At 42.2% G+C, this 121,896-nt stretch overlaps 5 protein-coding genes across 6 annotated transcripts; 4 read left to right on the top strand and 1 right to left on the bottom strand.

Annotated features, from left to right (window-relative positions):
• Positions 1-1,006: 1,006 nt before the first annotated feature.
• LOC310858064 (E3 ubiquitin-protein ligase RNF115-like) lies at positions 1,007-2,032 on the bottom strand (the record flags this gene model as incomplete). The annotated part of the gene is made up of 1 exon (XM_083764119.1): positions 1,007-2,032. One exon carries the CDS (start codon positions 2,030-2,032, stop codon positions 1,007-1,009), a length of 1,026 nt encoding a protein of 341 aa, XP_083620245.1.
• Positions 2,033-2,469: 437 nt separating this feature from the next.
• LOC310857475 (sodium/hydrogen exchanger 9B2-like) lies at positions 2,470-4,227 on the top strand (the record flags this gene model as incomplete). The annotated part of the gene is made up of 1 exon (XM_083763168.1): positions 2,470-4,227. The coding sequence occupies one exon, from the start codon at positions 2,470-2,472 to the stop codon at positions 4,225-4,227; it is 1,758 nt and encodes a 585-aa protein (XP_083619294.1).
• Positions 4,228-5,893: 1,666 nt separating this feature from the next.
• Positions 5,894-16,623, top strand: cyb5r2 (cytochrome b5 reductase 2). Its single transcript, XM_083763590.1, has 9 exons — positions 5,894-5,995; positions 7,532-7,672; positions 9,064-9,136; positions 9,874-9,980; positions 11,240-11,369; positions 12,111-12,194; positions 12,532-12,617; positions 14,058-14,157; positions 15,896-16,623. The coding sequence occupies exons 1-9, from the start codon at positions 5,978-5,980 to the stop codon at positions 16,066-16,068; spliced, it is 912 nt and encodes a 303-aa protein (XP_083619716.1). The 5' UTR covers positions 5,894-5,977; the 3' UTR covers positions 16,069-16,623.
• A 1,789-nt stretch (positions 16,624-18,412) lies between these two features.
• Positions 18,413-85,783, top strand: mical2b (microtubule associated monooxygenase, calponin and LIM domain containing 2b). Of its 2 annotated transcripts, XM_083762332.1 has the most exons (37): positions 18,413-18,539; positions 35,590-35,995; positions 41,322-41,529; positions 42,690-42,806; positions 44,477-44,578; positions 45,406-45,561; positions 46,190-46,290; positions 48,437-48,694; positions 49,276-49,391; positions 50,176-50,302; positions 50,643-50,733; positions 52,335-52,482; positions 56,328-56,527; positions 62,483-62,562; positions 62,927-63,001; positions 63,117-63,257; positions 63,697-63,843; positions 64,009-64,302; positions 65,758-65,910; positions 66,560-67,111; positions 67,355-67,450; positions 67,723-67,815; positions 69,750-69,936; positions 70,507-70,580; positions 71,296-71,359; positions 76,998-77,150; positions 77,730-77,780; positions 79,840-79,919; positions 80,314-80,454; positions 81,521-81,690; positions 82,037-82,416; positions 82,553-82,632; positions 82,767-82,862; positions 83,402-83,495; positions 84,113-84,224; positions 84,328-84,401; positions 85,245-85,783. In XM_083762332.1, the coding sequence occupies exons 2-37, from the start codon at positions 35,726-35,728 to the stop codon at positions 85,469-85,471; spliced, it is 5,508 nt and encodes a 1,835-aa protein (XP_083618458.1). In that variant the 5' UTR covers positions 18,413-18,539; positions 35,590-35,725; the 3' UTR covers positions 85,472-85,783. The 2 variants fall into 2 exon arrangements, with proteins under 2 accessions (XP_083618458.1, XP_083618459.1); XM_083762333.1 differs by lacking the exons at positions 76,998-77,150; positions 77,730-77,780; positions 79,840-79,919; ... (7 more) ...; positions 84,328-84,401; positions 85,245-85,783 and adding an exon at positions 75,434-75,998.
• Positions 85,784-87,920: 2,137 nt separating this feature from the next.
• parvaa (parvin, alpha a) lies at positions 87,921-110,957 on the top strand. Its single transcript, XM_083763300.1, has 13 exons — positions 87,921-88,185; positions 95,492-95,581; positions 96,006-96,076; positions 96,489-96,591; positions 97,027-97,167; positions 100,306-100,421; positions 100,658-100,716; positions 103,612-103,631; positions 103,729-103,790; positions 103,980-104,048; positions 104,165-104,266; positions 107,002-107,074; positions 109,307-110,957. Exons 1-13 carry the CDS (start codon positions 88,044-88,046, stop codon positions 109,381-109,383), a joined length of 1,125 nt encoding a protein of 374 aa, XP_083619426.1. The 5' UTR covers positions 87,921-88,043; the 3' UTR covers positions 109,384-110,957.
• The last annotated feature ends 10,939 nt before the right edge of the window (positions 110,958-121,896 follow it).

Below are 121,896 nucleotides of genomic sequence, written 5' to 3'. Positions count from 1 at the left end.
GAATCCATCTTTTTGTACTCTCTGGTTTCTTCGGAAAAGGTAAGGCAGCTTCCAATTTCTGAGGTGCTGCGTTAGCTGTGAGGTCCTCAGTCTGGAGGATCACCGTCTTGGGAATTTCATGAAACGCAATCTCAGTGCCACAATCCCAGCTCTTGAAGTTCCTGCCAGGGTGAGGTCAAGTACTTTTTCAGTTTTTTTTTACAGCCCAACTTTGTTTAAATGCACATTCACCAGAGACTGCACAAAGTTAAATTGAGTAAACCCATAGTAAATAAAACTGACAAAAATAATAATGCTGATTGATCCCTTATACAGTAGGATATGCATCAAAACCACACTAGTGTGAAGTGAGGGGCCCCTGGTAATGTTTGTTTAACTGCTGTAAACAAACATTATAGGTCCATAAACTTGGCTGCCACATGATATCATGTTTAGTGCCCTAAACAAACATTAAAGGTCCATAGACTTGGCTATATGACGTAATTTCAAAAGCCAGACATTGGAGACTCTAGCGCCTCTCAAAAATAGACAAAACAAGAGAACTGAACTATACCCGACATGAGAACCAATTACAGTAAAGTTCAATGTAGTTGTTTTTTAGCTTTGTCGTTGCTTCGTCCAGCCTCATGGGCGTGGTGCAGCGTCACCGGTAGTTGCTCGCCCTAAAACCTTACATTTTTATGGTCCAATACTTTCACTTCAAAGGCGAAATACCTCTTGAGGTTATTGATGATCATGACCTTCTTTCCGGTCATGATGTCAGTACCACGTAGCAAGTGTGTCTGTTGGGGGGTCTGCAGGACATTGGTCCCCTCTATACCTCCAGCCCACCATGTGACTGGATGCCATCGTCTGTGATTCTCTGGATGTGACCATTGCCAACCTTATCGGAGGTAGAGGTATAACATTTTCTCTTGTGTGTAGTATCATCCTAAAAAATACCTGATTAGTAGCATGGTACGAACGTCTTTTTTTGGTGTCCAACCCAACTATTGCTAACGTTTGTTTACGGATGAGGTTTCTGCCCATTGTCGTTGCCTTCTCCATTTATACCCTTTCTACACACAGGACATGTGTCATGCATTTCCAGCCAGGGCACTATACAGTCCGAGTGGAAGTAGTGATTACAAGGCATGTGTCTGACTGCCTCGCCAACTTTGAAGTCCTCTTTGCAGACTGAACACTCCATATTGGAGTCTACTTGTTCCTGAGATATGTTGACTGTTGGGAGAGTGGAAATCTTTTCCTTCTCTGCTGGAGGAGGCCCGGTGTTCTCGAACCGATCTAACAACATTGTTAGGATAGAGTCCAGACCTCCCTGTCCAAACACATAGTCGCCTACGTTGGAGTGCAACAGCGGCGTCCACATGAAGTTTGAAGAACCAGTGACTCCTGGGTTGGCCCAGTCATGCTGAGGAGCGGAACCAGCAATATAACCAACCACAGCAGAAATTAACTGTTGCATGGTCATCTCCACGGATCCTGGATGGTTCCCCGCGGGCGGTTCTCTGCCCCCTGGCAGTCTGGTACTGCCGAGAGGGTTAGGGCTATTAGGGCCAATGATTCCAGAGGCAAACAGTAAAGGTAAGATATTATTTTGTATGCTCCCCTCCTGCGGACGACTTTCTGCAGAGGCTTCTCCGGCGCGACCGCCTGGTGGTCTGCTGCTGCTGCTGAGGGACAGAGAACCGACGACTGGGTTTGGAAGGATCCCGACAGGACGGATCTGTTGTTCTGCAGAGGGATCTCCACCGCCTGGCCGTCTGCCGCCGAGGGGCATAATGTGAAAACCGGCGGTGACCGGGTGACCGAGACCAGCAAAGATCTGCTGAAACATCCCGATCACATCTGCGGCCTGTGGAAGAGGTAGTACAGGTACGGTGGTGTCATCTACCCTGTTGGGGACATCTTCCAGGAGATTGGAGTTTTCTGGTACTTCCTCTATGAAGCCTGAATCACACGTAGGACATATATATTCCGGGAGCTTGGGGTTCACTTCTCCGTTACAGCAGTGACAGAAGTAGTGATGCATGGGAACAGCTCTAGCCTCAGCAACGCCACGGGCAAATGACACCAAAGATCTAATCAGTGAAAGATCTTTCAGTGCGATGGTGGTACGGACAAACTGTTGCTTTCTCAACAAAAGCAAAAAGGATCCTCTCAAAATCTATTCCCCCAACAAATATGCACAAAGGAAGAACAGAAAATGGACATGATTCTGGTACTTATATAGGCGTATACGCTGGGCGTGACGTCACAGTGTGTGAGGGAGATAAAAGTGAGGTCGTGTCACGGATATATGAATAAAACGCATGAGCGTGATGATATTTATTATTGATGTATCAATAAGGGGCTTGTGACCCAGAAGAACCTTTTGTACAACACTGATGGAACAGCCCCATAGATGGCCAACCACACCCCTTTAGTGGGTTTTCTGTGTTAGAAGCAAGAGGACCAGAGGACCATTCCATGGAGGACACCCAGACCAAACCAGCTACACCTGAAGAAAGTCCTGCACCAAGTCCAGTGTCCCCCAGTCCAGTGCCCAGTCCCGCTCCCACTCCGGCAGGGGAAGGAGCCACGACTGCTGCTGGTGCTAACCATGCAGATCACCTGAATGTCAACCAGATCCAGTTGGTGGTCCGTCGCTGCTCTACTCCAAATGTCACTGAGGAGACTACCTACTTCCTTCCTCGCAATGCTGCTGTGGTGGATGCAGGCACCAACACAGAACCGCCAGTGGTCTGCTGTCCGCTGCTCCGCAAGTTTTGCCCATGTCCGCCAAGAGGCCTCTTGGCCTCCCTTGTTACCAACGTTCTTTTGGCTGCTGTGCTGTTTGGAGTGGTGTGGTCCATCACAGGGAAGGAGTGTCTCCCAGGAGGCAACTTGTTTGGCATCACAGCGGTTTTCATCTGTGCAGTCGCCGGAGGCAAACTGATGGGCCTCATACGTTTGCCTAAACTTCCACCCCTTCCCCCTCTTCTCGGAATGCTTCTGACGGGCTTCCTGCTGAGGAACATCCCCGTGGTAACGGAGGCCGTGTATATCGACTTCCAATGGTCCGCCTCCCTGAGGAACATCGCCCTGGCTGTCATTCTGACAAGAGCCGGCCTGGGGTTGGATCCCTCGGCTCTGAGGAAACTAAAGGGTGTTTGCGTACGTGTGGCAATGGGTCCCTGCTTGATAGAGGCCACCAGCGTAGCCGTGGTGTCCCGTTTCCTCATGGGCCTGCCCTGGGTGTGGGGCTTCATCCTGGGGTTCGTGCTCGGTGCCGTGTCCCCGGCCGTGGTGGTTCCCTCCATGCTGATGCTTCAGAAGGACGGCTATGGTTTGGAGCAAGGCATTCCCACCCTCCTTATGGCGGCGGGAAGCTTCGATGACATCCTGGCCATCACTGGTTTCACCACGTGCATGGGCATGGCCTTTGCCACAGGCAGCACATGGTACAACCTGCTGCGAGGCGTCCTGGAGGTAGCTGGGGGCCTGGTTGCAGGGATTCTCCTTGGCTTTCTCATCCAGTATTTCCCTAGTCGTGACCAAAAACACTTGGTGATGAAGCGTTCCTTCTTGGTGCTGGGCCTGTCTGTATTTGCAGTGTTTGGAAGTAACCAAGCAGGGTTTCCCGGTTCTGGAGGCCTCTGCACCTTAGTGTTGGCTTTCCTGGCTGGCCTGGGCTGGGGAAAAGACAAGGAACCTGTGGAGGAAGTTGTGGGGATGGCCTGGGATGTGTTCCAGCCACTACTATTTGGCCTGATAGGAGCAGAGATCACAATCTCACAGCTGGACGGAAACACAGTTGGTCTGGGCATAGCTACTCTGCTTATTGCCCTGATGGTTCGAGTTCTCTTCACATTTGTCTGTGTGCTGTTTGCGGGATTCAACTTCAAGGAGAAGGTGTTCATTTCCCTGGCATGGCTGCCCAAGGCCACTGTACAGGCGGCTATTGGCTCAACAGCATTGGACATGGCCAGGACTAATAATGATGAGATATCGCAGAAGTATGGCATGGATGTGCTGACTGTGGCGGTCCTAGCCATCCTACTCACAGCCCCCGTAGGAGCCCTCCTCATAGGCCTTTCTGGACCTTACTTGCTGCAGAAACCAAAGAGCCCATTCTGGGGTGAGCCAGTCAAAGTCAAACACAATTTATCAACCTTTTTCTTAGGGACTGCAGCAGAAGCTGAAGGTGACAGTGAGACTCCCGTATCCTCTGAAAGTACCCTCTGACGGGAAAGGAACTGGTCAGAATAACGTGTTCCTTCCACGCGCTACGTCCGTACGGGGAAACTCTCCCTTGTCAGGTGAAAAGAAGCAGCTTGGACTGCCAACCTGGGGGGGGGGGCAGCGGAAGGGTAACGCCCAGGATTACATATTAGATAATTGACACGGTGAAAACATGGGTTGCAAAATTGTGGGATAAAAATAAAAATAAATCAGACCCGTGTGTAGTGAGGGGCGATGTGATGTAGGGTTTGAGGTTTGACGTCAGAATCTGACATCAAACCTCAAACTGTTCTGACGTTCCATATGTTGATATGACCTCATCAAACCCGGTACACCCAGGACATGCTACATATATGGCCATCTGACAGTCAGATGTAGGGTTGCCAATATTGATGACATCAGGGATCTCCATATATGGGCATTCCCATACTGTATATGGGCAGTGTCTTGAGTGTACAAGGTTTGATGAGGGCCCAGGTAAGCAGGTAAGGCCGGGGGCCTTCATTTTTGGGCCTGTTGAGAACTCTAGTTTTCGCCGGCCGCGGCTACACTAATAACTTCGGGGCGGGCCCGTCTAGAGTTTAAATGGACAGGTATCAGTCAAAAGGGAGACATTGAAGAGGAAGGATGGATGGGGAAGGATGAACATTATGGAATGTCAGAGGAGTTCAGCTCCATATATGGAGATCTAAGTGTTTGAGGTCAGATGTAGAGTTGCTGGCCAATATATTGATGACATCAGGGATGTCCATATATGGGCATTCCCATACTGTATATGGGCTTAATATTGATCCATCACTGATGATGTCACGTATTGGCCACAAGGCATGACCATATATGGAGGCGTGGGGAGACGGACTGACTGACGGGAAATGCATTTTGCATCAGTATTTCATCAAATGGTTTATTTATAAATAGATGCGTCCTTGTAATAGGGTTAGGGTTAGTTAAGGCCTCCCAAGAAGGCTGTCAATAAGTTGAAGATTGACCTCTACAATCTGTAAAACCAAACTATCAAAATATCATTCAAGCAGTTTATTTTATTTTATTTATGTTTTCTTTTGTATTGTTTGTATACATTGTGAACTATTGTGAATGCAGTTGTTTTAGCTGTATTGCACTTCACACGAGAAAGGGTATTTTTCACTCGAGTCGAGACCCATAAAAATGTATCCGTGACCCACAAATAGGTCCCAACCAACTGTTTGGGAAATACTTTAAGACGTACCAACTTTCTTTCTTATTTTAACAAGGAAACATCAGAGTCTAAGTGATATTTCCTTAGTGCTAAATAGCTCTCATGATAGTAATCATGCTTGCAGAGTGAGAACGGGTGAGAAAGAATACTCTCCTCCTCTCTCACAGTGGTGTGATTGTATGGCTCTATTCTCCTCCGCCCCTACACAACTATACCATGTGAAGTCATGGCGAGAGCTCTCTTTCTATTGGTGCCTTGAACCTTACGTTACCTTTACCCCAGAGCCATTGGTTCTGCTTGCCTAGAGGCCACGCCCCCTGTGAGGCCTGTGTGTGTTTGTGTGTGTGTGTCTGTCTGTGTTTGTGTGTGTGTGTGCGTGTGTGTGTGCATGTGTGCGTGCGTGCGTGTGTGTGTGTGTGTGAGAGAGAGAGAGAGAGAGAGAGAGAGAGAGAGATGTTCCAAAGGTCTTGAAGCAACTTCCTTTTTGCTCTGATCTCAGGGACTGTACAGACGACAGGACAGGACTCAGGATTGGGCCCACCTTTTGGCAAAACAATGATGGACCAGACTTTAGTAAGACTCATTTTATCATTTCAATATCTTGTTATTGGTTAAGACTGTGCAGTCCTTGACAGTGCACCATGCTGTAATTTCTCTGTGGAAACAAAATAATCTATAGATTCAGTCTTTCTGTTGTATCTAGATCCTGTCACTCAGTATGGCTCATGTGGGTGTATTCATTCATACATGTCAGTACTTATTTGCTTGAATAGATTAGACACATGCTTGCTTGCATTATTCTTGTTGGTGTTGTGCACAAAAATCGATATTTGCATGACTACAAACTAAATATATATACAAACTAAAATGTTGCCTGTATAGTAATCCATGTAATTGTGTAGTGATAAACTACTAACCTTTTACTAGGTAGCCTATTATGTTATGTCAAAAGTACAAGAATATGAGGATTCAAATTCTGCCTCAAGCAGCAGTCAAAAGGTTACCTAGCCCCTTTCGGGACCCTCCATAAAGCTTTTCTGAAATTTGGATGAGTTTTATGTAGGGTCCCTGCTCATAACTATATTTTCGTATGGGAATTCTGGAACGCGGACATAAATATTCTCTCTAAGATCGTATCTGCGGCGTTTGACGGCCTTTTTTAGTTTAAGTTATTCTGAATTTGTGAACTATAAGTGCCTATACAAACCGCTGCGAATATCTCCTGTGGCGCGGAAGCCGTTAAGTATTTTTAATCTTTGTTTGACCGATTTGGTCGCTTTATTTCTTCTTGTTTGTTTACCGTTTATTGTACCGCCTCCCGGTGTGCGGTTGGCTTGTGCGGCTACGTCCCTGCCTCTGATCTTCTCTGTCATAGCTATAGCGCCACTAGCTAGCCAGATAGGCGGTACAATGAGGTGTCAATAAACAAGGAAGGAAGAGAAGAATCAAAGCGACCAAATCGGTCAAACAAAGATTAAAAATACTTAACGGCTTCCGCGCCACAGGAGATATTCGCAGCGGCATGTATGGGTACTTATACTTCACATATTCAGAAGCCCTCACACGAAAAAATGTCGTCAAAGAGCGCAGACAGGCGTTATCCACGTTGTTTATGTTTTATGTATGTCCGCGTACCAGGTGGCAGGATACTGCTGGAACAGGACCCAATGGTCTGTGTCGTCAAAAAGTCAGAAACTTCAGTACCATTGGGTTCTGCTTGGAGGGCTAAAGGTTACCTAGGGTGAGTTGGTTGATGCAGAGGCCAGTATGCAGAGGCCAGTAAAGCTGAGAGCAAATGTCCATATTTGTTTCATAAGTCATATGCAACATTTAACATTAATGATTCAATGTGTAGTGAGAGAAATAATTGTGAGGCATACCACTGTCTCTCTCTCCCACAACCCCTCACCTCCCTCACCCCTTCAGAATCAGTACAAATTGCGAAACCTTAAAGTTGAAAGTGAACAAAACAACGGATGGTTGGCAGATGTTTGGCAAAATATAATAGTCTCCCCGGTCTTGAGTACAAATTGTACAAATCGAGATTTATATAAATAGAGAATGTGTGCGTGTGTGTGTGTGCGTGTGCGTGTGCGTATTGTGACACAGGTAGTCGGAGCTGTTTCTGCGGTAATAGTGACAGTGCTGTTTCTCTTCCTGTGGGAATCTGGAGGAGGGAAGAAGAAGAAGCTACCCGTCACACTGCAGGATCCTACAGTCAAATGTCCACTCCGTCTTATAGACAAAGAGGTATGTCCACTCCGTCTTATAGACAAAGGGGTATGTCCACTCCGTCTTATAGACAAAGGGGTATGTCCACTCCGTCTTATAGACAAGGAGGTATGTCCACTCCGTCTTATAGACAAGGAGGTATGTCCACTCCGTCTTATAGACAAGGAGGTATGTCCACTCCGTCTTATAGACAAAGGGGTATGTCCACTCCGTCTTATAGACAAAGGGGTATGTCCACTCCGTCTTATAGACAAAGAGGTATGTCCACTCCGTCTTATAGACAAAGAGGTATGTCCACTCCGTCTTATAGACAAGGAGGTATGTCCACTCCGTCTTATAGACAAGGAGGTATGTCCACTCCGTCTTATAGACAAAGGGGTATGTCCACTCCGTCTTATAGACAAAGGGGTATGTCCACTCCGGCTTATAGACAAAGGGGTATGTCCACTCCGTCTTATAGACAAGGAGGTATGTCCACTCCGTCTTATAGACAAAGGGGTATGTCCACTCCGTCTTATAGACAAGGAGGTATGTCCACTCCATCTTATAGACAAAGAGGTATGTCCACTCCGTCTTATAGACAAAGGGGTATGTCCACTCCGTCTTATAGACAAGGAGGTATGTCCACTCCGTCTTATAGACAAGGAGGTATGTCCACTCCGTCTTATAGACAAAGAGGTATGTCCACTCCGTCTTATAGACAAAGGGGTATGTCCACTCCGTCTTATAGACAAGGAGGTATGTCCACTCCGTCTTATAGACAAGGAGGTATGTCCACTCCGTCTTATAGACAAGGAGGTATGTCCACTCCGTCTTATAGACAAGGAGGTATGTCCACTCTGTTTTATAGACAAAGAGGTGACTGCGTCTGCTACACACGTTTCAATTAGGTAAAGGGGGGGGGGGGGGGGGGGTCCATAAGGACTGTATGGTGTATTCATATAGCGCTTTACATTAGATTGTGCATTACATTTACGCATTCACACATCGATGGCGGAGGAAAGCACCATGCAAGGCACCAACCTGCACATCAGTAGCAATTATTAGGGATCGAACTGGGAACCTTGCGGGTCCCATCACCAGATAATCTACCCCTGAGCCACTGCCGCTCGTACATACTTCTTTCAAAGAAGTTCTTTGTATGACAATTCAACAAACAGGAGAATGGTGCTGCAGTGGCTCAGGGGTAGAGTGGCCGGTAGAACGGCCGGATGGGAAAACCATGTGTGGTACTGGTACACAATTCGATCCCGGGCTCCCCCAGAGTTAGTGTCGAAGTGTCATTGAGCAAGATGCTGAACCATCAAACTATTTAAAAGCAGAAAAGTTGAGTATATCAGAAAATGTAACTGAGCAGAGAGCGTAATAATGCTGATGATTGTTTGTTGTCCCATGTTGTCCTTCTACAGGACATTAGCCATGATACCAAGAGGTTTCGCTTTGGCCTTCACTCTCCAGAGCATGTCCTTGGACTACCAGTAGGTACTGTGTGAATGCTATGAATACACTACTCTCTTCTTCTCCTCTCCTCTCACACCCTGATGTTGAACGTTCATGGCTTTCTGCAAAGTAATTGGACAGACAGACAAACAGACATACAATATACTATACATAGATAGACAGACAAACAGATCTTTATTGATCCCTGGGGAAAATGTAAGTTTTATCATAGTAGCAACAGCAGTAAGCATAAAACAGGATTTGTAGCCATCTGAACTTGGTCTGAACATAATGCATATTGTACCATAATACATTTTCATTTTGTAGTGACATTTTATTGTTTCCTAATTTCTGTGTATTTCACTTTATAGCCGTGTTATTGTGAAGCAGCGTTAGTGTTTCCTGTTTTCCTTTGTTGCCTTACTTACTTACCTGCAAATAATACTGTTCACGTGTCCTGTTAGTTATTGCCTGCCAATATATGTGTTAATTGTCCATTGTGTTCACCTGTGTCATATGCCTTGTGTCTATTTATAGCACTCCCTTGTGTTATATGTTCCTTGCTTGTTCATTGAGATTGTATCACCAGTGTTTCTTCTTGTTGAATTCTTGTTTCCTTGTAGGCATGTCTACTCGTTTTCCTCATACATTTAGTGTTTTCTTCGTTGTTTATTTTGCCTATTACTGGCCAAGATAAATTTCCCCTCTACTACCTCTTTCCACCACTGGAATATGATCCAAATCTTCGGAGCCCCATTCATTTCCCCTCTGCTCTGCAGGACAACATGTGTATCTGTCAGCTAAGGTGAATGGGAGTCTGGTGGTCAGAGCCTATACTCCAGTCACCAGTGATGAAGACCAAGGATACGTTGATCTTGTGGTTAAGGTATTTTTAAATATATTTTATTTTGAACAAATACCAAAAACTTCTGATCTTTGTAGTTCAGGTATTATTATTTTTTGCTAACTGCTAGCTATTTGTTTGACAAATTATGCAGGGCTTAAATGGTTAATAATTGTGATAACATTTATTGGAGTGGAGTCAAGGACCCCTAAAATGAATGCATTAAAATGCATTTGACTGTCGACCCCCCTCTGAAAATGCCCCCCCAGTAAAACGTATTCAACTATTATGTAATTATTATTCAACGCTTTCAAGATTTATTAAAAAAGAAAAGAAAATGAAAATAGCATGTGTACAAACTTGCAGCATTGTGAGCTTTTATATCTACTAGTTTTGAGAACTACTGTTTTAAGAAAGAGTTTTCTGGAAATACTTATGTTGCTATATATATTATATATACACACTAAACTAACTACAATCTAAAATGAAATGACACAGTTGCTTTCCCGGTTTTAATGGGTAAAATGATAGATCATAGACTGTACGGGTATCAACATTCTGGTTTATTATCTTGTACAGCTATAAGCAGCGTTTCATATCCATGTCATAAAGTTTAACATCCATTAATTGATTTGTTGTAGCCACTTAAAGGTATATTCAGTGATTTCACTTAATTCAAATATATTTTTATTTTATTTTTTTATAATCCTCCCTACTATAGTGTGTGCTGACCATATAAGGTAGTTCCTCCCTGTCCCCAGTTAACCCTCAACTGTTGCTACAGTTTACTGCTCTCAGACCAAAGGGTCATTACACCGTATCAGAGATAGATAGAACTGCTAGAAAAACTTGTAATAAACTGGAGTGTCAACAAACCTCTGCTCACTGTGTGAAAACTACTTGGTGTTACTTAAGTAAAAGTATCAATACTGCAATGAAGAAATACTGTAAACAACTAAGTCTGGAGTTTAAAATGTACTTTAAAGTACCAAAAGTAAAAGTAGAATGTCACATTTCAAGTTTTCAAATGAAAATAGAAGATCTACAAGCTCACAATGTGTCGCAATGTAACTATTTTGAAATGTCCGAAATGTATATGGGGTTGAAGTGGTTAATGTATGTTTTGTAATAATAAAGTAATTAGTAACTAAAGTTTTCAAATAATTGTAATGGAGTAAAAGTACGATATTTGCCTCAAAATTGTACTTAAGTACAGTACTTACGTAAATGTACTTAGTCACTTTACACCACTGCTTTGGGGGGATAACAGACTGAAATTACAATATGTTCTATTTGTTCAGGTGTACTACAAGAACTGCCATCCTTCCTTTCCAGATGGAGGAAAGATGTCTCAGTACCTGAATGACATGGCTATAGGAGATACCATTGACTTTAGAGGACCCAATGGACTGCTCATGTACAATGGGAATGGTGAGAGAGAGAGAGAGAGAGAGAGATAGATCATCCATCTCTACAGATATCTACAGGCCTTGAATTAATCATGGCTATAGCACCAGACTATAGCACCTATGAGGCTATGAGGCAGCGGTGGCCGAACGATTTGCGGAGCGGTCTTGATATCGGAAGGTCGCTAGTTCGTATCCCCGGACCGGCACGTAAAGATTACCACCGCTGAAGTGCCCTTGGACAAGGCATTGAACCTCTACCATGAAATGTTCTATGAGCAGGGCCTGGCTGTAAACAAGTTCTTGAGCTTAGTCCAGTTACCCTGGGTAAACATAGTACCTTTCCTTTCCTTACCTTTGTGACATGAAATGCAGCTCAAAGTGCTTTAAACTGTATTGAGCTTACTTTTTGTGTAATGTCATTAACCTTTTATGGGAAATTAATAATGGCCAACAGATGGCAGTGTAGCATAACATTGTCGTGGCAGAAGTGACTCAGGGCAGGGTAGAGTGGCTGGTAGAGAGGCTGGGTGGGAACCATGAGGTTCCCAGTTCGATCCCGGGCTCCCCCGGAGTTAGTGTCGAAGTGTCCTTGAACAATACCCTGAACCCCTAATTGCTCCCGATGTGCAGGTTGGTGCCTTGCATGGTTTCCCCCGCCATCAGTGTATGAATGTGTGTATGAATTTGGGTGAATGTAATGCACATTTTATGTAAAGCGCATTGGATAAAAGCGCTATATAAATGTACCATTTCTTTCTTTCAGGTAGATTTTCCATCCGACCTGACAAGAAGTCTGAGCCCAAGATGAAGAAGTTCAAACACATTGCCATGATCGCTGGTGGAACAGGTTAATTTACATTTATGTCTATGAATAATGCATTGCACACCCACAATTATGGGGCACAGTCTGGGCATTGAAAAGCATTGAAAATGTCCCCTGAGAAGTACACTGTCCTTTGTCTATTCCACTGATATATCCCCTGAGAAGTACACTGTCCTTTGTCTATTCCACTGATATATCCCCTTAGAAGTACACTGTCCTTTGTCTATTCCACTGATATATCCCCTGAGAAGTACACTGTCCTTTGTCTATTCCACTGATATATCCCCTTAGAAGTACACTGTCCTTTGTCTATTCCACTGATATATCCCCTTAGAAGTACACTGTCCTTTGTCTATTCCAGGTATCACTCCCATGTTGCAGCTGATTCGTGCCATCACAGCAGACCCTTCTGACCACACCATGTGCTCTCTCATATTCGCCAATCAGGTGTGGTGCTTCACTTCTCTTTTCTTCTTCTCAGCTATAGTAACCCCGGCAGCCTTGAGTCCTATAGCGTCACTATTCTGGCGCTAACATTTGGCGATGGCGAACATAGCCAATCTACAAGATTGTGGAGTGGCTATTTTCGGAGCAGGCCTAGTATAGAGCCCTTGTTACAGTAAAAATCACACCCGTGTGAACTGAGTGGTGCAACTCCCCTCCCCCCCCCCCCCCCCCCCACTCTCCTCTCTCTCATTCGCAGGCAACACTGCAGCACTAATACTATCTCACTCTCTGTTTCTGGCAAACAGCGCCCCTACTGGTAGTCAGTCATACTGGTGCTCATACATACATACATAGGTGAACACATACATAGGTGAACACTGAACACATAGGTGAACACATAGGTGAACACGGACATTGCTGTTCCTTGGAGTGGTTGCACCACTCAAAAATACATATACGCCAGGTTAAGTGGTAAAAAAGAAACGTAGCTGAATTTAGCTCAGTTTAACGCAATGACCAATAGAGGTTATACACGTGATGTCACATCATCATACCCGGGTTGGAAAGGGTGGTACGCACAGCGTCAAAAATCATTGGCCTCGACCTCCCATCCGTCTCCTCTATCTACACCATACGCACTAAGCGCAGAATGCAGAAGGCCTGCTCTCTTTTCGCACCCCTGCCCTCAGGTAAGAGACTCCGGTCACTAAAGTGAAATACCTGCCGCTTTAAGAACAGCACTTATCCCGAGGCTGTTCGCCTCTTGAATGCTGACCCTCTTTTCATTCGCACTTTACAGCGTGAAGCTGCTTTGTAAAACGATGAACTGTGATGAATTTGCTTTTTATTTATTCAACATGAATTGTAAAGTATTCTTCTTATTTATTGGTCCCCCTCATATGATGTCTGTACTTTTGTATCGTGTTCTGTCTGATTATGTGATGTGAATATGTATATGTATCGTATGTATGTTTTTAGTGCACTGAAACAAATTACAATCAACTATGTCGACATGGCAATAAAGTCTTGAATCTTGAATCTTGGGTTCCGGAAGTTATGCAGGAACGCCTAGTACTGAGTGGCAAAGAAAATACTTTCTGGCCTTGACAGCTATGCATCCAAACAGAAAAGTCCTATCTGATTGCATTAAACAACGTTAAACAACATTAAACTCACTTCGTCACTCGATTTGACACTCACTTTATGCATGCGCATACCCTGTATTGGGGCATTGAATGAATTGTACTGTAGGCTACTGTACCTTCTGCTGTGCTATCATTAGTAATTACATCATTTATTTTGAAGTATTTACATTCCACTGTTAAATCTAATTTATGCAGAACTTTGTCACACAACCATGTCGCTTGACCACAATAATTACGATTTTCAACTGAATAATGTGGTCTTGCGGTTTCCTTACAAACTCTGTGTCCCTCTCAGACTGAGAAAGACATCCTCTTGAGAGAAGAGTTGGATGAGGTGAAGAGGAATCATCCTGATAGGTTCAACCTCTGGTTCACACTAGACAAACCTCCACAGGGTAACACACTGCTTTATAACCATACTGGAGTACTTTATCATACTATAATTAAGCCTCTGTCTGTCTGTCTGAATGAATGAATGAATGAATGTGTGTCTGTGTGTCACTGTAACTGCCGTAGCTCCTCACTGCCTGCAGCAATCGCTCCCAGCCTTCACACAGGCATTGACCATAATAATATGGAGGTCTTAACAACTTATAAATTAATAATGAATTTATTAGTGAATTAAAAACGCACCCAGGGTGCAGTACCCCCTGCGGCCACAAGGGGGGGGGGACAATATCTCACAACGGGTAAGGGCTAGTAACTGTAATTATAGTGTTATAAGTAGTATATTGCAATGCATTTGTACTTTAGTAATTAGAAAATGCTGTGTTAATTTTAATGATTATTGTTATAAAATAGAAAATGCTTTGTTATGATTATTGTTATAAAATACTATGAGTATATGTGATAACTATAATTATACAAAGTTATAATTGGATTATAATGCATTATGGAATGCATAGCAAATGTTAACCAATACTTTTAACTATTGAGTGGTGCAGCCCCTCCAAGGAACAGTCTGTCTGTCTGTCTGTCTGTCTGTCTGTCTGTCTGTCTGTCTGTTTAGAGTACCAACAGGTGACAAAGTGGCACTGTTGAGCTTCACACTGTGCACAGGTGCATGCTGGAAGCTGAGTTTTTAGCAGCCATTATGTGATTTTCGTGACAGTACAGTATATTGACAGTACAATACAGTACAGTACAGTAGAGGGACCCCCTGGGGACCCCCACATGGTAACTGTCATTTCTCGACCGTTTCGGACGTGGGGGTGGTCGCCGGAACCGGGCCGGCCCCCTGGGGGTCTGGATGTTCCGGGGACCCCCACACGGTAACTCTGTCATTTCTCGTTTGTTATTTTGTGCTAACCGTGACTTTTTGCGAGCACGGAAGTACCATCGCAATACTGCTGGATGGCACTGTTGAGCAGCGTCACACACACACACACACACACACACACACACACACACACACACACACACACACACACACACACACACACACAGGCCAGGGAGGAGGGCTTGAACAGTACAGTACAATACAGTACAGCACCACTCCGTTCAGACGGGTCTGAACATTTTTTTAAATAGCTCCACACAACTTACAAAGTGTACATTCATTCAGAATCCGCGTATACTCTCTAGACCGGCTATACAAACTGATTCCAGTCTACCCCAAGGTTAAAAGATAGATTCTAATCTGCCTGTTTAGTCATACATATCGAATAGAAGGCAGCATGCACGACTCCATCTCACTTTAATCATTTTACCGGGTGCGCGGTAAGCCTTCGTCAGCGTTACAACGCTGACGCTACAACGAGTTCTTTGTGTGCTGCTTGTCTGCAGCATGCCATATACCTAACCTACCTATGGTAAAATAAATAAGTGCCTTAAAAGCTATTACCGTGAGTGCTGGTTTTCTTCTCTGTTTAAAATAGTAAAATTCATATCACCATCAATAATGAATCAGAAAAGTATAAAAGCCTCATGCTATGAAGAAAAGACAGCAGAACAAAGGTTAGTTCAGTCCTAAAAGATGTGTTTGAGAAAATAAGCACTGAATCACACTCTATTCTTTCACTCACATATTCACTCGGCCTGTGTATAAATAGTATTAGAATCAGTTATCATATGAATAATGCGTTAAACTTCTTTCTCTCTATCTCGCCTGTTTTCTGTTCTCTTGACCTTTAGATTGGACTTACAGTTCAGGGTTCGTGAACGCTGACATGATCAAAGAGCACCTCCCTCCTGTGTCCACTGATGTCCTGGTGGTCCTCTGTGGTCCTCCACCCATGGTCCAATACGCCTGTCTGCCAAACCTTGACAAGCTGGGATTCAAGACAGATAACATCTTTGCATACTAGTGTAGCGTGCAAAATACAGCAGGGTTTTTATTTCCTTTCAACATTTCCTAATCGTGAACAATTCTTCCTGATATGTTGGTTTTGACTTTAGACCAGTTGTTCTCAACATGGGGACCTCCAGGGGTCCTTGAAGATGTTGAAAAATAGGAGATGCTACAAGCGCACAATGTGTTCCAATGTGACCGTTGTGAGCTTAGATCTGCTATTTTCAAAAATATCTTAAAATGTGAAATGTTTGAATATTTTTACACAAATCTTGTATGGGGTCCCTGGCTCCAAATATTTTCAGATGGGGGCTGTGGCCAAAATATAAACATTTTGGGGTCCTTGACATGAAAATGTTTGAGTACTGTTCTAGATCCACTTGGCCGGCATATACATTGTTTTACAGTCAAACTAGCTCTGGTCCATAGCCTTACTGCTCTTGTTGCCGTTTGGCATTAGAGCTATGGACCAGAGCTACAGTCAATCTAGGCTACTGCTTATACAATCTTATAGTATGCTATTGTATTTCATATTTTGACATTGTAATTATGCTGAAAAAGTTTTTCTATATTAAAACATTTCTAAATCTGAATTTCGATAGGGTCATTCATTCTCTTTCCTGATTTCATGCAAATGATGTTGTCTTGGTCATGAGTTTTTTTGTAGGGCTGCTAGGGTATCACATTTCATTATCCACACATTCAAATCTTGAATACTAGACACATGCCACACTTGGCTACAACATCTTGTTTCTTGGGCATGACAAGTGGTGAAAAATCGGTTTCAATTTTGAGGTAGCCACCAATTTTAGTATTTCCATTTTTTATAGCTACTTTATAGTTTATGTACGACAACTACAACCTTAACTTATATTATACATTATAGGTGGTGGATGATGATGGTCATGGAAGGGGAACCTTCTGAAAGCTTCATGGGCAAAGATAATCAACTTCAAAATAAATAAAAACGGTCAGACGTGCTAGTGTTAAAGGGACACTTCACCCTTTTTGCAAAAAAATGTTAATTATGTTTAGAAGATTTAGAACACTTTCCTGGGGATATTTATGTGTGTACTGTGTAATACTGTATGTGGTTTTAGATCTTTTAGATTTTAGCAGTGAGCCCAGTGTCTCTGATGGGGATGACCTTTTACGTAGACTCTGGTAGTCGATGGTCACTGAGGCCTGAGGGGGCACTTGTTTTACAGGCGACCGGATTAAGGTTGGTGAGGGGTCCGTTAAAACGACTGGATTAAGGTTGGTGAGGGGTCCGTTAAAACGACTGGATTAAGGTTGGTGAGGGGTCCGTTAAAACGACTGGATTAAGGTTGGTGAGGGATGTGCTGCTCCGTGCTTGCGGTTATGGTTAGGTTAGGGTTTGAGGTAGGTTGTCGTTCTGACCAATGGTATGTCGGAAAGCATGCACCCATAGCCTAGAACACCACCATACTAGTAGTAGCCGGCACTGTAAAACAAGTGTCCCATCAGCGCCCATCGAAACCGAGGCTCTGCATAAAAGGTTGTCCCTGGATGGACACTGGGCTCACATACTTCCTGGACTACAATTCCCATAATGCTTTGGTGCACTGCTCCTCCTTGTGGATAGGGGGAGGGCTGTCTTACTGAGATAAGTAAGACAGCCCTCTGGAAGTACTGGGCTGCTAAAATGTAAAATATATAAAACCACATATTACACACATGTATGTATGTATATATGTGTGTGTGTGTGTGTGTGTGTGTGTGTGTGTGTGTGTGTGTGTGTGACAAAGGATGCACTTTCACTCAATCTGTTATTGGCCTTGTGTCCAAACTGAACTTAATTAGAAAGGTGTCCCTTTAAGTTAGCTACCCATGCATATTGGCATTAAAATCAGCAACAGAGCAACTCTAACTAACAGGTCCATCATTAAAGTAATGGACACCATTAATCGTTTAACAATTACAATCAACAGAGCAGACTATATGAAATGTGCAATTCTTCTATTATTAAATCATTTAAATGTATGCCTTGCAGTCATACATTTAATAGTGCCATTTTGTGTGCCATTTTGACGCCATATGCTGCAAATCGCAGTAGCACGTACTTAAAAGTCTGAGTAGGCCCTACTACTTCAGTTCTTCCATCGCTGGACATGATTCGGATAAGTTTCTTGTGGGTCGGACTCGGACTGTCTGGGGGGGAGGCATGAACTGCTGACAGCGCAGCGCGTCCACATTCGTCACGTTATAAATTTACACTCTTATCGCTCGGGTTCCCAACTTCCCATTGGACGTCATTATAGCCGGCGCTCAGGAGGCACCGCCTTTCGCCCGGTGCTGCCTGCCTGCCTGCCGTCTAGTTTAGTTTTTACTGCCTGCTGTGCTGTGAGAGTGTGTATAGGAGGCTACTGCCAGTGCTGACTGGCCGCACGGAGTAGACGCTGAATTTAACGTGAGAAGAACAAGACAATACAACAGAGAAATATCACAGCGTGGATTGGATTGTCGGTAGGTACCTGCAGTTACTGTGGACTTTAGGAAAGTTCCGTTTTGGATCGTTCAGGCAACTTTTGGGTGCCACAGCTGTCATGTGAGTTCTTTTAATTGGCACTTAAAGGTCCAAGTGGCTGACAGCCGCCGTTTGTCTTCCTCTAGCTTCTAACGTGAGTAGGCTTCGTTTCTTTATCGATTCTGAAATGCAATTTTGACCATGCTCATAATTATATATGACACTTAAGTTTAGACAATGACTGACTGACTGTAGGCTACTTATAAAAGTGCTACTGAATTATTTGTTCGTGCGTAATGTTGATATACCGTGGGGCTCAGTGCGGTGTTTGGTTCCATCCAACTATGTTCTGATGATGATGATGGTGTTGTTGGCTACCAGGTCCAGGCTACAGCTGCTGCCACATAGGCAGTTAAAGGAACAATTGGTCCAATGGTTTGAGATTAATTGTATGTGAGCTTAACCACATTGGCTGTGCTGTACAAGTTATTTAATTCTGGGTAGGCCTACAGTAGCCTATGTGGTTATCAGGAAGTTTGGCTTATTTGTTTTATATCACTTGCACACACTACGAGACTATAGTCCTGGAATAAAAAAAATATTCTAGGACTGTGCAAGTGAGGGTCGTGTGTCTACTTAATTGCTCTAGCCTCTATGCATGGTATGCACAGCACCTGAAATCCAGTCAGGCGAGAAGGCTCATCTCATGATGTAAACGTGTGTGTGTGTGTGTGTGTGTGTGTGTGTGTGTACACACAAAGGATACACTTTCACTTTCGTCAGTACGCAATTGAGCATCATATGATGGCTCATTATTAATTATGTCGCTCAGTCGCTGGCTATTTGTTATATTGGCCTTGTGTCCAAACTGAACTTTCAACTTAATTAGACAGGCGGCTGAGGCAGTGAGGCACTACCCCCATTCTTCCACCTCGGTCAGTCGGCTGTCAGAAGCGGCTCCTGTGCCGTTTGTCTCAGCTGTCAGACTGCCATTGATTGCTATTGGCATAATGCAGGAGCAGGAAGCCTACAGTATACTGTACTGTCTAGTGTCTGGACATTGTATTGAGCATTCATGACTGTCTGAGGTTTGAGTTTGTAGCTCATTCAGCATAAGGTGTTCACTACATACAATGAGGATTTAATGCAAATCCATGTGAAATAGTGAGTTTAACCGGTATAACTTGTTTGTTTACAAAATGCACACCTTTTGCAGGCTACTAGATATTAGGTCATTTGTTTAACAAAATCTTATACAAAAATTGTCTCATTCAGCTTTGCTTTTGTTGGATCTAAAATAGTCTTCATTTATTTTATATTATGATTTTATTTATTTCATTCAGAAATAGAATACACTGATAAATGGGGGACTACAGAATAACTGTACATTGGTTCTTTCTGGCTTTTGTTGTCTGTCTGATTAAATGGGATAGATCAACAATCAATTGGTGACGGATTGAGGATTTATCGTTTTGTTAATCTGTATGTATCTCATTGCATTTCTATTATTCTATATCTATTATTGTAGAAATGAATATGTGCCTGTGCCCTATCATGAAATCAGCCGGCTAGTATCACCCGTCAAGTTGCTCTGCCATTCACCGATAATGGCCACAGGCAACATTCTCATTTGTAGCTTTGACAGAAACCTTTTGTTTTGAACTGAACTGAAGATCATAACAATAACATGGGAATTATCTTTGGTGTTGATTGATTTCCCCTTTAAGGCTAATTTTTCTTGTTACAGCTAACCCATGATATTTAAATTTGACTACCATTTCATGTTGACTTTTCATAATCTATTATCTATTCTATCCCATGGTGTCCATGGGGCAAAATTAAATGCCCTTACACAAGCTGCGAGTTCCTGGAATAAGTGAAAGACTTATAAGGGGTTGGCCCTGCATAGCGCCCCGGGGAGAGGGAAGCAGGATGACAAAAATACACCAGGGAGCTGTGTGTCACACTCAGTCATGGAACAACCAGATGGGCTGCTGTCAGACTTGAGCACCAGTAGCCTGCATGCCTACATGAGTGTTTTCCAAACACTAGATTGATCTTTAGGATTTTATTTGACACTCGTGTACTGTACAAGCAGTGAAACGGATTAGCCAGCTCTTCAAAATAAGGGTTGAAAGGGGGTAAAACCGTGGCAATGTGCAATAAATACATTAATCCCGGCGGCAAGCCATTTAAAAAAAGAACTGAGTCTGAGACCTGGTTTCCACTTTTGACCAGTGCACTCCGAGCTATTAGACTTTATGTATGGAGAGAACCACTTGAGTGGTGAAGTGGTCCTTTAAGGTCGTTAGTAGACTGACTGAGCAGCAGGAAAATTGCTGAAAAACACATCAATCTGCAAGGACGTTTAATGTACAGAGCTAAACTTTTTGAGTGGTGCAACCACTCCTACAACCAGCTTGCAATGTCCTCGTACCTGTTTGTTTGTGTGTCTGTGTGTTTGTTTGTTTGTGTGTGTGTCTGTCTGTCTGTGTGAGCATGAGTATGTGACTTAATAATAGCAGTAGGGGGCGCCAGAAACAGTGAGAGGGGTAGTGACTCTAATGAGAGAGAGTGAGAGAGAGAGAGAGAGAGAGAGAGAGAGAGGGGGGGGGGGGGGGGGAATTGCACCACTCAGTTCACACGTGTGTGATTTTTTTTTACCCAGGGAAGTAGCTGAGCTCAGGTGCTCATTTTCAGCAACGCCCTGCACAAAAACTTGAAGTGAACTTTCCACTTTAATTGCTTTTATTGGTTACAGGAAGTATGCACATTTCTTTACGTCTGAGTGAACTTTGTACCCAAGGATTGCAGGATCCACCCACTCTTTGACATACCCCTTAGTTAGTAAACAAAGTGTTTTGTTAAAAATGTAAAGCTCCATCCATATTCCGATCAGTCATAGTTTGTAAATCAATTCACTCTTTGTCAAGTCCCGCCCGTGGTTGAAATAAGGCGTTTCTCAGTTGCTTCGTATTGCTTCCGATGCTTCGTATTGTGCACTCAATTGTTATTTTAATGGATGGAGTTAATTTACAGCCATGGGTTATTTGGACCAATATACTGTTGCTAGTTCTCATAAGAATAGGTCGCTTTTACATTTTGTTTACACTGGTTGCCCTGTGTTTATGGTGGTGAATATAAAGTACTGTTCACACTGTTCTCCTGAATATCACGTGTGGCTTATTTACCCTCAGTGGATGTTGATCATGATGTAACGCACAAATTCATCACCATTTCAATAAACGTAACATAGCTCTTTTGGGATTGGCTGTTATGAATATGTGAATATTTATCGGCTAGTTGAGAAATATTTAGTTTTATGATGCGTGCACTCTTGTACGCTTGTTGTTTTTTCCATTCCATATTTCTCGATTGGCTGCGACTATTTGTTGCTCCTGTGATTGAATCTGGCCTGTTTTCCATGCATTTGCATCTTGCCTGATCTGATGATTGGACTGTGGTGCCCTAATAATATTTACATGTATTAGAACTACTATAGGCCAGGGTGGAGATGCAAATGTATGGAGAACCGGGATGACTGGAAGCGAAGATGGAGGGCTCGTCTGAGGACGACCTAGACAGAGCGAGAGAGAAAGGTACCAGCATGGGCAAAAGATGATCAGTTGCCAAAGAAAACACACAACACAACTGCGAGACACTCGCATAGCGTTAAGACCAGGGCGTGAAAGGTTCTAGTCTATTTACAATACGGAGGTGAGATCAGAGTTGTTGGTGTGACCTAGTTCCGATAATCCATGTGTCTATTAATTGCTTTGCAACTAACCCCTGCCTCATAATGGTGTTATCTAATACACATGTATGGCTGTAGAGTAGACGGAAGTTACATCACAGATAACTATGACTCACTAGTCAGTCACAACATGGTGAGTTTCCCTACCATTGTCATAAAAGGCTTTCCGTGTCATGATGTAATCCCTCGGGTACCTTTTAGGCTACAATAAGGATCTGAACTTTGCTCTTGGTGTGTGCAGTGTTATCTCATTCACTCACTACACTTATAAGGATCTCTACAGAGCCTGACATTGCCAGATTTGTGGGTACGAGACTGATGTTTTCTTTTTTACCAATATTTAGAAGGGGAAAAATACACAACACACACACCTCTGACCTCTCCCTGTATGTATGTAAAAGTCAAATAATAGCCAAAACATAAGCCAAACCAATACATCGGAACGCTTCTACCAACACGTTTTAACTAAGCTCAGCTGTCCTTTCAGGTTTAATTTTATAGATTTTTCATGATCCGTGTTGTTTTACAAGAGGACATTGTATTTGATCATATAAAATCATATTATAACCTGTCAGTTCAGTTGCGCAGAATATATGATTTACTAGCTGGAATGCATCTTTTGAAAGGCAGCCATCAACAAACACACATAATGTGTTGCCTCGCCTGCAGCGGAATTGCAAATACTATTGCACTGTTGGCTGTATGCTGTTGTCATCAACTCACAATACAAGGCCCTAAACGTCATTACCGTACTAGATCTCTGGCTCAATATCTGTCATATGGTGTGATTTGGTAGTCAGAGGTCAATTATTGACTAAAGATTATACAATCTTATCTTAATACTTCCGACGTCCAAACCTTTCTTCGGAAAGGGAGGTGATGCAATTTAATATATACGGCATTCCAAGCTTCGGAAAGGTAGTCTCAGAGCTTTTCCTCAGAACCCGAGCACCTCCTGAACTCTCCGAACTATATCCAGAAGATTTTCTGACAATGGAAGGAATAGGCCTTAATATGTCATAAATAACTTAGAACTATTCATTGTAGCAGGATGAGATGGATTGCATTTGAAAGCTCGTCTCAAGCCATTTCACTGTCCTATTAAGTACACTTGCTTTGCTATAGGCCAGTGATTCTCAACCTGTGGTACGCGTAACACCGCCGGTACGTAACAACCCCCCTGGTGGTAAAAAAGAGGGGCTAGCGGCCTAGCACCCCTAAAAAAAGGGGCACTTTACCCACTTTACGTTTTAATAAAGAACTCATAACAAACCGTCATAGCGTCCCGTGCTGGATCCAATGACGCATGCTATAGCTATAGGCTACTGCTATGTTGTGAACTTGTGAACAAATTCAGCACTTATTATGCATTAATATTATACCTAGAGCCACGAATGTGCCAGTGGGACATGTCTGCTTCTCTCCAGCGTGGCTCAGGCTGCGTCTTTCTAGTCTACAGTCAGCGAGGAGCCGGAGCGAGTCCCCCCCCCCCCCACTCCTCCTCCACTGTGTATTTATAGTTTGTCAAACGGCCGTGTTGCGCTGCGCATTGCGCTAAACTGCGTGGCCCTGGGTAAATTGTTTTCGGTGAAACCACTTTGGTGCTATATAAAGAATGAGGTGTCTCTGGAAAATATCAACTTTTTGTGTGTTCATTCAACGTGTACAGAAAATGCAGAATGCTGTGCAACAGTAGAACAACAAACTTTCTTCTCTCCTCTATCCCTCTCTCTTCTCCTGCTCTTACTCCCAGAGGAACAGAATTAGACAGAGGAACTTTCAGTCTGACAAGCATAATTCAAGGTTCAAGGTTTCTTTATTTTGTCTCCCAAGGGAGAAATTTGTCTTGGATTTCCCCCCCCCCCCCACAAAATGATTCAGATTCAGGATTTTTTTGTGTGTTTTTCCATATACATTATCAACATGCATGAATATAACCGTGATTATAGCCATATAATATCAAACACTGCAATTTCACAAAAAAAACTATTTTACGTTTTGTAATTATTTTTATGGGACTCATTCAAAACCACCAGTCACTCACTACATTGAAAACATATTTACATCGTCCGTCCGTTTGTCTGTCTGTCTCATGTAATATTTTACTACACGGTGGTCTCACTCCAAGGGAATAACGGTTAAATTCTTCCGCTGATGAGTAGCTTTGTCCATCCTGCTGGTCTTGTGCTGGTCTGATTTAGAGCATAGATGTTGTCTCACTAGATAAGCCTCCGGAAAAGCAGTTATTTTGTGTCAGGGTGGCTCTCTTGTATGATTTTTAGGGGCAATTCTGGGGGCATTTCTTTTTAAATGCAACCCTATATTTTGCCATACGACTGCATTGCCAAAGGTGAATAATATAGGCCTATAAATATGTTTTGCAGTACAACCACTGTGATAATATTGCATTAGCGTTTTTATTTCAAATTATTTAATGCAATTTTTTTATTTATTATTGATGTGCACCAACACAAGGTCAAAGTCTACAGCAGAGTATTGTTAGTCCACCGCAATGATTAATTAACACCAATGAATGAGTGACACAGAAATCAAACCATCCGACTTGATTGAATGAAAAACAAAAGGCCAGATGTAGAATGGATTTGCTTTTCATTAGGGAAGTAAGGCTAACATAGAACCACTTAGCCTTATACTACATCATATGACAATGGAGGGTATGCGCATGCATAAAGTGAATGGCAAATCGAGTGGCAAAGTGAGTTTAACGTCGTTTAATGCAAGCATTTTGGACTTTTCTGTTTGGATGTATGGGCTCTCAAGGCCAGAAAGTTGTTTTTTGGCACTCAGTACTAGTAGGCGTTCCCGCATAACTTCCTGGTTTGATGATGATGACACGCGCATACCTTCTATGGTCTATAGCTGATCTACAAGCTCGAAAATGTTGAAATTCTTTGGAATTCTGAAAATTGTTTTGAATTTCTTTTAGGTATTCACAAGCCCAAAACAACAGGATGACTGTGGTTAAAGCACATCACACTTAATTAGCCGAGGATATGCCAAAACAGGTCGCTCACAAGATAGAAAACAAGTAGTGTTTAACCTCCCCTTCTGATAAGGATGAGAGACATGGGACTAGAAACGGTTTAAGATGACCTACATTCTGTTGTCGTAGCAGTCATCAAAGGCTGATGTATTTTAGACTGAGTAAACATGGAGGACGTTACAAATGATTAATGGGAGGAAGTGGGAATTGCTTTTCTGGGTACATATCAACATATTGCAGTGCATGTTTAGTTCAGTGCAATTTATTCATGGGAAATCTGGCTTGATCATGTTTTGAGACTCATAATTTCTATACGAATTATGTAATTGGCAGGGCTTCCCCAAGGGCTCTCCATCATAAAAGGGACACATAATGCAGACAAACACTACTGTACATGGATCTCCATATATGGATATGAGGGTATAAACTAAAGAAATATTGATAAAATCGAAAACACTACTTCTACTTCTACTTCATCCAATCGGGAGAGGGAACCCAATACAGGGTTGGGGTTAAACGAATGAAATTGGAAGTGATGACACAGAAATATGCAGACAAGATTGGAACAGGAACAGGAACAATACTAGAAAAAGTGCCCTTCCGGGCACAGGTCTCCACCAGGTTATCCACAGATCCGTGCAGTTAGAGGTAAAAACACTTTTCGGCCAGTTATAGCGCCACCTTGAGGCTGAGTTGAAATTGTTCATGTGGCATTTTGTCCTCGGCCTAGTGGGAATGTGGGTGCACAATTTCACGGAAATCACGCGATGTGTTCATGATTTGCAGCATTTTGTTTGAAACTGAGCACTCCTGTGAACTTTGGAAGCCAATCTTAACCAATCAGGATGGAGTCTGATAAATGTGAAAGACCCGTTTCGTTGAATGGCTCTAGAGAGACTGTGTACCAATTTGCGTGATGTTTGGACAAAATCTGTAGGTGTACTGTGCAAAAACTTGTTTTGCACAAAGCGGCCTCCTGGTGGCGCTATAACAGGCCGTTCTGGAAAGTTTGGGGCAGAGGTTCATGGTTGGCATCCAGGGAGTGTGTGTGCAAAATATGGCATGGAAAAACTTGTTTTGCACAAAGCGGCCTCCTGGTGGCGCTATAACAGGCCGTTCTGGAAAGTGTGGGGCAGAGGTTCATGGTTGGCATCCAGGGAGTGTGTGTGCAAAATATGGCATCGACCGGGTTAACGGTGGCCGAGATTAGCTGTTCACGGACACACGGACACACAAACGGACGGACACACAAACGGACGGACACGCGGACGGACGGAGTGCAAAACATACTCTCCCCACATGCCTTCGGCCTGGTGGAGACAATAACATTCAAGATAAATAAATGGATACTCTCTCTCCTGATTGGCTGCAATTGGCAACCCACCTGAAAAAAGTATTTTCAGTTTATTTGAGAGTTGGAGAGAAGGGGAGACCCCCTGTTACTGAACAAACACTCTTAGCAATGATTGCTATCACGAATGATAGGGCTTTAACATAAAAATCACACTTGTGTGAACTGAGCGGTGCCTTTTTATGTATGATGATCATGATGATAACGTCATCATACATCAGCCAATCAAAGTCATGGATTCCGTGCTCATACAGACGGACATACACACAAAGCTGTGCATAGGAGCGTCACTCAAAAACAAAATCGTCATGTCTAATTAGACATGAAAAATCACACCCGTGTGAAGTGAGGGGCGCTCTTGTCATCAACATCGAGGAGGGAATTATTTTAAGTGTAACCTCTATTAATCTAATTTTATTATATTAAAGTCTAAAGCCCCATTCACATTGCAGAAGCTAGCTTCTGCTTTAGCTTCGTGGTCCCGTGTTATCTCTATGCAGAGCAGCTTTTGCGTTTTGAAGCTTGGAATGAACAGCTTTTATTTTTTTGCTTTTTTTTTTTCTCCCCAAAACTTAACTTTAAAGCAGCTTTGAAAATCTGGAGCTTTTAAAAGCTGCGTGTAGCCAATCAGAGCACAGTGTGGTTTGAGGAGGCGGAGTTGAGATCATTTTACAAAACCATTTGCCTCTCCGAAAGCTGTGCGGCCCGAATCTCAGAATTAAAAAATAAACTTTTTAAATATGGGCTTTATATGAAATATGAATGGATATTTGGCAAGACCATAGCAGATTTTATCGATAGAAAAGAAAGTTTATATGAGAAACAAGTTGTCGAAGCGGTGAAAACAGGTTGTGTTCCGTGTTCCCACTGGATTGTCACTTTTTCTGGGGAGAATTGATCCTGCATTCACCCCCCCCCCCCCCCCCCGGTTCTCATCGAAGCCATTGATGCGGACTACTGCCCAGTCCAGAACGCTATCCGTCGCTGAATGTGGACTAAACAGTGCACACACACGGTTGATAAATTAGCAGATATAGATAGATAGATAGACAAACAATTAAACAAGAGAGAGATCAATAATTGATATTATATCAGTTGTATGATATGCATGCGGACATCCCTGATCCGACCTGTCCTGAACTGAGGACTGTAAATGATAATGTGCAGTGTGGAAGAGCGGTCTCCTCAGTGACAAACAGACAGCGCCGCGGGGGAGACTTGGGACTGAATGTCCGGAAATCACACGTAAACATAAGCTGTTTTAATTGCTTTTACGACGTGCTGTATATATACAATTGTATTTCTATGGTATGCTCTTGCTAAATCAACATTAACATTACATACATAGCCATTAGCCGCTATATAAAAAAATGCCCGGAGGGTTTCGCTCGAGAGGGGGAGAGGAGAGCGGAGTTCTTTCTCTCGTCTCAAAGCAAGTCCAGGCAGCTTGAGTGACAGGTACCTTGTACACGCCCACTTTCTAAAAAAAATGCGGCTTCGAAATGAGTTTTGCTTTTTTTGCTTTTTTTCCAGCTTTTTTTTATCTGAACGGGGCTTAACTCCTGTTGCTATGATTAGGTGATGTAAAACAAACGCCGACAAAACAAACATTAAATTCTCTTTATTGTCAATGGCATTTAATGTTTGTGTTAGGGACCAGATGACATAAACTTCCCTAAATTTAACTCAAAACCAACATTAAACGAGTATATAGGAGGGTGATTTGAGGTGAGTGTAAACAAGAGGAGACCTTTTCAGTGTCTTGACCCAGCGACACTGAACTCCTGTTTTATCTGTCGGCTGCATAACACAGTTGTCATTCCTGCACCTTCAGGCTACTGGTGACCTCATTGCATACATATTGTATCGTGATATCAGTATCACTAAAAGTCCCCTTTAACTTCCCAATATGACTTGTTGTTGGACTTATTTAATTTGGTAATCTGTATGGTAGAGTCCCTTGGTCATGCCGCTCAAAAGGACACATTTGGACTGGCCTAGCGTTCTGTAAAATGTAGAATTCAGATCTCCCTAATTCTAGGTTTTGGATGTCTTTTCGGTTCTGGAATGTTGGCTAGGTTCTGTTCCTCTGACCACAGCTGATGTGGCTTGCTTTTGGGAATGATGATAACTGACTTTTTCGTCTGACAGACAGTAGACGGTGCAGATAGATCCTGGGAATATACTCTCTTCTTAATGTTTTTTGTGGCTTTCGCCTTTATTATATGTTTTATGGAGGGACAGACAGTAGGCTGACAGGAAATAGGGAAAGAGATGGGGGGGGGAAGACATACAGTAAAGGCCGTCGGGATCGGGAGTCGAACCCGCTGCACACTGCCAGACTGGAGTACCAGCCGGGAATATACTCTGATCAGAATTTATTTTTTCTCTAGAATATGGATCAAGTAAGTTCAACGTCAGTCATGAGGAAAATAAACTAATGCAAAGTACTGTAGCATGCAGGTTTAAGATTGGAAAGTGCTCTTTTGCTTGCTTCCATGGTGTGACGTCATCGAAATCATGCACATGCATGCACAATCTTTCTTTTTTTTTTTAGGCTCAGATTGAGGAGACATGCGGTGAGGGATGATGTTAGGAGCTAAATAAAATATTATCGCGACGTCCCGGTTAGCACATTAGCGCTTCAAATTCTGACGCTAATGAAGGTGAACGGAATGGGGCTCGAAAATAGCCGATTTACTTAAGGTTCACTGGGCTGGTTCACGCCTTCACGGGGTCTTCTTTGTGGCCTTTTTCGTGCATTCTGTTGGCACTGCCGCCACAGTGCCGGGGTCAATGGTGGCATGGATTCGGTTAAAGATGTGTGCATGTCATCGTGATACAAGGAATTCACAGAGAAAATACATTGTGATTGTACAAACTGCGGTTCAAGGGTCATTGAGTTTCTTCCTTGGCCTACTGGGAGGGTGCGAGTGTGTATGCAAAGTTTCACACTGATCGGCTCACCGGTGCCTTAGATTAGCTGCTCACAGACACACACACACACACACACACACACGTCACACACTGACACACACATAAACAAAAACATAATCTCTACCTCCTAGCCGTTCTGGCCTGGTGGACATTTAAAATTGGTTTCATGCCTAGCATTTGTTTCCTGCTCAGCTGAGAGCTTGCCTTGGAAAACCAGACAGATGTGAAATGAGATGAGGCTACCTACCCTGGCATCCTATCTCTGCATCTTTCTCCTTTGAACACACGCACGGTCGCACGCACCCACGCACCCACACTAGAGAGATGCCATGTCAACAACAACTTCCTGAACCGTAGCTCCCACAATGCACTCTCCGGGATAAGGTTATATATAGCTCAAAAGAAGGCTCTGAACTTTCCCATAATGTTCAAGCTCCCTCTGGTCTGTGCACACACATTTTACAACTAAAACCCTTGAGTATTTGAGCATGACTCTGTGTGATTTCAAGAGCCTCTGCATGGTCAAGTCATGCAGATAGTTTATTTTTCCCTTGACCGGTCATTTGGTCTCATAGTATTATTATTATGGACTGTCAGCAAAATCCACACACTAACACTGACAAGTAGAATTGCTCGCAAGCAAATTAGGTCAGATTCACTTCAATATATTTGTTTAGCCTATAGTTCTCATGGCTTCAAGAATATGCACTGGGGCCAAAAAGCGGGATTATCTATTCTAGGACTTTGTCATGTTCAATTTGTTTCTGAGGTTGTGTGTGTGTGTGTGTGAGTGACAGTCAGTCAGTCAGTCAGTCAGTGTGCACGTGTAGGTTCCAATGAATGGCTGCCAAACTCTATAGCTTATTCCGAGTATAAATAAAGGTGATGATGGCTTAGAACTGAGCCACTCGATGGCTAATATGGAAATTGTGTTAAGAATGTAAGGCTGGTGCACACATGTACTCTACACTTGGAATAGGCACCATGATATTCAAATGCAAGGATATGCATTTTGCACACTGAGCTCCTCAATATTTAACTTGCATACAGACGAGTAACGGTACAATTTAACTTCCACGGTATCGAGCATTAGGTAATGTAAATTCTGTTTTAGGTTACGCACTTTTTGTAGTAATGAATCAGAAGTTGAGAGAAGGAACAAGGAAACTTGACAGAGATTGAGATAGAATAAAAAATGTTTCCCTATGAGCTTGCAATCTGTATAGTAGCCTACAGACAACAATGCATCTTGTTCCTTTGCAAATCAGAGGTTTTTTGGTGCCGGTTTCCTCATAACAACCATATGGCCTATAATGTAAAGTGGGTAAAGCCCCGTTCAGACAAAAAAAGCTAAAAAAAAAAAAAAAGCAAAACTCATTTTGAAGCAGCTTTTTTTTGAGAAAAGTGGGCGTGTACAAGGTACCTGTTACTCAAGCTGCCTGGACTGGCTTTGAGACAAGACACAGGCAGTTTTTTAGCAGATGCGCATTTGAAAGTCTAAAATGTAAAATAGCGACTGTATAGGAGAAATAATTATATATTTAGTTAAATCATAACCTATTTATCGGTGAATAAATAATATAATCTTGGTCAACTTGTTTGTAAATAACCGAACGGACCGGATCTCAATCCTCCCCAGTCTTCAGTGCTCATCTCCCCCCTGCACTCCGCTCTCCTCTCCCCCTCTCCTCTCCCCCTCTCTCCCCACCTCTTTTATATAGCGGCTCTGTATGTAATGTTAATGTTGATTTAGCAAGAGCATACCGTAGAAATACAATTGTATATATACAGCACGTCGTAAAAGCAATTAAAACAGCTTATGTTTACGTGTGATTTCCGGACATTCAGTCCCAAGTCTCCCCCGCGGCGCTGTCTGTCTGTCACTGACCCTGCTGGCTGGCTATATATGTGACAGTAGGAGACCGCTCTTCCACACTGCACATTATCATTTACAGTCCTCAGTTCAGGACAGGTCGGATCAGGGATGTCCGCATGCATATCATACAACTGATATAATATCAATTATTGATCTCTCTCGCGCGCGCACACACACACACGTGTCCCCGTGTCGGGCGCTCAATATCACACACACACACACACACACACACACACACACACACACACACGGGGATTGTGTTCTATCTATCTATAAATATAGGCTATCTACTGTCTTTCAACTTTTGCTATGAGGTTGATCGATAGGCCTACATGAACGCAATAAACCAATTGAAATGATTTCCTGATATCTATATGCGATTGGTTTATCGATTCATTCATACAATGCAGCTACCGACACACACACACACGACGACCGGCTGAGAGCGGGCTTCTCCTCCCCTCTTCTCTGGGAAAGTTTGGGGGGAAACTCCGACACCAGTTGGAACTATATTGTTTAAGTGTTTGTCTATCTATCTATCTATATCTGCTAATTTATCAACCGTGTGTGTGTGCACTGTTTAGTCCACAATCAGCATCAGCCACGGATAGCGTTCTGGACTGGTCAGTAGTCCGCATCAATGGCTTCGATGAGAACCAAAATCTGCTATGGTCTTGCCAAATATCCATTCATATTTCATATACAGCCCATATTTAAAAAGTTTATTTTTTAATTCGGAGATTCGGGCCGCACAGCTTTCGGAGAGGCAAATGGTTTTGTGAAATGATCTCAACTCCGCCTCCTCAAACCACGCTGTGCTCTGATTGGCTACACGCAGCTTTTAAAAGCTCCAGATTTTCAAAGCTGCTTTAAAGTTACGTTTTGGGGAGAAAAAAAGAAAGCAAAAAAAAAAGCTGTTCATTCCAAGCTTCAAAACGCAAAAGCTGCTCTGCATAGAGATAACATGGGACCACGAAGCTAAAGCAGAAGCTAGCTTCTTTGGTGTGAATGAAGCTTATAAGAGTGTTGATTATGACGTAAAAAATGGCTTAGATCTTGACACTTAGTTGCATGCTGAAAAAAATATAGCCCAAAATATAGCCAATCTACAAGCTCACGACGCGATCTCTTCTCTACTAGTCCCTCCCTAACATTTTAGTCTTTATTTGTTGACTGATTTGTCGATATATTCATGATGGCTTAATTTTTGTTTCGTTTTCATCAGTGAAAAAGGTAGTCGACGAACATGTTTCCTCATAGTTTTAGTCGACAAAATCAACACTAGTGGTGGTGGGTAAGAGGGACGACCGCGACATAGTGAACTCTGTGGTTACAGTGTGAGTTTAACTTGTTATTGTGTGTTAAAGCATAATGCATGTAATTTTCACCCCGTGACCACTCTCCTAATCCTATCAGTGGATCAATGGAGCTAGGTACAGTATGGTATGCACTAGTCTAGCACACTGGTTCTCAAAGTGAGGTTCAGGGACCCCCAGAGGTCCTTGGGAGAGACACCAGTGGGTCCCCATAAAAATGAGAAACAGCTTGTTATAAAGGTGCCGTAAGTGACATGTTAAAACCAAAATATTTGGTTAAAAGGTTAAAACTAGCATTGCATTGCTTTAGTACAGTAGGTGTTTTCTTTTCAGTAATGGGGCGGTCTCCCCATATGTCTCCAGCTCGTTAACAGTTTTGACTGCGGGATAAAAACTTTGCAATCCCCATTTGATTGCCTAGTTTTTAACTAACCTTTGAAGAACCACCCCGCCGGCATCATCGTTCCGTTTCATGAAAATCCACCTTAAAATGGTGTGATCCTGTCGTGTGATCCTGTCGTCGTGTTGAAAAAGAATCCAAACTGCCGATTAATAACAAAGAGCGTAGGACAGAGCCACCCATTGCGCGCCGCCATTGCCATTGTAATGCAATGCATTGGGACTCAATTTCCCAGAAGCCTTAGCAAGCCAGTGCGACCGGGAAACGTCATCCGAATGCGTCACCTATCACACTGTCCGATGGAAACCCAAACTTATTTAAAACGCAAATTAAACAATGAAAACATAACTTGTGTAACTCGTTAATGGGAGGGAAGCTGTTCTACATGCATCAATTAACTCGTGTAACTCATTCATGGGAGGGAAAGTGTTTTAATAAACAGTTGCAACACCAATTTCATCTGATCCGAAGAGTGAACTTGAAAATGTATTTTGTATTTAATACTAAAGAGCTGCAGAGACAGGTGTTACACACCATGGCAATGATTACCATAAGAATATAGTGCTATTTCACTTTTAAAATAACATTTTGCTATTTCTGTGTGGAGTTTGCATGTTCTCCCTGTGGGGTACCCTCACAAAAAACATGCAGTAATCCTGGTCACTAAACTGCCTCCCCCTGGCCAGGCCTGATGGAGGGGAATGGAACTGGTTGGAATAACGTGTTCCTTCCACACGCTACGTCCAACCAGGGAAACTCCCCCCTGTCAGGTGTAAAGGAGCAACTTGAACACTCAGGCATGAAGGAAGCATGAGTTCAAGTCCGTTGCTCTCCCCTTGTCCCCCATATATGGGGACTAGGTTGGTGGAGGGTGTGTAGAGCCCAGGATCACATTAGATGATTGACACAGGGGTGAAAAATGGGTTACAAAATCCTGGGATAAAAAAAATATTAATAACATCATCATCATTTCATCATCTTATGTGAACACCCCAGGCAGTTTTTAAGTTGCTTGATTCAGTATTTATTTAGATATTTCATATTCATTTTAACTGCCCCACCCCCTTCCTAGACTAGGGTCTCAAGATCGTTTGTTCCCATAAGTATAGGACTTATGAACAAGCAGGCCCCGTCTCAGTTCTGTGCATAAAGTGTGATGTGATGCCTCTTGGAACTATGACTGGTGGCCTTCTGTTGGCATTGTTTCTTTATTGTCTATGTACTGTGTGATCTGTTTGTTTCCATATGTTTTATGTATATCCTGATGACTACTGTGCACAAAACAAATTTCAGAAAGGACAAATAAAGTAGTGTCTGTCTGTCTGTCTGTCTGTCTGTCTGTCTATAAAAACCCAGTGTAACTTCAACATCCATTCTAGCCATGTTAGATTAATCAAAAACACATCCTTTTTATGGGGTATTCAGATGATAAAATATCCCTTAACACATAACTTACACACCCACAGTTAAATCACTTTATTCCCAATTTAATTTGTCTTTTTTTTTTTTTTTTTTTTTTAAATGGGATTGACATATCTGCTCTTATGGGTGTCCCTGGCACAAAATCATTTCAAATGGCATCCGTGACCAAATGCATAATTTGGAGTTCCTTGATTATATGAAGAATTTGTTTGAGACCCACTGGTCTAGCTCAGGGGTTCTCAACCCGTGGGTCGCGACCCCCAGAGGGGTCGCCAATAGCTGGACGTGAGCACACACGTTTGTCCTGAAGTACCACCTATAGAATGTTGAACATGTTGCTCTGGCTTTGTAGGGCAACAAGTTGACCCCAGGTTTATTTCTAGTTCATGCTACTGGCATTCCTTACATTTGGAATGTGATCTCCCCCTGATATGATTTCAAACTTTTCCACAACATTGCACAAGTATGTTGAAGTGGCACAGAGTGGAATGTGACTTACTACCGTCTACCGCACCTCCCACCAAGAACTAATATCATGAATGTTGTAATATTTTGGGTTCTGACGGTCTGAAAGTAGAAAGTAGAACAGAACACGTAGTGGCCTGAGTAGTGAGATTTTTGGAAGGAAAGAAACGGAAGGAAAAGAAAAAAGGTTTGCCTATAATAAATGACATGCCCAAAATGGTTACGCCAGGGTGAATGAAAGTGGCTAATGAATGTATGGTTACAGACAAGAAGACATGCATTCTAGCTAGGAGGTGTGTGTCACATCACAGCCACCATGGGTTGAGATGCACTGAGCGCCAATATAAAATCTGATTGCAAAGAGAAAATATGAGGTGGAGAAAATATGTACAGTATAACTAAACTTAAGGTAAAATGTGAACGCTTGGGGGTGACAAATTTGCCATAACCCCCTCATACCCCAACTGACGCCCCCTGTGAACGTTATTCCTAAATGTTTGTATTTGCCGTCATTTATTTTTCAGATGGCCATGGCAGCACACGGCAGACCTCAGATAAAGCTCACCTGACTGTGGGGGAAGGAGTGAAGAGGAGGGGCTATAGGGAGCAGTTAAGAGGAAACCAAGCCAGGGTCTCCTCCTGGGTCTGACCTCGGTGAACATGGGCGAGACTGAGGATGAGCGCACGGCGCAGGCCGGCCAGCTGTTTGAGAACTTTGTCAAGGCGACCACGTGCAAAGGGTCACTCCAGGCCTTCGGCATCCTCTGCAGACACCTGGACCTGGACCCTCTGAACTACCAGGACTTCTACTCTTCCTTGAAGGCTGCCGTCAGTTCCTGGAAGGTCAAGGCTCTGTGGACCAAGCTAGACAAGAGGGCCTCGCACAAAGAGTACAACAACAACGACGCTAGAGCTTGCCAGGGTACCAGGGTGAGTGAGACACACTTTATTTTATTTTTTGATTGGCTGTATTCTTGAAAGATTGTCTTTAGGAAATGTTCAGGTTGTGACGGACAATGGTGAGCAGAGCAGGTTTGGCCACCAGCCAGGCTGACCATATAAGGAAATGAGAGGAGACTCTTTAGCCACGGTGTGGCATTTTACTTGGCATTTGTTGTGTGTGTGGTTGTGGTGTCAAGAGGTGGAAAGCGAGGAGGCAGCAGGTAGCACGTTGGGAAAGGATCTGGGCTTAACCCATTTTGGGGCGGGAACCCCTTTTGGTGTTAGTATTATGTATGCTTTAGCTATTGAAAAATAGCAGATCTACAAGCTCATAGCACGCGCTACGAGCTTGTAGGTCTGCTATTTTTGAAAAATCGTGAAAATGTGCCTCAAATTTGGAATATATTTTTTCAGAACGAATGTTTTTAACTCAAATCTTTGCTTCTGGAGGGTCCCTGGAACAACATATTTTCAGATGGGGGGGGTCTCGGAGGCCAATTACAGATCATTTTTCGGGTCCTTGACATGAAATATTGAGTGATATAGGCCTAGAAACATAGGTATTTCAGAAAACTGTCAGGATTTTTTTCCCAGGCCTAAATGGCATAAGGGAGGCCTACTTATGATGGCCTCCAACACCTGCAACACCATGCGTGGCCAATGGACAGAGGCTCGATTGAGTGTCGGTCAGAGTCCTGCACGGGTTTGCTTATTGTTTAATAAGGCAGAATTAGGCTGTAATAATACTGACATAAAAACATTCACAGAAATGCAGTGTGAAAATAGAATGGAATGTCTGGGGTGTTGTCGTGTTTTATGTGAGTCAGTTTGAATTAAATCTACACCCTGCTCACATTGGATAAGTGACTGCCTGCTGAATGAATTCTACTAGGCCTATAATGTGTTTACCTTTGTGGATGGAGCTATTCAGAAAGGGTTCATGGTTAATTCGTTCAAATACCTGAACCTGTTCCATTGTTTTATTTAGGGAATAAATATTGGATTATTGCTGTAATTATTTCCACTTCCATATAGTTAGTGTGGCGACTACAGTTACTTTTATAAAGGCAACGAGCTAACAGTGCAATATAAAGCCTACAGGATGCAGTAAAGAGTAGATAGATTAAGTAATTAATTTAACTCATGTCCGGTGAAACATTGTGCCAAGTCAGAGTAGTTAAACATAGTGATACCCTCATAGGAATAGTCTACTACAGAGACGGACTGTTTCCACACGCACGTGTGCACACAATCACACTCTTCTGATTTCGCCTTTATAGTTGCAATTTGTCTAGATTCTGCTAAGCTTGCTGCTTAAAAGATATTTTAAAATATATGTTGAATGTTCATGAACAGAAAGCACAAACGTATGACGGCTTCCTGTGTACAACGTTTGCGAAGCAGGGTTACAGACTCTGGTATTTGAAGATTGTGGAAGAGTTGACTGGCTGTTGTCTGGCTTGTCAAACTTAACAACGTATTCATAGGACAGATCACTTTTTCTTATTGTTCATGTCAGAAAACCCAGCATGTTCATCTCGTTTTCTGAGAATCGGAAGAAATACTTTTTTTTATGGCACGTGTTCAATGCTGAACTTTATTCAATAATTTGTATTCTTGATGCACTGTATGTATACTGTGATTGGTTGTGCTGAGATGTTCTGTTGGCAGACCATGTATGTCCAAGTACGGTAGCCAACGTGCTTAGCATAGCGTTGGCATGAACTCATATCTCCTAAAGGAAAAGATAAGGCTTCCTGAGGGGAAGGAGGCCAGTGACGTATAGGCTACACTAGAGACGAAATGGCTTGATGGACTGAGCTCTTTCCCCAAAACAACCACTAAACGCTTATTCTAAACATTCAGCTAATGAAAAAGGAAATTTTGAGAAGGATGCCACTTATGTAGGTTTGTGTAGTCCGTATCTCTTGTTGTTCTTTCCTGCAGCACTATAGATATGCAAGTACTTATGCCCACATGCCTGTGGTAATTGTTTCGCAAGTATGTTCCTTAAAATTGAGAAGAATGATGATATGATGTTCTATAATCATGGTGGGTCTGCTAAAGGGACATTCCACACAAACCCTGGAGCTTTCCTCATTCCATACTGATGGCAATGGCATCCATTTTCTTACTTTAACTTAATTGCTTTCTCTCGCTTTCATGTTCAGATGTTGACGAAGCAAGCTTCTGCAGTAGTCAAATGGATATTTTCTCTTCTCATGAAAGCTTAGATGGAGTTTGTAAGGTGATGCGTAGGGATATCTATGTACTGGCAATGAATATGGTTATGTGACATGTTGTTTATAGAGGATAGATCGTATTCAGTGTAGTCGGTCACATATACTGCACATTTTCCAGTGTAAAATACACTATATTTGGGACCAACGGTAGCCATTTGGCCCATGGTCAGTCTCCTATTTTAGTGTGTGGAGAGTTTTAGGGGAGAGTTTCCCCTGCCACTTTGGGAAACAGTGGTGTAGGCTATATTAGGCCTACTTCTTTGTGAGAGCAATGTATGATGATCCTTCATTACATTCTTTATGTAAATATTTTAACGAACATCTGTGAAACAGAATCTTTGAAACAGTGATTCACTGTGCTTCATGGCAGTAGATCATACAGTAGGTCTTGTTTCTCAGGTGAAGTGTCTGAGTGCAGCAGAAGTAGAACATTCCTGCACATAAGAGTTTTGACGGAGTTCCAAGTTTTAAACTTTTGATCTGATTGGCTCGTTTTCAGCTTTTTGCATTTCTGTTCCTCAGACAGAAGAGCAAGTGAAAAGTCACTGGGTTGTACTAATGGTTATTTGGTAATGATGGTATTCTCAGTGTGATGCTGACTACAGTGAACAACTGTTTAGCACAGTCCAACATTCTTAGTAGCCCAAGTGTTTGTTTTTATTAGCCCTTTTGTTTGTGTTTGTTGGAAGCCAAACACCCTAATGTACGGTATATATAACATTGCATCTCCCTGTGGCCTGTCAGTCAGATTTGTCCCGCCACAGTTTCATGATGAACTGAAAAACGTGTATATTACTACTAAACAAATGAGCTCTCATTGCGTGCGGTATATACCTGTACACTATGCACTGATGCCCTCAACTTTGCTCACACACACTGTGTCATGCCTAAAGGGGAATGCCACTCATTTTCAACATTTTACTATGTCAATATACCTTAGAGGTCTGAAAAAAAAATCTGTAACATTATGAAGTACATAAGATACTGAGATGTACTTCATGTATGTTACTGACCTCCAGTTCTCGGCAACACAGAATGGGGGCAAAGCCAAAGGTATATTAATGACAATGGTATTCCCCTTTAATTACTTATTTTTTTCCTACATTTTTATCCCACGATTTTTGCAACCCATTTTTTCACCCAGTGTCAATTATCTAATGTAATCCTGCTCGCTACACTTCCTCTGCCAACCTTGGGAGGGCAGCGGACTGACCTCATGCTTCCTTCTATGCATGAGGAGTCCAAGCTGCTTCTTTTCACCTGACAGGGGTAGTTTCCCCGTTCAGACGTAGCGCGTGGAAGGAACACGTTATTCCGACCAGTTCCTTTCCCCTCCATCAGGGGACACGGGGAGAACATGCAAACTCCACACAGAAAGGCCCTTTCGCCAACCCCGCCTCGGGTATGGACACTGATGACGCGGAGGAGAGAACACGGCCCCAGCGCATACAGCGTCCCCAGCGGGAATCTAACCCAGGACCTTCTAGCTGTAAGGCGACAGCACTAGTACCGACTGTGCCACCATTAATGCTTAATGTATGCTTTGATGTACAATAGCTATAGCAAAAAAGAACGGATACAAGTAAGCCTGTCACTTGTGGGAAATGCAAAACATGCAAACATGTCGCAACGCTACATAGATTTGGGGTCTAGTATAGACCCCTGGGGGACGAAGTAGATGGGTTTAAGTGGTTAAAAAGGATTTCATGGACTGATTTAGAAAATGAGACCATATACAGTTGCCACTTGTCACAGGCGTTTGCTGTGTAGGCCCTGTGTATGTTATTAACGCTGTGATGGTAATTTAACAACTTAAACCCGATATAGTTGGGGGTTAAGTGGTTAAGGGTTTATCCACTTAAACCCTTAGTTGACCCGACCGGGGTCTCTGGCATCACAATTCAACCTGTTGTGACCTGCATGTAGCTCTGCTATGGACAAATCCATGGAGCAGTGCCCTTTAGGCCTACTAGGCCAGGTGTTATCAATCAGCAATCAGTGCTGTTGCGTAAAGCTGCACTTAACCGCATCTGTGCCAAACGTATATCTCGTGAAAAGCTATTAAGGTCACCTGGGCTTCCGCGGCTAGCATCCACAGGCCTCTCATTTTAGAAACGGCATACATGATAATCTGTGGCACACGCGCACACGCCGCACGCACAGGGTTATTAGTCTTATGCTTAGAATGGCATAAAATGCCATATTTTAGCCTATTAATACGTACGTTAAAATCCACGCCATGCTGATCACCATCGCTGATCACAGAGCTTGTCCACTCCCTTCCCTTCCCTATGCACAACATAGCCAAGACTAATCGCTTCCGGGGAGGGAACACACGCCCCAGAGCCGGAAGAGGCCTTTATACAGAGCGTCTATGGCGCCCAGGGCACCCCTCCATGGATTTGTGTATACTCACCCCAGAATAGGGCTGCTAGAGTGTTTATTATCAGGGGTAGAGTGGCCGGAGGTTCCCACAACTTCCCAGTTCAATCCCAGGCTCCTCCAGAGTTGGTGTGTCCTTGAGCAAGACCTGATGAGCCGGTTGCTGCCTTGCATGGCTTCCTCCACCATCGGTGTATGAATGCGTTTGTGAATGGGTGAATGTAATGCAATTTGGATAAAAGTGCTATATAAATGCACCATTTACCATTTAGGGCATATTCACAAAAAAATTGAAAAAACATGGCAGATGTTATGGTAGTGTGAATGCTGCGTACCGTTCCCCGGAGCGGATCACCCAACCATTCCCGGGACCGCATGGAGGTAGTCTCGGGACTGATTGAAGTGTACTTGGATACGGGTCGATGCAATGTGAAAGCATTGAATACAGTTGAATGAGGTGTACTAGGGTACCAATGTGAATCATGTCCAGCGGGGACCAGTGAATCGTATCTGGTGAACAGTTTGAATCAAACAAACTTGGTGTGATTCTTCACCTGGTTATGCATAAAGCTTGACTTGTTCGCTCACATGATGAACATAATGAAAGTCACCAAATGTTGTCTGTGTTCTGTCTCTGCCTTTGGTGTTTGCTCACCCTCCCTCTCCTTTTTTTTTCCAACCCTGCGCAGTGTCTCATCATCGGCGGGGGTCCATGTGGTTTACGCACAGCCATCGAGCTGGCCCTGGGCGGATGCAAGGTGGTGGTGATTGAAAAAAGAGACACTTTCTCAAGGAACAATGTGCTGCACCTGTGGCCTTACACCATCCATGACCTCAGGGGCCTTGGGGCCAAAAAGTTCTATGGCAAGTTCTGCGCTGGAGCCATCGACCATATCAGTGAGTGTTCATTCCCCTTTTCCTTTTTTTGAGTGGTGCAACCACTCCAAGGAACAGCAATGTCCGTGTTCACCTACCTATGTGTTCGCCTATGAGCACCAGTATGACTATTAGTACCAGTAGGGGAGAGGGAGAGAGGGAGAGAGAGTAATGATGGAGGTGTTTGATAACTGTAATTTATTTATATTTAGTAATTTATTTCCTGTGTAACCAATCAGAGTATTTTCTTCCGCTAGTCTAGTTGCTGCACTATGCAGCTCCATGGTGGGATGTTCCCATGCCCCACCTCTTCCTGTCCACAGTGTCCAGCATTAGCAACTTGTGTCACACATTAATATCTCCTCCTGTCATAGTGTGTGTCACATTAATATCTCCTCATGTCATAGTTCCCTTATCAATAGCCCGTTATATCATCTAAATCTTCTCGTGTGTTCCTGTCAGATGCCCAGAAAAGCTACCAAAGAGACCAGCTGACTAATGACCATACTAATGACCATACTATACCAAATAGTTATTTGATGCACTCCTCTTTCCGTTCATGATTGAACTCCCTTTAGTCTAGACTACAGGAGCATAAAGCTATTCAAGAAGCATACTGTAGATACGCCCTACTTGTGCAGTTTTATTTCTTTTTGAAGTAGCGCAGGGAAACTTGAATTGAGGTTGTAAAATAAGAAAACATCTACTGTATATCACATCATATATCCTTGTCATGAATCAACCTTAAAGGCTACATTTGGGACCATTCGTACTCCAAATTAAATTAACACTCAGAGTTTTGCAGTGTGGGGTTCTTGGAAAGCTACATGCCAGTGCCAGACATGTCCTACAATTTCACAGCTCGATAACTATGTTCCAGTTGAACAAACACGTTATTTTTATACCATCTTATGCCACTACTGGCAAGGATGCAGCATAACTTAGTTTCTAACACCCTTCCAGGTGTCTCTGGATGACGTGGCCAGTGGCCACGTTTAGGAATATGAATAGCAGCAACCTTCACTTATTTAAGTATTGAAATAACTGATCTGAATCGAAATACTCATTTGGATGATTTGATCTGTACCGTAAGATTTTCTTGTTTTATTTGGTTGTGCCATGAGCACATTTTGGGGTGCGTGTGTAATTTTCCTGTGCATGCATTTCCTTTTCGACTCCAGGTATTCGCCAGCTCCAGCTCATGCTGCTGAAGGTGTGTTTGATCTTAGGGGTAGAGATTCACGTCAATGTGGAGTTTGTCAAAGTCCTGGAGCCGCCAGAAGAACAGCACGGTGACGGTGAGTGGGCTGAGAACTGTTGCCGGCGGACATGAAGAGTGATGAGTGACAGTGAGCCGTGATTATGAATCCCACCACAGCTCTAGGATAGACCCGTCTGATTGGCTCCCGGGCAGGTCTAGTTTTACTGAGGTTAGGGTTAGGTTTAGGCATAGTTGCAAAAACCGAGAACTGTCAATCACAGCGACTGCTGGCCAATCACAGCGGGGTTTGCCTATAGCTGCGGTGGGCTCCATAATAATGTGACAGGCACACACAGTCAGGCTGTCTAAGTCAGTCCACGGAGTGTCAGCACAGTGAACATGCGCACATGCACGCACACAGTGGTGGGAACGCACACACACTTGTTTTGCTTTGCACAACAACGCTATATATAGATCTGGTGCCTGCAGACAACGTATGTTTTGGTGAACCAAGGTTTTCCTGCAGAAGTAACAAGGCCTTAGTGGAAGAAATCATAACGTCTGAAATACTATGCAAATCTATTGATAGGACGGCAGTAAAATAGAACTGGAAAGTCACCATCAGCAAAGAGAAAACTCTAAATACAGATCATAGACGTCCTAAATGCAGATCATGGATATCCTAAATATACTAGGTAGTAACTGTTGCGCATTATCACTCCTAGCAAAGCTCCTTGCTTACTGCACACTAGCTACAATGTTATGATAGTCAGTGTGTACATTGTGTCTTTATAGAAGAGCTGTAGAAAACTGGCAAGACCTTTATGAGGACTATTATATAATAGTTTTCCCAAACTGCCTCCCCCTGGCCAGCCAGGGCGCCTGATGGAGGGGAAAGGAACTGGTTGGAATAACGTGTTCCTTCCACGCCCTATGTCCAACCAGGGAAACTCCCCCTGTCAGGTGTTTTTACACCTGACAGGGGGGAGCAACTTGGACACTCAGGCATGAAGGAAGCGTGAGTTCAAGTCCGTTGCTCTCCCCATGTCCCCTATATATGGGGACTAGGTTGGTGGAGGGTGTGTAGAGCCCAGGATCACATTAGGTGATTGACACAGGGGTGAAAAATGGGTTACAAAATCGTGGGATAAAAAATAATAATAATCATTTTCACAAGAATACCGCTTCTCAAATGATCGCAGCACTTCTAAATATCTTTAATGAAACCCTATGACCTTAGTTAACCAGAATCCCCCCTATTTTTTTATATACAGTACTAATGTGTTGCTTGTAGATATAAATATAGATATAAATGCTATGTTTGCCAAGATTGAATATCAGCAAAAGCAGAAAAAACCCTGCAGCCCAGATTAGATGAATAGTCTTTTAGGTGCCCAATAATGCAATAGGAATGAAGATGTAGCCTGCAGCACACAATGCATGTCCTCTTCACATGGTTTATTTACAACAGACGCGTTTAGGCCTGCTGAGGAAGACATATCAGGCCAAAACACGTCAGTTGTTTAACAGAGGTAAATAAACCATGTGAAAACGACATCCATTGTGTGCTGGCTACTGCTTCATTCCTACAGTATGTTTCCACCAGAATAGGTTCCTGCAGATGTATCCCACCAAGCATCTGTAGAACTGGGAACTTCCAGTTTCTGAGTAGTGAAGGCAAACATTTAATGATATTTAAATAGTATCCATATAGGACTGTGTGATATTCTTGGCCACGTGTCCAACACTTTGGTGCGTGTCTTTTAGGTCCAGGTTGGCGAGCTGAGGTCCGGCCCTCTGACCATCCTGTGTCAGAGTTCGACTTTGACGTTGTGATAGGCGCGGACGGACGCAGAAACACACTGGACGGTGAGAGAGAGAGAACACGAGAGAAATAAACTAACAAAGTGCATTTGTGAAAACCTCAGCTAAACTTGAGAATGAGATGCAGGGGCCAGGGGGCTTTTGTGGCAATGCAGAACATTTTTCAAATGTGAATGACATCGAGGACTATTTGTACTGGATGCATCATGTTGCACTGGTGCTGTGGGCCGTTGGATAGAAGCATTTCCTGTTGACATAGTTCTAGATGGGGCTCAATAGAGTATGTGGGGTCACTGGGGTCAAGTCTGTGTCTGCACGGCGTGCGTGCGTGCACATGCGTGTACTGTATGGGTGTACAGATCTGTAACAAACTGCAAGCCAGTAATCATTTGAACTGTGGGAGAGTGTTAAGTTAACCATTTGTCAATGTCAAGTCTTAACCCGAATGGTCGACGACTACTGATTGATGTGGTATGTTTGTGTTTGCGGTTGTTTGCAGACATTCATTAGAACTGGTAAACGGCCAACTTCAGAGGCTTTAGTGACCCCTTATGGGCTTATGAGTGCAAATTGGTCTAAAGTATGTCAAAAGCTTCCTCCAATGTTTCATGAAGTCTGTTAAGCTGAAAAAATGTGTTGGCTTAGGCTATGGCTATAGGCTAATTGTCTTATCTTCTTCTGCAACTTTTCTTGGACCTTGCTCCAGCCAAGATATGTGAATGTGTATGACACTGTTCTAAGTAATAGTAGAAAGGTTTGACAAAATTTGTTTTTGTGAGCCTTTTTATCTGGAGGCTACAAATAACAGCCTATATACAAATGGTGTATTTGGTAATGGTATATTCATTTTGTAAATGGCCATTCCTCTGCAGGGTTCAAACGCAAAGAATTCAGAGGGAAGTTGGCCATCGCTATTACGGCTAACTTTGTCAACAGGAACACCACAGCAGAAGCCAGTGTGGAGGAGATCAGTGGCGTCGCCTTCATCTTCAACCAGAAGTTCTTCCTCGATCTCAAAGAAGACACGGGTGAGTTGAAATTCAGTGGAAAAATATACAAAAACGAACCACCCAAATAAATAGAAAACGGTATATATATAATTGCAGCAGGGGAAGAAGATTGTGACATTTCTTCTTTAGGTGAAGAGACAAATGAAAGCAGCAATCCAGAACTACCTTTTAGTGAATAAAACAATCTGTAGAGTAGAGTATGTTAAATTAATACAGTAGAGTATGTTAATACAGTATAACTAGCACATACGTAAGCAGTGGTCTCCCTGCTGAGGGCCTCGTTGTCCCGTGTGCAAGGCCTCGTTGTCCTGACCCCTTATCTATCATTTATACATTATGGATAAATAGTGTGGACTTAGACTGTTTTTCGTCTGTGGCATTGATTGAATGAATGATTGATTCATTAATCAATCATGAATGAATTTTCAATTCATCAATAAATCATCAATAATAACCTATAAAATGTAAAACCTGCTGTACGTCTTAGATTATTTACAACTATATACATCCTTTATAGAGTCAATCTTATACACCCCATACAGGATTACACACTCCATACAGTGTTCTCCGGAGGATTCTCCCACCCTAGTTTTCCCATTCAGCGTACATGGTCAAAGTGAACTTGTGTTCGGTGCTTGTGTTCCAGGGATTGACCTGGAGAATATAGTTTACTACAAAGACCACACCCACTATTTTGTCATGACTGCCAAGAAGCAGAGTCTTCTGGACAAAGGGGTCATCATACGTGTGAGTATAGCTTTGCTTCCCTCCTTCTCTTTCCATGATCACTTCTAGTTTCCGGTGTATAATTATCGTATGCAATATCAAACAGAGACACACACATTCATGAGCCAGCGATACACACACACGCACACTTAGTGTTCTCTCGCCCTTTCTCTCTCTCTCTCTCTCTCTCTCTCACAGGGTGGCCGGCGGCCAAATACATAATTCTTTCGGGGAGAACCAGTCATAGCAACATATGTTTTTCACAAAACTGTTTGGATTTAGAAGGCTTTTTTTTTTAGAATTGACCTCAGGTCTTAATGGGTTAAGTGGCAGATCAGATCACAGCTCCAGCATGGAACTGAGAATAAAAGCTCTCTGGACAAGAACTGTGGGATTATAGCGTTGGGAACAGAAGTGTTGCTGGGCATGGAGGAATTTCTCCATGTAAGTGTGTAAGTGTGTGTGTGTGCACACATCTGTGTAAAGACTGGGCTTGTGTGTGGGCACAGGGTAGGGTAGTTGGTAGTCCGTTTTGTCATTGAGTGATGGACCTGGATAGGGGGTGTTAATGAAATGAGGTCGTAATCGCCTCCCTCTCTCTCTCTCTCTCTCTCTCTCTCTCTCTCTCTCGCAATAAAACACAGTTCTCTCACACATACAGTTCTCTCTCTCTCTCTCTCTCTCTCCATGCCTCACTCAATCCATGTTGACAGTCAATCTGTTACACATACTCTGCGAGTCAGAAGCTGTCTCTGGGTGAGTGTCCATGTCCTCTACTGAGATTGCATCAGATTAGTTAGGCTATTAGGATGGTCTCTGGGTGAGGGTCCATGTCCTGTGTTGAGATTATAGCAGATGAATGAGGCTATTATGACCGCATCACACTGACACACTGGTGCTATTATGAAGTTTGTTGTTAAACCTCACACCTTGCCCCTGCCAGCCTAATCGTCTGTAGAGACGCTCGAGTAAACACACACACACACACACACACACACACACACACACACACACACACACACACCCCTCCCCTATGCAATCTCGTTCAACTGTATCAGTCTCTCTGGTTCTTTCCGTCATTCACTCACATGTGTGCTCACGCACACAGCGTTGCAGTTAAGCCTTGTGTTGGCAAGTCCTCAGTGGCCTCATTCTCGTCTCACATTCCCCCTTAGTGAAGAGTGATATCCCATTGCCTCAGCTGTGTGCGTGTGTCTCCGTTTGTGTGTGAGCACGTACTGTACATGTGGCCAATTGACCTCAGAGGCAAATCCATCTCTCATAATAGCTCACTGGCTACAGTTACTAGCCATCCTGCTCTTTTTGCAGTGAAAGTCCTTTGTGAGAACTACTCTCTTTGCATTGATTAGACAATCAGTCAATCGCTTTATTTATGAGTGGGGAAAAAGTTGATCTACAAGCTCACAATGCATCACAAAGCTTGTGGATCAGCTAGTGTAAGTGTGCGGCAACACTGGCACGCAACAACATGAATCATGCTTTATTCCCCACCAGTGTTGATTTTGACAATACATTTTTATTTTAGTTTGAGTCATAAATGGTAAATGGTGCATTTATATAGCGCCTTTATCCAAGCCGCTTTACAGAGATTGTGCATTACATTGTGCATTACATTCACCCATTCACACACACATTCATACACAGGTGGCAGCAGAAACCATGCAAGGCACCAACCAGCACATCAGGAGCAATTGGGGGTTCAGTGTCTTGCTCAAGGACACTTCGACACTGACTCTGGGGGTGCCCAGGTTCAAACTGGCGACCTTGTGGTTACCATCCAGCCACTCTACCCCTGAGCCACCGCCGTCATAGTCTCTTGAATAGTTTTCATTTAGTTTTAGTCACATTTTAGTCACATGGAATGTTTTCGCGTAAGTCTAGTTTTAGTCGACTAAAAATCACAAGACTTTAGTCGACTAAATGTACAGTTGATTTTGTCGACTAAAATGTATTTTGGCGGACCTTTGATGCAGTCGTAATGACAGATTCTACAGTACACTTGCTGAAAATAGCAGATCTACAAGCACACAACGCGACGCATTGAGAGCTTGTAGACCTGCTATTTTCAGCAGAATCAGAGTTGTTTGTCATAGTACGACGAAATCCACACTGATCCCCTTACTCTCTTCCCTGTGTGCTCATACAGGACTACATTGAAACGGAGCGGCTGCTAAGCAACGCCAACGTCAACCAGGAAGCGCTGCGCTCCTATGCGCGCGAGGCGGCTGACTTTGGCACCAACTACCAGCTCCCTTCCCTAGACTTCGCCATCGGCCACAATGGGCAGGCGGACGTGGCCATGTTTGACTTCACGTGCATGTACGCTTCAGAGAACGCTGCTCTGGTCCGGGAGAAAAATGGACATCAGTTGGTGGTCACGCTGGTCGGAGATAGTTTGCTGGAGGTACTGTACTTATAAGGGGGTGTAAGGGTGTGTGTGTGTGGTATATTATAGAGGGTATGCACGTGGCATCATCATCATACCTAGAAGGTATGCCGGAAAGCCTACTGAGTGGCAAAAAACTACTTTCTGACCTTGACAGCCCATACATGTAAACAGAAATGTCCAATCTGATTGCATTAAACTACGTTAAATTCACTTTGCCTCTCACTTTAAGCATGTGCATACCCTCTATAGAGGGTATGCACATGCATAAAGCGAGTGGTAAATCGAGTGGCAAATCGAGTGGCAAAGCAACATGCAAAGTGAGTTTAACATTGTTTAATGTTGTTTAATGCAATCAGATATGACTTTTCTGTGTGGATGTCTGGGCTGTCAAGGCCAGAAAGTAGTTTTTTTGCAACTCAGTAGCGTTCCTGCATAACTTCCTGGTTTGATGATGATGTCACGCGCATACCCTCTATAGTAGGAAAGGGCTCATCTAGCGTATTTTCACTATGTGTGCATTTTGTGGGTTGTGCTGTTTATTAATGTTACTAATGGGTTCTGTGTCTTTACGCTGATGTTGTGTTCTGCACTTGCAGCCTTTCTGGCCTATGGGAACCGGCTGTGCCCGGGGTTTCTTGGCAGCCTTCGACACAGCCTGGATGGTGAGGGGCTGGGCACAGGGCCGGAGCCCTCTGGAGATACTGGCCGAGAGGTTTGTGTGTGCGCTTGTGGAGGAAGAGAGGAGAGGAGGATTAATGAATGTAGGACTGGAGAAGCTTATACTGTAGTTTGAAGAGAAGAGAAGTTGGGAATGTTTAACGGCACATTTTGTTTTAGTGCATCTGTGCATGTGGGTATTCATATTAATGGCATATTTGTTTTAGTGTGTTCTTGTAATGTGGGTATTTTTATTGGGTAGTCAGAAATATTCAATCACAATTGGCCACTTAACCACATTAACCCAAGCTTACAATGCGTTTTGAGCTTGTAAGTCCATTCTTTTTTTTGCTATTTGTCGTATGATGAAGTATAGGCTTTAAGTGGTACACAGAAAATCAGATACAGGTTATATTGACTCATTATCTGTCCCAAATGAAGTTCGTATTACATAGAATTAACTTTGCTCATTTGCAAATGGGGGCCCAATCATAACACGACAAATAAATACACAATGTTTACGGTTGTCTATTCATATAAACTGTTGGTGGCGTAAAGTGAAACTGATGTGACCGTGAGAGACACAGTCATGATATTTTGGTGAGTGAGCAGGGAGCCTGCTGGAGAAACGTATGAGGAATGGATTTAAGGAAGGAGGAGGAATGGAATATGGAAGGGGTAATTAGGGATGGAGGAAATGGAAAAGGGACCGGGTGTGCAGAGGCACAGTAATGATTAAGGACATCGGACGAGCATTCCCAGGAATGCTGGGAAGTGAAAAAAGAGCTTATTATTATTTATTTATTTTGAATATTTGTTTGTGTTCTCTCCTTCCCAAGGGAGAGTCTCTACCGCCTGTTGCCTCAGACCACCCCAGAGAACATCAGTAAGAACTTTGAGCAGTACACCATTGATCCTGCTACTCGTTACCCCAACCTCAACTCTGGCTGTGTACGCCCACACCAGGTCAGTCTTCTGGGTCTTCTTCCACTTGTGTGTACAGTTTAATACACAGAGTTAAAGATGGAGTGCTGTGATTCCCCCCCCAAAAAAAAAAAAAAGAAAAAGTTGCTCAGTGGCGTTTTGAAGCACCTGCAAGAACGCTCTACTTCCGCATTTTCTAACCAACATTTGGTTGCCAAATGCGGAAGTGCAAACGAGTGCTCAATGTTAAACCCTAGCGGCGCGGGGTTTCCTCGTGCTAAATGCACAGGCCCGCCTGCAGTTCCAGCTCTGACCACTGTTTCGCTGCTTCCGCTCTCTATCTCACACTGCCACTACTTCTTCCTCTCGTCCTTTCTCCCAGGTGCGTCATCTCTTCAGGGATGGTCACCAGAACCCATGTCTTTCTGGAAGCGGAGGCCCCACCCATAGATCGGCCAACCTGGCCAGAAAAGGTGAGATCCTGCCTACATTATTGTTTATACTCTCTTCGATGGGTTGCAGTGATCTCAGTTGGGGTTTAAGTACAAAGATGGTGGGTGACTAACTGTCTGATGGCTCACATGTGAATTAGACAGACTGATGGACTACATAGATTAGACAGAGCGGTGTCATTATAAGAGGATTAGCCCATGATACATCACTGTATCATGGGCTCAAATCCTGATGATGTTTCATGCTCAGTCTTGTCTCCAAAAACTAATATGAGGCACCGCACGTACACACACACACACACACACACACACACACACACACACACACACACACACACACACACACACACACACACACACACACACACACACACACACACACACACACACACACACACACACACAATGCTTATTTCTAGTAGGGTTATCATAAAATGCAGATTCAGGCACATAACAGTATTGGCAGTAAGTTCTGTCAGCCCTGTTGTCCATGAAAGGGTCCTGTCATGTCGTAATATTATCAGGCTATGGATCATCTCGTTCTTAGAGGCTTTTATACGTTATAGGAATAATATGTTGAGTGCTGCATTAACTGTAAAGCCAAAGTAGCGCATCTCCCCTTCACGGTTAATAAATAATTAGTGCTTGTATTTTGATAGGTCTATGTAAACTACAATAATGTACAGTCGGTGTCATCCCTCGTAATGAGTGAGCGAATAGCCCACCAGCCCCGACCGAAACATAAACCCTATCGGAGCCACAGGCCGACACGCCTCAGTCCAGACAATGCGCACGGATCACATTACGCCACATTAAGGTCAAAGATGATGCTTGACAAAGACGTGTGCTGGCCTGCTGTGTGGTCTGTACTGTGTTGTGTTAGAGGACTGTTTATCTATATCAGTGTTGTTGTTTCTTAACGACAGTTTAGGTTGCGAGACTTGCGACCCGTTTTCCGTTAGGCATACGGTCACATTACATTTGCTCGCTTTCAGCCCGCAGATGAACGTTCTTTTCCCGTCATTAATCACTATTTTCTTCTTTTTAGTTGTACTTGACTTATATGCAGCATCCCCACCCCATTTTATGTACCATAACAACTTAAACCCGACTTTGGGTCACAACCCATAGTTGGAGAACCAGCGGTTCTCTAACTATGGGTTGTGACCCAAAGCCGGGTCACGGGAAGGTGCCGCTGAGGTCGTGCATTGGCCATAGCCATAAAAATGTTCTCATTAATATGGGGTTGTGGTATAAAACGTTTGAGAACTCGAACCCCTGCCCTACAGTATATACTTAACATACCAAATCTCTTTGCTGAAAATCGATGATCTACAAGCTCTCAACAAACTTGTAGATTTGCCGTTTTCGCTGAAAGTTTGCATATTTTCGACGAATATATTTATGGGCCTGTTATGACAGGCCCATAACAGTGATGAGGAACAGGGTTCCGATGGAGTTAATTGAATTAGATTGATTTAGTAATATGCAGTCTTATAAGACGCCACATTAACAGTCTGCAATGGCGATCAAACATACAGGTGAATACTATCATATCTCGTCGATGTAGAAAGAAAAAAGCCATTGACTTATTTTCTTCATGTGCCTTTTTTTTGTTGCAGAGTCAGAGGTGCGTCCAGGCCGGTTGTTGATCTGGTGTCAGAAACAGACACAAGGTTACAGAGGAGTACAAATCTACAACCTCACATCCTCGTGGAAGAATGGACTGGCCTTCTGTGCTATCATACACCGCCAGAGACCTGAGCTGATGTAAGAGACCTGTGTGTGTGTGGGCCAATAAGGCAGCACCTTTGCCATGGTTGGGCAAATGCAGTAGGTTGGCCAATGGCCTTGAGGCCTATTGCTGAGAGGAAAATTGTCTGCATCTTGACAGTTACTGCTAGAGAGGGTCAATTAACTCTAGCAGTAAGTAACTGTACTATTAGTCTATGTAATGTTGCATGACTATCATTGCTGTCGGCCATTACCAACCCATTACTTTTCAGGAAACCGGTGATCATAATGACGTAATGTAGTGTTGATTTATTCACACGCTTTTTGTTAATACTTTCATTGGTTACATACTGTATTCATAAAATTAACAGACTTAACACAAAAAATGCTGGAAACGTATCCATACGCTTTATTAATATCGAACGCCGTACGCGCGAAGCGTATGTATACGTTTTATACGTTTTTTTATTGCTTACTGTACATCAACGTCCTATGCTCCAGGACACCGAGGAAAATAACAGCGATCGTCTCCAGGAAGCTCCAATATGTGATCCGGGAGTAAAAAGCCCCTCCCTCCTGAAAAGAGGTCTGTCTGTGGCGAAGACGCTCCCTCCTCCAATGCCTCCATTACACGTATGGGTCTGCACGGCAACGGCATAGACCAACGCAGATGTCAGGGCATCTAAAATGGAGTTACCCATACTCTAGTAGTCTAGTAGTAGTCTAGTGTCTGTGAATACACTCGATTCCCCCTCCCCTCCTGTTTCTACATGGTTTCTCCCGAGGAATCTTTGTGGGGGGAGTCTGAGTCTCTTCTGCCCGGATCGCATTGCAGTTTGAGTTCCCTGGCCCCAGGCCACACTGCGCCTTGTAATCGCCTTGCACTGCTCTCTCATTCTCGGAAAAAGATATAACGCAGTCGTGTCGATTTGCCCTCTGCCAGTATATAAACCAAGAATAATCTTCAACGATCGCCATTTCATAACGTTTTCAACACGCACACGGCACACGCCATGATCAACTAACTGCCTGGCTACGTCTTCAGTCTTCACCAGCCATCGCTATCCGTTGTGTGGATCGCCATCGCGTCTTCACTTTGTTTGTTTGGGCAAGAAGCACGATCAGCGATGGAAAAGAGCTTTATATCCACGGCAGATAAGTAATGACGTATTATCGAAGGACCGCCATGATCAACTTACTGCCTACGTCTTCGTCAGCCAATGCAGCCATCATCGCTATCCGTTGTGTGATTGTGGATGTAGGCTATATCCACGGTATCGAGAGAGACGCCCGGCTGTGATATAGGTCTTATCACTGCAATTATAATGAATAAAAAGGCTACAATCACACAACGGATAGCGATGGCTGCATTGGCTGGTGACAACGTAGCCTCGGTCCCAGGCAGTTAGTTGATCATGGCGGTCCCTCGATAATACGTCATTACTTATCTGCCGTGGATAAAACTCTTTTCCATCGCTGATCTCTGCTTCTTTGCCCAAACAAAGTGAAGATAGCGTTGTCCAACAAAGCAGCCAGTTATTTGATCATCTCTCTCTCCTGTGCTTCTTTCCTCAAACATGTCCAGACATGTCAACCTCAACCACTAAACTCACCGATCCAGTAACGCATCTCACCGTTATACTATCGTTCTGAAGGCAGATATAAAAATAAACATAAATAAATTATTGTCATATACATACTACACACTGAATGAAAGCCCTAATTGTCTACTTTTAGGAGGAAAACAAATACATAATATTGATCCCATGTACAGTTTGTCAGTAGGATATTGAATGCAGTTGTTCAGGTCCAACTATTATTCACAAAATAAGGCCTATAGCGACATGTACATATTATATACCGTATGAAACAGAAGACCCTCTGCTTTCATAAGAAAAAAACTAATACTGTAATAATAATAAAAATCACACCCCTGTGAAGTGAGCATTTCCTCATGAAGTTATCATAGCGAGTTATAAAGGTTTAAAGTCACAGAGATTGACAGGCAGATATAAACATAAATAAATTATTATCATATACATACTACACACTGAATGAAAGCCCTGAATGTCTACTTTTAGGAGGAAAACAAATATACAAATATATACAAATATAGTTTGTCAGTAATTGGCTATTGAATGCAGCTTGCGCCCACCAGAGAGGATTTCAGAAAATGCATGGACCAGAAGAACTATTATTCACAAAATAAGGCCTATAGCGAAATGTACATACTATATACCGTATGAAACAGAAGACTCTCTGCTTTCATAAGAAAAATACTTCTACTGTAATAATAATGAAAATCACACCCCTGTGAAGTGAGCAGTGCAATGTTGCGCAACATTGCACTGCTCACTTCACAGGGGTGTGATTTTCATTATTATTACAGTAGAAGTATTTTTCTTATGAAAGCAGAGAGTCTTCTGTTTCATACGGTATATAGTATGTACATTTCGCTATAGGCCTTATTTTGTGAATAATAGTTCTTCTGGTCCATGCATTTTCTGAAATCCTCTCTGGTGGGCGCAAGCTGCATTCAATAGCCAATTACTGACAAACTATACATGGGACCATGTGTATTTGTTTTCCTCCTAAAAGTAGACATTCAGGGCTTTCATTCAGTGTGTAGTATGTATATGATATTATTTGTGTTCATTTTTATATCTGTCTGTCAATGTCTGTCAACTTCAACCTTCCATATCTCTGCTGTTTTTTCAAGCGAGCAGCGTGCCTTCAAAAGCAGGTTTTAGAAAAAGGTCAATATCTCCAGAATGGAAGATGGTAGAATCATAATTTTTTTTTTAAATTGAAGTGGACATGTTTGGCCTACTTTTTATTTATGCGATGTGATTCTCGCTATAAGAGGCCCCTCGCTGTGGGCCCCTAAAAAGTTCAAAAGTCCAATGTTAATCGCTTAGCACCAGCAAGCCTGAGCAAATAGAAAACTCTAGCATACAATGTGTTAATAACTTTCATTAAAAAAAAAAAAAAATCACAAAAATAGCTGATCCACAAGCATAACTACAAGGTATCGTGACACTTTGTGTCTTGTTTGAAAGGACGGCACCGATGATGTCATTGGTGGGCAGGTTTCTGAACGGTCCACAGCCCACCTGTTGGCAGATGCAGAGCAACTACTAGACACAGATGGTGCTATCTTATGAGCATTAATGAGTCATTACATGAAGACAACGTTGACAATGGGTGACATGTTCCTTTATAAGTGCTTTCACAAACTGATACTGGGGGGGGGGGGGGGTTGACCTTGACTATAAAATGACAGAAATTCTGGACACACACACACACACACACACACGTGTATATACTATATATATATCGTGCAATCTTTTCCAAAATGTCACAGGGCTAGCTGCCTTATCTTCATCTTAGGGCATGCATCTTAGAGCTGTGTCACAAGCTTTCATGCCACCTTAAAATGGAACACTCGAGAGCGATACCACAGATGTTTCTCACGCTGTTGTATCTGTAAAAGTTCCGTCCGTGATGGAAAGCCACAGCAGTGATTGTTCATTGTACTTTCATTTATCTAGAACATTAGTGCATGCCGGAGGCAACAATGCTACACAGGTCTTGCAAGCTGTGCATCAAACCATTGGCATGATGTCATTATGGTTGACTTTTCCGACTGATTGAACCACCATCTCATAGCTTTCATTCATGACATTCATGAAAGGGCGAACGGAAAGAACCAGATGATGTAACCTCTGTCTAATATCATATCTCTGTATTCATATCTCCATTTACTTTCTCCATTCCACAATGCTTCAACAGAACTCCTGTAAAAACTGTACCTCATGTGCCTCCTCCTGCTCTTGTCTTCCTTCCTTCCACATCCCTCTTTCTATCTTTCCCCTCCTCAGTGACTACGACTCTCTGAACGAGGAAGATGTGGCGGGGAACAACCAGCTGGCATTTAACGTGGCGGAGCGAGAGTTTGGCGTCCAGCCGGTGACCACCGGAAAGGAGATGGCCGTGGAAGGGGACCCCGACAAACTGCTCATGGTCCTCTACCTCTCCAGGTTGCACGAGGCCTTGGGGAAGTCGCCGGTTCACAAATCTGGTTAGACCCCCTGCTTCTCCTCTGACATTCCCGCTCTTAAAATAGACACGTGGGCAGCTCTGAATAAATCAGAAGCTGAACACAGTAGCTCTTACGGGAGGTTTGAACTTACTTTAGGCTTAGACAAAACCACTAGAGGTGCCCTGCCGTATATCTTGTTGACTGATTCAGGAAGCAACAGAAGCAGGTGCTGCTTACTGGCAGAGCAGCAATTTAAATTGCTTTGCGTCATAAATCGTTTGCAGCTGTGACCTTTAGAGAGGTGTCAGGTCACTGACACAGTGACGTCTATTTCCTAGTTCAGTTTTCATCCCGTTTCCACAAATGATGTTTTGATATAATTCATCATGTTTTTATTTGAAATTGTTGAAGGAATCGAATCGCCAAGGAACCCTGGAACCTATACACTAGACTAGAGTGTAAGACCATTCATATTTTAATGACTGCGGTGCAGGAACTATTTCATCCATTCAGTGGGATAGAGTTACATATTGTGCAACTCCAGTCAGTGGTCAGTGTCATGAGTGGAATGTGTGCTATGTCCGTAGAACCCATATCCAGTCCCAACACTGTAAGCCCTGCTTTCAGCCACGTTAACAGCAGCCACAGTAATTCCATGTTTCATGTAGCATGGACCTCTGTGTCACCCACGTGGAAATGATTGACTGGGAATTCCTCTCTTGGCAGAAAGGGGAGTGTGATTGCATAAGAGTTGGGAGGTTTTTTCTGCAGTTACGATAAGTGTATGGCGTTTTTTCAGCAGTTACGATAAGTGTATGGCGTTTTTTCAGCAGTTACGATAAGTGTATGGAGTTTCATAACAGTCTACTTCCTGCCAATTGTTTGTTGCACCTCAACTACAATAAATGATAATTACAAACCATGGTTCAATCAGGATTGAATCCAAGTAGACGGCACTCAGTCTGAGGTGTTCATATCCGATTGTACAGTACCCGTTCCAATATAAATAATTTTTATGCAAAGTACGAATATATTCGTACTCTCCAGCTATGGAACGTTATCTGCTAATATTCGTACTCCCCCGTATACTCCATATATAAAGTGGTTGAGCCCTAGAGCAGCTTTTGACATTGGTCCGGTTGCTACGTCACCACCAGCTATGGGATCTTACAACTGCTCTCCATTTACCTTGGTTACAAGCAGGATTTTCAAAGCTCCATAACTCGGAATCTAAGAGCGCTGTCCTTGGTCATCCATCCAAAGTGCGTATGTCATTTGTGACTTTGTCGCGCATCGCGCGTGTTAGTCCTGCAACAAACAGTCAAAAAGTGCTTTAGTTTTCGAGATACCCCTCCCGGAGTTAGGACCAAACACAACATAGTTTTTCCTCATCTCTAAGGCCTCCCATACATGAAATGGATTCTTGTATAAAAATATTTTACTGCAAAAGTGGTGAAATTGTTAATTAAAGTTATACACCTCAAACTAAAAATAAAGCCTGTCCGTCTGGTGGTTGAGGCACTTAAAGGCATGTAGATTCACAATGGAAGCTCTGAGAGGTTCAAAACTTGGCATACTTGAAGCCAGAACATACCTCTACATTCTAGAAAAGACTGAATGTCAATATCTGAATGTCAATATGAGATATAGTCATTTGAACACATACTTACAGTAGGCGGAATTGTACATCTATGTAGATGTCTTCTCTACTTTGTAGTGACTCTGGAATGGATTGTCATAGCAACACATATGATGGCTTGTAGGAAAGGTGAGGTTCTACTGAATCCAGCAATACCAATTGTGTAAATGTAGCTTGCATAATCGTGGAGTTATGGCACAAAACATATATGGTGTCCCAAACGGGGGGAAATAAAACTAATGAAATCTACAGTATCACATTAGTTTTATTTTTACTTCACTTATCAAGGGTGGGAAAACATAAACAAATCACTTGAGTAGAAGTCCCTAAAATGTATGAAATGTCTCAAACTTGAGAAATGAGAAATTGTGAACAAATAGATGCCGCTTCAATAGAGAAATATGCAAGCCTAGATTGGAACTACTAACTATTATTATGTTGCAGCACATGACCTGGATGTTCCCTCATCAAGCTCATATCTCAATATTATCCTCATAAATATAAATAATCAAGTTATTCATTTCTGTTATTTGAGTTATTTGGTTACAGTCAATTTATACTACAGTATTTGGCTCCACCTATGTGCATCTTATGTGATCTTATAATGTGAAGTGTATCGGAAATCGGGGCCGATCATGACATTTTTAAATGATCAGATCAGGAGCACAAAAATGTGATTGGGACATCCCTAGTATCAATATGATATCCATATCATGATATTAGACTGTATATTGTCCGTGATTTGGGATATTGTACTATTGTGATATTGGAGGAGTTGCATAAAAATATAATTTTCAGATGGGGAAAAATCGGTATCGGCAGATACTCAAAATTAAAATGATCTTACTAAATGTTGCTCAACAGAGAGATGATGATGTTCATAAAACCGTGGCTCTATATACAGACAATATGCTGCAGTAATGAGCAAGTTGCAAATGTTGAGTGAGAGCATGCCTGCACCAGTCTCATCAAGAAGACTGAATAGGGTTGATACAACATTGTTTAACATACAAAGAGATTGTTTCATTTGTGTGAAGGCCAGTACAAGACCAGAACATCTGACAGCCATTATGGCTGGTACTGGTACTGTATGTGTACCAGAGACTTATGGTCCTTCATGCAGCATCAGAAAGGTTGATGAAGTTGTACATCATCTGCTCCTCTCGTACCCAGATCTCTTTGTGTATGATGACAAATATACAATAATACTGGTAATATGCCGAGGCGGCAGTGCCTCAGGGATAGAGTGGCCAATAGAGCGGCTGGATGGAGAACCGTGAGGTTCGCAAGACAAATTTCAGTGTGAACTAACAATATACCGTTAGTACTATATCATACCATATTCTCAGTTCGATCCAGGGCTCCCCCAGAGTTAGACTCTGAACCCCTAATTGATCCCGATGTGCAGGTCGGTGCCTTGTATGGTTTCCTCTGCCATCGGTGTGTGACTGAATGTGTGAATGTAATGCACAATCTATGTAAAGTGCTTTGGATAAAAGCTCTATATACTGTAAATGCACCAATTTCCATTTACGGTATATAAACTCCTTGACTGTTATGATGACATACTGAAGACACTGACTCTGAGGAAGAAGATGATATTGTCTAAATACAAACCCTGGAAACATACAGCATTATAATTTGTAGAACATGGAAAGTCTGATGTTGCATGCTCTAAAAGTGTGCCCATGGGAAATGGGCACAATGAGAGAAGATGCAAATATCCAAGAAAATCCAGAACTACTACATAGACCTGCAGATATATCGATGAAGAAAACCATGGACCAGTGTCTTCAGTATGTCATAACTCTTATTTATTGAAAGTGATGACTTGTCATCACTTTCATTTATTTAAAGAAAGATGTTAACTATTTCAGTGAGATTAATAAAAGCTTTGACATAGATACTGGTCTGCTGTTCTAATTCTTTGTTTTATAGCTGCTATATTTCGTTTAGATATTTAGTGTTTTAGGTAGCATTTATGATATTTGTCATCATATGCAAAGAGATCTGGGTACGAGAGCAGCCGATGTACAACTTCATCAATCTTTCTGATGCTGCATGTGAAGGCCCTGTCTCTGGTACTCTGACCAGTGACCATGTGAAGGCCCTGTCTCTGGTACTCTGACCAGTGACCATGTGAAGGCCCTGTCCATGGTACTCTGACCAGTGACCATGTGAAGGCCCTGTCTCTGGTACTCTGACCAGTGACCATGTGAAGGCCCTGTCTCTGGTACTCTGACCAGTGACCATGTGAAGGCCCTGTCTCTGGTACTCTGACCAGTGGCCATGTGAAGGCCCTGTCTCTGGTACTCTGACCAGTGACCATGTGAAGGCCCTGTCTCTGGTACTCTGACCAGTAGTCCTGGTTTTGTCTATGAACTGATTGCAACAAGACCGCGAGGACTTTTTTGTGCTATCCCTTTTGGACTGATTGTATGACTGTACTCTGTTGCTGTTTTTACATTTATGTCTAATAAACTATTAAATCCATCAATCAATCAATCAATTGTGCTGGCCTTCCCACAAATGAAACAATATATTTGTATGTTAAACAGTGTTGTATCCTATTCAACAATGTTGTACCCTATTCAGTCTTCTTGACGAGACGGCATGCTCTCACTCTGGTCTTACTGGAGTAGTTTTCTCAACATGATACAGTATATGATGAGGAGAGGAGAGTATATTGAATTTGGGTTTGCCAGGGTTTTATGAACATCATCTCTCTGTTGAACAACAGTTAGTGTTGAAGGTCTTCTGCCGTGGGCTTTATACATTATGGGTCTTGTTTCGTGCCTTTTTCCAACTGTTTAGCAAAGATGATACAAAGATTTGGATCCAATATTCCATTTTGGTAAAAGTTTAAAGATACACTTCAGAATTTGTACAGTATCTATGTTGTGCATTGCGCGCACTATTTTTAGGCTATAGTATATGTGCAGTAACCATATTACAAGTGATACTAATTAAGTCTATTTTCCATTCTGGTGAAACAGTGTCAGGGCAGGGTTCTGCTATTGTCAGTGTAGACTACTAGACAGGCAGTAGGCTCTGTTACACTAAAGATAACTAAATGCTAGGTCACTCTCCACTCCAGTCAGCTAAATAGCTACTTGATTTGACAAGGTTCATCTCATCTTTTCACATTCCAAAATATGTGAAATGATTTTACCTGTCATTTTATGAAGAAAGCCACATACTGTAGGCAATAAGATGCAGGTGGAGCCAAATACTGTAGTGTAGTATAACTTGACTGTAACCAAATAACTCAAATAACAGAAATGAATAACTTGATTATTTATATTTATGAGGATAATATTGAGATTTGAGCTTGATGAGGGAACATCCAGGTCATGTGCTGCAACATAATAATAGTTAGTAGTTCCAATCTAGGCTTGCATATTTCTCTATTGAAGCGGCATCTATTTGTTCACAATTTCTCATTTCTCAAGTTTGAGACATTTCATACATTTTAGGGACTTCTACTCAAGTGATTTGTTTATGTTTTCCCACCCTTGATAAGTGAAGTAAAAATAAAACTAATGTGATACTGTAGATTTCATTACCGTAGTTTTATTTCCCCCCGTTTGGGACACCATATATGTTTTGTGCCATAACTCCACGATTATGCAAGCTACATTTACACAATTGGTATTGCTGGATTCAGTAGAACCTCACCTTTCCTACAAGCCATCATATGTGTTGCTATGACAATCCATTCCAGAGTCACTACAAAGTAGAGAAGACATCTACATAGATGTACAATTCCGCCTACTGTAAGTATGTGTTCAAATGACTATATCTCATATTGACATTCAGATATTGACATTCAGTCTTTTCTAGAATGTAGAGGTATGTTCTGGCTTCAAGTATGCCAAGTTTTGAACCTCTCAGAGCTTCCATTGTGAATCTACATGCCTTTAAGTGCCTCAACCACCAGACGGACAGGCTTTATTTTTAGTTTGAGGTGTATAACTTTAAATAACAATTTCACCACTTTTGCAGTAAAATATTTTTATACAAGAATCCATTTCATGTATGGGAGGCCTTAGAGATGAGGAAAAACTATGTTGTGTTTGGTCCTAACTCCGGGAGGGGTATGCCGACTTCTGGGGGCCATTGTCGCAGTACTATGTAAGCGTTTCTGGAGAAAGGTAAACGGTGTGCGCTAATGCTAATGATAGCACAGTGAGTGTGTGCAGGCCGGGGTCTACAGTGGGGAGGAATCTGATCCTCTTAAAGTGAACGCAGGTGCTGGCACAAGTTAACTACATTCATTCTACCAGCTAGCAGCACAGAAAGAATTAATGCATGGGAATACATTAAATCTGATCACTATCTTCCCTGGGTTCTAGGTTCAAGGGTGGCGGATGAGAACCGTGAGGATTATTCATCTAAATTGAACGACAACCAGCAGAGAAAGAGGATACCAAAGGTACAGTAAAAGTCTGTCATTTATTAATTCACCTCATTGTATCAATCTGCCTGGCTTTTCCTTCATTTCCTCTTTTTATCTTATAGTCCTTTTCTGACCAAGGCCTTTCTATTCATCTACTGTAACGGTTCATTATTCAACCCTATTCACTCAGTCAACTCTTGTGCATGATTAGATTAGGTAAAGCTAACAGTGAGATCAAGACTTCTTTTGTAATATCCATGTTATCTAATCATTAACATTCTGTTGATGCTGATTGTTCAACTATACGTGGATGATGATATGATTATTGACAGACAGGAGTTTATATTGTAGTGTGACATGAATAGATGCGTGTTAATTTGTTTTCGCTGTGGCACTGTAGGCACAGGATGACAATCAACTAGAAGACAATGATTCTAACAAGAGACGACGGAGAGCAAATCATTACCTCACCGAGGTTAGATACACTTAATGTTTTACATTGTGTAAACGGTTTCAATAGCATTGCAATATAAATACTGCATACTATAGCCACATGCATGCCTACTGTACCACTCTCTGTTGTTTCACAGCAATTGTCATGTCCGAGTGCACCCCCTGTGGGTGAAGAGGGAGACCTGCGGGAGAACAAAGTGCGCTCCATGGCAACCCAGCTGCTGGCCAAGTTCGAAGAGAACTCCTCGACGACGGTGGCAGCGCTCCAGCGCAGCAAGGTGAGGCACACATCTGGCACAATATGAAGGAGAGAACTCCTCGACAGCAGCAGGGCTGTGCCAACAAGGTGAGGTGCAGACATCTGCTACACTGTCAGGACCTCGTTGGGTCGTGGACACATTTTTATGGGTCCCTTTCTTATTTTGTTTCCTACATTTTGTTTTTAATTATTATTTCAAAACATTATCCAAAAAAGCAATATTTTTCATGAATTAAAATTCAATATGCGCCGCATAGTGAGCTTGTAGATCTACTAGTCTTAAGTGAGGTGTTATTTTATAGTTCCACATTTCCTTTCTACAGTCCTTTTTACTTTCAGCGTTAATTCTTCCCTATCCTTTTCCTGTCATCTTTTTGTTCTTCCGATTATCAATCATTCCTGTTTTGGCCTGTCCTGTCTCTTCCTCTCCTCTTGTTTCCTTTCCTCCTTTTCACCAGTCTGATGAGGAGGACTCATCAGATCCAGCCCTTTCCCCTCCTTCCTCTCCCACCCCCGAGGAGGATGAGATAGAAAACCCTCGATTTGCTAAGCCCAAGGACCTTCCCTGCCCCCCTCCTCCAACTCCCTCACGCCCCAAGTGGCAGGTATGATGATCCCAGTTGAGATCGGTATGATCCCAGTTTTGCAGGTTATTATACATTATTCGTATAGTTTATTTCACTATTACACTTGACCTCTTGTTCTTCAATCGGCTATCCTTCTTCTGTCCTCCTTTCCTCTCCTTGTTTTCCCTTTTTCTGTATTCTCAGCCCTCTATCTATCTTCGCCTGTTGGAAGATCCCAGTGCTGTGGCACAGTCAATCAGCCCTTGGTATTCCCCTGAGGTCGATCCTCCTTCAGAGACTTGTTACATCAGTTGCCCTTTGTCCTGCTACTCTAAAAGCCTTTTAAGCTCATCCCGCTCTCCGAGCCCTAATGCTGCGGAACAATACCACCCAAAATGCACCTCTCGTAACCTCTCCGTGAACAATTTGTCTGCCTCCTCACTGACGGGATCAGGATATGAGCGTCTGTCTGAGAAAGGGGAAGAAGCTATCAGCCAGGTGAACTGGTGCCCTGTCTGTTTGTCTGTCTGTCATATCATACTTATTATATTAATATGTAACATGCACAATTCCCCAATCACTTATAGAACAAGCACGCAACACAAATTTAAGAAAGCTCCTTATTTTGGTCTAAACTCTTTGTCACCTTAAAAGGAATACATTACACCAAATTGTTGTGAAAGGAGCTATTGGGCTGGTACATTTACGATCTGATACATCTGTGCAGGGGTGGACTGGCCACAGGACGTACCAGGCATATGCCCGGTGGGCCGACCCTCTCGTGGGCCGGTCTGGGCCAAATGTTAAATTAGTTGTCTGTTGGTTGTGTATCATTTGTGTTGTACCTTAAATGTGGTGGTGTTAAGGCCTTGTATTTCAAGTATTTGTATGTGCCTCGACCCGAAAAGAGTATTTGCATGCTGGTTGTGTTGGGCCAGTCTGGGTCAAATTCCGCAAACATGTCTGGGCTGAATTATTGTCTCAGTCCAGCCCTGCATCTGTGGTAACATTTGTAACTTGTGATTGGAGCCCTGCGGATGTTACATGCTTAGGAATAAGATTGTGAAAACATACTAGCTATGTATGACTGCAGAAACATTCCTCTTGAGAAACTGATTTCAAGCTTGCTTTAAGACGATTTAATACACCATCGAGCCTTCTGTGCCATTTCTGCTTTAGCCAAGCTGCTTTCATAGACACTGAGAACTACTCAACACAGAAACTATTGTTATCCAAGTGCCATAGGGTTTACAGTCATAATCTATGTTCTACACAGTGACTGATACTCAGTTGCAAAGATGCATCTAGGTAGGAAGCATTTTTAGGAAATACGACTGTTTGGAAATGTCCCATTAATCTAAATATATAATTATATCCATTATGTGGTGAAATTTCAAGGAAACTTGAATTGGTTCCGTACCGTGGCTACATAATATCCCTTAAGATTAAGCCAGGGACTTGTGCATCTGGGTTTATTATTTTTTTATTAAGCCTTAAATCTTTCAAATTAAATAGAATTACAATTCAAAACAAAAGCCCCAAAGCATCATCATCATCCATGAAAACACTTTATCTGTATAGTCCGTTCATCTCTAGTGCATGAGAGGCTTGATAACCATGGAAACCGGAGGCACAGCTGCATCAAATTAGTCACATGGCTATCTGGGAACCCATTGGCCAAACAAAGTAAAAACCGCGCCCTCAACAGTCTAATCTGGAGACTAGGGGATGTGCCTTAGATGCCAAGGTGCTACATTTCTTAACGTTTAACTTTTTCAATATGAACGGTAGTTCTCAGGCGAGGGGAGAAGAATGCTTTCATTCATACATTTTCTGTAGTGATGTTTAGTTTATTTGAGACATGAGATTCTATTTCTGTGAAGTAAGCTGTTCATTTCCAGTCCTTTTTTCATTCTGACTTTCCTTCCTTTCCATTCCTTTCCTTCCCTCCAGGGTAAACCCCAGCATTTGTCAGCTAAAGACTTCAGTAGGAGGAGTATAAAAGATAGAGCTGTACTCCTCTGCTCAATGTTCCCTGACTCTGACAACCCCTCTGTCCCTGCCCGACTCTCTCCTCTTCCTTGTCTCTCTACTACACCACCGCTGGTAAATCTTACCTGCTTTCCTTCCAAGGCTTTGGCTTTTTGGGTGTGGTGTAGGGGCGTGTGTAGAGGCTATTAGCCCAGTGTTAATCCATGTATGTACCATTAGTGATTAATTACCAGTCTGAGCACTTGGCAGTGGATAGAATGTAGTTTGAGTTTTTTTCCCGTTGTTGTGTTACCAACTTGGTTGGTAGCACAACAATGTGAAACAGCTGGTGCTAATGATTTTGTTTATGAGCAACAGCTCTATTCCAAATCCTTCATTACATAAAGCTGCTTATGTAATGTACCGTAGTCTAAAATGTGATGGGTTGTTTTGTTTATGAGCAACAGCTCTATTCCCAAACCTTCATTACATAAAGCTGCTGTGATGGGTTGTTTTGAAAGATCCCGCTGTGAGATTTATTACAATGAATCTCATAAAACCAGCCATTCACATAATGTAGGCCTAAACATTGTTAAATCAAGTTAGATGCCTTTGCTGTTGACCAATAATTTAAGCACTGTAGTCTGCGTTTACCCCCAATTAACACACCTAATCCCCCAGCCTCATTTCATTAGTTCTATTTCTCTCCTATTTTCATTCCTTTACTTTATTTCAGCCTGTCTTCCAGGTCTAACTGTGCCCTTATATTTCTCTTCCTATCTAGGCAGAACTATCCATCTCTCCCCCTCTCCCCTCTCCCTCCCCATCTATCAGGGTTGGCCCTGTGATCCACCCTGTCCCGGAACCCTCAACCCACGCCTGTTTCTCTGCCTTCGTCCTTGACTCTCCTGAGCACAAAGACGAGGACCAGAAATCCTCCGCCACTCTCTCCTCTGACTCTCACTGTGAGAAGGCGCACAAAATCTCCACTCTTCTCCTTCCTTCTCCCCTGTGCAACAACAAAACCTCCTCTCGGCTCCATTCGTCTTTTTCTGAGGAGAGCAAGCACATTTCTTCTCCCTCCTCTGACTGTGAAAATGGATGCAGAAATGTTTCTCCTCTCCCTGCTCCTCGGACAGAAAAGGAACAGGGTCAGAAATTATTCCCTTGCGTGTCTGCCTCCCCGATTTACAGGAACCTGCAAATTAAGGCGGATGACTGTACTCGGGATGAGGCTCAGGTCAATTGTGAGAAAAAACAGGAGAAAGTCCTTGAAAAGACTCAAAAACAAATGAATGATGATGATGCACTTAAGAGTGAAATCAGCCACCAGAAGGTAAAACTTGCCACCTGAATGACATCATGAATTTGTTACAATTGCATGTTGGTTTGGTCAGTCAGCTAGCAGAAAGTATAATCCAATATAACTATGATTAATCATGTGCAGTATGTGATACTGTAGTTATCGCAGAATTGGCTGACCACAAATAAGCCTTATGTCATAGTTGTATGCGCTGATGTTACAATCCAGTGTAATGTGGTATGACTGCACAAAGGCAATTCTCTCCTCTCTTTTCAGTGCAATGGGAGCAGTGCTCTAGAAAGCCTATTAAGCTTAAAGTCTATTAAGCGCTCTGAAAGTTGTCCGACTGGAGCTTCGACGTACTGTAAAGAGGTACTAGTCCATGCCATAAGTCGCATGACGGTGTTGCACCCCGAAAATAGTTAATTTATAACCTGTTGTGGATGCAATGCATTGAGCTTTTAGATCAGCTATTTTCAGCGTGTGACGCCATCATACGACTACGAGAGGGCATACATTAGGCTGAACACAGTTTAAGTCATTATTGCCATCTTCTTTCCCAACTGATTTTTCATGTCTTCATATGTTTTTTTTTCCTTCCTTCCTCTCACCTCTTTCGCCTCTTTCCCTGCTGTTAACATTAGCGTACAGTAGGGAAGGTGGCATCTTTCATAGATGCTAGAGCTCAGAAACTGGCCATCCTTTATGAGACAGACCACAGGCCTAATGCAACGCCGGTAAGCTGCATGTGGATGTTAAGGAGGGCCAACTGACCTGCATCCCCTCTGTGTGAGAAAACATTATTATAAAATGCGGCAGAAACCAAGAAAGAACTTCTATCTCTTATATAAGTTCTCTTATATCGCACACTTTCACCACCCAAAATTGAAAGGCTCAGATTATTAGGCTTTACAGACCAGGAACACCCATCATTTTATACCAATGATATACCAGTGATACATACTGTATCACTCTTACTTCTTGCCATCACGTTAACACCAGGAGACCCACCTGTTTGAACTGATTGGCAGTTTTCTTTGGGGAATAAGCATTTTCACTGCTTTTTAATGCTTCAAGGCTTCTTCACATTGGACTAAACCTACTCATTGTCTCCACCAGGCCGAAGGCATGGGGTGAGAGTATGTTTTGCACTCCGTCCGTCCGTGTGTCCGTGTGTCCGTCCGTGTGTGTGTGTGTGTGTGTGTCTGTCCGTGAGCAGCTAATCTCGGCCACCGTTAACCCGGTCATGCCAAATTTTGCACACACACTCACTGGATGCCAACGATGAACCTCTGCCCCAAACTTTCCAGAACGGCCTGTTATAGCGCCACCAGGAGGCCGCTTTGTGCAAAACAAGTTTTTGCACAGTACACCTACAGATTTTGTCCAAACATTGCGCAAATTGGTACACAGTCTCTCTAGAGCCATTCAACGAAACCTGTCTTTCAGATTTCTCAGACTCCATCCTGATTGGTTAAGATTGGCTTCCAAAGTTCACAGGAGTGCTCAGTTTCAAACAAAATGCTGCAAATCATGAACACATCGCGTGATTTCCGTGTAATTGTGCACCCACATTCCCACTAGGCAGAGGACGAAATGCCACATGAACAATTTCAACTCAGCCTCAAGGTGGCGCTATAACTGGCCGAAAAGTGTTTTTACCTCTAACTGCACGGATCTGTGGATAACTTTGTATGCCAACTCCCTAGAGGCCAAGGAAAAACCTTTGCCTGGAATTTTTCACATCTGCTCATCCTGGTGGAGACCTGTGCCCAGAAGGGCACTTTTTCTAGTTTGACTCTGATATACTGGAGCATACAGCATCGTAAGAGAACACAATTGGACACCATTAGCTGATGTGAAATAGTTGAAGCACCATACCACCGTCAATACTTTCAATATCTACTAACGTGTACATAAACAGACCATTGTTCCTTTTTATGGCAGATTTTTATACATTTTGCCATTCATTTAAATGTTACTGAACCTAGCTGAATCGGTGTTGGCTGAATGTAATTGCATGGTTACGTCAGGGGCTTTTGAATTTTGTTCATAATTCAAATCAATCTATGCTTTGAAATGCTTTAAAATGCATTCATAATGTACCGTAACTTCGGCCCGAAGGAGCCATAAAGTTCACTGTGTTGAATTACCTTCCAGTAACTTAAACGTATTTGCAACCATAGCCATTGAATGAAATCCAATGGCTTCCTCTGTGAAGTGCATACAATAACCTGTTCTTTGGTTTGGGGTCTTATTTTCCATCTCAAAATACAGTCTGTTAATCATGACAATTTACTATATGGGTCCTTTTTTAAATGTTGCTTTTCTGGTTGCAACCGCTGGCCAGCCACACAAACTGACTTTACAGGTTCATCCTGCCCTGCCAAGGACACATGTAGGCACAGACGGGTGTTTTTAACTTACAGTAGGCCTTGGAAGGTCTGAAACGGCCTGAAACGTTACCACTTCAGTAAAATAGAGCAGAAAATGGTGTGCAGATTTTTCTACTTTATTTGATCCAGCACCCAGCCTATATAGGTACATAGAAGTGCGTGTTCTTTTTGGCCGTTTGGTCAGCCTCCTCTAGCACTTTATACTGCGAATCCCCCCGTCCTCGTCACCACTATAGCGTCTGTCTCCTGACTGGTCTTCCTTCTCCTCCCTCCAGTGTGTGGTGCGTAAAGACCTCTCGTCTGGGCTGGGTGGGAGTGACATCTGCCACTTCTGCACCAAGCGTGTGTACGTGATGGAGAGGCTCGGCGCCGACGGCTACTTCTTCCACAGAGAGTGTTTCCGCTGTGACGTCTGCAAATGCACACTGCGTCTCGGGGGACACGCCTTCGACTCGCATCATGGTACCGCTTGTTTTTTTATGACAGCCAATACATTTATCGATCTTAACCCATTCTGACCTGAGATCAGATTCATACGAGGTTTCCACTGTACACACACTGGTCTGATGAACCCATTCTGACCTGAGATCAGATTCTAAAAATGTCAGTCGTTCTTCGATTTAAAAAAAATAGCAGACCTACAAGCTCGTAGCGCGCCACTCGGTGGCGCGCTATGAGCTTGTAGATCTGCTATTTTTCAATAGCTAAAGCACGACATGATGCTAATACCAAAATGGGTTCCCGTTCAGAATGGGTTAACCATAGTTTTGTATGTAGGACCTCTCTGATGCCATATTATTTATGCATTAACTTAAATTTGAGATTTCCATACCATACATTGAACTTTATTGAGCTAATTTTAACTTGAAAAATTAATAAAATATACATAGATTTTTCCCATTTCCAGTTTTCCCCAAAAGTAAAGCAATATAACTAGCAATTGTTTAATGGATTAATAGATGGCAGCTGTGCTATTTTATATTTATATATTGTATAATTGTTTGATCTACTTTTCCCTGTTTATGTTCACAGGGAAGTTCTACTGCAAGGTGCATTATGCTCAGCGCAAACCTAGTCCTCAACTTGGCAAGTTCAGGAGAAGAATGGTAAGCTACAGTGCAGCCATTACTACCCAGCAACAAGAACACTTCATATTTTAAGTTAAACACAGTATTCTTTGTATAGTAGTTTGTGCACAATACAAACTTTTCATGCACAATGATGCTCAAACATAATGCACCAAATAACAGCAATGTCAAATGGTTGATGAATATGTCACTAATGCTGCGTTCACATGGGCAGATGCAAAGATGCAGTCTAGCCAGCTAGTACATGAAGCTACAAAGCAAATCCGATGTTTGTAGCTGCTGCAAAACCTACAACAGCTACAAATCACAAAACAACTTGAGCTAGTTTGAACTTCAGCTACAAAGATAGATACAAAGCTACATATTGTACACTGTGTAGCTTTGCATCTCTGAATCTTTTGCATCTGCCAGTGTGAATGCAGCATTCACCCGTACTGTTGAAAGATTCAGAAATGTGGTTGGTTGTGAATCAGTTTTGACTTTAACTGAGATTCTTTTAACCACTTTCAATCTGGCATCCCTATTTTGGGCCTGTCATTTTAGGCAAATATTTTCAGAAATGTTGTTTTTTAAACTATGATTTTATAGATGTACAAGCTCACAATGAGTTGCAAGCTGGTAGATTTGCTATTTGTGCCAGGTGATACCATAGCACGATTAAGTATTTTATCGGTCTATGTTGGAATAGTGGTTAAATCAATATCTTACTATGCATAAAACTCCTCTGCTTTAGGGTGACCAGGTGGACGGCGGCGGTTACTTTCCGGCGGACGGCCTGCAGATCCAGCCCCCAGCAGGTACCCTGGTTTCATTGCTTAGGCGAGGCCTGAGCTGGCCGAGGCGCGCTGTCCGCGCTGTGTGTGTTGTGTGGCCACGACGGCTGTCGGGGAGTGTGTGTGAGTTTGTGGCGGCGGCGTGCGCCCACCTGCGGTGCCGCTCCGAGGACTATGAGTTCCTGTATGTGCTGATGAGCCTGGGGCTTCCTCTGCTCGGCATGATGCATGAGCTTCCAGGGCAGATTTACCACGAGAGCCAGCGGGTCCAGCAGCAGCCCTCTGTTGCTCTCAGGTTTACCTAGAAAGAGAAGGGAACCAGATACCAGATAATATAGTCTGTGGCCCCTTTTCCACCAAAATAACTTTTGGTTCTAGATTTGGTTCCGTTCTAGATTCTCGGAACCTTGGTGCTTTTACGGAACCGGTGGCCATTTTTTGGTTCCACTTCCAAAAAACATTGTGAACTGATTCATTTTCAGTGGAAACACTCTGAACTGGTTCAATATTACGCAGGGAAAAAAGGAACCTAACCGTTTCAACCCCAGTGGAAATGGGGCCTCAGTGAGTCAACTGGCTTATCTGGAGCTGATAAGTCTTGGTAATCTATACTATAATTTATAATACATGGACTTTAAGTTTATTTTATTTTTATTTACCATACCTTTTTGGTGGGTGTAATGGCCATGTTTATTTTTGTCCTAGTTAAAGGAGAATGTCATGCTAGAAGGCTTTCTTACCTTTAGTTGTAGTTGGTAGGTCTGCACCAAAGTGGTCCAGGTGTTATTTTTTGCAAAAACACATTATTGGCTATTTCCCCTACCCCACCATAAGCCCTCAATGGGGCATTGGATTTGAGTGCTAATTCGCTTAATTCCATCGCTCGCAGAATCTTTGTTTTATATATCCTCTCTTCATAATGTCAACAGTGCTGTATGTGTAGCGTCACACTTTACTCCATAGTAACGCCATTGCCGTGCTCCAGCCATAAAGCGTGAACTCTCGTCTATTGCGAGACTTTGCGACCTCCATCCACTTGCATGGAGCAAGTCTCGTGATAGATGAGACTTCACGCTTTACTGGAACACGGCAACGGCGTTACTATGGAGTAAAGTGTGACGCCACACATTCTGTTGACATTATGAAGAGATTTGATTTTCAAGTGATGGAAATAAGCAAAGAAATTGGCACTAAAACCCAACGCCCCAATCCCCCATTGAGGGCTTATGGTGGGGTAGAGGAAATGGCCAATAATGTGTTTTTACACAAAATAACACCTGGACCACTTTGGTGCGGACCTAAAACTACAACCAAAGGTAAGAACGCCTTCTAGCATGACATTCTCCTTTAAGGTCTGAGGACCCGAAATGAAATGACTCTGCGGGAAGTTCTCTTTTTGCACTTGTCAAAAAGCTAGATAATTACTTTACCATTATCATCTGCTTGAATCCAAATAAATTGTTTTCTCAATAAGAGGGTCTCTTAGTGTTGACGGTGTCGAGTGCAGCTTTGAACTTGTTTGAGTTTGTTCAGGCAAGTAGCCATCAAGATTCAGCAGACATGTTGACTTTGAATGAGTCTGACGTCACTTCCATGACCCCTCTGGGAGTGTTTTCCCCATTCCAAATCCCAACTGTATCAAACAACTACATATCATAAACGACACTGATGAGGAACGACACTCATTTTTGGAACGGGGTTAAAAGATGTCTATAGGATTTTTATTGAGATAAACACAACTGTGACGCATGGAAGGTGGGTCTGACGTCAGGAAACCCAACTGACGCATGGAGGGTGGTTCTGACGTCAGGAAACCCAACTGACGCATGGAGGGTGGTTCTGACGTCAGGAAACCCAACTGACGCATGGAGGGTGGTTCTGACGTCAGGAAACCCAACTGACGCATGGAGGGTGGTTCTGACGTCGGGATCATCAACAGTCAGGCTTTGAATAAGTTGATTTAATCATGTCATCTATGGACCCGTGGATAATATCCCCATTTGAAATCTATTCGGTTCTACTGAATCAAAGAAGCTTGTCTGGTACAAGTGAGCCAATTGGATTGACTATAATTTATATATGCATGGCATTTGATGGCAATAAAGGTTACCCTGAACCATGCCCATTGACTTCAATCATGAAAGGCATTTGGATCTTGGCTTTATTTTTATATAGAAATGGGCCTCACAAAGTGATCATTGCTCATGAAGTCACTTGACTGTGTGTATTGCATGAACTGCACCTAAACCCCAGCTACCTGTATGCACTTCACCAGAGGAATATGCAGTGGAAATGCCAAAACAGTATTTTTCAGTGTAATTACAATAGATTTCTTTTTTTAATATTTATTTTTGTATACTTTTGTTTTTGTTGCTACACTAAAGGTTATGATTCTATCGATTTTATTCGTGTTTATATTTGAAGACCGCTCGCTATAAGAATCGACAGACTATACTTTTTTATTTTATTTATTCTTTATTTTGTTTTTACCATGATAAATTAACTTGAATATGCAGAATCGGCCAAAAAAAATTATGTTCATGAAAGTGAAAATATGTCCCACTCTTTTCAGCTTCATCACATTCTTAAACGTCTAATTTGTAGCTTGTAATGAACACCTTGATATTTTTTTGCAAATGTTCTACACTATATTGTAAATGGTGACGATGCCTTAATCAGGTGAATGAACACTTGCTGAACATATGGTAATTGACGGTGTTTATGTATTAAATATAACTTAAGGTATTTCTATTTAGGATTAGAAATGTAATAATGAAAAATATGCTCCTCCTTGACTTACATTGTACGCTGAAACGGCTCTCAAAGTCACTCTTTTAGTACGTAAACAAACTCAAACAAAGTTGATTCAGACAATATAGCACATCACCAAACCTTGTACTGTTGTTGTAAAAATGTTAACTTCCTGATGATTTTACTATTTTAAGATCTGGATCCACGGATCCAGTCCATGTTTTCTTCCTAATAAAAATAGCAAAATCAACCGAAATCAGGAAGTTGACATTTTTATAAAATCACACCTGTGTGAACTGAGTGGTGCAACTCCGCATGGGGGTCCCGGGAACTTACAGAGACAGACGTACAGTAGGGACATACGTACATAGGGACACACAGCTCAGCATAGGAGTGGCTGCACCACTCAAAAACTAAAAACAGTACGAGGTTTGGTGATGTTCTATATTGTCTGAATAAACTTTGTTCATTTTTTGTTTACGTACTAAAAGAGTGACTTTGAAAGCAGTTTCAGAATACACTAAGTCAATGAGGAGCATATTTTGAATTATCAATTTCACTGGAGCAATATTTCATTTCTTGTCCACATTTGGATTTGCATAATGGCAAGGTTATACACAACCCAAACCAATACCAATTTGGTCTTACACAACGTATTACAGTATGCAGTTACGTACATACTCTTATTTATTGCAATCTTTCCCCTTTGGGGAGCTCAGTATGACTTTTTTTTAATCTTCCCATTCATCTTCCAACTTCCATTTTTTTCCATTCCATTTGCTTTTCTTCCATTTATTCCCTTTTTTTCATCCCTCTTTTTTTTTCTCCCATATTCACTTCATTTCGTCCAGTCTGTTTCAAGTTTCCAATGCTGCACTCTCTGATTGGCTGATTCCTGGCAGCAGGGAAGGTGACGATTGGCCTGCTATTGGTAACAATGACCTTGTCATGTTGCATTTGCATTGGCTGCACAGTTCCACCTCCCTTCCACCTCATACTGTAGCACATTAACCCCATCATTGAGATGGCATGGCCTATCAGTGGCATGTGCATGTTGTAACTCGGCTAATTGTCATGTAGGCTACAGTACGTTAGATGCATTTGGTGAGATTTTTAACAGACATTGGTTTGTCATTTTCGTCCCCAACACGCACGCTAACCCCACTAACTGTTACGCTGTGCTCCTCCCTAACGCAAACGTAAATATGATTGCCCCTTCGTTGCATTGGGCTTGCTAATGTATTTTTTATTCTGATGGGCAGCCCTCCCATTTTTCTCAGGCCCATCTGACAGTATCATATGTATCCACGTGTCTGTTGGTCTGTCTGTGGTTTTCGTCTCTTTCAGAAGGAGGCCTTGCCCCCTCAGAGCCCCTTTCCAGATCACTCTCATGCACCTCGTAGACTTTTCTCAGGAGATCATCGGTCTTTCCCTCCATTATGTCGTAGCTTTTTGCACACTGCCAGAGTATTATGTTTTGGCTGTACTGTATATTTTTATATAAGTAAGTCTTTAAATCGCCTGCCTATCTTGTCTTGTTTTCCAAAGTGAAATAAACTATACATTTGCCTATAAATTACCTGCTTCTTCATTTGTTACAAATTAACTGCATTTGCCAGTTATTGCCTAGTATAGAATAGTCGTTCGGAACATTACATTACATTACAACCTAACTTCATCAATAACACTTAACAGAAACCACTTCCCAAAACGCAAATCCCATCTCTACCCATTATGTGCTAAGTTGGACTAACATTGCCCACACCTATAGTTTACACCACAACTCTTGTTTACCTAACAATTTTTGTATGCATCCTGCCACCTCATACGAGGACTTGGACACAACAGCTTTTGGGGTTATCTATACCTTGGAATAGTTTATCCCCTATTTATCCCCAATGTATATTGCTGACTTCAACTCACTCCAAAAGGCCATAACATGACCTCCAAAGCCAAATCTCAACTCAACTTGAGTCAGATTGTATTCCATCAAACCAAACTTGACACAAATCAAATCAAACTGATCTGTTTTTGAAGTGAATCGTCGTGAATCATCTGTTGGACACTGTTTGTGGGTCTCTTCTATCCTTGCCTCCTGATCTATTTCTGTATTTTCAGCATAATGTGGTAGAGATTACAGTACTTGCAATCTTGACGTGAGAGTGCCCTCAGCATTCACTTTGAGGCAGTAATATTGTGTCGCACCTTTCTTGCCCTTAATTCAGTTAAATTGGGGACATAAAATGGCATACAGTAAGTGGAAGGATCATGTCCACTGCCTTTAAACGTGATGAGCACACAGCCTTTTGCATGTCTATAGAAACTCATTCAGATACTCTCTTGTCAATTATTTGCAAGTGTACTTGAACCAAATGGAATTATCTGTGGAATCATTCTGTACAATATTGGCTACGTTGTACTGTGAGTATTGAACCATGAATAGAATGTATGTTTTGTCGTCATATGCACTGCTTGTTTTCTCATGGGATGTGTATATTGAACGTAACACTGATTGAAATGGCATATATTTACATATGCTGTATTTACATACATTTGCATTGTTATGTAAAGGGTATAGCATACTACTGGACATTTTCTTTTCCTAGTAAAACGTCATGAAAAAGTGTCCAGTTTTGATTTTCAGTAGCTGAAGCCATTTACCATTTTTTACCTTTTACATTTGAGTGTATGAGTAGCGACTAGCGAGGATATCTATGCTTGAATAAAAGTAATAGCTGAGAGCATTTTAATTAAGAGTACAGTACAGAATATATGTAGGGTAGGGTACGACATTTATTTTTAAGGAGAACATGTATGCAACTCTAGTTTGAGATGCCCTTTATATGAGCTAAATATTCCTTTTTATTTCATTTGAATTTAGAAGCATGCTTAAATCTAGTTTTGCTTACAGGTGGAGAGATCAGATCGCATGCTATGGCAGGGAAAGTCGCGCTAGCCCAGAAACAAGTTCTACAGGTCGGTTTGGTACCACAGATGCCGGAGGAGGCTTTGAACCCATCCTGTGTGACAGAACCGACACCACAGGACCCCACGGGAGCCAAAGGTCAGTGCTTGCTCTGTCTGTGAATCCCCTTCCTCCACTTAGGTCAGGGAGAGCAGGGTGCGGCACACATAGCTGTTCTCCCACACTTAGCTGAATATTTGTTTTGGCATGTCTGCAGTGAATGTGCCTCTGCCCTGGACATTCCTACTGAGCAATAGCCGGCTATTAGACGTGCGTCTAAAAATGGGATAAAATGGGATAAAATGTCTAAAAAATTAAGTTTTTTTAGACGTCTATTCTTAGATTAGACGTTGATTAGCGGTTGTTTAAACGTCTATATATAGACCGTCTATATATAGACATTTTTAGACGTTTTTTATCCCATTTTTAGACTGCCCTTTAGACGAATATTAGACGTCTATTAGACCAAAACATGCAAAACATGCTGGATTCAGTCCACGGGCACGCACACGCACACACAGGCGCACACAGACAGACAGCTCCAGCCACTGCTACAGTATATGCACATTAGTGACAGTGTGGTGCCCCCTCCTGTTTGGTTATAGATCCTAGGAGGATGATGACTAAAGATAATCACTAACCCTTCTTTATGGTGTTCTCCACAATCGCCACCTGCAGATCACGTTAAGTTGGACAAAAACAGTCGATGGAAGAGGAAGATCCAAGCGAGTGAGTAGCCCACCTCTTGCTTTGCCTCCGCGTTGCTTGTTGTTCATGTCCGTCTGTCCTGGAACGTCACTCTTTTATTTCTACAGAGAACAGAATGTGGTTTTTAGTCACTTCTACTCTATTCCCTACTATTCAGTACTGTCCCTAACCCATTCTGACCTGAGATCAGATTCATACGAGGTTTCCACTGGACACACACTGGTCTGATTAACCCATTCTGACCTGAGATCAGATTCTAAAAATGTCAGTCGCTCTTCGATTTTTCAAAAAATAGCAGACCTACAAGCTCGTATCGCGCCACTCGGTGGCGCGATATGAGCTTGTAGATCTGCTATTTTTAAATAGCTAAAGCACGACATGATGCCAACACCAAAATGGGTTCCCGTTCAGAATGGGTTCTAATGGGCTTTGATAATCATTCATGCTAGGTTGATTTGGAGATGGCCTGCACTGGCCCTGGCCTGCAGTGGGTTGCAGGCTTCATCTCATAAAGGTTCTGTGTATCAAATGTGTAGTTTGATAAATGTGTTTGCCCCAAAAATTCGGGAAACCAAGTTGAAAGTTGTTGACGCAACACATGCAGGGGTTTACACAGCAGCACACAATGCAGATAACCACTATTGTCACCAATGACCCAGAAGTGGATCTGAGTGCTATCCGTCTACAAGCTGATGGCATTAAAATATTGTATAAAGAAGGAGCCTTCATCTGGGGGCCTTCCTTCAACAGTGCCCATATTTACATTGTTAATTAATGAAGTTATTTGCAAAGCTCCCAATGCTAGCCCCGAAAATGTATTTTTAATACCGGTAACTGGATTAAACGCATCCCTGCCTCCTGCTGCCACACTAGATTTGAGTGTTTTCCCCACATGAGAGCTTATGTGTGGTATTTAACCCATTTTGGACTGAAAAGAAATGTCTTATAAATCCTGACAGTTTTTAGGCCTATGTCAGTCAATATTTCATGTCAAGGACCCCAGAAATTATCTTTAATTGGCCTCCGACCCCCATCTGAAAATATGTTGTTCCAGAGACCCTCCCAGAAGCAAAGATTTGAGTTAAAAACGTTCGTTCTGAAAAAATATATTCCAAATTTGAGGCACATTTTCATGATTTTTCGAAAATGGCTAAAGCACAACATAGTGCTAACACCAAAAGGGGTTCCCGCACACAATTGGTTAAAGGCAATGAACGATGTTACCTAAAGCTCCGGGCTTTCGAACAAGGCTTCCTCCCGGCTCCTTCTGAAAGGTCAATGGCCTTTTAATTGGAAACCCTCTCTGAGCAGATTCACTGAATGTGGCTGAAGGCACGGTGAACGTGGTCTGGCACTCTGTAGCATATTGGAGTACTTACTAATATGCCATCTAAACGCTCTGCGGGAGATTTGTCCCCTTTGTGTGTTGCATGCATTTATTATGGCAATGCATGCTTGTATGATTTATTGATTGGTTATGTTGTACTTATACGACATTATTATGGAACAAACTGGATTGTGAAATGGGAGGTTTCTTATAATTTGTGTGTGTGTGTGTGTGTGTGTGAAAATCTTTCTTGTTGTTAAATATGTTTATGGAAAATCAATGAAATCACAGTTTTTAGGTTGGAGCTATGTAGCTAAAGTCAATACATAAACCTGTTTCAATGCAGTGTGTGGAACACTAGAGGGCAGTAATGTTTTAATAAATATGTCACTCTTGCTAATGTGGATGTTATGTTAATGTTACCTAGTTTCCCCTCCTATATAAAGGTTTAATGTTTGTCTGGTCTAAACAAACATTAAAAACGCTTTAAATGCCATTAACAATGAACAGAGTTTAATGTTTGTTTTTGTCTGTCACTGAGCAAATCGGCATATGAAGTTATCTTATGATATCGTGATGATGTAAGATGATAAGGGTTTTAGGGTTACCTAGTTGTTGGTTTTTTTCGGGTATATTTGGTTATGCGATATCCCTCGTCAGGAACTTTGAACGACGAACGTAGTTGTGTATCTTGTTTTGTATATCAACAACGACACCATTATCATACTCTGTCTCCTGTCCTCTGTTGTGCAGCCTTTCCGCTGTTCTTCATGAAGAAGACGGAGACGGAGACCATCCCTGAAGTTAACTCAGAATTTGAAGACATCCAATCTGTACGTATAATGTAGTCCACTCCGATGCTGCGTCGTTCACTCTGGCAGATACAAAGCTGCACAGTATCTGTCTCTTTGCAGCTTTGTATCTGAAGTTCCAGCTCAGCTTATTTGTAGCTTTTGTAGCGGCTACAAATGTCGGATGTATATTTGTATCTTCATGTTGCTGGCTTCCATTGAAAATGAATGGTAGAGTTTGTAGCTGCCAGGATGAACACAGCATGAATGTATTGTTTACAATCAACTTGTACATCTCTTAATTGAAATAACAGTATTACCGGTATAAATGGTTTGGTCGTTAAAGGCAAGAGTCAGAAGTTGTGGAGATTGTTTACTTTTTTAATTCTTATTTATTTATTTATGACCGTTGCGGCATGAATTGTCTTTGTTTCAGGACTCTGGCATTTCCGAGGACATGAAATGTGAGAACCACTCCGTCCTTGTTGAAGATGTCCCAAAGAAACGCCTAACCATATCTGCCTCCGAGAAAGAGAAGCTCCTCGACTGGAATCTGCCACTTACACCACGGGAGGAGGTAACCGGAATGCTCAGCTTAAAACACCCACACCCTCATTTTGTTTGAGGGCCGCTAGTCCCTCCTATGTCCAGCTTTGAGGGTCTGTCCAGCTTTGAGGGTCTGTGTAAACACAAACATTGAAGATGAAAGTGAAAATTGGTCGGAATGAGATGATGTATGATGGTGTAGGATGATAAGAGTGCCCCTAACTTCTCATGAGGTTAGGTTTAACCGTTGAGGCATAGTTTACTGAGCTTACGTTTAGGGATACCAGGCTGAGCAGTTTCGCTCGCTGTACGCCCGGGAGTGACTGTGTTTTCGGGCAAGCATTCTAGTATCCCAGGGACCAAGTTGGGATGACATTACTGACTTATATTGAACATTGATTGGCAAAGTACTTACTAGTGCTTTTCTGCCAATGGAATCTCACATTTCATTATCTCACTCTTTGTAAAAATCACATCTAATGTATGTTTTTTGCCAGCTTCCCAGATATCATAATATAACGTTTTATACTCGTCACTAGAACTGTCCTTTCACAGTCTCTAGCATTCACCCTCAACATATTCTGATTATTTTCAACCAAGCTGTTGATAATTATTCTGATTATTTTATTAATCTACTAGGATTCAATATCCAACATAACACTTAATTTTACGGTGATCTTATACAAGCAGCAGACATCTACAAACTTCTTATGTTTTTTTATTCTACGGGCTGACGTCATGGAACAAACTCCCACTGTACCTTCGACAGGCAGCCTCTGTAGACATTTTTAAAGCACATAAAACATAAGAAGCTTGTCCTCACTGTATTGCATTACTGCTTGTTTTTTTAATGTTTATGCCTTGCTTTTCTTTTCTTTTTTCTCCGTTGCTCTGTAAAGCACTTTGAGCTGCATTTCATGTCATGAAAGGTGCTATGCAAATAAAGTTTTATTATTATTATTATTACCCAGCAGTTAAACTTTTCATTTTGTAACTGCTGTCATTGTTCCATATCTCACATGGCCAGAGTGATGTGCGAAGATGAGAGGAATTAATGATCTTGATAACGTTTTGCCCATCCTGTGATGTTTTATCAGGTCAAAGCAGAGACTGGGGCAGAGAAACCTCAGGCCAACTTGAGCCAAGATCAGGAGCCAACTCCAAGCCAAATCCCTGCCTCGTCCACCTCGACCTTACAGATCATCACCAGCTTTTTAAAGAGGTCATTTGGCACACCCAATCCCCCCGCCAGCTCAGAAGTAACCATGTAAGTACAACATCGCCACACGTTTATTGTCGATTGGCAACCAGATTGAGTCAATTAGCAACCATTTCATGGCCTTTGGCAACCACCAAAAATATCCAGTATTTGAAGATATATATATATAATAAATAGAAACCTACAAAGAAATCGTCATTTTATTTGGTTACCTCCATAAAGTTACTATTGCACTACATTACATTTGCACATTTGTGTGCATCATTACATTTCAGCCATTGTGTGGCCACTTCACACTTCACACACAAGAGTGACAAGGTGTAAACTTGAATCTTCTCATCACATTTTGTAATATTGCTGACAAGAAACGTTCTTCTTACCCTATAATGACCAGGAGAGCCAGACCTAATGGCCCCCACAAACCGAGGCCCATGTCCGAGGGAGCGTTCAGCTTCAGCTCCCGGTTTGGCACGGGGCTTATGGAGCAGTCCATGGAGGAGACGCCCGCTCGGAGTCACACTCTGCTGGCCTCGGTGGGCACGGATCGCCGCGGGTCGGGCCAGGACCTGGCCTCCATACTGCAGCAGGTGTCGCTGGCGGGTCGGAGAGGCTCAGAGGGGGTGTTCTCTAACGGCGAGGCCTGCCTGCCCCCTCGCAGGAGGGTCAACTTCTTCTCGTCCCTGCGGCTGAAGAAGAGGGAGGCGTCCGAGAAAGAAGCGGAGGAGGAGGGTCAGAAGGAGATCAGGACCATCCTCACCAATATCAGAAACAAAGGTAGTAAAAAACCCTGTCAAACACTTGATGTTACACTGCATGTGCTACAATCAGAGAGGAAATAATAATTGGCCGTACATTCAAATGCAACGTCACACAACCTTATTTGGACTACGTGAACTGTATCCCGATCTAGCCTCCAGTCAGCAGAGTCTGGATCTGCAGTCGTCCTCCAGTGAGGAGGAAGATGGGCGTGATCCACCAACCAATCACAAGGTTAGGACAAATGGACAACATTCATGACAATGACAGGCACAGTTGCAGGGAGGCCTTTGTATTAAATGTTAATGTTTGTGTGCGTGTGCGTGTGTGTGTGTGTGTGTGTGTGTGTGTGTGTGCGTGCTGTCTAGTCACAGGTATCTTCTCAGAGACAGAAGAGGAAGCAGGAGAAGACGGTAGCCCAGCAGGCCAAAACAGATCAACTCAAGAGGCTCCATAGAGCTCAGGTATTATTTTAAGTTTTGAACGATCCTTGTTGAGTTTGTTTCAATTTGTAATAGGTCTGAATCCACCCGCTTGAATTAGTTTTAGACTAATCCTCAAACTCCATCCTAGAAGGCCTGGGCCGTGGCTCAGCGGTCCAGGCACCGTGGATGGTAGTCCAGTCTGGTAGTGTACCGCGGGTTCGACTCCCGATCCTGACGGTCTTTACTGTGTGTCACCCCCCCCCCCCCATTTCTCTCCCCCTTTCCTGTCAGCCTACCACCTATCACTTTATAAAGAAATATAAAAAAATAAGCCACAAAAACAAACATTTAAAAAACAAAATCCATCCTAGAACACAAATACCGACCCTATGAACTATGCCTGCGGGTTTTATAAATATTGAACCAATGAAAATTAACAAGAGCTTGTGTCTAAATGACTACATTGGATCCATTGGAACACATGGTTCTTTTCCTGAACAATGGGACGATATACTGGTAGAAATAAAGCGGCCTATACACTATGCTGTATGTACCATGATGTGACTTTCACTGTCTAGACGATCCAGAGACAACTGGAGGAGGTCGGGGAGAAGCAGAGGGACCTCGAGGAGAGAGGAGTGGCTATAGAGAAGATGCTCCGAGGAGAAACTGGTACTGTACCACACACACACACACACACACACACACACACACCCCTACATGGGCAAATGCATGGCAAATTTGAGTGTATAACCACGTTTGGTAACCAGAGAGCATACTGCATGTTTCTTACTAGAGCCTTTTTTTTAAGGATTCACGACCAAGTATTGAGTGCATAAAGTAATATTTCAGTTGATGTGTAATGCATCTGAAATATATGAAAGTTAAATTGTTCTTATTACATTATGGATTTTTTTTTTTTTTTTGAGAAGGCCCTGTATTCTTTAAAAATAAATCTGCCTAACGATGAAGTCGATGATGTCACTGGTGGAGCAGGTGGACGGGTTTCTGAACTGCCCACAGCCCTACTACTATGAGACACAAGTGGAAAAGAACTGTGGTATTTTATCATGAACATTAGTGAGGACCAATTATACGAAGATGGGTTGAAAGATGGTGACTTGGTCCTTTAAGGAGTTTCGTCTCTTGTTATAGAATCTCTGTCTTTCCTACCTACTTCGTTTTCTCCATCATTTTCTCCATCCATCACTGATGTATGTCTCTCTCTCTCTCTCTCTTCCCCCCCCCCCCCCCCCCACCCCTCCCAACCAATCATTCCTGTCTTCCAGATGAGTCCCAATCAGAAGATGACAATGAGGAGGCCCAGCTCTACCAGTCCTGGTTTAAATTGGTACTCCAGAAGAACAGACTCGCCCGCTATGAATCTGAGCTTGTGATTTTGTAAGTAACATTGCAAATACGTTTTGTAGCAGTGATGACGATAATCGGAGAAACCCATATATTTGAAGAGTTTTAAATGTCGGTGACGTTTCTCCTGTTTTAGTGCACAAGAGCTGGAACTGGAAGACACACAGAGCCAGCTGCAGCAGGAGCTACGACGTAGAATGGCTGTAGAAGGTAGGAGATGAACACACAAAATACACACGCACACTTCTTTATACAACCTAGTTCAGACCAAAGATTTGTGCCTGGAGAGAACCATTAAAAAAAACCATACAGCTAAACAAAACGGCTGCAGTGGCTCAGGGTTAGAGTGACCGCAAGGTTCCCAGTTCGAACCCGGGCTCCTCCAGAGTGTCAAAGTGTCCTTGAGCAAGACTCTCAACCCCTAATTGCTCCCGATGTGCAGGTTGGTGCCTTGCATGGTTTCCTCCGGCATCGGTGTGTGAATGGGTGAATGTAATGTACACTCTATGTAAAGATGTATGAATGGGTGAATGCATTGCACAATCTCTGTAAAGCGCCCTGGATAAAGGCGCTATATAAAAATGCACGATTTACCAAAACACATTGATATCTTAAATACTGTCGGATCTTTCATGCATGTTATTTTGCCCATAGACGTGAGGATCACACCTGTGCCGATTTATATCCCATAGTCTTAGTTTCTCATACAGATTATGTATATAGTTATATACGTATATATAATATACTCTTCCCGTCCCTGTGTCTTCATAACATTTTTGAGGGGTGCTAGCCCCTCCTATAGGCAGCATTAGTGTGGATTTTCACAAACATTAAATTCCCATTGACAATGAATGAAGAATTTACGTCATATGTGGACGAGCAAATCGGCTATTTTTGTCCTACACCAAGGTCAAATTCCCATTGACAATGAATGGAGAATTTACGTCATATGTGTCTGAGCAAATGATGTACAATGGTAAGAGCGCCCCTCACTTCACACGGGTGTGATGTCTTTCTTATAATGTACCTGTCCCTTCCTTACCATCCTTCCAGACACAATAAAGAGCGCCTCAGAGCTTCAAGAGGAGCAGGAGATCCTGGCCAAGATCATGCAAACGGTGGAGAGAAGAGACACCCTGGTCTCTGAGTTAGACGAGCAGAGGTTGAAGGAGAGAGCCGAGGACCAGGACCTGGACAGCCTGGTGTTTGCCCGGGGCTACGAGTTCCACTGGGCCCAGGAGGGGGGCAGCTCCTGGGATCTGGTAGAAGCTTCAATCTGAGTTCCACTGGGCCCAGGAGGGGGGCAGCTCCTGGGATCTGGTAGATTCTGGTATCTGAGAGAGTGATCTATGGATGTACACATTGAAGAGGGGCACCACTGCTGGCGATATGTTTGTCATTTGTTCTGTTGAAATGTACCGCGTGTGAGAAAGCAATGTGATAAAATCACAATTTTAAAAGACAGCGTGGTGAAAATGTCAGATTTCCCCTCCCAGGTAACGGGGAAGGGGTGACTTTTTAATTCAAAATGACAAATCTTGGGCCCTATGCGCCTATGTCGCCTTATACCTAAACCTTTTAGGCATGTTTTACCATTTTAAAACGGTGAAAATGTTTTTCAAGATAGTAAAAAATGCCTAAAATGATTATGCATAAGGGGTAAGATAAGGCCCAAAGTCTGCACACTGGATTAAAGGGCTCCCAGTCAAAGCTAAAAACAGTCTTCTTCGGAATGAGGCCACACAACAAGTCAACACTGTTTACGTGTGTAAGTAACTTCTCAGTCTGTGACTAATATGGTTTCATTTAAACTGTTTGTTTTCATGTTTTTGATTTACTAATTACTAGGTTCTTGAACTATGGGATGCCCAAGTGTGACACTGATGGGTCTCCATATGTGGGTTTCAACAGGCATCTTGGATCAAAGACAAACTTTAGTTCTCATTTAAAGGTCCCAGACTAAGAAGCCCAGGAAGTCATTTTTATTATTGTGAGAATGGACTAGTTATGAATGCAAAATATATAATATCTAATAAATTATATGTTCGCATGTGTTTTACAAGTTGTGTATGTTTGGTTTTGCTGACAATGTTGCAAATGGAGATTTCTTTAATAAAAACTGAACTGAAAACTGATTTGGTTGAATCTTCTTTTAACCCATTCTGACGGGCACCCGTTTTGCTATCAGCATCATGTTATGCTTTAGCTATTGAAAAATAGCAGATCTACAAGCTCATATCGCGCCACCGAGTGGCGCGATACGAGCTTGTAGGTCTGCTATTTTTGAAAAATCGAAGAGCGACTGACATTTCTAGAATCTGATCTCAGGTCAGAATGGGGTTAATCAGACCAGTGTGTGTCCAGTGGAAACCTCGTATGAATCTGATCTCAGGTCAGAATGGGTTAATCACCTATTACAGTGGTAACCAAATTAACCCTTATAGATCTTTAACGCTTGAGATTATAAATGCTCTCAAGAGTTCTGTATTACTTAATTTACAATAAATCTACACAATTATAGAATGTAGAATAATTGTTATTTTGATCAACGACAACGTTTGCCTGGTACCACATCAATACAGCATGGAATTGTGGACACAATCTTACCAAGACAACAAAATATTTATTTATTTTTGTTTTGGGACTGAGCGGTTATTTTTGGTAAGTGACACTTGTAGTGTTGTACTATTGAGTGATTGATTGATTGATCAGTTCATCCCAAAATTTCTATCAATGACACAGCCCATGAAGGCTGAAGCCTGGACTTTTTATTTATTTTTACCCGGGTGGCTGTTCATCAAATTATTAAATTATTGGCTCAGGAATGCAACAAAAACATCTCCTTGGATTCAAGGCTTCATTCATGGCCCATATGGGACCTTCATAAGTTGATGGTCATTTTTGGGGTGAACTTTATTTAACACTGCTATTTGAAACTGTTAAAAAGGGACACATTTTCTCAAAAATCCTTGACTCGAAAATGTCTAAATCTGATGAGCTCCTTTCTAGTGGTGTAAAGTAACTATAGTACATTTACTCTCAAATACTGTACCTAAGTACATTTTGAGGTACTTTTACTTTACTGGAGTATTTCCAATACTTTATGGTAAATGGTAAATGGTGCATTTATATAGTGCCTTTATCCAAGGCGCTTTACAGATATTGTGCATTACATTCACCCATTCATACACCGATGGCAGCGGAAACCATGCAAGGCACCAACTAGCACATCGGGAGCAATTAGGGGTTCAGTGTCTTGCTCAAGGACACTTCGACAGTAACTCTGGGGGAGCCCGGGTTCGAACTGGCAACCTTACGGTTGCCATCCAGGCACTGAGCCACCGCATATAATTATATAGTGGACTTTATATAGCCCACTACATCTCAGAGGCAAATATTATACTTTTACTCAACTACAATTTATGAAAACTATAGTTACTATAGTTACTTTTAAGATTTTTAACCACTCAGCCATTTGAAAATAGCCGATCTTCAAGCTCACATAAAAAAAAAACTGCCAAATACTTTCTACTTTTGGTACTTTTTAAGTACAATATGATACCAATACTTTTGCTCAAGTAAATGTTGAATACCAGACTTTTACTTAGTTGTAAAAGTATGTGAGTAAATGTGAGTACTTTTTCCACCACTGCTTTCCCTGCCCTCCTCCAGAGGGGCGGGGCCATGATACAACACAGCACTGTGACTCCAGAAAAAAAATCACTGGAATTCCGTTTCCGCTTTTAGGGAGTGGACAGGGATTTCGCCACGGCCAAATAACTTTTTTTGTGGTGGATCAACGCAAGAGAAGTTTTTCCTGTACATTTTTTACCTCTTTGGATTAACCGGACAATGATGGCTTCCTCGCCGCAGAAATCACCGTCTTCTCCAAAGTCTCCCAGCACGCCGAAGTCGCCTTCTTCCAGAAAGAAAGATGATTCGTTTCTGGGAAAACTTGGTGGAACTTTGGCAAGGAGGAAAAAAGCCAAAGAAGGTAAATGGAGTTTATATCTTCAGATAACTGGACAAAAAAAACTATCCAAACATCTGTGAACTTTTATTAAACGTGGCTTAACTGTGACATAGAATCTGTTAACAGTGTCAAGTTTAAAAATCTTACCGAGAGGGAAATATGCACTAGCTATTGCACTGCCACTGTGCAACGCTGATTTTCCACGGGCGTGTGGGGGAAAAAAAGTTTGCATAACATTCCAAACTTTCAGACAAAATGACGATTAGTCATCATTTATATAAGTGGAATTCACTAAATGCCGAAATACAGACAGAGTTTGACGCGTACATACAGTAGTCCAGTCCTTTGAGACTTGTGTGGCTACGGGCTATGTGTCTACTACAGTATATCCATGTAGGGTATTGACTCACTACAAAATGTAATAACTGAGGAATGAGACAAGAGTAAACACAGTCTGTCTGCGGCAGTGGGCTGGGCCTAGCAGCTGAACTCATGCCCTTGAGTGCTGCATGCCAAACTAGAAAAAGTGCCCTTCTGGGCACAGGTCTCCACCAGGATAGGAATGTAGGACATTGCAGCTTGCCTTCATCTGGTGGTTGGATAAAAGGGCAACAAAAGTAAATGAACTTTGGAAGCCAATCTTAATCAATCAGGATGGAGTCTGAGAAATCTGAAAGACCGGTTTCGTTGAATGGCTCTAGAGAGACTGTGTACCAATTTGCGTGATGTTTGGACAAAATCTGTAGGTGTACTGTGCAAAAACTTGTTTTGCACAAAGCGGCCTCCTGGTGGCGCTATAACAGGCCTTTCTGGAAAGTTTGGGGCAGAGGTTCATCGTTGGCATCCAGGGAGTGTGTGTGCAAAATTTGGCATCGACCGGGTTAACGGTGGCCGAGATTAGCTGCTCACGGACACACACACACACACACACACACACACACACGGACGGACGGACGGACGGAGTGCAAAACATACTCTCCCCCATGCCTTCGGCCTGGTGGAGACAATAACAACTTTATTGGACTGCCTGTGCCATATAATATATATGTAATAGTGCTAACAAAGAGATCATACCAAATATGAATATCTTGTTCCCATTTTGATTTGCAGCCATCATAACAAGGTCTGCTTTCTGGATTGTTCTTGACATTTCATTGTTATTGGCCAGGTTGTTATCATTGAATGAGCAAGCCTGGGTGGAGATTGGATGATTAGTTTGCGTCATCCGCGGAGGCTGCTCAACAGCTGAGCCCCTTTTTGATGTTTTATTCCCACACACACACACACACACACACACACACACACACACACACACACACACACACACACACACACACACACACACCGTGTGGGAAGGATGTCTTGTCTGTATTGTGTGTCCTATGACTTGATGGAAAAGCCAGGGCTGCTCCCTCCTGTGTCAACCGTTGATTAAATTTGAGTCTGTGACGTTTATGACCATGGCTGCTAATGCACAGGAGAGGAGCTAAGGAGAGGAGAGAGTGAGGCCATAACCTTGGACGAGAGAGAGGAGAAGAGAGAGAGAGTGAGATGGCGGGGAGGAGAAGGTCAACTGAAGGGGAAGGGATGAATGAACATGAGCTCGGCAGCAGAAGCCATTTAGCTAATAAAGACTACTGCATCACAATTCCCTATAGCCTTGATGGATAACAACACAGCCAGTCAGCCATGAGGATATAACAATAGTTTTTGTGCTTGTGTGACGGCCGGGACTCGATTAGCCAATACTTGGGACAGATAAACAATACATAAACACAGAGCATATTATTGAATTATTTTATTATTCTGTGATAGAACAACAGAGAGGGGGGACGGGGGACAAAAAGCTAGTTTGGTTGCATTCTATCTATGCTCTTCTGAGGATGATGAGCAGCAGCGGGACAGAAGGCTGGTGCAGTTAGCCAGGGTTAGGAGGCTGGAGGCTGGGGGATGAAGAGACACAGAGATGGGCTGTGGATCATTCTGCCTTCCAGGTAGGACAAAGCACAACAAGTCTGTACACAGAAAGGTGATACATTCGTTTTGGGTTCATCATTATAGTTTATTTTTATTTGGTTTTGACATATTGCTTTCTAATTCAGTTAGTTAATTTAGTTCGTTTTTAGAGCAGGTTTGTTAGTTTTTATTTGGTTTTTACTTTATTGGTTTAATGTTCGTTTTAGTTTTTTCGTCCCTTTTCAATTCTGCACCTGACGCATAAATCAGGTGCATGATTGAAAAGTGCATGATTAAGTATTGTGTAATACAAATGTCAAGAAAAGATAGCATAGCATTTTAAAAAAGAATATTCAGTTACAGATTAAGCTTATATATAAATTGACAAAATGTCTATCAGTTTCATTTTACCATCTCAAGAGTTCAATTAATGTTAACTGTAGAAGACTATTGCTATTTAGATCAACGTTGTCTCTCCTATTAGTCAGGGAATATTATCAGAAAAATGTCCAATCTTAGAATATATCCCTGGCTTAAAGGGACACTTCACCCTTTTTGCAAAAATATATATGTTAATGACGTTTAGAACACCTTCCTGAGGGTCTTTATGTGTGTGATATGTGGTTTTAGATATTTTAGATTTTGTGTCTCTGATGTCATGGACACTGGGCTCACTTCCTTCCTGGACTACAATTCCCATAATGCTTTGGTGCTCTGCTCATCCTTGTGCATAGGGGGAGGGCTGTCTTACTGAGACAACATGTAGTCCAGGAAGTAAGTGAGCCCAGTGTCCATGACATCAGAGACACTGGGCTCGCCTATATCTCTTCTACGTCTGAGCATAGACATGGTAACGCCCCGCCTGCCTCTGATTGGCCTACCGACACTGCCGGCCTTACCAGAGTTTCCTCCGAGGTGGAAGATACATGCTGGATAGTACGATATAATACAAGAGAATGACACCTTGGCACGCGTGGCAGTAACTTATTTTTGTAGAAGAGGCAAACTAATATTGTTTATGCCGTTGGCCTGTTTATTTGTATACATGTGTAAACTTGAAACATTATTGTACTGTAAAAAGGCAAAGGTCGACTGGCTCGGGATTCTAACCCGCGACATGCCGTGCGGGGGTCACGAGACATGGCCAAAGCATTTCCGGGGGTCCCTTTTATTTAGTTTTAGTTTTTTGAACAATCGGGCTTTCATATCATATGGGTGCTTTAATGGAAATTGCTCTCAGGAACAGCTCAACTGATTTAGTCCTCATCGTGATGTCATCAATGTCACCCCACTTTGTATAATTCCTCCTCTTCTTCAGTCTTCAGTTCCAAATTTGCATTTCCACTTTGTTTACAATGTCCGCCATCGTTGATTTTCCAAGCTGGCATGGAATGGAAACAAACAAGCCTGGTTTGATCTAGCGTCAGTATTATAATGCCTCAAATATTAAATAATCTGCATATCAGCACCCCCACCACCTCAGGACATTGTGGTATTGCAGCTAAAACTGCTTTCAAAGTCCAGAAAGAAATGACAAGTGGTGATTGAGGCTCAAACCATTAGAAATAACTTTGAGGGACATAGACAATATTATATATATATATATTAAAATCTGTTTTAATAAAATGCATGTTATTTCTACTTTAAAACCGGTTCGATTTTTTTTGTGCTGATTCCTGTAGATTTGTGTCAAAGATATGTTATTGGTTAAAAACTCTTATGTCAGACTACTGTTCATAGACTATAGTTCCGCATTCAACACTATTGTACCATCTAAATTAGTGTTGAAAGAAACTCAGTGGACTTGGTGTGGGCAGCTCCATTTGTAACTGGCTATTTGATTTTCTGACAGGCAGGCCTCAGTGTGTACGCATAGGAGAGAGATGCTCATCCACAATTCTCACCAGAACCGGTGCGCCCCAAGGCTGCTGCCTCAGTCCTCTGTTGTACAGTTTGTTTACGTTTGATTGTGTCGCCAGATGTGGGAATGACGGCATAATTAAATTTGCGGATGATACCACAGCGATCGGATTAATAACCGACGGTGATGAGAGGGCCTATAGGAGGGAGATAGAAGATCTAACTCTATTGTGCGATAACAACAACCTCTCACTTAACACCAATAAGACCAAAGAAATCATTGAAGACTTTAGGAAGTCCAAAGGTATCCACACCCCCATTTCCATCAAAGGGTCATCTGTCGACAATCGACATAGTTGATAACTTTAAATTCCTGGACATACACATCACAGACACATTCACATGGTCACTCAACACCGAGTACATCCTCAAGAAGGCACAGCAGCGACTACTTTCTGAGGCGCCTTACATTTTTTGGCTTAACCCATTTAGTCCTGACGTCGAAATAAAAAAAACGTTGGCTCTGAAAGAATATATATTCAAAGATTTGTGCCAAATTTTTAAAAAAATTCAAAAATAGCAGACCTACAAGCTCGTAGCGGATCGTAGAGGACCGTTAAAACAGCAGCTAAAATCATCGGCAGCACAGAACTACCCAGTCTCCACAACATCTACACCACTCGTTGTATGAAAAAAGCCCACAGCATCATTAAAGACACCAGCCATCCCGCAAATACCCTGTTCAAACCACTCCCTTCCAAAAAAACGCTACCAGAGCATCAAATCTCGCACCACCCGTCTCAGTAACGGTTTCTTCCCCCAGGCAGTCAGGCTGCTGAACAGCTGACCTTGAACTGTATTGCACTGTATTGTCACTGTATTTTCTTAATAATTGAGAATTATTTTGTTAATTGGTTAAAAGTCAAACTTTTCAATAAGATTTTTTTTTTTTTGCTTGCAGTAAAAGTTACCAGTAATAACACCCACTAGGAAAAGGCTCTGGGTTGGAACTTGGAAGTGTTCATAACCTCGTGTTGGAGGAGATATTGGATTTATTTTACGTGTCCTTGCGGTGTTGATTAACCCATTCTGACCTGAGATCAGATTCATACGAGGTTTCCGCCGGACACACACTGGTCTGATGAACCCATTCTGACCTGAGATCAGATTCTAAAAATGTCAGTCGTTCTTCGATTTTTTTCAAAAATAGCAGACCTACAAGCTCGTATCGCGCCACTCGGTGGCGCGATATGAGCTTGTAGATCTGCTATTTTTCAATAGCTAAAGCACGACATGATGCCAACACCAAAATGGGTGCCCGGTCAGAATGGGTTAAAGGGATGTTACCCTGGAGACGGCAGAGAATGTGCTGATTTCTAATGATCAAATCTCCTCGGGTATCTTGACACACTATGAATGGCATGCTGGGGGGACTCTACAAATCTTGATGGGAAGCAACAGTAGTCTTTTCTGGGGTGATATAAGACGGCCCAATAGAAGCTCGGATAAGTGTGTTTTAAGGATTTGTTGGAAGAAAATCTGGAAGAAAATCTATGAAACTACTTTTGAAAATTGTCCGGCAATTAATTTAGTTAGCAAGCTGTCTTGTTGTGTTCCATTAACTGTCTGCACATGGAGGCACCGGGTCTCAAGATGATTGGCCTATTAAGTATGGCATTATAAAAAGTCAGATTCGGCATCCTTGTTCCGTCCACGACGCTGTGTTTATGAAACTAGATTTTAAAATCACCATTGTGTTTGTTTGTGACTGTGTGCAACCTTTACCTGTGTAGTTGGGGTTGGAGTGACTGTTCACACGGCCATGTTGCATCACAGACTGTGCTATACCTGTGTCCATCCGTACATTTGTTTGTTGTGTGTGCGTGCTACAGAGCTTCATCTAATGCGATTCTGTTGTACATAGAATTGTACTGTGAAGCTGTTTTACACAAAGTAAGTAGCAGCCACTGAAAACAATGCTGTTGGTGTATAGCATATACCAATATCCAGGTCCAAGGGTTGCCACTAACGGTTGCCCCGGCTACCCGTGGCAAGTAAATAAATAAATAAATAATGTATCTTAAAATTGTTTTACAAGCGCAAATGTTAACGGTCATTGTCTCCACCAGGCCGAAGGCATGGGGGGGAGAGTATGTTTTGCACTCCGTCCGTCCGTGTGTCCGTCCGTCCGTGTGTGTGTGTGTGTGTGTCCGTCCGTCCGTGAGCAGCTAATCTCGGCCACCGTTAACCCGGTCGATGCCAAATTTTGCACACACACTCCCTGGATGCCAACGATGAACCTCTGCCCCAAACTTTCCAGAACGGCCTGTTATAGCGCCACCAGGAGGCCGCTTTGTGCAAAACAAGTTTTTGCACAGTACACCTACAGATTTTGTCCAAACATCACGCAAATTGGTACACAGTCTCTCTAGAGCCATTCAACGAAACCGGTCTTTCACATTTCTCAGACTCCATCCTGATTGGTTAAGATTGGCTTCCAAAGTTCACAGGAGTGCTCAGTTTCAAACAAAATGCTGCAAATCATGAACACATCGCGTGATTTCCGTGAAATTGTGCACCCACATTCCCACTAGGCCGAGGACGAAATGCCACATGAACAATTTCAACTCAGCCTCAAGGTGGCGCTATAACTGGCCGAAAAGTGTTTTTACCTCTAACTGCACGGATCTGTGGATAACTTTGTATGCCAACTCCCTAGAGGCCAAGGAAAAACCTTTGCCTGGAATTTTTCACATCTGCTCTTTATAGCGCCACCAGGAGGCCGACATGTGTAAAACACATTTTCTATTATTACTCCTTCAGATTTTATCCAAATTTCACGCAAATCGGTACACATCATCTCCATAGTCATGTGATCAAGACAGCTTTGTTTGATTTATCATATTCCATCCTGATTGGCCACGATTGGCTCCTACAGTTTTCAGGAGTAGCCCGCTTTGTACAAATCGCCACAACTCCTCAACGCAGCGTCCGATTGCGATGAAACTGTGCACGCATATTCCCACTAGGCTGAGGAAGAAATGCCACTTATCCTGGTGGAGACCTGTGCCCAGAAGGGCACTTTTTCTAGTTCTATAATGGAAAATGTACTTTTTGGGACCTTACTGTCAACCCCTGCGAGATCATGTCATGTGCAAAATGTACATTTGATGATACTCTCTTTGATTTCATGAGTCTGTTATTCTCTTTGCTCTTTTTTTAATATATATTTTTAACACTTTATTTTGATTTTTATTGATGAATAAATGAAAAAACATGTGTACATTTTGTTGTATGCGACATGTTTTGCTCTCTTTTTTGCCCTCTTTATTTTCCTTAAATCGTTTTTATGTTTTATTTTATATCTTTATTTTTGTCTATGCTGCTGCATTGTAAAGTAAAGTAAAGTAAAATAAGTTTTACTCTTATGTACCTGTACGGAAGATGTAACAAAGTACAATCTTGATTGAACCTAATACAACGTCTGTATCCCCTTCCCTCCCCCTCTCAGTATCGGAGCTTCAGGAGGAAGGCATGAATGCCATCAATCTTCCTCTCAGTCCGTCCCACTATGAGCTGGACCCTGAAGACACCATGCTTGGTGAGTGTTCTTACTAACAGCACCTGTTGAACCCATTCTGACCTGAGATCAGATTCATACGAGGTTTCCGCCGGACACACACTGGTCTGATGAACCCATTCTGACCTGAGATCAGATTCTAGAAATGTCAGTCGTTCTTCGATTTTTCAAAAAATAGCAGACCTACAAGCTCGTATCGCGCCACTCGGTGGCGCGATATGAGCTTGTAGATCTGCTATTTTTCAATAGCTAAAGCATAACATGATGCCGACACCAAAATGGGTGCCCGTTTAGAATGGGTTAATGGTTGGTTTCAATTCAAAGGTAATCTTGTATAACAAAGATTCGCAATAATACTGACATAATTAGCCACTGCTCCTCTCTTACTATTAGTGCCAACAGTCTTACAACATTGATGTTTAGTTTTTGCTGTCTCCTCCACCAGAGGAGAATGAAGTGCGCACCATGGTGGACCCAAACTCCAAGAATGATCGCAAACTACAAGAGCTTATGAAGGTAATGTGTGTGTGTGTGTGTGTGTGAGAGTGTTTGTTAACCAATGCGTTGTGAGCTTGTAGATCTGCTATTTTTGGCAAATCAATTTGTGTAATAAGTGAAATAAGGGCATGCCAAATGTGCTCTTTACATGTCCGCTTTATCAATTTAAAGGGTTTAAGTGGTGCTGAATTTGCAGCTAAACAAAAGCCAATTCATCCTGGTGCTAATCCATACTGCAGATTAAAAGTCACCCGTGGGTCGTGGCTTCCTGTGAGGTTGGGGTTTGGGGAGGGTGTCTGACTCATGGTGTCTAAACTGTTGGTATGAAGTGCTCATTATGCATGAACACATAATTTGTCACTAACAATGACGCTAACGATGCCTTCCCAGTATGACCTTTCTCTCAGTATGACTCCTTCTGCCCACGCAGGTGTTGATCGACTGGATCAACGATTGTCTGGTGGGGGAGAGGATCATTGTGAAGGACCTGGCGGAGGACCTGTTTGATGGACAGGTCCTGCAGAAACTCTTTGGTGAGGAGCTGAGCTGAAAGAGTGCTTTAGATTATTATTATTTATTTTTTTACTTTTTCTGTTTTGTATGCGTCTATGGAGTTAACATTACTAGTCTAATAGACCCCCCGGTGTGGTTATAAATAATATTCAAATATGTATGTATTTTTGGTTTCTTCCTGAAAGCTGAAAGTCTTTGAGTCAAAAGTTCTAATCGAAATATCAAAGACTTTGACTGCAATGTTTGTTTACCATACCTTTTATCATTTTTTTACATGCTCGAACTGTAACCAAATACTGCCGCGGTGCAGGCCGGTGCAAAAAGAAATAATAGCCTGCTGCAAATTGCTCCGTGGTTCTTTTAAACGCCCGTGGTCCGTAAGCTTTCTTGCCGTTTGGTTTTACTTTTGTTCAGAAATTGACAATTTGGTGTGCATGTGTGTGTGTGTTTTCCAGAAAAGCTGGAAGGAGATAAACTAAACGTGGCGGAGGTTACGCAGTCTGAGATCGCCCAGAAGCAGAAGCTGCAGACTGTCCTGGAACGCATCAACGACTCACTCAAACTCTCCACCAGGAGCATCCGCTGGAATGTCGACTGTAAGCCACCAATTACAATACTGATAAGAGCCCAAGCTTACAACCAATCACTCCGTGACGTGTTTGTAGATCAGCTATTTCCGCTATTTAAAAAAATTTGTATAACATTAATGAATGTCAGTAATCTCTTTCGATTTTTCAGTTATTTGTCATATTTGCCCTGTGCATTATTTATTACGAGGCGGCCATTTGTTTTATTCATATATTCCAACGTTCAGTGCCAAAAACAAAATGTAATTGTTAATTGCAATTATTAATGTGGCAACTTAAAGATGGAGTGCCGTGATTTTTTTCCACACTTAAACATGATCATCAGGTGTATTTAGGTGTATATGAGGTATAATTTTTTCAAAAAAGTGTACAGTATTTGTTAAAATGATGGTTTTATGTGGACACACCCACCAGTTCATTAGGTATGCGTGAGTTTAACCATAGCACCACCCACCTAATCCAGTCCCTCCGCCTCCTCCTTTAAGACCACCCACTTGTCCTAGTCCCTCCCCCTCCTTATAAAAGGACAGCCCATGGCTCTGCCCTTTTGTTTACAAAATGGCAAATTGGTGTCTGTAATGTAACAAAAACTCATGTTTTTGTGAATGTTAGAAGTGAACACTTCCAATATTTCTGAGATATCGTATAGGCACCATTATGCACTTATACTGCCACCATCCATGTATAGGCATATAATCCATGCATCCATACCATATCAGATCTGTTTTTTCTGATTTTTTATAATCATTTATTTATTTCCTCCAATTATATTGACCCTATTGTCGCAATCAGCTCAGCTCATCATCCAATTCGATCATAGTTTAACAGCAGAAACAATTAGTTTGATAGATCATTTAGCCTACAATATATTGTAGGCTATTGATTTCCTCCAGCTAAGCACCCTGGCATTAAAACTGTCCTTTATCTGACTGCGTTGAGTTTCAGCAAAAGTCGCCAGATTTAAAGAAACAAGCGGCCAGGTCCACAAAAATAAGTCACAGATATTGCCGTGAATATTTATGAAAACGTTTCAACAACACCAATCCTTTTAACAACATATTAATCTGAGGGTCCTTCACATGAATCATTGGTCAAGTCAACCACATCTCCCCTGAAAGTTACTTATATGAAAACAAGCCCAAGTCGCTTGTAATAGCCAGACATGGCAACATGACATCCAGCGCGACACAACATACTTCTAATTCTTGACTTTACAGCCTCGTATAAGTATTAGGACCTACATACATATTGACTACAACAGCCAACAAGAATGCACACTGTGACACTACACTCTGTATCAAAGCCCGACCACTGTGATTATAAAAGAAACAACCTACTCCTTGAGAACAACAAGAGCAACTATACAGCAGAGCAGGTAGGCTATAAGACTGGTTTGTTGTGGTTTCCTTCCTGAGGACCCGACGTGAACATTTACTTGCTTTCAATCTAACGAAAAACAGTCTGCTCTGCTGTGAACTGGTAATGTGTGAAATGACTGTTTGAAAATCTGCCACACAGTTAGACACACACACAGAGCAGCAAAAGCAAACTGACTGCGCTGTTCAGTTCACACGTGTGTATGTGGCAGGCAGCTCCGCCCACAGAGGTTGTCGTATTTAAAAAATATGTATAGAGGGGGAGGTGCGTGTGTGCGTGCAATATTTTTACGTCACACTATCCGTGTTTACTTCATTGGCCCGTTTGACCGTCAAGGGTTCAGCCTCCAGGAAGAAACCCTAAATACAAAGTTATTACACCATTGGACATAAAAACGACTCCAGGGTGTCTAATAATGTACTGTCACCCCATAGACACATGAAAAGCTGGAAAAATACAAAAATTGTGGCACTCCATCTTTAAATGTGACAGCCCTACTGCTCAGCTGTGTCATATTGATATTAGGGGTCTCAAAAACATTGATTCCTATTAGACTTGCGATTCCCGTTCCACGATTCAAAATATTTTTCTTTTAGATTTTTTTTCTGCTTACAGTTACAGGAGTTTTCACTACATGGTGTTTGTGATATGAAATGTAAGCTTACCCTAATCACAGTAAACATCATGTCTTCAGTCATTTTCAAGTTACTGTAGTCAGTCAGTACTAGTTACTTCAGTTCAGCACAGCTGTATTGTCTTGTAGTATTGAATCGAGAATCATTTTGAATAGAATCGCAGCCCTAATTGATATAGCTTTTATCAGAATGATCAATGCTCTGGCCTGGGCCGTGGCTCAGCGGTCCAGGCACCTTGGCTGGTAATCCAGTCTGGCAGTGTGCCGCCGGTTCGACTCCCGATCACGACGGCCTTTATTGCATGTCACCCCCCCCCCATCTCTCTCCCCATTTCCTGTCAGCCTACTGTCTCTGTCCCTCTATAAGTGATCTATAAGTGATCAATGCTCTGGTCCCAAGTGATTTGGAAGACAATTGTACATCACATAGCATGTTGTGCTATTGAATTACAGGTGCAGTTAAAAAGTATTACATTTGTAATTTAAAGAATTTGCAGATACCCTGGATGCAGCAAAATAACGACATTTTGATGCATGATCCCTCGAGTAAAAAGCGTATGGATTATATGTGGACATGGATTATAATTGATTTCGCTGCTTGTTCTCCTATTAGAGTAGCTTTCCCTTTTGTTTACGCCTTTTATCTTCTTCTGTTAAAAACACTTCATCTGATGTGACCTAATTGGGTCTCCTGACCCAGTGAACATATGAAAGTATTTTGGAAGGCTTTTAGCTTGCTTTCTGTAAAGTGCATCTGATATGGCGCACAATCAAAGACCTGCTTTTTTTTCTTCTTTGTTTGCTATTTGATCTGTGTTTTTTGTCCAGGTTGAGGCTAAGTTGTTTGCAAACTAAAGAACTGACATTTTCTGTTCTCCACTGATGTGCGAGAGGCCTCAGGGGTTGCAAATATATGGAGTGATATGTTTCAACTGAAATTAAATGGCTAATAATAGATCTAATTTAATATTGTTTCATTATTCGTACTACATACAGTACAGCAATTCATCATCTCCGTTAGAAATTGGAAAGTATCCATTTATAGCTGGCTTCAATTCAAACGTTTTCATGAAAGTTTGGGTAATTTTATTTTATATGGATCGTTTAATTTTGTTTCTCCATTTATGTCCGTCTAGCGGTCCACGCTAAGAGTATAGTTGCCATCCTTCACCTGCTGGTGGCGCTGTCGCAACACTTCAGAGCGCCAATCAGATTGCCAGATCATGTGTCCATTCAAGTTGTGGTGGTCCAGGTGGGTGTTACTCTGATTTGGATTGTGTGCGCAGGTTATTGTTCCCGTTGCTGCTAAAGGCCTATTCATACTTTAGGTGATGAGGTGACCACCGGAAAGGTGGTCACCTCATCACCTAAATCTGGAGTATGTATAGGCCTTAATTCAGCTTTGAATTTCTGTGCTCTGCTATAGACATCCTGTTCATTTGAAATAAGTAATACTTTAATACATGAATCCTCCACTCTGGCTTTCAGAAAAGAGAGGGGATCCTTCAGTCTAGACAGATTCAAGAGGAGATCACAGGAAACACGGAGTAAGTAACCGATGAGAGTCAATGATTGGTACGGAACCGAATTACGTGTACTATGTACTATGTATGTGATAATGCACGGCTGGATGTTCTGATATATAAATATAATGGAGGAACTGCACTAGCCTGGCTCCAGCCCCTAAATCGCTAGCCACATTAAAAAATTATGTTCCGGCGATTTAGGGTCTGGTGACGCTCCCGAAGGAGGTCTCAGACTCGGTTGGAAATCCAACCGACCAATCAGCGTCGTTTCAACTCGATGACGTCAAACAACAGTGCCGTCCAGACACAAACAAACATGGCTGCCCCCACTGCGGTAACTCACGACCGTATCAATCTGGCTATTAAATCGACGTATGATAAATAGTTTCTTTGAAGACACGAGAGGTTTTATAAACATCATCATCCGACATATTTTACCGCTTTTGTTTACATACTAGTAGCGCTCGTTGGCTGTGTTTGTTTGGTTAGCAAACGGGTTAGCCATAGCCACATGATTGACACAATGCCATCTGCTTTCCTACTATTCTGATTGGTTGGTATGAACCAATCACCGAAGACTGCCTCTTTGGCAACGCCCATCCCAGAAACGGTTGTAGTAGGGAGGGCGTTCAGACTGAATAATGGAGTGAAACGAAATGAAAATTCAGGCTGAGTGTCAGGCTAGAACTGCACTGCACTCAATGAAGTTTTGAGTTATGTCTTGTTTTTTCTTCTTCAAATCGTTATGGAGAGAATTGCCAAGCAATTCTACTTTTATTTTTTCTTAAGATATTTTTTTGGCTTTTTTCTGCCTTAATTGATCGGTTGAAAGTAGACCGACAGGTAATGGGGAGAGAGATTGTGCGAAGACACACCGCAAAGGCCGTTGGGATCGGGAGTCGAACCCGCGGCACGCCATCAGGCTGGCTCAGCCTAGGACACAAAGAGCCTAGGACACAAAAGTCTGCTTAATCTTAAATTAGCAATTTATTTGAACTCAAACATTTGCTAGATACCAGCCCCTCACCCTAAAATACTATTATTATTTGTTTTTAATTATCGGTTGCATATAGAAATTGTAACTATAGAAGAGATGTGATGTCACTGTTAACTGAGGCATTAATCTTTTTTAACATGCACACACACACGGCACCTTTCTCACTCCAAGGCAGTCCTGCAGGCTGACAGCAGCAGCTGGGGTGATAACGACCAACATACACATACACAAACACACATTTTGTCATGGTAGAATTCTGTTAATAACACACACACACACACACACACACACACACGGTCACAGTGGAAATGTGGTTATTACCATAACACCAGGACCATTGCCCAGGCCTGCCTACCTCTGCCATCAAAGATTACGCTGTGTGTGTGTGTGTGTGTGTGTGTGTGTGTGTGTGTGTGTGTGTGTGTGTGTGTGTGTGTGTGTGTGTGTGTGTGTGTGTGTGTGTGTGTGTGTGTGTGTGTGTGTGTGTGTGTGTGTGTGTGTGTGTGTGTGTGTGTGTGTGTGTGTGTGAGAGACACGTGTGTGTATGAGAGCCCATGCCATGTCTTGCTGGCCTGTCCATTGTGATATGTTGTCCTCTGGGACATTATTTTGACACTGCAGTAATCCTTGTGTTCTACACCAAGTGACCCCTCAAACCAACAGTATTCTTCTCTGTGGCAACATTGTAACAACAAAGACATGCAGTGGGGAACCCGGTGTGGATAGTGGAATCACTCCGCCATCCATTGTATTAATACCCAATTGTGTTTTGCTATCAGAGTAATGTGGCATCGTGTGTGGCTATTCTAACATAACAATTATACCCATGGTAGGGCCTGGTGTCTACGACGTAATTGGAATGCCCAAGGCACACGCACACAGTAAAAACCCCAGTGTTCGTTTAACTCTGAGAGTCACAAATGGATATATATGAACACCGAGGATTTGATCTGTGTGCTGTACAGTGTGTCTATTGTTAATGTTAAGGTATGTTGCATTGCTGGTGCTCATTCTGCGCTGAGACAACCTTTCCATCTATATTAACAAGTGAGAAGTTGTCACGTGGCGCAAGCGAACGAGCCAATGAAAAGATGTGCGCATGAGCGAACTAGCCAATGAAAAGATGTGCGCATGAAAAACAGTTCGCAGAAACAGTTCTAAAGAAAGAGGCAGCGATGGAGCCATAAGTCCATATCCATAAATTCGGGGACATAAATTGCGCAAAATACTGTTAAACATGACGGCATCAGCCTGCTGCATCCTCCTAGCTGTTGTGTGCTAAGCTAAATCATCATACAGAACAGTCAACACGGCATTGACCAGGGTTGCCACATTGACTGAGAGGGAAACAAGCAACCAGGTCTATGAAAATGTTAACAGGCCAGATCAAGTCAGAAAATAAATCTAGAATAAGCAACAATATTGCTGACTGTCAAACATCATTGTCCAATGTTGTTTTACAGCAGTGGTTCTCAAACATTTTCATTTTTAGGCTATGAAAAGTGTGCCCTGGGACAAAAAAGGTTGAGTTAAGTGATCTACCAAAAGGTAGATCACGATCTACCAGTAACGTCAGATCAGGGGTTTTGTCGGCCAGCGCCAAAAATGCTCCCCGGCAGAATAATCGGAGCAAATACCGGGCAGTGTATATGAGCCATAACGTGTTGACTACACTACACTACACTAATAAGGACACATAATAATAACTAATAACCCATCCGTTACTACATGTGGAGTCAACTCCCGCAATTTCCTTCTTCCCATAGTGCGCGGCAAAGTAACTCAACATTCCTCTGTGGTTATCTGAATGCTTTTCTGGATTGTTGTTTATACGTTGGTTTTAAAATGTCAAATTTAGCAAACATCACTTTCTGGGTCTTATTTCTCTTTCCGCCCCCAATCTCTCCTCCATCTCTTAGGGCGTTCTCTGGGAGGCATGGTATGTTTTGAATTTCTTTCTTACATTTTAGTTTTTCAAACCATTTTATGTTTGTTAGGTTTTTGTGACCGTTTATCGTCTTATTTCTTCTCTTTAGAACGTGACGCTTTTGACACTTTGTTTGACCATGCGCCAGACAAGTTGAATGTCGTCAAAAAGGTATTGTGTGTGTGTGTGTGTGTGTGTGTGTGTGTGTGAGCGCGCGCGCGCAGCACACATGTATATGACAATGCGTGAGAATGCTATTTCTCTTCATGTAAGTGGTATGTAATTGTATAATGTTAATATTGTGTCACTGTGCACATGTCTAGTCTGTCTGTGACAGAGCTGTCCTTCATGTCTCCTCAGACACTGATTACGTTTGTGAACAAACATCTGAACAAGCTCAACCTAGAGGTGTCTGAACTAGACACACAGGTAGGTCACACATCCTGCACATACAGGAAAATAAAAACATAAACGTCACGTTTATAACCAAATGAATGAAAGTTTATAACCAAATGAAGTAAAGTTTAGCTGTGATGCTCTTTCAGTTCGCTGACGGTGTGTACCTGGTGTTACTGATGGGCCTGCTGGAGGGATACTTCGTCCCTCTCTACAACTTCTTCCTCACACCAGAAAACTTTGACCAAAAGGTAGTACTTTGTTTGGGCTTTTTTAACCCATTCTGACCTGAGATCAGATTCATACGAGGTTTCCACTGGACACACACTGGTCTGATTAATCTCTTGCATTGAATACTGATAACGTGCTAAAGAAAAGCCCCTTACTTTCCCAGCTTTTGTAAAGCCGTCAATCAACTGGCAAGGTTGATTTCCGTTTTATTTTTGCTCCATCAATCACATCAATAACATTTCCCACGCAGATGGAGTGGGAATTGAACCAACCTGAATGCCATAGCATATGATATTTTTGTAATGAATTAAACTGCTTCGTAATCGTAAATAGCAGTGTTGGCATAACTTAGAGGTTTTTGCCTGCATCAATCATCAACAATAGCCTATTTAAGTTTCTCTCTCTCTCTCTCTCTCTCTCTCTCTCTCATATATGACTTTTCACTTTGATTCCCTTGTGTTGGTTCATGAGTCATCTCTACACAGCTGCTGCTGTCCGTGAGTGGGAAATGGGGAAAAGGTTCATCTCACTCGATTTCTGGGGGAACTCTTAATTTCTCCAGCGCCCTGTTAATTCTGAACACATTGATCTCTGATAATACAGTCCTTTGTGATACACTCCTTGGATATTTTTATAAACCCGGGTTCATACAACATCTTAGAACAGGGAGAGCTGAGTTCAGTTCCTTTTTAGGTCCAGCTGTCATAAATCATGGCTCGTTGAACGGAACGGAATGGAACACATGACAAAATGGTCCGCTTGCACACTGGGTACATGGCTCATTAAATAATATCACAATGGTCCTCGTGTAGGGACACGCCGGAAACAGGACCTTGGTCCATCTGTGTTTTCTGACTTGTAGTTGTAAGAAACACTATCTTAAATCAATACTCCATTTTGAAGAAGCCTGAAGCACTCAAGAGAGCCAGTACTCTTACAATGAGTGGACTGATAAATGCCATCCATTGTCCCCAGAGTCAATTCTGTGCACAGCCATCCCTTTCTCTCCATCGGCCTCTGTAGTACTATGGTATTCTGAACAGGCGGTCTGCAGGGACGCCACAGAAACCTTGTGTTTGGGTCCTGTCCAGTGGACTTTGCCAGCTTGAGGGAGCAGAATGGGCATCAGTACTACAGTGCACACAATGCACGGACGGACACACACACACACACACACACACACACACACACACACACACACACACACACACACACACACACACACACACACACACACACACACACACACACATGCAAAGAGACTTGGCCAGATAGGACAGGCAATAGCCCCACAGCATCTGTAATCTCCTATTGCACAGGGAAATGTTGGAGTGGCTCTGGGGTTTAACTCTATTACTCTGTGTGTGTGTGTGAGAGTATAAGGGCCTAGGGGGGCTATTGATGATAGGGTGGGGGTAGGGTAGGGGGTACAATGAATGTAGCAGAACAGCACTCGTCCACTGGTTTGATATCTTGGTTGAGTTCTGTTTAGTTGAGTGACACACACTCCTCTCTTCCATTTTTACTGTATTAGGCATACAGTAGTATCCACTCCATTAACCCATTCTGACCTGAGATCAGATTCATACGAGGTTTCCACTGGACACACACTGGTCTGATTAACGCATTCTGACCTGAGATCAGATTCTAAAAATGTCAGTCGCTCTTCGATTTTTCAAAAATAGCAGACCTACAAGCTCGTATCGCGCCACTCGGTGGCGCGATATGAGCTTGTAGATCTGCTATTTTTCAATAGCTAAAGCATGACATGATGCCAACACCAAAATGGGTGCCCGTTCAGAATGGGTTAATGTCAGTGGGTCACGGACCCATTTGGGGTCTCGACTCAATCCAATTTTCTTTTCCTACATAGAAAAAATGTAAGAAATTCCACAAATAAAACAATTTAATAATTAAGAAGTATAGGAAAATAGCTGATCCACTACTTTTGAAGCATGTGGTTGTCGTAGCATTGTATAGATTATTTTGCATGGGTGGTAACATTTTATCAGGTTAGAGTTTCACGAAATGCATCCAAGCAACTCGCTACAGGTATACCCTTAAATGTGAAGGAGTCGTGCGTCTTGCCTGCTACATGCTAGACACGGAGGAGTGGATTTATCAAGCTAAAAATGGCATCCTGTTCCAAAAGCATGGCTGTTACCCAGCCACACATTTCACCAGCGTTACACATTATAGGTCTCTGAAGAAGAAAAAAAAGGGTTCGGCATGCAATGATTTGAAAAATCATTTCTCTTCAGAGCGTATCTACGTGAGGGAACCGACTGCTTTTACAGAGATGGCTTAGTACCATCTTGTACTAAAAATGGTTTAGAAATCTCAGCTGTCAGGTTTTATAAGTGATACATACAAAGTGCAACAAAGCTTTTGATAAACGAGGCGGCAGAGTGTTTGTGCAGCTGCTGAAGGCTTATGGCCTTACAGTACAGAACTGTGCTATGTTTGCCCACATAGGAAGCCCTGGTAGATGGATTGAATTGACCCTGAGCGTGGGCTTTATCGACCCATTCTCACATTCTCTTATCACTGTGGAATTGACTGTGTACCCATGTGATTGTACCTGTACACCTGTGTGTGTGTGTGTGTGTGTGTGTGTGTGTGTGTGTGTGTGTGTGTGTGTGTGTGTGTGTGTGTGTACTTTTGTGTGCAAACATTTCAAATGCGTGTGTAGTTTGTGTACATTACCTTGCTTGCTTATTTATTGTACTTAACAGCCTTGTCTGCCTCTCTCCAGGTCCACAACGTGTCCTTCTCCTTTGAGCTGATGCAGGATGGTGGCTTGGAGAAACCCAAACCCCGGCCTGAGGGTAAGAAATACTATTCTTTCCTTTTTCTTTTTCTTTTTTTTGGTGTACCATTTCTCCCTTTTTAGTATATATTGTAGGCTTATTGGGCGGCGCTGAGCTAGAATATGTAATCCTACCAAAGACATGACCAGCGTACCGTAGGTCATGAGCCAGATATGATTATATCCTATACCTTCAGCAAGCCTCGGATGCGCATGTGCGGATTTCTTCAGTTGATCATCCGTTTATACACATATATTATTAAGAGTAGGACGTTTCAAATGTGGCACATTTCTGCTTATTACATGATTCAAAATCTACGTCCATATGTGGTATTGTACAGGTCCAGCCTATGTTAACCATACACAAAAAAAGATGATTGAGGGTGGTGAGGTTGTACATTTTTCCTGCCTAAAATGGCATGCCAGAAATTGGTATGCCAGGTTGGAAGTATTTTTCAGCTTGAAGTAGTAATCGTAGGAACAATGGTAGCCAAAATCAACTTCTGTATGAGGCTCTGGCTAAAAACTACCTGAGATACGGTATAAAGGTGCGTAAGCATAGCAGAAGATGTGTACTGTGCATGATGTACATGACTTACTAGTATACAAGGTGTGGTGTAAGTTGAGATAAGTGACCACTGAAAAGGTTTACATCTTATTCAGAAACAAGGAATAAAGGTCCCAATCCAAATGTTCCATTAAAGTGCAGCTTCAGTCCACGATGAACACTTAAAAACAAAGCGCTAACAATCGCTATAGGACTTAGCTAGAGCAAGAGAATAATCAGATGGGAACAGTTGGCCTTTGTTGGGTTAAATATGTTTGTATTGTATTACTGGCGTAACCTCACCACTACAGTTTGTATTGTGTTGACCGGGATGCCCCAGGGGTCTGTCCTTGGCACCCTCCTTTTTTTTACTTTACACCAAATCTCTTTGCTGACAACAGCCACTCTGCAAGCTCACACCGCATCGCTTTGTGAGCTTGTAGATCAGCTATTTCTGCCAACATTTCACCTGAATGCTTGTCTATTTTGACATGCACAGAATAGTGACGGTAGGGTTTATGTGGTTGGTTACTTGTGCTTGTACTTAGCATACGGTTTAACTTAATTCTCACAGATGTGCAGCACCTCGGCTTTGGAATCGGATGATGGATAATTCATAAAATGTCACAGTATTGTAAACACGGCAAACACAAGTTCTCAACACTGTGTTCTCAAGTTTCCTCTATCCTAGTCTAGAGGATATGAGATGTAAAGTTTGTACGAAGGACAATGCTGGTAGGTAGCAGGTTCCCCAGGTTCTATGTTCTCCACCCCGCAAAAAGGTTCTTTGTTCCCAGCTTACAACAATAAACCTAACCGTAAAGCCTAACCCTAAGGTAAGTGGGGAACATGGGGCTGACCCCACAACGGGAAGTGCATAAACGGGTGAGCATGTATGCCCAACTCGCATCGTTCTCGACTTACATCGGTCCAGAGTAGGCCTGGTGCCCTTTTATAAATCAGTGAATCATTGATTGTAATGTGTAACTTTATTAGTACGGGGTGCGCACGCTTTTCCGACACACCAAAGGTCCGAAGCGCGGGGACATGCGATGCGAAAATGCGATGGTCCGACATCATGCGCTGCTCCCGTGCTTGCGGTTATTGTTAGGTTAGGGATTGAGGTTTCGGATCAATAGTATGTCGGAACTAAAGCCTGTACCCATTAGTACTGGGGTAATGGATACTGCACTGGGTACTCCAACAAAATGTACAGCAAGTACTCTGACAACAGGTACAACGGGTATAACCGGGTGGGGCACGCATTCCCAACTTGCATTGTCCCCACATGGTTCGGTACTTGAGTGGACCCCTCGAAAGGTGCTCTATAAATAAAATGTACTTACTTACTTACCCTGAGTAGCGGTCTAGTATTCCAAAAACCGCAAGAAGTGCATTCTTAAATGGAAGTTAACACATTGGGACATGAACATGTTTAAACGGAAGTTAACACATTGTGACATGAACATGTCTAATGAAGAACTTGGAGGGACCCGGACAAAATGATCTGTCCACGGTCCTACGGGACCTACATTTTAGGGACATTCCGTGACTCTAGATTGCTAGTGTTGCAGACAAGACGAGATCTACGTACTAACTTCCTGCCATCATGCTTAATTTATATTCTAATGGTCCGCTTATTTTGGCGAGCGTCATACAATGAATTATGAATAGGGCTTAGGTCTGTCATCCTTTCTTTTTCAGATATTGTGAACTGTGACCTAAAGTCGACACTTCGCGTTCTCTACAACCTCTTCACCAGATACAGGAACGTGGAGTAAATGCCACATGTTGCCAGGGTGAAATGTTACACATTCTTAAGCTTCTTAATCACAAAATGTCTTTTTTTTTCACTCCTTCAGTTTTATATGGAAAAAAAAACATTGCTTTTTTGTACCTAATTACTTGCATCAAAAGGACCCTTAGTCTTTGTTGGGTTATCCATCCAAGAATGTTCAGTTATTTTGACTGCCAAGCCATTTTTTGTGTGTGTACATTTGAACTGTGTTGTATTTCCTACATGTTTGTGTGCTCTCTGTACTGTACCTTAAACATTTCCATGCTGCAGAAATCATGTATAAACTAGTGACATAATTTATAATCTCTAAAGCTAAATGGTAAGTAATGTTAATTAAAGTTTTTGTTACCAAAGTCATTAATTGTTTTGTTAATTGGTAGTTATCATTTCATTCTTTTTTCTTTCCTTTTTTTACCCTGCATTAATGTTGCTAGGATCTATCCTTGAATCTTTTTATCCAATAAAAAAATATATATATTTGTATTTATTGTACATTTGGATATGCTTGTTCAATCGTTTCATACGGTAAATTATTTGAATTTCTCTCTGCCTGTTTCCGGTCATTCACAAGTGCCTTTTTTTTAAATGTGCATTACTGTACCAAGCACCCGCCAACTTGTTTTTGTAAAGTGACTGCATGTTCTCTTTTTACCACTGGCTCCTCTGGGATCCCATTGTAATTCCGACGGTACATTAGTCCGACAACGTGGCGTTGCGTGTGGTTAGGGTTGTGGACAGGGTTCGTAATGTGGCGAGGTGGCCCGGCTCCTCACTCTTCATTTCCGGCGGCGGTTCTCAAGCCCTTTCATGTGTCACGACCCCCAAATTGTGTGTATTAGGCTTCGGGAACCCTATCAGAAAATATTTTGTGCCAGGGACCCTCATACCAGATTTGTGTTGTGTAAAAATGTTTTAGTTAGAAAATAGCAGATCTACAAGCTCACAACATGTCGCAATATGGCGTGCTGTGAGCTTGTAGATCAGCTATTTCAAAATAGCTGATGGTTTAACTGATTTTGATGCCAGAAGGTCTGGCTTTTTTTATGACAGAAGGTCTGGCTTTTTTTTTATGACGCAATTTTGGGTGATTGGTGGGATGGCCGACACAACTAATTGTGCAGGGTACCTCCCATGGAAGGCCTTTGAGGATCCCTGGCTGGGGGTCCTCTGAGCCCACTTTGAGAACCACTGATTTATGGCATATAAAAGTTTTGTCTGAACTAATAGATGTTTTGACATAATCTCCAGTGATGTACAAAATTACAGAAAAAAGCTTTCTACATTCCACAATAGTAATTATGAAATTAAATAAATATTGTAATTCCCTAAAAAAAAATATTGATATAATACATACTGTACATAAAGAGTACATTCTCTGGTATTGTGTGAATAACTAAATATTATACAGTAGTACTTAATTCTTACCTATCTAGAAGACATGTATGTTGCATTTTGTACTGAAAATGTGTTGGGTGAGCTTTCACAACCATGTATCGTTTTAAAGGTTTGCTACAACCATTCTATATGTATTATTCAATAAAATGTTCAATCAATGAATGTGATTTTTTTCCCCCTTTTAAAACCCCTTTCTTGTATAAATTGAAAGGTGTAGAAAGGTGTTATTATGTGGAAGTGTTATGACTTGTATATAAGTGTATTATTAATTATACACAAGCATTAGAGTCCCAATGTACACAGCACACGCATGTGCAATGCAAGACCACCTGGTTTTCTAGCTTCGGCTCACTAACCACTCATTTATATTGAATTCAAGGTTGGCACTGATGGGAAGTATCATGAATCATATTCAGTATTAAGCATGCACATTTTAGGGAGTGGATATTCTCTGAGCCATTATTAATCACTTTCAACTTGGCCTCCCTATATTCGGCATGCCATCGCCGTAAAAAAAAAAAAAAACTCTACAATCTCACAACACACTGCATTGCGTGGGAACAAGGGAAGGAAAACAATGTGTGTAATTGTGAACGGCATGCCTGGCTAAATGCATGAAAAGTAGACGTACCAATATATTTCGTGCCGAGTAACAGCATCTGCTGAGGCTTGACCATTCAGATCTCATGTCAGTGGCAACACATCCTCAGGGATCAGCAATTACATTAGGATCATTTCCCCGGCCGTTCTGTCGCCCAGGGAACGATTCAGCTGCTCTACTTCTTACCTCGTTATATATTATTATCGCATTATTGTTACATTGTCATTCTGCACGGAGGTCATGTGAGGAGACCGTGCTGCTTCTGTACATTCCTCTGATTGAATGGCATATACGCCACAGTAATGGAACCGTGTCTCGTCCATGGACGGGAAAGCCTTTTTAGATTTATTTTGATCTATTATCATAACTCTTAACTACAATCTGGACCCAGAAGTTACAGAATGGCCATAAAGCTATTCAGACCAGGATACATTTCAAGCTATCTGAACCAAATGCGCCATAGATCTTTTCTGAGCTCGGATAATGCAATTTGCCTGCAAACTTCCATTCCAGCCATTTATTCATTTCTCCTGTGAATGTGGTTTATTTTCTGTTTGGAATGGTCACTTCAAGTAGAAATGTGTTGTCGGAATGGTGTGTGTTATTGTTACCGTTACTTGAACCTACTGTGTACATCACATTTGCACATACATAACATAAACCTAAACTACTATTGTCTTACAAAGTAAATCTAACCCAAATCAAGAGGCTATAATAATGCAATCACTTTTATTCAACTCATGCATGAAGCTGTGTTCAGTTTTGAATATGTTCATGAATTATCACCTGTTTTCTCCAACCATCACATTCATGAACAGAGCAGTATTGAACAGGTTGTATTTATACAAGCCATTTATTTTATATTTTACTATATGCATTTACAGAACGTGCAAATATGGCATTTTTAAGTCAGTCCAATATGTGTCTTGTATATTTATCAAAGATAATGTTCTAAAGGATAGCAGAGTGCCAACATCTATTGTTTCACAGATGTTGTTGGCTAAAATGTGTCTACAGTTTGATTCTGTTATATCAAGTGAATGTTGACTCTAATCTTCAGGACGACTCTCGCAGCCTTTGATTCACATTAGCAATGTTGTGGTGGCATTATTGAATGGTCCTTTCCCAAGAGAGGACAGGAGATTGAGATGGTAATATCAGATGAATAATACAGTCAATTCTGTTCATTCGCGGTGTGTATGCATGTGTACGTGTGTTTTCTCCATCCATAGTGCTAGTGTATTCTCACTGTAGTGAGATTTTCTTAGCTTAGCATAGGGTGTAGATGTGACACACACACACACACACACCCTGTTTGAACAGTCAGTTCAAGTTAAACTTAAAGCAGTTCAAGTTAAACTTAAAGCAATTTGAGACTCAAACAGCCAAGAGTCCCACTTTCATACTTTACTGCATGTTGGAGGCGATCACCATAAAATAACTGTTTTTAGCTTGAACATCCATTATTTTCTGTGATCGACACAAGTCTTAGAATAAATGAGGCTTTACTGTATTGTAACCATCCCTGCTACCTTTCACATTGATAAGTAAGGCTACTGACATGAAAAGCTAATTATTAGATCCTTTTCCATGAGGCAGGTGGAATATGAAGTGTAACCACCCTTTGACAAGCTCATTCTTTCTCTCTTGGAGAGGCCTGATCAATACCTAACCTGTAACTGCCGCATCTTTCATGTCTGTGTATCTCTCTTTTCAACCCTGTGTGTGTGTGTGTGTGTGTGTGTGTGTGTGTGTGTGTGTGTGTGTGTGTGTGTCTCTTTCTTGCTCTCCCCATGTGTCAAATAAAATGTCAAAAGTACAAAAGGAGTCTTGTCAGCTCTCCTGTCCTATTATAGGGTGCATTTAAAGAACACGCACAAAAGGAGAGGAAGGCTACCTGAAGCTTCATGTTCCACTAGCAGAGTCCTCTGTGACCTATAGGTTGTTATTGCAGTGCATGGCATTGAGACTCCATTGCAAAGATATTATGTGTGTAGTGTACATATAAACAGAGAGCTATTGTAGGGGAGCAGTGGAAGAGTAGTGTGTGTCAGACAATCTCCTAAAAGGAGTCACCAAGGCCCCCCAAAACGGCTAATTAAAACTGGGCACAGCCTCTTGGCAGGTGCAAGGCCAAGGCACAGTAATAATCTTAACAAACATTACAGTATGCGTGATGTTTGGAGTTATGCAGAGAGAAGGATTTTTAATGATGCCGACAGATATTGGTGGTACTGGTTGAATATTTTTAATTTGTAACCACACAAAGTCTTAAACCCTATTCTTCTGTTTTCATTCATTCAAATATACTAGATCTGCTATTTTCTGCTAAGGTTTTCCAGAGAATACGGAAGCTGCTGGGGTTTAAGTGTTAAAATAATTAATGTATCAGCTGTTTCAGAGTGCTGTACGCCTTTAGTGCTGAAGGTAAATAAATGTGTTGACTTGTATTCAACTGGTGAAATAAGCATAGAACATGATAAACCTCATTTAGCCTTTATAACAATTAAATGAAACGCATTATAAAGCGCATATTGTCCCTATAATTAATTGTTGGTTGTCCTTCCTAAGACTTTAGAAGAACAGACTCATTGAAGAGAGAGACACATGCACACACACACACACACACACAAATTGGTTAACATGTTAGTAGAGGTTCCAGAGAAGAATGAGAGAATAAAGGCAGTTGTAATGAGTTTCCTTGATGCGGTTTGAATTGTAGCCTACTTTCAGTCTCTGGTTAAAGTAACACGCTGCTCTGAGAGTCTCAATTTTCCCACATTGGTTGAAATGTAATGTCATCTTTTCTTCTGAACATGTACAGACGGTGTGTGTGTACTGTAGCTGACAGTAGTCCACACCCTGTTGTTCTCTAATGACCACAAGAGGGCCCTTGCTGACATGGTCACTCATATCCTCATTAACAGACAAACCTAAACATATTAACATAAATGTTTAACTTGACTTGACAATAATTACGGGAACAGAGGTTTTATTAAATACTGGGAAAACTGATATTTTTATGTACAGAAAGTTCAATTTAAAGAATGGCTGCAATGTCTCATCTGCATTAGCTATTATGTTTGAGGAGTATAGGCCAGTAAAAATATTACCATAAGTTCCATAACACAATCAGATGCGACACTTTGTGAGCTTGTAGATCTGCTATTTTCAACTAAATCATTATACATTTGAAAACTTTAAATGGGACATTCTGTATAATGAGTAGTTTTGGTCAACTTTCGTACTTTACTCAAATTAATTTACCGATATCAGACCTTTTACTTGTAACAGAGCAATTTTAGATAGCTAAGTTATTGTCATTGCTTGCATGAAACAACAAAATTCAGTTTAGAGCTTCACCACTGGCATACATACAGTATTGTATTGATATTTGTACTTAAGTAAAACATTTGAGTACCACACACAAACAACACACCATGTGTGTGTGTGGAATGCCATGAGTCTGGTGGATGCGTGGCCTTCTTGTTGAGGTGTCAGGTTGCAGCAGTGGACTGGTTCAGGTTGTGAACCCTGGCATATCTGTTTGTTTTGTCACGGCAACTCCCCCTGGGGAGATGACAGTCCAGCAATACCTGAGGGGATGAAACCTGAGATGAGCAGCAGCTTTAGTAAACAACAACTCCTTTATGAGGCAGAGTTTAGAGAGGAGGCAGACACTGGGCATTCACGAGATCTACTCCAAACTAGTTTTCTTTTTTTTTATCCTAGGTCGTGTTCAAAGGAATAACCTGTTTAACTTTTTTTGGGGGGGGGGTTTCTTTTTATTTATTTATTCACAATTATTTAATATTACAATGGCATAGGACTACTATATCCTTGGCAAGGATATAGTAGTCCTGACCTATATGCCATTGTAATTTCTCACCTGTGTGACACCTTTCTTCTTAATATTAATGTGAAAGGCTGTATAGGACTCTTGTCAATGTCTTCCCTCAATGTCCGTTCTTTCTTTGAGTTAGTTTGGGCGCACACACACACACACACACACACACACACACACACACGCCTACAGTTCTTTTGTTGAAACGCAGCCCATACAGTTCGCCCCCTTCCCCCCTTTCTCTCTCTTCTTTCTTTTTTTTATTCCACCCATCCTCCCATTTCAGTCCATCCAGAGCAGAGTGACGCCACTCTCTCACCCCGCCCCGCTAACTCAATCTTTGCGTTCATTTCATTCCTGCTCCCATTCCTGTTCTCATTCCGCGCATATTTCGCATCCCTGTAGATACGAGGGCGATCTGACGCGCCCGGCCCGCCTGATAGGTTCAAAACAAAAGCCTCCAGGAGTTCCCGGACACCTTCCAGACATTATAATAATATAATTCGAGGAGAATCGGTGGAAATTATTTCATAAAGCTTCGGATCAAGGTAAGTTCCCAAGTAGTTTTGGCCAGCCTCTGTGCGCTGCGGCGCCCCGGACATTTCATTTATCTTAAAATAAAAGTGGTTGTCGAAAGGGTAAATTAAACATCTTAATGCACATTATATACATTATGGCATACATAAAGCACACAGGTGTTGGTCAGTTCCAATAAGCTTGTTATTGACTGGCGAACGGAGCTTAATAACAGCGAACCATGTTGCTTTCACTATTCCGATCCCCCTCCCCACTACACTACCCCAAAAACAAAATCAACCTGTTTTCTAACTGTAATTGCCCGGGCTCTTTCGTTATATTATTACGAATTCAATAAAAATGCTCAGTAGTGATGCGTTAATAAATTACACACCGCTTTGTGTAACCGGCAACAGGATGATAACATGTTCCTGCTGCCTAGATATAGAGGCAGATGCCGAACAAAGCTGGGAGTAATCGGGGGACTTGTTGCATCGGCGGGGTTTCATTCTGTCTGTGTGTGTTGTGTAGTGTAGGACTAGGCCCGGTAGGCCTGAATAAAAATACACCATCCACACCTAATTATTCTCACAGCTGGGTCTACTACATACCATAATTACACCGTTAGTTGCCATAATTGTTAAACACGTTCAAAATCTGTGGCAAGGGCAAAAAAATTATGGCATTTAGATTTAGGGAAAGTTGTTGCAGGCTAGACCATAAATATGCCCAGTGCTATTATATTAACCACATGAAGTTGGTAATGACATGGCAAGTGTAGGGAAAATCTAAAGGCATTTGGTTAACAATGATTATGCAAAAATACAGGTTGCGTTATATTTGGGAACGTTTATGACAACGTGAATGCAATCAATGTGATGTTTGTAATGGTAGAGCTGTACCTTTAATACATTTTGTTAGACTGAAATGAGGTAAGGTTGTAACTTTAATTTCATTTTAGCACTTAATTTGAACACTGGAATTACGTTAAATATATACAGTAAGCCTACACTAGTTCCATGAGCTTAATTAAATAAATGCCTCATCTCGAAAAAGAAATATGTGGAGAGAGGGGTGTTGTTTTGATCCATCCATCCATTATTGTAGACTACTGCTTTTCAATGTAAATTAGAAATATAAATATCTGGTAATGATTTCCACGCATGCAGTTGTGTTGTTCACCAAAGGGTGAGTTTAATGATAGTCTGACTTACAACTAAGCACATTTGTCTGATAATAATATACTTATATTTGTATCATGTCCCAGGAGGAAAATGGAAATGACACCCTATTTGGAGTTAAGAAGATAGCATTCATCCCCCTGTGGTGGTCCTGTGCAGTTCTTCTGACCCTGCTCCAGAGAAGCAACAAAGCTCACGGTTGGTACAGGCATGTCCAGGCTCACATTTGGTTGTCATTGCAGCGAAGCATTATGGAAAATTGGGGTGTACACGTTTTATAGCCTATTGTAACTTTTGGGGTAAAAAGAGATTACACTTGTGGGAAACAGAACCTTACGAGGGTCATAATATACACTTTAAGGTCTATAAGAGTGTACAAATTAAATAGAAAAGTATCGCAAAGTAAATTGAAGAATCTGACAGAAACACCTCGATCAGATGACTGTTTTGCGTAAAAGGTTTAGCAAAAAAACAACACAAAACACAAAGTTACAGATATAGTCTTGACATTATTGACATGTTTCTTTTGACTGTACAACCATACAGTTCCAGAGTTATTGGCCAAAATGTGAAGCGGCCTGTTATAGCGCCACCATGAGGAAGATTTGGAAAAATGAGGGACAGAGGACAGTTCTTCTTTGGCCGACTATGTGTGCGTGCACAATTTCACGCCGATCGGTCCAGTGAGCTTCCCTCTCCTGTTGGAGAGGGGGAAAAAATCCTTACAGGTCCATTAGTTCTATTTCTATTTACACTAGTCAGACGTTAAATTAACAGTGACAATTTGGCTGTCTAAGCTTGTCATTGTACAAAGCTTTATCAGTCACACTGGACAAACAAATAGCCTCCCGCTCTTCCCTCTCTCTCTCTCCGTTGACATCTGGTTTGAGTGCTCCATGCACCTGTAGAGACTGGGAGGCGTGTGTGTACATGTGTGTGTTTGCGCGCGTGTGAGTGTGTGGGGGGGGGAGGGGGTAGTCGAGCAGAATGCAAATCCAGGCGTTTGTTCTGGGCCTAAGCAACACAGACTGACTGACTAACGACCATTTGGTGTGTACATGTGTGTACGTACGCGTGCACGCGTTAGTGTGTGCTTGTGTGTGTGTGTGTGTTTGCCTCTCGCTGTCCAGGCCAGGCCCATTGTTAAGAGCAGCAACAGGCGTTGGTGGTTGAGGACACACCATATGGCTTGTGTGTGCTTTTACCACAGCCAGTGTGTGTGTGTGTGGGTTCGCGTAGTTAACCAATGCCTTTACAATATGGTGGAGGATCTGCGAGGCGGCTGCTGTCCTTTCTGTTCTTCCGTGTTTCATCTGTCGTCTTGTTTCTAGAAACAAAATCCGGCACGCAGATTTTCAGAACTGCGGGATTAGTGGACTAATCCCGTGGGCATGAAATGATGTCTTGTGAAACACAGATGTAGAGCTACTTATTGTGTTCCTTCCTTATTAATTTTTTTTTTAATAGTTTTTGTGGAAAAAGTGAAAAAAATTGGTTTGAGAGATATTTTAGCCGGGATATTTGGTGTGTTTTACACCACAGTACCGTGTTACTGAATCAACAGGTTCTCAGTGTTGTACGGGGCTGTGGTGCCATGATGTTGCATTATTAGGTGTATGAAATCATACTTATTTTTTTTTTTACTGTATTTTAATATTTTCAGAGATATTTGGAGAATTTGTAAGGAAGAAAAATGAAAGCTGGGGTAATATAAGGTGAATGTGTAGAGGTCTTCTTGTTGGTAATTTGTTTATGCTTTTTTTTTTACCGACATGCAAATGGTTCTGAATGAGAGAGGGAGAACACATGACAGATATGATAGATATTCTGTTCAACAGACAGACGGTCGTGTTTTTTTCAAGAGACCGTGCTCACATGTAATGAAATTTGGGAGGGAGGGGGGGGGGGGGGTTATTAGGGCAACAATGGTGTGTATCGGGTGGGGTGGGGGGACTGACAGGGGGCACGGGGTGGGTGGAGGGGTTGTGGGCTTTGTTTGGGAAACTGGGGAACAATAGCCTCCTCCTGGGTGTTTGGGGGGGAGGGGGGAGGGCTGCTGGCTACTGGAGGCCAGTTGAGCCTGTGCTGGCTTGCTGGTTTCCCCGTCTGCCTTCACCTGCCTTCCAGTCTGTCTGTCTGTCTCTTTCTCTCTGTGAGTCTCCCAGTCTCGAGCGAGCGAGTCTTCCAGACCAGTTGTTCCCAAACTGTGGGTCGGAACTCGGCACCCATTCCTACGTTTATATATATATATAATATATATATATATATATATATATATATATATAAAACAAACAAACAAATGTAAGAAATTCCATACAAAAAAAAAAAAAGATTAAGAACTATAGTGAAAATAGCCAATCTACAAGCTCGCAATGTGGTGTGACGAGTTGTGAGCTTGTAAGGTACATCTACTGTTTTCCCATTTGTACACTCTCAGAGTTGAATTAACATTGCTTTTACAATATAAATTGAGGTCCCAGAGATATAAATGCCATTAAATGGGGGTCCATAGCCTATCAAACTGGGGGTCCTTGAACTGAAAATGGTTGAGAATCACTGCTAGAGCTGTAAACATCTCGTCCCTCCCTGGCATATCTTTTCAAATGGGTGTCCACTGTCCACGGGGCTAATTAGTGTCAATTTGGGGGTCCTTGCCATGAAAAAGTTTGGAAACCACTGTTCCAGCCTTGTGTTTTGACAGTCAAGACGGACACAGTTAAAAACAAAATCACTGCAACGCGCCCTGCCTGCATGGGAAGTTGAATCAACCTCTGATTTCCTGGTCTCGGCAGGAAGTGGACAGGAAGTCCAGATTACAACCACTTCTTGCTTGCCCCTCTGAATGGGAGCACATGGGGAATAAGGGAGTGTCCGTTGCCATATTCTCAGACGGAGTTTACTTTATTTGAAAACATTCATTTTATATCAGGCACTATATACAGTGGAAACATAAATTAAACGTGGGAAGAGCTGAACTGGTTAAAGAGGGGTATAATTAATGCAAGATGATGCTACATTTGGAATAGCGGCATTAGATATCACTTAGCGTATGGTTTCAGTAAACGGAAATCTCGGATCGTTTGGTTACACGAGAGACTAGGGCACGATAAAATATGTATGTAAGACACCATTCTGTTCATCAGTATTATAGTAGGCATTCAGTGTCTTGCTCAAGGACACTTTTGACACTCACCCTTGGGTTGCCGGTGGCGATCATCCCGGGAACCTTCCGATTCCCAAGTGGGCGCTCTGTCTGTCTCTTCCTGAGCCAGTGGCTGGTCACAGATTTCTCTCACCACCACCCACGTTTTAAAAGTAAATATTTCAGGCTTTTCATTGACAGTCACAGTGTAGATGGGAAACATCATCGGAAGCCAGCATCGTAAAAATCAAGAATCTGATAGGTCTGACGTCTGAGATGATCATTATGGTTAGCAGCAGGGGAGATGGGGGTGTAACCACATGCTGTTGGTCCCAAACATACTGATTTTAGCATCACAAAAGTCCTAGTCTTTCATAATAGATACCTCTTGTGGGATCATTAACCCATTCTGACCTGAGATCAGATTCTAAGTCAAAATGTCTTCTACATCCTGACAGTTTTTTTGAAAAAGCTATGTTTCTATGTCAGTCGTTCTTCGATTTTTCAAAAATAGCAGACCTACGAGCTTGTAGATCTGCTATTTTTCAATAGCTAAATTATAACATAATGCTAACATCAAAAGGGGTTTGCCCAAAATGGGTTAAGCAAGTCAAGTTAAGTTATATGTACTTTGGCTATAAGTTGTTTGATTGAATACTTTATTAAATAGAAATGTAAACAGTACAGAGTAGACACTTGGTCTACTCTAAAAGGATAGCACCAAAAATAAGTCCTTGCAGTCTTATTTCCATTCGGGATAGGACCCGAATATTCAATTTATAAATATGAAACCTGAATCGTGAGTCATGAATCATGAAAAATAACAAAATTCAATATCATCACAAAAAACAACTACTGTATGTACAGTGTAGTGGAGGGGAAAAAATGTTGTAAAGATGGGGGGGCGGGGGGTTGATCACCTGTCTGAGAGAAGTATGAAAAGGTTTGAGCACCACATCGTAGCAAGACATGATTGTGTAGAATCGGCCAGAGGTCTTAATGGGTTAATTTATGTGTATTGTGTTACGTGTTACTGTTAATTGTGTTATGTAACAAGTGTGTGCTCTCAGTGTGCTTAGCCTATCTAAATAAAGCCTATTGAATTGTACAGACACGGATGATCAATATTTTACCGTTTTACAGCACAGACATACTGTTCTGTTTCACTTAGCCTTTTCTGGTCCTTGATGTTTGATCGTTGATCACAACAGTGTTCTGGGTAGAACAACAGGGAGTGGTTAATTACAGTATCTTATTTGATGAAAATTAGTCCTTGATCAGCCATTAGATAAGAGTTTTCCTTTGTGTATCCCAACCTGTATTTGTCTGCGCAAACTGCAAAGCAATACTAACTTTTTAATGTAGTTAACAGACAGAAAAGTGAGTGTAGGTCAGGGGTATTCAACCCTGGCCTGTGCGAGCGCCCCCTAAAAACGGCCATATCCATCATCACAAATGTGATGAGGTCATCACATTTGTGTGTGTGTGTGTGTGTGTGTGTGTGTGTGTGTGTGTGTGTGTGTGTGTGTGTGTGTGTGTGTGTGTGTGTGTGTGTGTGTGTGTGTGTGTGTGTGTGTGTGTGTGTGTGTGTGTGTGTGTGTGTGTGTGTGTGTGTGCGCGCGTTCAACTGCGCATGTGTGTATGCGAGACAGGGCACACAGCCACACACACAACCCCCCCAGGATGATCCAAGATGAAAGCCAAGTCTGACTCAGCAAATATGGCTACCAGTGAATCAGCAAAGACATTATGTAGAAGGAGAGAAGGACAAAATGCCAGAAAAACCCTTTCAACATCATATTTCTATAGGGAGGAAG

The sequence above is a fragment of the Protomyctophum parallelum genome (assembly GCF_964188405.1).
Source record: "Protomyctophum parallelum genome assembly, chromosome: 4".
In the NCBI taxonomy this organism is placed as follows: domain Eukaryota; kingdom Metazoa; phylum Chordata; class Actinopteri; order Myctophiformes; family Myctophidae; genus Protomyctophum; species Protomyctophum parallelum.
The sequence above is the reverse complement of the archived record's forward strand: the minus strand, read 5'-3'. Positions and strand labels throughout refer to the sequence as shown.

Excerpts from the sequence above, each read along its gene's own strand:
- cyb5r2 (XM_083763590.1), top strand. Across the intron at positions 11,370-12,110 it reads GCTCATGTACAATGGGAATG|GTAGATTTTCCATCCGACCT; the intron begins GTGAGAGAGAGA and ends TCTTTCTTTCAG. Across the intron at positions 14,158-15,895 it reads ACTAGACAAACCTCCACAGG|ATTGGACTTACAGTTCAGGG; the intron begins GTAACACACTGC and ends CTTGACCTTTAG.
- mical2b (XM_083762332.1), top strand. The coding sequence starts at position 35,726 with ATGGGCGAGACTGAGGATGAGCGCACGGCGCAGGCCGGCCAGCTGTTT. Across the intron at positions 50,734-52,334 it reads GGCCAACCTGGCCAGAAAAG|AGTCAGAGGTGCGTCCAGGC; the intron begins GTGAGATCCTGC and ends TTTTTGTTGCAG. Across the intron at positions 80,455-81,520 it reads CACTTACACCACGGGAGGAG|GTCAAAGCAGAGACTGGGGC; the intron begins GTAACCGGAATG and ends ATGTTTTATCAG.
- parvaa (XM_083763300.1), top strand. The coding sequence starts at position 88,044 with ATGATGGCTTCCTCGCCGCAGAAATCACCGTCTTCTCCAAAGTCTCCC. Across the intron at positions 88,186-95,491 it reads GAGGAAAAAAGCCAAAGAAG|TATCGGAGCTTCAGGAGGAA; the intron begins GTAAATGGAGTT and ends TCCCCCTCTCAG. Across the intron at positions 107,075-109,306 it reads ACCCAAACCCCGGCCTGAGG|ATATTGTGAACTGTGACCTA; the intron begins GTAAGAAATACT and ends TTTCTTTTTCAG.